General features: G+C 32.6%; 10 protein-coding genes, 1 long non-coding RNA gene and 1 pseudogene across 18 annotated transcripts; 5 read left to right on the top strand and 7 right to left on the bottom strand.

The window, feature by feature from the left end:
• The first annotated feature begins 16,491 nt into the window (after positions 1-16,491).
• Positions 16,492-20,690, top strand: LOC123202433 (auxin transporter-like protein 2). Of its 4 annotated transcripts, none has more exons than XM_044618372.1 (9): positions 16,492-16,636; positions 17,459-17,666; positions 17,758-17,943; positions 18,048-18,160; positions 18,273-18,456; positions 18,533-18,630; positions 19,074-19,281; positions 19,380-19,637; positions 20,196-20,690. In XM_044618372.1, exons 2-9 carry the CDS (start codon positions 17,493-17,495, stop codon positions 20,418-20,420), a joined length of 1,446 nt encoding a protein of 481 aa, XP_044474307.1. In that variant the 5' UTR covers positions 16,492-16,636; positions 17,459-17,492; the 3' UTR covers positions 20,421-20,690. The 4 variants fall into 4 exon arrangements, with proteins under 4 accessions (XP_044474307.1, XP_044474309.1, XP_044474308.1 ...); XM_044618374.1 differs by lacking the exon at positions 16,492-16,636 and adding an exon at positions 16,787-16,937; XM_044618373.1 differs by lacking the exon at positions 16,492-16,636 and adding an exon at positions 16,974-17,225.
• Positions 20,691-25,526: 4,836 nt separating this feature from the next.
• Positions 25,527-26,174, top strand: LOC123201572 (30S ribosomal protein S31, chloroplastic-like). The gene is made up of 3 exons (XM_044617147.1): positions 25,527-25,704; positions 25,792-25,856; positions 25,944-26,174. Exons 1-3 carry the CDS (start codon positions 25,560-25,562, stop codon positions 26,076-26,078), a joined length of 345 nt encoding a protein of 114 aa, XP_044473082.1. The 5' UTR covers positions 25,527-25,559; the 3' UTR covers positions 26,079-26,174.
• A 12,387-nt stretch (positions 26,175-38,561) lies between these two features.
• On the bottom strand, positions 38,562-39,694 carry LOC123202503 (chlorophyll a-b binding protein CP29.2, chloroplastic-like). The gene is made up of 2 exons (XM_044618465.1): positions 39,147-39,694; positions 38,562-39,054 (listed from the first exon to the last, which is right to left on the bottom strand). The coding sequence occupies exons 1-2, from the start codon at positions 39,639-39,641 to the stop codon at positions 38,695-38,697; spliced, it is 855 nt and encodes a 284-aa protein (XP_044474400.1). The 5' UTR covers positions 39,642-39,694; the 3' UTR covers positions 38,562-38,694.
• Positions 39,695-41,887: 2,193 nt separating this feature from the next.
• Positions 41,888-44,857, top strand: LOC123201517 (high mobility group B protein 1-like). Its single transcript, XM_044617054.1, has 8 exons — positions 41,888-42,040; positions 43,023-43,094; positions 43,449-43,577; positions 43,672-43,729; positions 43,844-43,888; positions 44,061-44,141; positions 44,232-44,318; positions 44,601-44,857. Exons 2-8 carry the CDS (start codon positions 43,027-43,029, stop codon positions 44,661-44,663), a joined length of 531 nt encoding a protein of 176 aa, XP_044472989.1. The 5' UTR covers positions 41,888-42,040; positions 43,023-43,026; the 3' UTR covers positions 44,664-44,857.
• A 1,858-nt stretch (positions 44,858-46,715) lies between these two features.
• Positions 46,716-49,364, bottom strand: LOC123201427 (E3 ubiquitin-protein ligase AIRP2-like). Of its 2 annotated transcripts, XR_006498819.1 has the most exons (6): positions 49,072-49,363; positions 47,778-47,928; positions 47,583-47,649; positions 47,224-47,481; positions 46,934-47,140; positions 46,716-46,849 (listed from the first exon to the last, which is right to left on the bottom strand). XR_006498819.1 is itself a non-coding variant. In XM_044616930.1 (5 exons), the coding sequence occupies exons 1-5, from the start codon at positions 49,158-49,160 to the stop codon at positions 46,930-46,932; spliced, it is 780 nt and encodes a 259-aa protein (XP_044472865.1). In that variant the 5' UTR covers positions 49,161-49,364; the 3' UTR covers positions 46,716-46,929. The 2 variants fall into 2 exon arrangements, 1 of the variants encoding a protein (XP_044472865.1); XM_044616930.1 differs by having other exon boundaries at positions 46,716-47,140; positions 47,579-47,649; positions 49,072-49,364.
• Positions 49,365-51,521: 2,157 nt separating this feature from the next.
• On the bottom strand, positions 51,522-54,150 carry LOC123202458 (annotated as a pseudogene).
• A 6,465-nt stretch (positions 54,151-60,615) lies between these two features.
• LOC123201431 (protein root UVB sensitive 5-like) lies at positions 60,616-65,399 on the bottom strand. Of its 4 annotated transcripts, none has more exons than XM_044616935.1 (15): positions 65,200-65,399; positions 65,045-65,104; positions 64,308-64,459; positions 63,925-64,019; positions 63,439-63,497; positions 63,295-63,341; positions 63,140-63,218; positions 62,979-63,051; positions 62,507-62,596; positions 62,273-62,332; positions 62,035-62,148; positions 61,809-61,869; positions 61,616-61,734; positions 61,354-61,446; positions 60,616-61,270 (listed from the first exon to the last, which is right to left on the bottom strand). In XM_044616935.1, the coding sequence occupies exons 1-15, from the start codon at positions 65,349-65,351 to the stop codon at positions 61,046-61,048; spliced, it is 1,479 nt and encodes a 492-aa protein (XP_044472870.1). In that variant the 5' UTR covers positions 65,352-65,399; the 3' UTR covers positions 60,616-61,045. The 4 variants fall into 4 exon arrangements, with proteins under 4 accessions (XP_044472870.1, XP_044472869.1, XP_044472872.1 ...); XM_044616934.1 differs by having other exon boundaries at positions 63,925-64,025; positions 65,200-65,398; XM_044616937.1 differs by lacking the exon at positions 64,308-64,459 and having other exon boundaries at positions 63,925-64,025; positions 65,200-65,339.
• A 9,833-nt stretch (positions 65,400-75,232) lies between these two features.
• On the bottom strand, positions 75,233-79,508 carry LOC123201461 (probable envelope ADP,ATP carrier protein, chloroplastic). Its single transcript, XM_044616976.1, has 10 exons — positions 78,918-79,508; positions 78,633-78,689; positions 78,411-78,473; positions 78,269-78,325; positions 78,079-78,162; positions 77,749-77,817; positions 77,551-77,663; positions 77,276-77,445; positions 76,358-76,436; positions 75,233-75,776 (listed from the first exon to the last, which is right to left on the bottom strand). The coding sequence occupies exons 1-10, from the start codon at positions 79,296-79,298 to the stop codon at positions 75,662-75,664; spliced, it is 1,188 nt and encodes a 395-aa protein (XP_044472911.1). The 5' UTR covers positions 79,299-79,508; the 3' UTR covers positions 75,233-75,661.
• Positions 79,509-96,128: 16,620 nt separating this feature from the next.
• LOC123202230 (ankyrin repeat-containing protein ITN1-like) lies at positions 96,129-97,972 on the top strand. Its single transcript, XM_044618054.1, has 4 exons — positions 96,129-96,279; positions 96,396-96,455; positions 96,553-97,070; positions 97,148-97,972. The coding sequence occupies exons 1-4, from the start codon at positions 96,129-96,131 to the stop codon at positions 97,970-97,972; spliced, it is 1,554 nt and encodes a 517-aa protein (XP_044473989.1).
• Positions 97,973-98,243: 271 nt separating this feature from the next.
• Positions 98,244-100,117, bottom strand: LOC123202233 (light-induced protein, chloroplastic-like). The gene is made up of 3 exons (XM_044618061.1): positions 100,023-100,117; positions 98,650-98,845; positions 98,244-98,563 (listed from the first exon to the last, which is right to left on the bottom strand). The coding sequence occupies exons 1-3, from the start codon at positions 100,115-100,117 to the stop codon at positions 98,249-98,251; spliced, it is 606 nt and encodes a 201-aa protein (XP_044473996.1). The 3' UTR covers positions 98,244-98,248.
• A 2,057-nt stretch (positions 100,118-102,174) lies between these two features.
• On the bottom strand, positions 102,175-105,261 carry LOC123201598 (vacuolar cation/proton exchanger 3-like). The gene is made up of 9 exons (XM_044617173.1): positions 104,918-105,261; positions 104,730-104,797; positions 104,438-104,466; positions 104,080-104,276; positions 103,790-104,002; positions 103,406-103,642; positions 103,261-103,314; positions 103,056-103,172; positions 102,175-102,573 (listed from the first exon to the last, which is right to left on the bottom strand). Exons 1-9 carry the CDS (start codon positions 105,179-105,181, stop codon positions 102,457-102,459), a joined length of 1,296 nt encoding a protein of 431 aa, XP_044473108.1. The 5' UTR covers positions 105,182-105,261; the 3' UTR covers positions 102,175-102,456.
• Positions 105,262-109,544: 4,283 nt separating this feature from the next.
• LOC123202466 lies at positions 109,545-110,361 on the top strand. Its single transcript, XR_006498966.1, has 2 exons — positions 109,545-109,770; positions 109,870-110,361. It is a non-coding gene; the product is annotated as an uncharacterized LOC123202466 (long non-coding RNA).
• Positions 110,362-111,527: the final 1,166 nt, after the last annotated feature.

Consider the following 111,527-nt stretch of genomic DNA (forward strand, 5'->3'; position numbering starts at 1 on the left):
CTTATCTTTGCATATCAAAGTGGATCCCATTGTTTATTAATATTAAGCCTCTTTAAGATGAAAGGTCCTATCAAATTGACCCCACCATCCATCAAACGGTCATGCTTCGACAATGGCCCTTCCTTATTTGACTACCCAGATGGACATTCTTGCCTGAATAATTAAATCAATCAACTTAATCTATATCTTGAATTAGTAAGCACAAAACGGTAGCAATATGGGTCTGAAAATGAAAATTGAAAGGGTGGTTTGTAGTGGCCACAAAAAAGGTTTCAATGAAGTCCTCAATAACAGTTGATGAATAGAGAGTAAAGATTGTATCAGATAGAAACATTGACAAGATTGATCACAAATGAAATCGGGTTATTTGCCTGTTAAGCCTGGAGAAATCCTTAAATTCTCACCACTGGTGTTTTTATCAATGAACAAAGATGGGCATTGAGTTTCCCCTCTAAGCAGACAGGTGTGAGACAGACCCTATCGGCACGACATTTTGAAAGGAGAAAGTGGATGTGGGGGAAATGAACCACTGTTTAAAGGAGATCAATTTTGATTACACACTTTCATGTAGGGAAGCATTTTATGAAGGTTTAGCCATTCATACTTAATTAATTTGCTTCGGGATTGATCAATTATATATATGAATGATCTAGGGGCAGATTAGAGCCAAACCGAGTCTGAATATGATCATTTTGAACTTGACTCGAATATAAAATAATAAATTTGAGATTAAGTTTAATTCGTTTGATTAGTGATGTGTTCCCCAAAGAAACCACCAAAAAAGAAGGGTTATAAAAAATAAAGAAAAAAAATAATTATTGGAGAAGATGAATCTATTGATGAATTTTTTATAACTAGATTGAATTAAGCTCTCCAGTTGGAACCCTAAGTCATAAACCTTAAGCATTAAGTTTTGAACTCTAAAAAAAAAAAATCACTAGAGAAAATGAATCTATCTATAAATTTTCGATGATTGGATTGAGTTTAGCTCTCCTATTAAAACTATTCTACTCAAACTTCGTTGGTTCAAACTAATTATCAATCTAAATTCGAACAGTTCACATCGAATCCACCCTGGCTTACATAAGTACTAGAATGAGAAGAATAGGAACATGGATTACCTCATTTTGATTCATGAAAATAAATGACAACTCATACAAGGCTGGAATTATGTACAAATCACAATGCAGAATATGCTATTACTCATCAATAAATCAATGAAGTTTGAGGTGTCAGTAAGTTAGATTATAAATTAATTATGTGGGTAATTATGAACTAATTACAATACAAACTCTGTAAATCTCTACAATGAATAAATCATGATTAGACACATAATTAATTTAAAATACCCAATGATTAAGGGCTTCATTATTTAATCTCTAATACAGTTTTCTGTTAGTCTGGCAAATTTGATTATAGTTTGGCTGTCAGCTGATGATGAATATGCATGTGAGGGCATGATCTATCAGACTCCTTTTGATCACTTGGAAAGTTTAATTTCAAATTATGCTGATTAATTAATCAATTAAGAATCATAAGCCAAAACCTGCATCGATTCATGGGAAAGGTGGTTAATGAAGTATAGAACTTTGTCTAGCTAAATTAATGGTGGGTTGCAACGTATTAAGACTATAAACACAAAAAAATTCCTTACTTTTCTCAATCTGATATATTGATCTATTTAAACTTAATTATATTCTGCATTCACAGGTGGCAGATTCATTAATCAACTGTTTAAGTAAGAACCAGGCAACTGCTTAGAGATTTGAGAGAATATATCTATTGGGTAAGGTGAATATTAAATGTAACTTAAAAAAATGTATGTATAAATGTAGTTAGGGTGGGATTAAATCCAAACGAATCAAGTCTATTCAAGATTAGCTTGAACTAAATTTATATTTGAGTCAAGTTTATTTTAACTAAAAAATGAGTTTAGCTCAAACGAACTTGAAACAGGTTTAGGTTAAGCGAATTTAAACTCAAGTTTAAGTTTAAAAGTTAAATATTTTTAAACTAAAGTTTGAGGGTTGTTCAACTTACTAAGCTTACGAGTTTAAAAAAAATTGATACGAATTGATTAAAATAATATTATTTAGACTAATACACATAAACGAGGTGTTATTTTAATCTTTTTTTTCTTGGTTACAGTACTGAACAAAGCTCAACTCAGCTCAATACTATAGTCGAACTCAAGCTCAACTTCTTTCAAGTAAATCGAGCTCAAATAACTTTAAAGTGAGTTTAAACGTGACTCCACTCAAACCGAGTCAAGCTTAAGCTTAGACTTAATTCAAATCCAACCCTAACTTGAACTCATAATATTCAATTTGAGTTGATATACAATATTCTCTGAAGATTGTTGATAGGTCATCATCATATGGGTTAGTATTATCACTGAAAAGACAAATGAATCAAACTCAGATCTAACTGCAAAGATAGAACTTTAACTTAAGTTCAATTTAGTCAAGCTGTAGTGGTGAATTTAAGCCGAGCCAGCTCTAATTGAATCCACCCTAAATGTAGTAGAAACTGCAGTAGGTTTTAAAGGAAAGCTAGCAATTATAAAGAAGAGTTCAATGTTAAGAAAGATAAAAAAAGCGCGTTTGCTAGAGACCCACATGGTATCTGACCTAACCTCTTACTATCAAGAAATCAAAAAATTTGTGCTGTGATTTTGTTCACATGAATATAACGAGAACATAATGGAAGCCTGCCGAGATGTGGCAGCCCCTTTTTCGGCGTGCAATGAGGGCTAAACTCATATCTCTCATGCAGAAAAAATGCATATTCATATGTCGAATTCGGCAATGTAATGCCGATGCCCCGGCCTTTTCAAACAACTCTCACATGGCTGTGTAACCATAAAGCTAGGCATCTGACAACTCTTGTAATCATAATATCTTCCAAAAAAGAAATCTTTTATTTCTTCTGTAATTCACTTCTTTGCCTCTCTTGTACTCAATCTCAAAAAACCTCTTGATTTCCCTTTCTTCAAACCGCCAACCTAAACATGCAGTAAGTAGAAAAAGTCAACCTTTTTCCATGCACGTTATCAGATTTGATTGCTTTAGTTTTCAATTTACAGCACATGTATCAAAATCTCCCCAAGATTCAAAGATTTTACTCCCTCTTTCTTCTCTCCCCAACTAACCCACCTTCTCTTTTAGACTTTAAGACCTGATCTTATCTTTCAATAAACACGAAGTAGTTCTGCGAATAGTATTAGCCGTATAATAATAAGGGGGCCATCAGGTCACAGATTTCAATTCAAATCAGCATTGAGTTTGGTGGGGAGATTGGATTAGTTATGAGATTTCTCAAACTTACAATACCCACCACCACCGAAAATCTTGCCATCGTTAGTCTATTAAAAAAACACCTGTAATTAATCTTGTGGAATTTATTTTTATGCTAACCTTAGCTTTGTGGACAAATTTGGATTCTTTTTAAGCCAAGCTAATAATTACAACAAAACCAATAAAAGCAATAAACAAGAACACGAGAATTTTATAGGTTCAACTCACAATAACATGTGCCTATGTCTACTACTAGTGAAGAAACGATGAGAAATTACAAGTTTACACAAAAAATAAAAAAATAGATCAACTAGCCACCCTCATCTAGGCACTCGAGCTTAGCCCACTACCGTGAGATTGCCTCCCTTCTCATTGTTATTTAGGGTCCTAAATTATTCACTTACTTCTTACTACTTTGTGCACTTTCCCTATAGTTATATAACTCTATAAGATACCCTATATATAGTGTAAAGACTTGTTTGAGTTTTAATTGTTAGAAATAACAAGCCAGACTAGTTTGTAAACCAGTCTTTAGCAAGTATGACAATTCTAGATTTGGCCCACTCTGCTCTATTTTATTTTAGCTAGTTTTTATTGTCAGTTTGTTTCATTTTATCAGAATAATATGCTTGTGATTCCCTTGTAAAAGGGTTATGTAGATCAGTAGAATTATGATAAGAATGTAATTCTTGTATGATCTTGTCTAGCTAAGAGTATCTTAGTTTGTTTCAAACATAATTTTCCTTTTAACGCCAAAGAAAAAAAATACAAGGCTTCACTTTACGATCTTGAAGCCATGGCTTCTAACCTTGTGCAACTCTATGTACCATTGCTGACTAAACACAACTATGAGAAATGATGCATTCCATTCAAGGCCCTATTTAGCTCACGGGGCATGTGGGATATTGGTAGCACTAGCTATGTGTACCCTACTCTAGAAGAAGAAGAGGTGTACACCTTAGAACAGGAAAATAGTTTTAAGGACCATTGCAAAAAAGACAAAAAGACTCTTTTCTTCCTTTATCAAGGATTGGACGATGATACCTTTGAGAAGATTTTAGAGGCCACCACAAGCAAGAAATTGTCGCATAAGTTGGCCATTATTTGTAGAAGAGTAGAACGAGTCAAGAAGGTGTGTCTACAGATGTTATGAGGAGAGTTTGAGGCAGCCCGCATGAAGGATAGAGACACCATCCAAGACTAACTGGTATTGTCAATTCATAGGAATGACAAGAGACTTAAAGAAGTATGTGTGAGTAAGAAGATATTATGTTATTTCACTTCAAATTTTGAGCATGTAGTCACTACAATTGAAGAGTTGAAAGACTTAAAGATCGTGATTATCAAATAGTTACTATGGTCACTTTGAGTTCATGAATTGTGCATCAAGAAGCATGATGATATTGCATCTTGTTATCATGTTTTAGGATTTAAAATGTTCTTTAACACTTTCTTGGACTGATACCCTTCAAGAAGAATGAACATCCAAAGAGACGTATTTTCTTACTTTATTTAAAAAACCATACAATTGAAAGTCTCAATACCACATAAATAATTAATAATATATATATTTGAATAAACTTTGCATAAAATCTTCATAACAATAAGCGTGTAAAAGTCGTGTCAATACATAAAATCATAATCAAGTCTCAAAATCCAAACATATCAAATGTACATAATAAATAAACTCAAAATACATAATAATATCAGGTTGATTTCTTCCTCATACATCATCCCTCACTCCTCCCTATAGCCCTCACATGAATAATCTCCTACCTATAAAATAATTATAATGAGCACATCAGTGTTAAACACCTCGTAGGTAGGTGAGTTATACAATAGTACAACTTTTACACAACTCATCAATAAATATATTATCATTTCTTTTTACACTATCTAACGTATTATTACATAGAGCTCAAGTCATCAAGACTCCTTTCTTTCATCCCTTTTCACGGTGACAAATGCACTACAACTCATCACTAACTCTTCATGAAAGCATGGCTACTCAATATATCACAAGCACTTCACATCACACTTAATTTTGTCGATCGCAATAGGCTACAAATGTATAAATACCCTAGCCACATGAGAAAATCAACTTTTACCGTATCCCTTTCCATGCACATAATGTACATGAATTGCTAAAATCACTCGAAAGTGGTTATTACCATAAACGTGTATATGAAGCATTTTATTGGCCGTGTGAGGAATAAACTAGTGTACTCCTTTTTTTATACACACAATATACATAGACTACTAGATAGACATCATTCTAAGAATGCCACCATACGAGTGTGTACATGAATTGCTTGGTGATTGCTTCAAGTCACACAATGACATGCTTAATAAGCATACATGACTTTGGTTGCCTCAACTTTAAAACCTTTAGGTTGTGCCATGTAGACTTTCTTGCAAGAAAATTGTTTTGACCTCTATTTGTTCAAGCTTAAAACACTCCAATTGAGGTGTGTTTTACCACAAGAGAATATATTCCATTCTTTTTAGACTATCAAGTGACGAAAAATAAACATTGAGATGAATAACATTAATCGGAATATAAATCACACCACACAAAAAGACACAATATCTATGTAGGTTTGTCACAACTTGCCTATATCTACGAATGAGAATGAATTCTACAATAGTAATGTCAACATGGATATAATGACAAATATGCAAGAATATTCACACCATAAACCCAATATTTAATTAACAAAGGATCTTTAACCTATCAATATCATTACATAACATGCCCAATGTTCTCGTCTTCTCTCATAATCTTGAATAGATTTTTACCTATATATTTACAGTTGATACATGAGATATTCCATTTCTTTTAGAAGAATGTCTCATAATTCTATTCCTATTTACAATTGTATTCCTCTTTAAATAGCTTTCAAAAGTGAACAATTTTACACGAAACCAAATAGAAAAAGAGAGTCACAATATCTTTTAACATCTACAAAAAATTTACCATAATTTTATTGGTTGAGATTACTGTGTATCATAATTTCTAAGATTACATCTATTCTCTCTTTCTATGTAACTTTTTAACAAAATTTGGAAAATTTTTAGCTGTTGACGAATTGGAAGCAAAGACTTAAAGAATTACACGTTATGCATGGTGGTGCTGGTAGATCAATAGAATTCAAAAGTCTATAATTATCTGCTTTATATGTGCCATCACTTTGCATTGCTAAGTGGAGCCCTAGACGTAAATTTGTTAAGATTATGTACAATTGCTTGTTAACAAGAAAAATTCTATGTTATCATGGAAAAGGAAATTTAAAAATCTTAAAAACTAAAAAAGTCAATCTCTGTTAATTACAAAGTTTCATAAAAATACTCAAGAAAGCATAATCTTTGTTTCCACTATCTCGGCTAGCAGCACAATTTTGACGAATTGCGTATCATAATTTTAATTATTTTCTATACTTGATAGAGACTCAAAATGCTTATAAAGCAAGCATGGATGATATTGGCAAGTAAGTAATTAAATTAATTAGTAGAAATCAAGATCGAGAATTGGATTGAAGTCAAAGTTAATTTAGTATGATTGTACTCGATATTGTAACTTTGTGGGATTTATTAACGTGATAAGCATACCAAGATTGCTTCAAATTGTCGGCAAAATCTTAGCAAGGGGGACATCAAGTGGTGGAGACGCAACCGAGGAGCTGCCGCCGGGTTTGAATCACACCATTCACGGTGGAGACAACAAATTTTTTACAACAAATTTTTTAATCATCTTAAAACCCCTTTTACCAAATCACTCAATTTCATTTTAAGGTAATCATCCTTCCTGATATCATGCTTTTCTCACGTGATCAACAAGTTTGAATGTTATTATTATGGCTAGATTTCAACCAAGTCAAGTTCGAATTCAGTATCACTCAAGTTGAGCTAAGTTCAAACTCGTCTCAATGTCATTTTAATTAATTTATATCGAAAATTTTTAGACTTATGAGCTTGGTGAGTTGAACACCCTAAAATTTGAGTTCAAACTCGAATCAACCTCGAAAATACTTAACTTATAGGCTCGTGTTTGAACTCGAATTTACTTAAATCAAACTCATATCAACCTTGTTAGAATTGAACTTATTTTCAAATATGTTTTACTCGAATCCAGTCATAGTATATATATATATATATATATATATATATATATATATATATATATATATATATATATATATATATATATATATATATATATATATTTATTTATTTATTTATTTATTTATAGGAATGCTATCAAATAAGGACAGCCACCGCCCAAATTGATAATCTTTGGGCAGTCATGATTATTCAAAGTTAAACAAAAAAAAAAATTACTATGATTTGTATAAGCCACGCAATGTTTCCACCAGGCGATCAGATTAGGTGGATATTGTTTACATAAAATTAATCATGATTAAGAACATTAATTATTGAAATTAGGTGTAGTCTTTTAGATGGAAGACTTAGGAGAAATAATGTCCTAGGGTTCTTTCTGATTTACACCCCACCAATCAAAAGAGATTCTTTGGAGGAGAAACACTTTCAACTTTACTTATCGAGTGACACCTTTTTCATTTCCCACTTAGATATCTTGTTCTTACATCAATAAATTCTCTTTAATCTTCATCATCATTATCATTTCTTTGATAATATTAATAATAATAAACGTTTGAAACTGATCAGTCATCTTTAAGCTGATCGTCATGCTAATCCATATTTAGACAGAATATGGAATTTTCATGAGTAGTTTATAGCTAGCGGCGAAGTGGAGCATTCACATGGTGGTTACGTGAATTTGGGACCCTCTTTGATGCTTTCACTTATATATTTTGAAGCTGCCCCTTTGGAATTTTAATTTCTTTTTTCACCTTCTTCTATATGTGTGAAATGATTGAATTCTCACTCACCAACCATGCATGCTTTCCATACATAAAATTTTCTTTCTTTCTTCCTTTAAAACGACATCAATTCTCATAATTTAAACATCCTAACTATATCAACATTAATTTTTGTGTTAGTTTGAATACATTTATATGTTATTTTCATGTGATTATTATCCTTTGATTACCGAGAATTTATACGTCCGCATATGAAAAGCTAATGAAAGATTTTATTTACATGAACAAATATAAAATTATTTAATCATAATTTATAGGATCTAGACAAAGATTATAAAATATTAAATTAAAATTCTTTAGGGCTATAAAAATACTTAAAACGTCATGTATTCTGAATTTACTGTAGAGTTTCAAAGTTACTTCCATTGAAGTGATAAGTCTTCCACTCTTGAAAGCTTCTTTAAATTAAAGTTTTCAATTAGTAAAACTATGTTTCATAAGTTTTGTAAATGAGCTCTAACTAATATATAGTGGATTATTAAAATTTTCTACTTTCACATGTTGTACATTCATATGTATATTTTCCACCAACATCAAGGAAGCCGCATATGACAGAAATGTCAAATATGTGTGTATATATATATATATATATAAATTGGAACCTGGTCTTCAAAAATGGTTACTGTGGATTGTGTTATATTCCATGGATATTTTGTCGTTGTTAGTGGAAGATGACTTGATATGTTAAACATGGTAATTGACAGAAACCATATACAAAACAAAAACAGCCGAACCGACCGTAGAAATATTGCTTATCAGATGCGAAATATCCTGAATATTTCAAATCAAGGTTAGGCGAAGTAAATAATTCGTCCACTAGAGAAAACAGAAAATAGGGTTTGCATAAATATCAAAATCTGCACATTAAACCATGAAAGCAAGGTGAATTGAAACCTATAAAACCCTAATCTATAACGACAGGTTCTGCTTTCACAGAGAGAGAGGGAGATTTAATGCATACAGATATCACAGTAGTAAGTAGCCATTTATGGGATGATGTTAAGAGTCTTCTCAGTGTAGGGACAAAGACGAGACAGTTTGGTACAAATAATATATATTAGGTAGGCCAAATGAGACATCAATTTTTTTTTTTTTGGGTCCATTACCATCAATGGCCATTGGCACTACTACTGTTCATAGCACTGGTTCCTCTCTTATCTGAACTCTTTTCTTTATCCGTCTGGTCATTTTTCACCAATTATTAAAGTGTATAATATTATTCTTTCTTCTTTAAGCTACAAAGCAATGCTTTGGATCCTTAACTTATTGCTTATTCTGCATAAACTTGATTCTTAATTATCTAATGCACCAGGAGTAAGTTTATATGTAAAGTGCCCTCAGTGAGAACTTGATAATGATTTAGTCCAGGGCCCCCAGCTTAATTATTTCTTTCAAATTTGTTCAATGTTGACTCTAAAAGATAACATCTAGATGTGACTCCAATTGAGGATTTGTTTTTCAAAGAATTAATTCTTTTTTGAAAGGATGCCACTCTAATCCAATGTAAATTTTATCTTCTTTAAATTGGAAAATAGACTAAAAGCAACCCCTATTCAATAAGTCATCAACAGATTCATTTTTTTTAAGAATTTTTCTTCTTTTTTGACGGTTTTTATTTTTTACTAATAAATTTTTCTCCTTTTTCGAATAATTCTTTGTTTTGAACGATCATTTTTCTTATTTTCAGACTTTTTTGATAATCTCTCTAACATTCTCATCGCTAATTTGAATTAGGTTTTTAGACACAGCAGTTAAATCGTGTATCGTAAGGTATATCAAAATTTTATTTTTTTATATCGTATATTATATTGTATCATAAGATATGCTTTTTAAAAAATAAAATAACAAAAAATTTTAATAGACACATTATCATTTTAAAAATATTACAAACACCTCTGAAATTTTAACATTTCTTATATATACCCTAACTACATTATCATTTTTTTTTAAAATGTGTGTCAATTCATATCAATAACATACATTATATTATAGAATACATAACATATAATACGTTTATTGTATCGTATTTATTTAATATATCGTAGAATATATATTATTTTTTACTTATATCATATTATATAGTATATATCATAAGATACGGATAATCATATTTTTTTTATTCAAACCAACTCTTATTTTAGCTTAGCTCGACTTAAAGCAATAATATGTTGGGGCGTGTATTATTCAAATCATTTGCTCTCTCTAAATAGAAGCAAAATTCACTACTTTCCTTTTTTTTTTTTTAATTTCCCAAAGAATTAATTAAAAAAATGTTGACATAATTGGGAATTATTGGGGGACAGAGAAGAGATCCATAAAATGTGATAATGCTTAAACATATATATGGTAAGCATGCATGCATGCATGCCCCATCTCATTTTTTCTTCATGTATGAAGAATATGAATGGCAATAAATTGTTCATGCAATTATTTGCCAACCTAAAACATCCCATATGTATTTGGAAGATCATGCATGGAGTCAAAACTCATTTGAAGACTGAAAACTTTGGAATATCTTAATAACCCACCTTATTTAATGATTCATATATCATTATACTGATTTTACTTTCTATAATATAATATATATATATATTTATTTGCAATCCATGCAAGAGTTGAAATTAAGAGTCAGTCAGAATCTGGTCCTCACACTTGATCCCATAGTAATTAATGCAGAATTAATTAAGTTAATTAGCAAGTTGTTGAGAATGATTGCAAATTAAGAAATGGAGTTGAGGTCAGGTGTTGTGCATTAATTTTGCAACAGTGACCACAATTGTGGTGGCCAACTTGCATCCACCCTAGATTTGATTCGAATTATAATTATCAGTAATATATGATATATATTTTATGATACGATATAATAACGATAAAAAATGATATATATCATAAAATATATCGAATTAATATGATATAGTGAATATATTATATAATATAATATATATCTTATCATATAATATATTTTTTAAAGAAAATGAGGATATAATAAGTTTTTATAAGAAAATTTAAAAAATTTTAGAGATTTTTATAATATTTTCTAAAATGATGATGTGTCAACTATAATTTTTTATTATTTTATTTTTTAAAAATGTATCATAGATATAATATACGATATGGAATATTATGTTTTCCAATATACGATACAATATGCGATTCAATTACTATGATTTAAATTGAGTTTAGTTTGAATTGTGCTTGAATTTATAATATCAAATTTGAGTTTCTTCGATTTAATATACAATATTATTAATACACAAAATAAATATTATTATCGAAAAAACAAACAAACTAATCTCAAATTAAAATATCTAACTAATTTCAATTCAAAATTGATTCGTTTAAACCAAGTTAACTTATTTTGGCACTTATAGCTTTCTTCCATCTCAGGTGGTCCTTTTGCAGCATTGCCCTTTCATATGACATTTTATGTCACTTTGATTTAATTATTATTTCAACTTAATTAATTAATTAATTACTTGTGCCAATATATATTTATGTGTTTGTGGTCCTGTTATAAGCCATCTTTTTAAAGTTAAAAAAAAAAAAAAAAGGGTGAAAAGATTATTTCCTACCTAACTTAAATTATAAATATCCATTTATTAAATTTTAAAAAATCAGATTCTTAGGTACGATTTACTTTCGTTAATGAATTTTATTACGTGAAAGAGTAAAAAAAGTTATTTTATATATTTTTTTTATTTCTTATTTTTTCTCTTGTTCTTTTGATTTTCCCTTTCCCCCTTATTTCTTTTATTTTTCTTATTTTTCCTTATTTTTCTATTTTCTTTTATTAAATTTTAGGGGCGAATTATAATTTTTTAGAATATTTAGAGTGTTAATAAAATTTTTAAGAATCGTTTAAAATTTTGAAAATTTTATAGTTTTTTTTAATAGATCACTCAAAAGTTTTAAAAATTATCATTATACCTACAAACTAATAAAAATATAACATTTTAAAAGTTGTTAGAATTTTGATATATTTTTAAAGTTTAAATGATAAATTTTTAAACTAATTAAAATATATAAATAATTTGATATTTATTTTAAATATTAAAAATATGTAAATAATTTTAATAAAATAACAAAATAAATGACAAATACGAATTTCACTTTATTAAACGTGGGGTGGAAAATAGTCATTTGGCCTTTAGAATATTATATGAGTTTATTAGGGTTTGGAAAGTTTGATTATAAAATATACATACACTTCTTAAATCATTAGCTTGGTCCCAATTCAAATTAGAGCCACCTGAGAATTTTTTATTCTTATAACTTCCTGTATTTACCTTTTGTGTTTCGAGAATCCATTAATTTCGTAAAAGTAATGATATATATACATATAATAAGTATTAATTTAAATATTAATAATAATATATTTTTATATAATTAAATAATTTTAAAATAACGATAAAAAATGAGGTTTCATATAGAAGAAAATATAAATTCAAGTATCATCTATTGACATATAAAATCAAACTCTTAACTTACATAACTTAGTGATTATAAGGATCATTCATTAGATCTGAAATTTGACTTATTCGGTGTTGGTTCAATGGTTGTAAACATCAATCATTAAATGTAAGATTTGACTTGTTCAGTGTTGGTTCAGTGGTTGTGGGGGGTTTGATTTGTTCGGTGTTGTTAGTTTTGTCTAAAAAGGATTATCTGATACAAGTAAGATTCATAAATATAACAGAGATTCAAACCCAAAATGTTTTTTTAAAAATCTTAACACTTTATCAGTTTTATTAATCTTTTTATTTTTACTCGATCTTAAATTTATTTATTTAGTAAATAATAAAAAATATTTTCTTTAAACTTAAATAAATAAATAAAACCGAACGTTTCACTTCAAAAAAGCCAATGCAATGATATGATGAAATAAAAGAGATTTTGAAGTCCATAGATTAAAGTGAAAAGGTTAAGTGTTAAGTGTGTGAAGTGTGCGAGTGGAGGCATCAAGTGCACTAATTTCCCTAAACTCAGAAAAGCCAATTTCCGTCTTTGGGTGGAGGCATTGGCCCCCACTCACTCCTCAATCTTTCAATGCCATCTTTATAATTATATTTTCAAGATTCCTTTGTTCTACAAAAATGCCATTCATCCAACCAAATCCGATCGAACTTTAACCTTTCAGTTAAAGTCAACCTAAGTCAAACCCAAAAATAAGTTAATTTAATATCCGTTTAAATCAAAATAATATTATATATATTTATTTTAAATATATAAATAAATCAATAAAATTATGTATATTCATTTTTATATATAATTTATATAAACAGATTATATATTATTATATAATTGGATGATTTTAAATTAAAGATAAAATAATATTCAATCATATAATAATATATCATCTGTGTATATAAATTATATATAAAAAATAAGTATACATAATATTACTATAAATATATATATATACTTATATATATTATTATATGATTGAATATTACTTATTTTTAATTTAAAATCAACCTATTATATAATTATATAATGATATATATTAAATATATATCAATTTATATATTAAATTTGGGAGGTATAATTTTATTATTAAATTTGTAGTAATCAATTTAAATTTGTTTAAATTGATTAAAAATATTATCAAAAAAATTAATAATATTATTGATAAAATAAAAAATATTATCGATAAAAAAAATAATATCGTGACTGAAGAAAGAGAAAGGATTTGAGCTAAACACAGATAAAACTGTTGAATTGAAACTTTATCTTTAATCTGGTTTGAATCAAAGTGAAGGTGGATCTAAATTTAACCGATCCAATTAGGATGTAACTTTATTTTAACCTCAGTTTAAATAGTAAATTTTTACTTTTTGGTGCATAAAATGAAACTGGGAACTTGGGGTAGGGCCGGAAAAGGAGGGGCCCATGTGAGGGGCATAAACGGAACAGGGTCCGAATTTTAATCGTCTTGGGAAAAAAGAGCAGCGTCTAAATCTGTTCACTAATCATTACATCTGCCACTAAGTTGAAAATCTCTATTTTTTATGCTTCGATAAGCGCAATCGGCTCTTCCTCATTGGCCAAAACTCACTTAAAAGGGAAAAGTCAAGGACAATTTCGGAATTTCACGTCTCAAGTGCGGAGCCGTGAAGTACCACCCAGCAGACAAATCCCGTTTGAACGGGGCAACGTGGGGGTTTTGTAAAGCACTTTTTTCATTCTCCATTTAACATGGAGTCGTGGAGGGACTCCCCTTCATGTCTCCACTAGAGAATTTAATTTTGAAAAGGGTATAATGGTAATTTAATGCGCTGTGATATGGTGGGTCTGCTGGCCAATAATGTAGGCACAGAGAGCCGTCCGATAAAAGGGCATGTTCCCTATGATGAGCCGGCGTGAAGTGGGGTAATTAAGGGGTTTATTGCGCGCGTGTTTTCTTTAAAAGCATGCTGAAACTGGTGGCGGTGGCAGGACCATAACGGCTTGGCTTGAGCCAGCTTCTGAAAAATACTGCAGAGCTGCGCCGATAAAAAAATTAATGGGCCTCAATTTTGATCGGGTTGGTCGGCCCATGATTTTAAAAATCCAATCGTATCTTTCATTGGGCAATGCTACCTTCACGCGCTTAATAGAAAGACTTCGTTTTAGTTATGTGAAGAGTGTTATACACGCGAGGCAAAAACAGTGGGGGATTTTGTGATTAGGGGGCAGACAGCGAGGGAAGAAGATTAATGCAACCCCGATTATTAAAACTCAAATTTAAAAAAAGAAAAAGGTGGAAAATCAAATTCATGAAATTATTGACTGAGATTTGGATCTAAAGCTTAAGCATCTTCTAAAACACTTAAAACAATGAATGAATGATGAAAATTGGAGAGGTGGGTAGGCCTGGATATGATTCAAACCGATTCAATCTCAAAAGTTAATTCAATTCGATTTAGCTTGACTCAAATTTGTTTGATTAAAATTCAAACCGAACTTAAACTAAAAGATTTGTCTTGGTTGTTAATTAGAGTCGAACTTGAGCTAAAAGATGTTCAACTCAGTTTAATTTGAATTCAGCTAGATTGAAGAATGTTTTAATATAGTTTCTTGTGTAAATACTCTTGCTCTAGTTGCAAAGGACTCAATTGTCACTACAGTAAGAACTTCGTCAAATTATTTTTAAATTTATTTTTCATATTTTTATATTTTTTTAAATTTTATTTTTGTCTTGCTATCATCTAAATAGGGAAATCATTTTTGAAATATTCCAACTAAAAGTAGAGATGAGACAATCTCCAATTTTCAATACAATCTAGATATAATTCAAATAGGCTTGGTCTCAAAAATTGATTTGACTCGATTTAGCTTGACTTAAATTCGTTTGATTAAAATTTGAATCAAAATTGAACCGAAAAATTTAGCTCATTTTTTAATATGAGTCGAACTAGAGTCAAAGGGTGTTAAGGTTTGACTCGGCTCGAATCGATCCCTAGAGGTGAGGATGGGATACAAAGTAAGATTTGACCAAGCCGAGGATATGAACTTACCCATGTTTGAATATCTTTTAATTCGAATTGGGTTTGAATTAAAAATAACTTGGTTTGAATTCATTGAGTCAAAATTATATATAGTTTGAGTTCAATTAAAATGAAAACTATTCAATTCAAGTTTGATTTGATTTTATGATTCAAATCTATAACTCGGATTTGTGGCTCACATTCATGATTTGAATTTATGACTAATGGATAAAATGATATCATTTTAAAAATTATTTAACACAATTCAAATTAAACCACAAGTTATATTTAAATCGAATCGAGTTATCTATCTAATCGACGAGTCATCCTGAGCAAAAATCTTTCTAGCTTGATTTCAAAACAAATTGAACCTCCTAACTTGAACTTAATTTGACTTCGAACTAAATGAATTTGAATCAAACTGAATTAACTTTCGAACTCAATTCAGATCGAATTATAATAATTGATTCAAAAATATTACTTAAAGTTTGAGAATGAATAATATTATTGAAAAAATAAATAGCAAACAAACGAGTTAATCTTAAATCAAACTATAAAACTAAAAATTCAGTTTGAAGTTAATTTATTTGAACTAAACAGTGGATCGGTCCACCCTTAGTGGGACTGGGATGAGATGGGAAACAGGTTCTAATGTAGAAATTAAGGAACCTGTGACAGTGATCATGTGACATAATAAATACGTAGAAAATTATATAAATTTACTTGGCAGGAAGGAAAATATTAAAAAAGATGATTAAGAAAAGAGTCAGTGAAATGAAATTATGATTAATTGAGTATTAGGTGGGTAATGTTAAGATTAAGCATAAAATTTGTGCTATAAAAAGAGAAGCTTCATTCATGGTTTGCCTGGGTTGAGTCCTTACTCTTTGCTGATCTCTAAAAATTCTTATTTTCTCACCCACCAAACAGAGGCCCCAAGAATCGAATCAGAAGTGGAATACAGTGAATTGGGGTTTGGTCACTATCACTCTTTCAATCAACTCTTAGCTTTTTTCTCTGTTCAAAAATAGAGTGAGAGGGAGGGGATTTCAAAGCTCAAAGAAAAAGCAAAAACAGTTTGTTATAGTATAATATAAATGGTGCTTTGTTTGTGAGTGTATATATAAATATATATACATATGTATATATATATATATACATACATGTTAATGTTTGGTTGAACAGGAGCTAAAAGGGTCTTTTCTTCAACCTCTGCAAGGAAAGCCCATATAGAAGTGGGCAGTAGGCAGTGGGCAGATTTTCCTGCTTTTAAGGTCGCTCGCCGTCTTTAACTGAGTTTTTACTGGGTCTAGCAGCAAAAGAGATCCGTAGGCTAGAGATTTGCAATAATTTCAGGCATTTAAGGCTTTCTCTGAAACAAAAAATTCTTGGAATGGAGATTTCTTAAAACTCTCTGCTTTCAACTGTACCTTACCTTGCTTGTGCTCTTTCTCTTTCTTTAATCTTCACCCTTTTACATACGACATAATATAAAAAAACAACACTCACTTGGGGTCTGTATTTGCTTCAATTCTTTACCCGAAAGAGACATCTCAAGCAAGGTTGGTCTAAAGAGCTATTTGGGCTCTTTCCCTTTTCTCTGCTTCGTTCACATCATGTTGAACACTTCTCTCTTTTTGTGTCTTGGCTGCTTATTTCTTTCTTATTTGTTTTATTTTTAGTGTGATGAATTTCTGGTATTATTTGGATCTGGGGTCTTATTGGCTTTCGTTTTCTGGGAGTGTGTTTGATTTTTATGTTTTTTGTCTCATCAATTGTCTTTTATGTGTTTCAGATCTACCATTTGGCTTCACAGAAAAACGAAGACAATGTTGCCTCAGAAGCAAGCAGAAGAAGCAATAGTCTCCAACTTCAACGAGACAGAGCATGAAGGAAAAGAAGAAGAGAAGGAGGAAGAACAACAGTCCTTGTTTAGCGTCAAAAGCTTGCTTTGGCACGGTGGCTCTGTTTGGGACGCCTGGTTCAGCTGTGCATCCAATCAAGTACATTAAAAAAACCCCTCACTTCCTTCCTTCCAATTGCTTGATGAATTTCAAAATGACCATTTTCACTTCCTTTTTACTATTCTTCCAGGTCGCTCAAGTGCTTTTAACTCTGCCATACTCATTCTCCCAACTGGGTATCCTCTCAGGCATTTTGTTGCAGATATTCTATGGCCTCATCGGAAGCTGGACTGCCTATCTTATAAGTGTACTCTATATAGAGTACCGAAGCCGGAAGGAGAAAGAGAACGTCAGCTTCAAGAACCATGTAATTCAGGTAACTGCCGCCGCCGCCGCCGCCACCACCACTTCTTACTTCTAATCTTCAAATATCTGTCTTTGATTACTGTAACCAAAAGTTAAACACTGTTTTGGATTCAGTGGTTCGAAGTGCTTGATGGGTTACTGGGTCCATATTGGAAAGCTGTTGGCCTTGCATTCAACTGTACTTTCCTCCTGTTTGGATCTGTAATACAACTGATAGCCTGTGCAAGGTAAAATCTAAATTTTTTCTTGACTCCAACTGAAGACATAAAAAAAATTAGCAATTGGGTTCTGTCTGTTTGATCTCAAAATCTATTATTTTATTCTTCCTGATGAGAACAGTAACATTTACTACATCAACGACCGATTGGATAAGCGAACATGGACTTATATTTTTGGTGCTTGCTGTGCCACCACTGTGTTCATCCCTTCCTTTCATAACTACCGAATCTGGTCTTTTCTCGGCCTCGGCATGACCACTTACACCGCCTGGTATATGGCCATTGCCGCCCTTGTACATGGCCAGGTAAATATTCATGTTTAGTGATTAATTAACAATTTACAGTGGATATTTAAACTTTGAACTTGTTTTGATTTTGCAGGTTGAAGGTGTGTCACACTCGGCTCCGACAAAGCTAGTGCTGTACTTCACTGGCGCTACCAATATTCTGTACACCTTTGGTGGCCACGCTGTTACTGTGTAAGCTTTTTTTTCCATTTTTTACCTGAGTCGATTTTTTTTTTCCTCCTTTCTCCTGCAACTGGCTCCTCTTCTTGCACTTGTTTCTACATGGGTTCTCTTTGCAGCTTTTGGCGGCCATCTTGGGGCTCGGGATCAAGACAAAATCATGCATAATTTTTTTCACTTTTGTTTGTTGGAAAACAACATTTTCCGTAACATTTTTCCAGGAAATGTTTATTTTTCTCTGTCACAGCCCAAATCTGACCTGAAATCTAGTCTACTGTTCTTCTTTGTCTTTACTCGTAGCATGATTTCTCTATCATGGACTCAATAGCTTGAGGTCATTTTCCTCATCTTCTTCCAAGCTGGAAGTGTCATTAACATGGTTAAGTTCTGATCAAACAAAATTTAATACTCAAAATCTGAATTTGGGTTGCCTTTATTTGTGAAAAATATTGCAGGGAAATTATGCACGCCATGTGGAAACCTCAAAAGTTCAAGTACATATATCTGTTTGCTACCTTGTACGTTTTCACATTAACAATTCCCTCAGCCACCGCCGTCTACTGGGCATTCGGCGATCAACTCCTCAATCATTCCAACGCCTTCTCACTTCTCCCCAGGACTGGCTGGCGTGACACTGCCGTCATCTTAATGCTCATTCACCAGGTTCAGCCCAACTAGCAGCTCTCTGCACAAACATTTTTTTTACTGAAATCTGACTGAGATTGGATTGAATCGAATTTTTTTTTTTTACATTTTTGCAGTTTATAACATTTGGATTCGCATGTACGCCATTGTACTTTGTGTGGGAGAAAGTTATTGGAATGCATGACACCAAGAGCATATGCTTAAGGGCACTTGCAAGATTACCAGTGGTGATACCAATTTGGTTTTTGGCCATTATATTCCCATTCTTTGGTCCAATTAACTCTGCAGTTGGGGCTCTCTTGGTCAGCTTCACCGTCTACATCATCCCATCTTTAGCCCATATGCTCACCTACAGAAAAGCCTCTGCTCGACAGGTAAAAAGGCTTAAACTTAACACTCCTCTTTCACTCTTTGGCTTGCCTAAGACTTCAGTCCCCACACCCACATGTCACAACAGAAAGTTGTAATTATCTTGATTTGTGAAGGGGGATTTGGGCATCATATTTTTAGTGGTCACACCGGATTTGATGGGGATTCCCACATATCTACAGTGACACAGACAGAGAGAGAGAGAGAGGAAAAGATAGAAGAAAAGAAGAAGAACAAGTGTACAAAAGCATTTAAGGCTTGGATTTGGAAATATGAGATAGGTGGCTTGTCGTTTTCACTTAGTTATAATACTACAGTTGTGTTGTTATACCTTTGTCTGGGATGATCTGGCTGTGGCTCCCTGACTCCACCCAACCGGGCTCTGAGTCTGACTGCTTTTTTGGAATCAAATCAAAATATTGAATATTTAAAAATTTAATCTTAAAATATTATAAAAAAATATTTAAATTTATATTTTAATGTACATGAAACTCCTAATATTATTGTGTAATCATCTTCGTCATCATCAATAATACTGATCAAATATATATATTTGTTTGCAGAATGCCGCAGAGAAGCCTCCATTTTTTATGCCAAGCTGGGCTGCAATGTATGCATTTAATACATTTATAGCAGTGTGGGTTCTGGTGGTTGGTTTTGGGTTCGGTGGCTGGGCCAGTATGACCAACTTTGTCCAGCAAGTCGACACATTTGGGCTTTTTGCTAAGTGTTATCAGTGCAAACCTCCACCGTCAACAGCCGCCCCGGGAGCCGCCCAACATCACTGAACTTAAACAAAGTGACATCAGAAACAAAAACAAAAGCCTTTTCTCTTCAATTTTCTCTTTGTTTCTGCTCCTTATTTTGTATCATACAAGGGGGGATAGCAATAGCTCCCTTATATGTGATGTGTGCTGGATTTTTCTTTTTTCTATTTTATTTTTTCATTCTCTCCCCCTTAAATTAGTGGGTAAAATAGTGTGTTGAATTGTGATGATTCCTTTGCTATCAAAGCATAGGCTAATTAAAATCAGATATATAATGTTTAGTTTTATATATATAAATATCTTTCTTTCTTTTATCTTTATCTTCCTTTTCACTAGGGATATTATGAAATATGGTGCTTATCGTTATTAGGAATGTATGTTATTAGGAATGTATTCGAGTTAGGCCAAGTTTAGGGTTGCTTTGAATTCATAATACCCAATTTAAATTTATGTATAGTAATGTTGAAGGGTTATGGATAAGATTAATAGTATTGTGGGAGAGGTAAACAGTGTTGCCAATAGGTAGAGTTGAATTTGAATTTAGTCGAGTTCGTTAAGCGTCTCTCAAAGTTGTTCAAACTTGTCTCCTTTAAAGTGAGTCGAGTTTGAATTTAACTCAAGTTTGAGTTGAGTCAAGCTTTGAGCTTAATTGGGTATTTTAGTCAAACAAAAAATGATGAAAACAATATCATTTTAATGTGTATTGTTCAAAATAATATTGTTTTTGTTGATTTGTATCAAATTTTTTTAAGGTTATGAGCTTGTTAAACTGAATATCTCTCTAGTTCAAACTAAAAAATATTAATTCTTAGAATCAAGTTTGAGAGCCAAGCTTGTTTTCTACTTATTCAAGGAGAGTTGAGCTTGTTTTCGAACTTGAATAAATTCAATTTAAATTTAACCTTACTAGTAAATAAATAATGTTGTTCAAAACAAATAACTTGAATTTAAATTGAGATTTGAACTCAAGATTTAGTTCGAATTTGACTCATTTAAAATGAACGATAAATTTGAATCAATTCAGGACGACTAAAATCCATTGCAATTTTATTACTACTATAGCATGTGTCCAAAGTATAACTTATAAAATCAGTATAATAAAGTTATACATATCTATTATGTAAGTTATCATATGATTGAATAATTTTAAATTAAAAATAAAATAATATTTAATTATATATAAATATTTATTTATTTATATGTTCAAAATTGGAACGTATGATATTACTCAAATCGGTACCGTTATAGGTCAAAATAATATTTTTTAAAGCAGACATGGCTTGGTCTTCAAAAGTTTCTATGTGGACATGTTCTAATGGCCCTTTTGACATTAGATTCCATTTTCGGAGTGGGCCGTGGACCCGCCCCACTTTCACATGGGTTGCACGTTACTATATCTGTTTGTCACGTGCCTCTCTTTACTCCTAAATATTCTGTTTTCCCTAATTTCACATGACAACAACCCAATACACACATGAACCCTTTTTCCTTTCTTGTTTAAATTTCATTATCCCATCATTAATTTTTCAAACTTTTCATTTGACCCCATTTTTTAATTGGGGTTTTTCAATTTTATAATTTAATTTTATTGCACATGCCACCCCATAATAAGGTGTCCTCTTGCTGTTTCTTTTCATATTATAAAGTTTAATTGTGTTGATGTCCCCATTGACTGAGAACCCTAAGCTTGATTAGATTAAAGAATATACTATCAAAAAAGGGAAAATTATTTTGACTGGTGGAAGCTGTCACTTCAAACTCTAAGCAAAAGACCGGAATGAATATAAATATGAGCATAAATATTGATATTTTAAAATATTAATGAGATTTTAAATTATAAATAAAATAACATTTAATTATATATTGAGACATCAAAATTTATAAATGTATTTAAATATATTATTAATACAAGCAGCTTTTGATCGAGTCAAGCTTGAGTTTTATATTGGTTGACGTGGTGAACTCATAAACTCATAACTTGATCCAAGTCAAATATTAATATGTTTTCAAAACTTTTAAAATTTTGTACTTATACCCTTAAAATATTAGTCATTAACTTTTGATATAAGAGATTTCTGGTAAATATATAATTATATGGTTTAAATATATATATATTTTTAAATTAAGGGATGATGAATAAATTTTCGAATCAAATTCAAACAAACTGTTTTTGTCTCGAGCTCCAACTCAAATTGAGATCTTATCGGCTCGATGAGTTTAAGCTCTATAAATATGTAATTGAATCCGATTCAATCCAAGCACCACTATAGATATATAATTAGCTCATTTGCACCTGCATTAATTTATATAATATTACTCTATTAGAATGACTATCAATATTCTACGATGCATGATACGCATCCTATAATATAATACAATATAGTGGATATATCGTATGATATGATACATATTATCATTACATATTAATATACTTTTTTAGAGAAAATGAAAATATAGTTAGGATGTATACGATAAAATTTAAATTTTTAAGGATGTTTGTAATGTTTTTTAAAATGATAATGTGTTGATTAGAGTTTTTTTTTTAATTATTTTATTATACTATTTTATAGAAGATGTATCATACGATATAATACAATATTCGATCTATAATATAGAAAATTTGGTTTTCAATACATAATATCTGCCATTTTGATCAGTTGAAACATCAACCGCTAATTAAATCAATTGAATTACGTGTAAAACCGAGTTTGACTTGATTAATTTAAACAATTTTTTTTTCGAAAATTCATTATAAAAACTTAAATCAAGATGTTATTTATTATTTTTTAATATATCTACTATCAAACTAAGTTTATTTTAATGTTAAATATCTCAAATTATATATTAAATTATAAATTATACAAAATTAATTTTAATATTATTTTTAAATAATTAACTGATCTAATCATCGATCAAATATCGATTAGACTAAATTATCTTTTTTTAGATTAATATCCAGTTTGATTCTAAAATCATTAATTAAATTTGTCTTAGTAATTAAATCTAAGACATATGACAAGAAAGTTTCACCTAAGATTCAGTGCCATTATCCACACCAAGAAGTCTTCTTTCTCCTTTCTGCGAGCAAGCTTGAAGAATAAGGATAATAAAAAGCTTAGATTATGATATAATATGTTTACATAATTAAGATTAAGCAAGGCCTTTGGTCAGAAGAACATGCATTTCCATGTGAAAAGTCCCCAATGACATGCTACAAGTAATAATACATTTAAGATCTAAATCTAATCTAAGAAGTACCCAATTGCTTGGAACTTCAGCCATCCCAATCCAATTTTGTTTGAAGATTGGCACAAGAATCTGTTTCCAAAAGTGACATAAACCTAACATAAACAACTTTTATTACTTAGGCCAAAAGACATATTCCCACCCAATGTTTAGTATAAACTCAAACTTTAATATTTATCCGTTTGTTAAATTTTGTTGTTATTGTTATAGACAAAATTAGGGCTGGATTCAAACCGAGCCGAGCTCGAGCTTGACTCGGTTCATATATAGTCGGCTCGAGTTTGGTTAAAGCTCACTCGAATTCAGTTCGACTTATTTTTCGTTATCAAAACGATATCGTTTTAATACATATTAATCAAAATGACATCGTTTTGTATCAAAAATTTTAATTAACAAATCTGACGAGTAGCTCAAGCTCGAGCTTTAGTTAACTCGGTTCAAATCTAACCCTAGACAAAATTATCATTTAACAAAAATATTTAAAAAACTAAAAATTTATTATATTTTCTCCCTTCCCTATGTTTAGCTTTCTAACAAATTCTCTCTACCCAAAGTTTGAATCGTCGTCTTCTGAAGAATTTCAAACTCGAAAAAAAAATATGATAAATTTTTAATTTTTTAAAATATTTTTATTAAATAACAATTTTACTCCTGACAGTAACAATAAAATATAACAGACGAATGCATATTTAAGTTTTTAAAAATTAGCATGTCTAAGTTTAAATATGCACAAAATCTTTGGTGGGAATAAGTCTTTTGGCCTATTACTTATCCAAAGGAATCGTCAAAGTGATCGTTTAACCACTATTGGGTTATCCTTTGAATAGGTTCTTATTCTAATAAATAATTTTGGATTCCAATTTTGAGAACAAAAAGTATATTGTTTTGGATATTAATTAAAATAATTATTTTTTAAAGGGTTTATAAAAAGTAATTGAGTAATACTATATATATACACTTTTTAGTATATAAATATCTAATTTTATACTAAAAAATATATAAATAGTTTTATTCAAAATATAATAAAATCGTGCGTATCTATTTTAAGTACACAAATAGATATATACTTGATATATGTCTCATATAATTGAATACTATTGAATTAAAAATAAAATAATATTCAGTCACATGATTACACAAATAAGTAGATATATATAATATTATTCATTGTCACATCTAGCAAATTAGCCATCTCTCGTCAATCTTATTTGATGCCATTCTTCTTTGATTTTGTTCTTTTTGCCATCCTCAACCATTGTTCAAGTTGTGAATGTGGTTGAAATTAAAAATAGTGGGAATCTATTTGAATGGAATTGAATCTATTTTTAGTCATCCTAGAAAACGTTGGTGAATTATCCATGGATTAGCACTTGTCGTATTTATATGTAAATAGTATAAAATCTCGAGTATAGAATTGATTTGGCGTAGCCTTTAAATAGGGTAAGTAAGTGTAAAAATTTCATACTAAGACAGAGTGAATACACTTGTATAAGTGTAAGAATTTTATGTGTAAAGGGGGTAGTAATTTACCTTTAACATGCCAATACACGAAATGCATAAAATCTTTAGTCGAATAGATTGTTAGATCAGCCCCTTACTGAGTCAGTGTCGATCTGGTTCTGAAAACATTAAACAAACCCATCTAAAATCAATTGGTTTGTATGTTGGGGTCTGATTGTGGGTTTGATGGATGCTTTTTGAGCCAAACCCAACAATCAAGAGCTTCTTACTAGATGCACCGTAATTATTTCTAAGTACAGTCTTCAAAATTCCTAGGTCATATCTCTTATTGGGATATTTGGGCCAAATATCGGCCTCAATATTTGGGCCGGGCCGAAAAATCCTTAGTATAAAAGCAGAAACCAACCTCACCTTATCTTCAAAAAGTTTCTGAGGCCGAATTGAAGCCGACCCATGGCGACACTCATACTTGGAGCTCTAGCTCTGACACCTCAATCTCGCATTTCCTCTTCTCAATCTCAAGCTCTCGGCACTCCTCTCAGCTCCTCAGCTCGCTCAGTTTCGCTCTCTTTCACTCCCTCTCCTTCAATCCCCATCGGTCAGTAACTATTAACCGCCAATTCTCTTTACCTCTTTTAAGTGTAATGACTGATAACTTTGCCCTAAAATTTGTCAAATGATTCAGTGTACTGTGGTCGTGGCGATAAGAAGACGGCCAAAGGAAAGCGTTTCAATCACTCCTTTGGCAATGTAAGAAGTGTTTGTGACCGTCCGATGAATTGGTGAATTTTGTTATTTTTACATGATGAATATAGTTTGTTTTGGTTTATTTATTAGGCGAGGCCGCGAAACAAGAAGAAAGGGAGAGGACCGCCGAGGGTATACGCACCTCCTGCTCCACCAAGGAAAGATAAGTATGATGATGATGAGAAAATAGATATCCAAATCGATGAATCTTTATTCTCTGGTTAATTCAGATATCCTGTGTTTCTTCTAATTGCTGTATTTGTATTGAATCTTGAGATGTTATGTCGTTATTGTCAATTTACAATTTGTTCTTGTTTTTAACTTGTAGTTAGGATAAGCCAGTGCATCTAATTCTCTTCTTTTTATCAGGAAACCAACTATATAGAAAAACAAACAGGTTTATGGCTCATCTTCCATTATTATTGCTTAGGCCTTAAAAATGGTATTCTGGCGGGGATTAATACTACATGTCTCAATAATGTCCCAAATTTATCATCTGAAGTGATGTATCATTTTATATGATATTCAATTCTGAGCTAAAGCAGGTAGGCCTGGATTTGAATTGAGCTGAGCCCGGACATGGGCTAGCTCGAGCTCAAAGCTTGAATCCATAATGACCACCTCAAATTCGAGCTGATCGAAAATATTGTCAAAGGATCGTTGCTGGGATAAATAGTTTTATCAATGTGATGAGCAGTAACACCAGAGGGGACTTCGAACTAAGCTATCAAGTTGAAACTCCAGCTTGAATTTAGTTCGAATCGAGCCGAACACCTAGTTGGGCGAGTTGGCACAGATTCAATCTAGCTTTGATTGTAGTAAGTGATATAGTATTACCATATAGGATATCCATTTGATATGACATTGAATAATGGGCTAGTATGGTAAGCGATATAGCATTACCATATAGGACATCATCACTGGGATGAAAATTTTGGGATACTATTTAAGATGTGTAGCATTTCTCATCCTATCTAATTGTCATGTTAACCACTTATACTGAAAATCTTTGAAGACCACAATTGTCTATTAGAGTCTTAAGAGATTAATGAAGAACCCTCCTATGTTGCTTAACATTAAAACTTGGAAGGAAGTATGAGGTAGATCTAAGACTGTAAAAATGTCTACACTAGTCTTCTTCTCTGGTGATGTCCACACAGCTTCATAGTGAAACTAGTCACTGGCTACTGGTGCTGGCTAGAGGCTGCCAAAATGTTACTTCAAAAGAATGTTATCTCTTCAAGCCAAGCTTCAGCTAGTGTGTACTTTATTAAATAGGGTAATCAGGTGTGATTGCTAGAACTTTAAGCCCACAATCAAGTAGTGGTTTGATGGTCATGTAGGCTTGGCTATTGTCCAGAGATCTTGATATAATTATCAAACATGCTTCAGAGTTGGTTTTTCAACGGATTTTCTGCACCCAAGAATTCACTTACGCCAAATGTCCCCTGATGGTGAAAACCAAGCCATGAAGACTCTGAATTATACACTGTTTGTTGAGGAATTCTATAAGTCGGTTATAAAATTTCTACTCAAGTCAATTGATTGGGGAATTTCAATTTGAGGCAGTTTTTGTACAGCCTTCTGATTCTTAAATCTTCTGTGAGATTCCTGGGAAGAACCAGATGAGGAGTTTCACTGTTCTTCTTTCATATAGTTTGTGCAGGAAGCAATGGCCTGCTATATTGTTCAATCTTGTGCGGTAAACAAGGCCTGCTGTTTTCTTGAATCTTTTCTAGTGTGGTATGCAACAGCCTGTATATTATTCAATTTTGCATGTGTGGTAAGTATTGAAGCGGTATTGGAGATCGACTCAACATGCCTTCAATTTTGGAAGGCTTAATATCTGCAGTGTAGACAGAAAGATTGGAGATTAGGATGTCTGCATAGATTATGAAAAATATAGCAGTTAATGAGCTGGTAGAGAAGATGTGGTATTTAATGGTAAAACCGAATACCCTGTAGTTTAGTATCTTGTGAAATTTTTTTTCTCTTCCTCATAAGAGTTGAACGGGGAGAGAGGCTGGTTGGTTGATATATTGTAGTTATTCAGACTAAATTTTATGGTCTTTTCTTACTCTGTATCTCCCTATGTTGAAATCATACGCGTGGATTGATAGGAGGCAGTTTTTGGTTGGAGATGATCAATCTTAGTGTTGTCTGATAAATTTCCGGAACTGCCGCTCGAACCAATCTTTTTTTTTTTTTCTGGTATTGCCAAATTGGTGGAGGGATCGGAGGATCCGGAGTTTCACTATCATCTTTTTTTTTTTCGCTTCATTCGTCTCTTTCTTTAAGAGGTAGCATGGTGGTATTGTAGCTCAAATTGGGTTTTGTTGTAATACTAATATTTCTACACAGTGCACACAAAGATTACAAATGAGTCTGCCAGTAGGGATAAGGCTGCTTGTGTATACGAGATAAACTATAGCCGGGAATGAGACGGCGAGGAAGAGGGGTGATTGCGCAATTTTTGTGAGAAATTAAGGGCCCTACGGAGCAAGGGATTTTCGGAAGCTTCTATTTATGCGTGATTCATCACGCTCCATCGAAAGATTTCAGACTTAAAATTGAATATTAACCCGAGCAGTTTTTGGAGTTGGTAAAATTAGTAGAGTTTAATTATTCCCAAGGAAACGGAGATGGTTGAATCGATGATATTAATATGTCATAATTAATAGGCTAAACAATTATTTTTCACTCAAGGTTTGATGTCAACCTAATTTTTCAGTCATTAATTATTAAAAATTTAAAAATTTATCTATCTATTATATTTTATTATTATTATTAACGAAAAAATTGTTATTTAATATAAATATTTAAGAAAAATTATAAATTCATTGTATTTTTTTTCAAGGTTTAAAAATAAATAATTTTCTTTTACTTAAAGTTTAAAAAATGATTATTTTTTCTTTAGGATTTGTATTTTTTTTTTGTTGTTTCTTTGGTGATTGGAGTCGATTAACCTTCTTTCACCTATTTCTTGGATGAGAATGAATTATTGGCTAATGTCATGTTGATGAATCATGGGTTGACCTTCGATTAGTTGGCTTTGGTCACTGAAGAAGCAACAAAAGAGAAAATGCAAATCTTAAGGGGAAAATAGTCATTTATTTTAATTTTAAGTGTGAAAAAATTATTAGTTTTTAAATTTCAGATAAAGATAATAAATTTATATTTTTTAAAAATATTTTTATTAAATAATAATTTTATTTATGATATCAATAAAATTTAATAAATAAATAAATAAATATTTAGACATTCGATAATTAAGGAATAAAAAGTTGGATTAATATCAAATAACAAATAGCCATTTGGCCTAATCAATAATTTAAAATTGTTTCATAAAACTTCATGATGTTAGCATTATGGCAAAATGGGTTTGTTTATCCAACGGTTGAGAAGTTAAAATGATTTTTAATCTTGATTGAAACCAGATTTGCATCAATTCTACTCTGACATCAGTCTAGCTTTTAAAATAGGGAGGACTATTTCCCACCCAACTTTTGATGCCTTTTTAAAATGTCACCCACGACAGATGGAAAACTTTTATTCTCACCTATGAGTTGTTAATATGGATGATATATGTTTGGATAGAATTAAAATGTCTATTTTACCCTTATTAGATGAAATGACAAAAATACCCCTTAATTTAATATGCAAAATTCGTTCCAAAAATTGACGTTGGGGTTTGATTGAAATTACCAATTTGCCTCGTAGAATGGAAATTACCAATTTACGTTAGAGACTCATGTTTTTATGCCTTGAAGAGTTCAATTACTTTTTGTTCAATTCATAAGCTCATTTTAATGGGATTTTAGACTGATGTTTTTCTATATTTCAAAATCCAAATTGAAAATGTAGAGACCAAATTCCAAAATTTCAGGTTGAAAATGCAAAAATCAAAATCCAGAAACAAGAAAATGAAGAAACCAAATAGTGCATTTTTCATTTCAATTACGTTAGAGACTGATGCTTTTTTGCATTTTAAATTCCAAACTGCAAATGTAGAAACCAAAATTCAGAAACAAGAAAATGAAGAAACCAAATTGTAAACAAAACCCTAAAAAAAAAATAAATCTCTTAGAAACTTAAAGAAAATGCAAAAAAATTCCAAAAACAGGAAAATGTAGAAGAAACCAAATGATAAACAGAACCCTGAAAAATAATCAACTTTCAATAAGAAAATGCAGAAGAAACTAAATAAACTTTCAGAAAATGTAGAAAACCATAAGCTAGACAACAATAATTCTTCAGAAACAAAAAGAAAATGCAGAAAACTAAATTGTAAACTGTAAGCTAGAAAACAATAAACTTTTAGAAAGCAAAAAAACCAAGCAGAAAACCAAATTGGAACCTTTAAGTGCAAAAACCATAAATGCAGAAACCATATGCTAACATTACCAATTTAACACCAATTATCAATAGAAACCAATGCAAGTGCAGTTATCAACATAATCAATTGAATTCCAGAAACCAAATTTAATATATTACTGCATAAACCACAAAAGCAAGCATCAATGTACTAAATCAATACAACATTACCAAAAAAATATCATTACTGTAATTACGATCAGATGAAATGTCAACAGTAGTATATCAAAAAATAAAAAACACTATACTCCAAAACTACTTATGAGCGCTGCATATTACAAACTACTTATGAGCGCTGCATATTATAAACTACTTAATGAGCGTTGCATATAAAAATAAATAAATTATCTTAGCATTTTTCAGAGTTCTGCAAAAAAAACCAATGCAGTGAACTCTTCATGAAGACTACAAAGAATAGACTTGATGTAGTTACTTGAATTGGACCCTTGGAAACAAAATTTACACCAATTAAACCTTCTTGGATCAACATTTATCAACTTGGCTAATAGAAAGAAAAATAAAAAAAATAAATTAACTACGAAAATGTATTCCACTACATAAATACCTGAATCATTAATAACATGTTGTGAAGGTTGGCTGGAAGAAGTTTACGCAAATTGTGTCCGTACTGAGTGAGTTGTCATACTTGATATTGTCTTTCTCTATTAACAAAACAAAAAATTGAAGAATTAGTTAAAAAAAAAAAACTATAGGGTATGATAAAATAATAAAAAATGATTTATAATAATTACCTTTTGATTTCTTCTATTTGAAGCAGCAGAATTATTTTTACATGACCTCTTGTTGTGATCAATTTTCTTGCATAGACTGCATTTGACAGTGGACATTTGTTTTCTCTTTGGTCCTTCATCAATGTCTCTCCTTCTTGCTCTTCTTGGCCTGCCACAAGTTGGATGTCTATGGGGTGGGAGCAGCTTGTTTTCAGAGATGGTAGACCAGTTCTTTTTATCTAGAACTGGATGAATTATTTCATAATATGTTGTCATATATTTGGAATCTGAGTTTCTCATCAACAAATAATTCAAATGAAGAAAAATTCATATGTAGTAAGGAGCACACTGCATGCTGACATGGGACACCAGAAATCTGTTATATGTCACAATCACAGTTTCTCTTTTGAAAATCCAACATGTATGTTCTACTTGGCAAAACAAACATGTTAATGACTTCGAACTCCATCAGACCAGCATGGAGAATCCTCACATTTCTAGCAGATTCAATTTTCTTATTCAACTTGGCTAACAATAGCGGTGATAGTGGGGTAACCCACTCTCTAACTGCCTGGAGCCTACCTTGAATTCTTGTCATTATTCTCTTCCGATAAAGTTTCAACAAACTCAAAATTGGCATCTCCCTATCTTCTCCAATACAGCTATTGAAGGATTCACTCATGTTGTTGGCGATATGATCAAATTTGATATTTGTATCAAATCCAAACCTAGACCACTACTCAGGTTCATATTTGATGATTCATTTATGTGTTGTCTAATCAATTTTATGTATTTTTGTTAATGTATCTTGAAAATCAACCTTATTGGATGTTCTACAAACAGCCCAAAAAAGGTTCCTCATGTGTATCACAGAAAAAATTTTCCTAAAGTTTGCATAAACATACCTTGAATAGAATCTGCTTTTGTTGCTCGACCATTGTGTTTCTAAAGCATTTATTAACTCTTGCTACCTATTACTCATGAAAGTGATAGACTCGACATCCCCCAAAAAATCATGTATTAAATTGATGAAATTCCCTTATGTGTCACTATTCTCAACCTCACACACAAAAATAGTCAATACGAATATCCTACTATTGGTATCCAGTGCAACTGCATACAGAAGAACTCCCCCAAAATGACCCTTGAGATGACAACCATTTATTCATACAAAATGATCGCATCCCTCGATAAATTTCCTTTTTCATGTTGAAAAGCTCACAAAAAAATCTATGGAATCTTGGAGTTAATGAGATTTCTTCCTTGATGGGTTTTAAAACAACTCTTGAACCATAATTATTAACCAAGAAAATATTACAATGCCCAAACAACCAATTGAATGAGTCATAGTGTTCCTTTTCTGTCATCCCAATTGTAATTTTTCTAGCCTTATAGAGTTTTTTACTATTAATCTTCAAAAAATGATCCATTTTCAGTTGGTTAGCCAAAGGTTTAATGGTTGACCCTCTTTGTGATCAAATAAAACACCTCATTTTCTTTGCTACCTAAGAAGCAGTAGCTGTTGAGTTGTTTTGAACCCTCAAACAAGTGTGTGTGCGCTCGTATATTCTTATTTGGAAAGACTGCTGATCGACCATCATGTGTGCATAAAGATGGTATGGACAACCTTCTGTTGCACAAATTAATTTGATTCTCCTCCTTTCATTATATATCTTTCTCAATTCGAAGCCTCTTTGAATTGTGTAATCACTTAATACCTCCCTAAAATAATCAACACTTTCAAAAATTTGTCCCACCTCAAAATTAACTTTCCCATTTACACCATATGTGAATGTTTTTCCCTTCATAAACCTAGATAGCCTTGTAGCAAGATCACATGTAGAACTTGATGAATCAGAATTTTCATCTCCACTACCTTTTTCACTATTAGATAGACCCCTAGCTGTCTCATTGTTCACACCTTCAGTTCTCTCTTCATTGGTATTGTCTACAGTTACTGCAGGTGTATCTTTATTTATATTTTTCACATCATTATTAACATCGTTAAACTATGCATCTTCATGGGAAACATCGCTCCAATGACAGTCATCGTCACTACATTAATGGATGGTGTGGTGAAAGGAAATGAGGACACGTAGAAGGAAAAAAGAAAATGGCATCGATTTTAAAACGATGAGGTGGCGTATTTCAACGCACTCGTACGTAGCGCTTGTAGAGAATTAAATGCACAATGATTTTCAAAATCAACGACTAATATTGCTTAGATAGAAATCAACAGTTATGAGAAATTTCAAAATCGATAAATCAATCAAATATGGACATATGTTAGGGCATTTTTGTCATTTAACGGGGTTTTGAATAAATATCGATGGAAAAAAATTTTTTTTATTATATTGAGAGCGAATGAAAAAGTAAAGCATGACCTGGTAATTTGAAACGCCATTTTGAATGAGGGAAAGAGAACAAAGGGTTTCATTTCGTTCTCAAATAATTGCATAGCGTAACGATGTTAATGATGATGTGAAAAATATAAATGAAGATACACCTATAATAGTTGTAGACAATATCAATGAAGAGACAACTGAAAGTATGAACAATGAGACAGTTGGGGGTCTATTTAATGGTGAAGAAGGCAATAAAGATGAAAATTCTGATTCATCAAGTTTTACATGTGATCTTGCTACAAGGCTGTCTAGGTAAATGAGAAAGTTAATTTTGAGGTGGGACAAATTTTTGAAAGTATTGATTATTTTAGGGAGATATTAAATGATTACACAGTTCAGAGGGGCTTCAAATTGAAAATGATATATAATGAAACGAGGAGAATCAAATTAGTTTGTGCAACAGAGGATTGTCCATACCATCTTTATGCACCCATGATGGTTGATCAGCAGTCTTTCCAAATAAGAATAAACGAGCTCACACACACTTGTTTGAGGGTTCATAACAACTCAACAACTACTACTTCTTAGGTAGCAAAGAAAATGGGGTGTTTTATTTCGTCACAAAGAGAGTAAACTATTAAGCTTTTGATTGATCAATTGGAAATAGATCATTTTTTAAATATTAGTAGTAAAAAACTCTATAGGGCTAGAAAAATTACAACTGAGATGATAGTAAAAGAGAACTTTGACTCATTCAATTGGTTGTTTTGGTATTGTAATATTTTGTTAGCTAGTAATCTTGTTTCAAAGGTTGTTTTGAAAGTTATTAGGGAAGAAATCTCATCAACTCCAAGATTTCATAGGTTTTTTGTGAGTTTTTCAGCACAAAAAATGAGATTTATCGAGGGATATTGTCATTTTGTAGGAGTAAATGTTTGTCATCTTAAAAATCATTTTGGGGGAGTTCTTTTTTATGCAGTTGTACTGGATGTCAATAGTGGGATATTCCCATTGGCTATTTGTGTGTGTGAGGTTGAGAATAGTGACATATAAGGGTATTTTATCAATTTACTGTATGATTTTTCGGGGGATGTCGAGCTTATCACTTTCATGAGTGATAGATAGAAAGGGTTAATAAATGCTTTAAAAACACAGTGGCCGAGCGCCAAAAGCAGATTCTGTTCAAGGCATGTTTATGCAAACTTTAGAAAAAAATTTCTTCGGATACACATGAGAAACCTTTTTTGGCTATTTGTAGAGCATCCAATAAGGTTGATTTTTAGGATGCATTAACAAAAATACGGGAGGTTGATCAGACAACACATAAATGGATCATCGAAAATGAACCTAAACAGTGGTCTAGGTTTGGATTTGATACAAATGTCAAATCTGATCATATCATCAACAACATGAATGGATCCTTCAACAGTTGGCTTGGAGAAGATAGAGAGATGCCAATTTTGAGTTTGTTGAAACTTTATCGGAGGAGAATAATGACAAGAATTCAAGGTAGACTCTACGCAACCAGAGAGTGGGTTACCCTACTACCACCGCTGTTCTTAGCCAAGTTGAATAAGAATATTGAATCTGTTAGAAATGGAAAGATTCTCCATACTGGTCTGATGGAGTTCGAAGTCATTAACATGCTTATTTTGCCAAGTAGAACATGCACGTTGACTCTTCAAAAGAGAAGTTGTGATTGTGGCATATGGGAGATTTCTGGTGTCTCACGTCAACATGCAGTGTACTCTTTACTGCATATGAATTTTTCTTTATTTGAATTACTTGATGAGAAACTCAGAATTTCAACATATATGACAACATATCATGGAATAATTCATTTAATTCCAAATAAAAGAAACTGGTCTGTCATATCTGAAAACAAGCTGCTCTCACCCCATAGACATCTAACCTGTGGCAGGCCAAGAAGAGCAAGAATGAGAGACCGTGATGAAGGATCAAAGAGAAAACAAATATCCGCTGTCAAATGCAGTATATGCAAGGAAATTGGTCATAACAAGAGGTCATATAAAAATAATCTTGCTACTGTAAATAGAAGAAATCAAAAAGTAATTATTATAAATAATTTTTCATTATTTTATCATACCCTCTGGTTTATTCTTCCTTAACTAATTCTTCAATTTTTTGTTTTGTTAACAGAGAAAGAGAATACCAAGTATGACAACTCACTCAGTATGGACACAATTTACGTAAACTTCTTCCAACGAACCTTCACAATATGATATTAATATTCTAGACATTTATGCAGTGGAATACATCTTCATAGTCAATTTATTTTTTTTTTATTTTTCTTTCTATTGGCCAAGTTGATAAATGTTGAACCAAGAAGGTTTAACTGGTGTAAATTTTGTTTCCAAGGGTCCAATTCAAGTAACTGCATCAAACCTATTCTTTGTAGACTTCATGAAGAGTTCACTGCATTGGTTTTTTTGGTAGAACTCTGAAAAATGCTAAGATAATTTTTTTTTTATATGCAGCGCTCATTAAGTAGTTTGTAATATGTCGTGCTCATAAGTAGTTTGTAATATGCAACACTCATAAGTAGTTTTGGAGTAGAATGTTTTTTATTTTTTGATATACTATTATTAACATTTCATCTGATCGTAATTGCAGTAATGATATTTTTTTGGTAATGTTGTGTTGATTTAGTGTATTGGTGCTTGCTTTTGTGATTTATGCAGTAATATGTTAAAATTTGGATTCTGGAATTCAATTGATTTTGTTGATAACTGCACTTGCATTGGTTTCTGTTGATAATTGGTGTTACATTGGAAATGTTAATATATGGTTTCTACATTTATGATTTCTGCACTTAAAGGTTCCAATTTGGTTTTCTGCTTGACTTTTTTGGTTTCTAAAAGTTTATTGTTTTTCAGCTTACAGTTTACAATTTAGTTTTCTATATTTTCTTTTTGTTTTTGAAGAATTATTGTTTTCCAACTTATGGGTTTCTTAGTTTTCTGTATTTTCTTTTAGTTTCTAAAAGTTTATTTGGTTTCTTCTGCATTTTCTTGTTGAAAGTTGATTATTTTCCAGGGTTCTGTTTATCATTTGGTTTCTTCTGCATTTTCCTGTTTTTGGAATTTTTCTGAATTTTCTTTAAGTTTCTGGGAGATTAATTTTTTTTCTAAGGTTCTGTTTACAATTTGGTTTCTTCATTTTCTTGTTTCTGGATTTTGGTTTCTGCATTTTCAGTCTGAAATTTTGGATTTTGGCTTCTGCATTTTTAGTCTGAAATTTGAAATGCAGAAAAACATCAGTCTCTAACGTAATTGAAATGCAAAATGCACAATTTGATTTCTTCATTTTCTTGTTTCTGGATTTTGGTTTCTGTATTTTCAGTCTGGAATTTGAAATATAGAAAAACATCAGTCTGAAATCCCATTAAAATGAGTTTATGAATTGAACAAAAAGTAATTGAAGCCGTCAAGGCATAAAAGCATGAGTCTTTAACGTAAATTGGTAATTTCCATTCTATGGGACAAATTGATAATTTCAATCAAACCCCAACATCAATTTTTGAGACGAATTTTATAGATTAAATTGAAGAGTATTTTTGTCATTTAATCTAATAAAGGTAAAATTGACATTTTAACTCTATCCAAACAAATATTATCCATATTAACGACTTTATCTAATAAGGATTTTTCATCTGTCGTGAGTGATATTTTAAGAAAACATCAAAAGTTGGGTGGGAAATACTCCTTCTCCCTTTGTTATGTTTTATTCAATTATTTAAAGGTGTTATGTCTTTTTTTTTTTAAGTTAACATGGAGTATATTTAAATTTTAAAATGTTTAAAAACATGATCTCACGACTATAAATTTCGAAATATTTCTTAAAATATTATGATTAAACGGCTTTGACATCTTTCTTTATATTTATATTTATAAATTTTTATTAATATTAATATAAATTATGGTAAAAAATTATTTAATAGAAAATTTTAAAATTTTAACAAACGGGTGAAAAAGTAACTTCTTTCCGATTTATAGGACGGAATAAATTTATCAAACCTTGGGTGGGAAATAGGTGTTTGGCAACTGAAAAACGAAAATCAATGAATCGACGAGCTTTTGTTGAAAAATGTAACAACTGGCATACGTATGACCATCCGATCCAGGGGGCCCACAAGTTTTTTAGTCCCACTGTCGTAAAATGGACGGTGCTGATAACACAGAATTCATCACCTACGGAAGGTGGCTTCTAAACGGCCTCTTAGACGTTAAACCATTTCCTTTCATCCGAATCTTTCTCTTGAAAGAAAGAAAATGTCTGGAAGCAGTGGCGTATCAACTCCAACAATGCAAGAACAAGATTCAACAGAAAAAGAAACGCCGTCAACACTTCCGACAGAGCCGGTTGCTTCTTCCTCGGCAAGAAACTGCTCCGTTGACAACAAACCGCCACCTTCCACACCTTCTTGCCTCTCTGCGCAACAAAGACAAGAGACTCGTTCCCTAATAACCGAGATTCTGGAACAAGCAAAGAGTGAAATCTTCAAGGCGTTTGATCTTGGCATTTCCCCCGAGGAAAAGAAGGAAAATGCACAAGAACAAGAAGAAAATCAGATTGATACTCCTCCAGATCATCAAGAACACAATCCATTTCCAAAATATAACGACGCGATGGCAAAGAGAGCTAAAAGGCGGTTGATGTTCTTTGGAGATGATGATGGTAGCCGAGGCAAAAAGAAGAAGGTTAAAAGGACTGTCCCTGGAGCACAAGTCGAACAGCCATTTCTTGATTTAACGGCGTATCCATTCTTGAGAGAGACATTGAAGCTTATAGGGTTTGTGAAAGAATCCGTTCCTAATGCGATCGAAAGCTCAAAGTTGAAGGAGTTTGAGGACAAATTGATCAACTCGTGGGAGGAACAGATGCAGCTTTCTCTCAAGATAAGTGAATTAATCTTGGAGCTGAGAAGGCTTTACAGTGCTGAAGCAATTCACTCCTCTTCTCCTAAACAAAAAGGGTAACTGGGTAGTTTAGGATTTTCTGAATGGCGTTTGCCGATTGTTTTCATGGTGGTTATTCTTTCCCGATCTTTCTTATCAGTAATGTAGAAATTAGAGCTCATCTCTGTTATTTGTTTGGCTGAGATTCACGTTGACACTTAGTAGCTCAGTTTGGCCATAGAAACCAGCAAATTTTCTGATTGTTTTTAAAGTCGTATACAAAGAGAGTGGTGCTTTTTCTAGTTTCTTTTTATGGGTGCTTTTTCTTTTGGACTTAAATGATCACAATATGCAGCAATAACATTCCCCTCTTACTGTCAAATGTTACAAATTTTTACACACCAGAAGGCTGAAATGGAAATTCATCGATCCGATTAACATATACTTCTCAGGCAAAGACTACATAAAGCTTTTAAGAAGTAAGGTTATCAATAATGGTTGTGTGAAGAGGGTCACTCAAGTGAGTAGCCCAGTTGTTGAGAGGGCCTTTTCCAGTAACAGCAGCTTGAACAGCAAAGCCAAGGAAAGCAACCATGGCAAGGCGGGCATGCTTAATCTCTGCCAATTGAAGTGTGGCTTTCTTTTCAGGATCTGCGGCCAATCCCAGAGGGTCAAAAAACTTTCCTCCAGGGTAAAGCCTCTTCTCAGGATCAAGCTCCGCGTTCCTCTGAAACTCAATGTACCCAATTACCAAAACCTCGATCCATATCAATGTTGTCATGGAGAATGGCAATGGTTGGCCAAGATAAGATGACCCTTCAACTAATTCCACCTGAAAAAATCATCAGTTTGAAAATCCCAATTACTTACCCTGGAAGTCTCTGTCAATTAGCCCATAGAAAATCTTTTAAACAAGTTACTTACCTTGCCGGCGTCTTGCCAGGTGACACCTGTGAGCCACTCGACGGCGAGGGCACCAAGAGTGGCCAGCATAGCCCATCGGCCATGAATGAGCTCGCACTCACGGAACCTCTGAAGCCCAAACACTTCACTGTACGGCTGAAACGGAGTTGAACTCACTTCAGAGGTCTCAAACCGGGTCCCAATAATATCACCAGCCATATTCTTCGCCAAGTTCTGGTCCAATGAATCCAAATCAAACTGCAAGTACTCCGCTGGCTTCCCGAGCCCGAAGGGGTCAAAACCATAGTCACCAACCAAGCTCCCGTCTAGCCATGCCGGGGCCTTGGCTCCAGGGTACCACAGTGGACGATCAGAATTGCGTTTCGGAATCTTCTTCGGGCTGGCCTTCTTGGTGCCAAACCCAAACCGGGCTAGGACCCGGCCCGAATTAGAGGACACGTCAGGGAGGCGGGTTCCAATAAAATATGTAGCTGCTGCTGCTGTGGTGGTGGCCATGGCTCGTCGCAAACGTACACCTAGAGTTCAGACAATAAGATTTGAGGCTCATAAGGGTAGGCTGACATGATTGTTTGAGTTATAAAGTTTTGATACTTTATCCTTGTTGGTGAGTTGGTGGCCGTTGGATTGAAGTGCGTATCCATCTGACGGCTTGTAAAGAATCTGCCTTATCTTTCCTTATCTGTTTGTAGTTTGGAAGAGGATTTGTCCGGCTGCAAGGTTGTGGCTGTTGTTGCCAGGGGAAGAAAATCTTTCTAACAGAAGATTTTTTCAAGTTACAAAAAAAATCTGAACTGAAGGCCCAAAAGCCAGACCGAAATGGGCCTAACAGATACTCAAGCCCAATGGGCCACCCTAAGGGTAGATAGAAGACTCGGTCGAGCTTCAACAATTCAGTGCTAAAAACGAATCGACAAATCTTCTTTTAAAACGTGGCACAAATATCTATCTCATTGTTGCATTGTGTAAAGAGTGAGTTGCCTTTTCCGTCAAGGTTTGGTAAGATACTTTTTCATTCATTTATCATGTATAAATTATATAATCACATAATGATATATCATATGAAAAATCAATTAGATACTTAAAATTTGATTCATTTAACATTCCCATGCTAAGAAATTTTATTAGTAATGACTGAGCCACAATAGCTTAAGCACTTATTCCGACCGAAGGTTTGTTGAATCCTTAAATTACTATTTGTTAAATATTAAAAACCTAAATTCTCACATGTCGAAGACGAAGACGCTAGCAGAAAAAGAGGTTGTCTTTGTCCAAAGAAGGGAGATTTCGTCATTGAAGAGAGAGAATGCCTAAGGAATTTTGTTAGAGAAATGAAAACCAAGTAGAGAGAAAATATAACGTTTCAAATTTTGATTATGAGGTGAAAGTATTAGTTTTCTAAACCAAAAGAAAAATAAGATAAAATTTTATTATTTTTAATATATTACTGGTTAAATGACAATTTTATTAAATATTAAATATTGTATTGTGATATAAGATATATTTTAAAAAATAAAATAATAAAAATTTAAATTATTATATTATTATCTTAAATAAAATTGCAAACACTATTAAATTCTAAACTTTTTCAAATACATTATTAACACTTCATCATTTCTTAAAAAAATGTATCGATCTATATCAGTAATATATATTATATTAAATAATATATTCACTATATTATATCAATTTTTGATATCTTTTAGAATATGTATCATTTTTCTTTGCACCGTATGATATAACGTGTATTATATTTTATAAAATACTAATTATAATGTTACGTATACAAATGAAAATGAAGATAGGATTGTCATCAGGCTGGTTTGCTCAAGCGTGGGCCTTAAAAAAATTTTGAACTTGGTTTTGGGCCTATGTTTTTTATTCGGGCCCAGTTGAGTAGAATTTTTACTGTTTTGAATTTGTTTTGGGTCTATTTTAAACGCATTTTATAAGTTTAAAACCAAGTAAAAACATCTTTAAAATTCTTTACGATGTTTGAAAACCGAACAAATACATTTTTGTTTATAATAAATTTTTGAGCCTATCAACCATAGGAACTAAACAACCTTTATTTAAACTCAAACTTAATAATTTAATGAACAAATTTTTTATTCAAACCTATCGGAAACTCAAATTCTATTTTATTAAATGATCGGACCTTGAACTTATTTGATTCAATTGACGGTTTTATGAAAGAAATAATGATAAATATTTAAGCATGTCTATTAAAACAAAAGAGAAAGAAGGCACTGTTAAAAAAAGTAAAGAAGATTAATAAAATTGATGAAGTATTAAAAATTTTAGTTCGAATTTTTATTTTATTTATAAAAATTTAACTTATTTTGTGAGATGATTGCGGAGGAAGAAAAAAAAAAACAAGGAAAAAGAAAAAGAGAGGACGGAAAGAGAAATGACGTGGTGAATGACAAGGAGGGATATTTTGGGTAATATAAAAATTATCGTCTTGATATTTGTGTCAAAGTTGTTTTTCCTTAAAAAGAGTTCAGTTGCAGGTAACAAAATGTGATTTAGCTTTCAAAAACTGGTTTTTTTTTTCTTGCCAAATCTACGGTGGGAAAATGCTTTCACTCAGCAGTAAAATCATCTTCACCGTTGGTTCGGTCAATCAGCAAGTCTCTGTTGGCTCATTAAATTTTTTGTTTACCCTAATTAAATGCAATTAAATTGTAATTAATTATTATTATTATTACATATTCAATGCAGCGACCTGTGGTAGCCGGTAACCGCATTGACTCCTGTGGCGGCAAACACCTTATTTTTACTGGCTGATCCGGTGATTTTTCTGGCTCTATATTTTTCCTCTGACCTTGATTTTTCACTCGCTTTGGTTCTCTGTTTCTATCCAGACGATCACAGCTCGGTTGCTTTGTTCTGAGGTCAATTGATTTTCTAGATCTACTTCTATCGTTTCTTCGTTCTGTTTTCTATTTTTTTAATTGTTATTATCATTTTTTTTTTTAATTTTGCTGCATAGAAATTGCGATGCTCTGTTTTTTTTTTTTAGTGGAATTGTAATTAAGTTTGGATTTTATCATCTGAACTATCTTTGTTTACTGTTATTTTTTAATTGGATTATAGTTCATTGTGGAATTTTGGTGTTTGTTTATTATTTGTTGTTGATTATTCTTCTGAAACACAGAGAAAACAAACAGCAAAATGCACAAACACTTAACACAAGAACAAAGTATTTACTTGAAAAACCCAATATGGGAAAAACCATGGGCAGTTGATGGAGAAAATTTTCACTTATTTTTTCCTCTTTGTCCGAGCTCTTAGTCTTAGCTCGCTCTGTTTTGCAGTACACACTCACTTTTGCTTAGACTTCAATACAACTTTTACTTACAAACCCTGACTGAAAAATACTTGATATGTGTACTCGTTGGTCATATGTCCACAGCAAGTTGTGCCTGCAGTACAAACCATGTACTCTCACTTTTACATACAATTTAATACAGTTAATTATTAGTTTTATTATAGTTCATTGTGGATTATGCTGAATTTTTGTGTTACTTTATTATTTATTAGTTGATTATAATAATCACTAGTTTTTGATCAATTTTAGATAAAGATTGCTAGAAATTTTTTATTATGCATGATTTTGGAGGTTTATGCTGTTGATTTTGGATAGTTAAAGTTGATTTTTTAAAAAATTTTTTTGAATAATAGTGTGTGAAGTGAATTTTTGTATAGTTAGACTGTCCTCACAGCCAGCCGTTTTGGTGAAAAAATATTGTTGGACTTACAGCTTTAACTGCTTTAGCTAATCTTTTCTCTTAAAGGTGTTGGGTGGATATATGGCAAAGTGAGCAATGGACTGTATTGTGTGACTCATTTTGATTTAAGCTTTTGGTTGTACAGAACAATGAAGGGGGGCAAGGGCAAGGGTAAGGGTGCGACCTCAAAGGAAGCTTTGAAGCCTGTTGATGACCGGTTAGTTGACTTTACTTTAATTTACTTTTTTCTTTTGTGTTGTACAAATATTATAGGTCTGCCCGAGGCCAAGTTTGAACTCAAATTCACAAGTCTAGTTAGAACCTAGAGGATTCTTAGGTTTTCCAAGGGAGGAGAAAGAAGTTCTTCTTATGTACTTTTTGTCCTAGTTTCTTACGGTTACATAAGATTTTTGGTCTTTTAAGATGGCCAACCAAAAACCCACATTCTGGTTGTAGTCTCGTGCTGAGTACATACATATCTGATGATTTCTGGTTTCATATGCTTGATGGTGGATATAGAAATTACATAAATGCCATTGTGATGGATCTAATATATTTCCATTGTTTTCAGAAAGGTTGGAAAGAGGAAGGCAGCTGCAAAGGTTGATAAAAGTAGTGCAAGGAAAGCTAAGAAGGCAAAGAATGCGAAGAAGGACCCAAACAAACCAAAGAGGCCCACTAGTGCTTTCTTTCTGTTCCTGTATGTTTCTCATTTTGCTGCTGCTTTGAGAGGCAGAAATAGCATGTGTGGTAATTTTAAAAATTTTTTAATTGATGCCATTCTGATGATACAGTGAGGAGTTCAGGAAAACTTTCAAGAAGGACAACCCTCATGTAACTGCTGTGTCAGCTGTAAGCATTCAGTTATATTTGATAAAAACGAAATGAGATTAAATTTTAGTTTGTGGTGAGGCAATCTTTATGGATTAAAGAGTTGATTCATGTGCTTGAATAATGTGGTTGAAGGTTGGGAAAGCTGCAGGAGAGAAGTGGAAATCAATGTCTCCTGATGTAAGTATTTATCATTGAGCATTGTCATATGACATGAATACAAGGATTGCTTGGTTGAATTTGATTCTTAAACATTGAAGAGTTTATTTCGATCTTTGAAATTAACTTGCCTCTGTGAAGAAAAGGTATTTGAACTGCATTTAACTGATGTATATATTCACCTAATTGGAAGGAAAAAGCTCCATATGAAGCCAAAGCAGCAAAAGGGAAGGTAGAGTATGGAAAGCTTATGAATGCTTACAATAAGAAGCAGGTGAATGACTTGCAGTGATCCTTTTCCACTTTGTGATGCTTTTGGGTGGTCATTATGTGATCAACTTTTCTTTGTTTTTAATGTTAACAGGAAAACATAACTGATGATAGTGATGAGGCATCTGAAAAGTCGAAGTCTGAAGTGAATGATGAAGAGGAGGATGAGGCCAATGGAGAGGTAGCACATTTTTTGAAGTTCTGGTCAATGGATTGATTTAACAATAGTTGTATTTTACTGTTGCATTGTCATAGTTTTGGGTTCAGATGTTGTTTTATGTCCTTGAGGTTGTTGAATGGGTAGTATCAATTCAAAAGATAGGCGTGGCTGCTTTCTTCTGGGAAATTGATTCAATCATTGGATTTGGCTAATATCTTTCGGCGAATTATATGTTCATGATTGTAAGATCAAAATGTAGAAGTTGTCATTCTATAAATTGCTGTCATTGTGTTTTTCATGCAGGAAGAGCAAGAAGAGGAAGAGGGGGAAGAAGAAGAGGAAGAGGAAGAGGAAGATGATGATTGAAATGGGATGATAATGACTTGGACATCATGGTTAATTTTTTGTCGTGTCAACGTTCTCTTAGGCTAGACCTGTTGGCTTTATTTAGATAGAGGAAAACGTTAGCTTTATGGTGCTGCAATATGGTTTTTGTAACTTTTATGAAAATTCAGCATAAGTTACCCGCTTTTATACATATCAGTTCTTGATTGCCTGCCCGTTTTTATATTCGATTCAACATTTGCAGAGTGTCCACCTTCGAGGTGTCGTTGCATTTTATACTATGTATCTCATGGAGAAATTGGAAAATCGATCTCAAATCATCACTTACATTTTGAGGTGTCTATGGGCTGGGTCGGCCCGGCTTTGGTTCAGTCTATGGGGCCCATGGGTCAGATCAAATCAGGATTGAGCCTTACGTTTGCACAATAATGGGTGTTTGGGGCGGGTTGGCTTATGAAAATTTTAAGGCTCAAAACTTGACTTTATATATATAGAGGCTTGAGTGTTAATCAGACATCCTATTTAAACAAAGTAAAAAATTAATTCAAAATTTTAAATAAAAATTGTTTTTTAATTATTAAAATTGAGGACAGTACTTCAAATATTTTATTTATATTCTCTTGTTTGTGATAGAGAAATACCATAATTACATGATAAAAATATTATAATATAGTACAAAAAAAATTAATTTATATACTATATAATTATAAACATAAATAAAAAATATATATTATAGCAATTATTTACATAAATAATATTTAAATAGATTAAATTCATTTGACCTTAGATCTATTTATAATATTTTGTAATGATAAAAATAATATAAAAATAAAATTATAAATACAAAGAATTATTATTTGCGAATTCAAACATTTTCTAAAAGTGAGTTGACGAAAGAAAATGAGATTAAGAATATAATAAAAAAATTGAGATTGAGAAATTTATAAATAAAATTGGAAAATTAAAAAGATTTAGATTGTTTATATAGAAAAAAATAATTTAAAAAAAGAATTGGGTCTAGCTTCAGCCATAAGCAGAAGCAACTATCATATATTTTTTTTTATTTTTTAATATATTCAATAGTAATGGGTCCGCTATAGCCCACTTTGAAAAGTCTATGAATTGAACCCAACATGCTATAATATCTGATTGGGTCTCCATTTGGCCTGACTCAGTTAACGTGTCTACTTATATAAAATTTAATAACATTTAGTTGTGGGTTCAACTGTCGTAAATAGGAGATCTAGTACCTCCACTTAGGGGTGGAGGTGTGCATTGAGTCAAACAAAGCTTGAAAAGGGAGGCTCGACCTAATTTACGTATCTACTTATATAGAGTTCAATACCATTTAGTTGTGGGATTAGATGTCCTAAATAAGAGATCTAGTAGCTCCATTTAGGGGTGGAGGTAGGGCTGGATTCGAACTGAGCTCTAGGTCGAGCCCGAAACAAGCTGGCCTTAGCCGAGCTTGAGCTACTCGTCAGATTTTCAAATTAAAATTTTTGATACAAAACGACGTCGTTTTAACCAATATATATTAAAACGATATCGTTTTGATAATGAAAAACGAGCCAAACCGAACTGAATTCGAGCTTAAAACGAGCCGACCTTAACCGAGCTCGAGCCCGAACTCGAGCTAGCTATATATGAACCAAACCGAGCTCGAACTCAACTCGGCTCAGTTCGAATCCAACCCTAGGTGGAGGGGTACATTGAGTCAAACAAAGCTTGAAAAGGGACCTACTTGAACTCAATTCGAATCTAAAAAGTTCAGTTTGAGTTGGCGATGAATTGTTGAATAATTGTTAGATAGAAAGAATACGGTTGTTGGATATGAAGAAAAATTAAAAACACCAAAAGAAGATAAAAAATTGCTAAAAAAAGATGGATCAATTGACAACTTTTTGATTGCTCGATCTATTCGAGATGGTTTGATTCAAATTTAAGTTAGGGTTATCTTAACTCGAATTTGGGTTTGTTTGAATCAAACTTCGACCCAGAGCTGGCTCAGTCCACCCATATGTCCATTACATGGCACCAGAAAAGAATTGAAGCATACCAAAAGAGAAGATCTAGGTGAGACAAGAAATGCTCCCACGTTAAAATTTGACTATTATATAAAAAATCCAATGAATAAGCATGATCCAGAGGCATCAAATTGAAGCAAGCCAACAGCAATCAACAAATGTTGGCACTTTCTAAATCACCTGATAAAAGGAAATGGAATCATGAATTGCGTACAACCAACCAGATGTTATATACAATTTTTCCTTTGAAGAATAAGCCCTTACCGGTAGCAAGGATCATAAGAAACAAGAATTGGATCCGGAGTAATGAGCGGCAACTTATCGATGTACATAAAAAGTCGCTTCAAATTCTCCCTAGAGATGGAGGCCAAATCAACAATCTCATTCTTGCTGGTGTAGATCCACAGGTCACCTGAATCCACTCTCCTGAGACTGTCGCGGCAGAAAGGGCATGAATGAGACCGAGCCCGCCTAGACAACCAGTGAAAAATATAGTGAATTTCAGTATCGTGCAAGGGAAAGCGGCAAGCAAGCATAGATATCAAACGACTTACCAATTGCGGTAACACTTCATACACATTGAATGATTGCAAGCGGGCAAAACGATTTTAGTTTGTATCTCCATGCAAATACCACATTCTTCTTCTCTCTCTATATCAATTTCAGAGAACTTTCCCTTATACATCTCATCTTTCTTTCTGTACTTGGCTGCACAAATCTCTTTCTGTTTCCGGTCTTCGACATCAGTAATTCCTCTTTGAAGTTGTAATAAAGAGGGAAATATCACCCGTCCATAAAATTCAAACAGATTGCTAAACAATAAGAAATTTCGCCCCAGAATGAGAGTCCGGATAAAATCATAAGCAAGAATTTGGCTGAAATAGTTATTTGACATCCCCCGAAGTTTACTCACCATAGAATTCTCTAATACTAGCTTTCCTTTCATGAATAGAAATGGTAGTCTTCCCATCCACATATGCCTGCATAAGACCATTATTCATCACTCCCTTGAGAAAAAAGATTAATGTTAACTTCAACAATTACAAATCCTAGAGGTCTGACAGGGAACTTTAGAATGTTACATTCATATTGAAGATACTGATATCACCTTATATATAAGTATTCTAAGCAAACCAAGTGCCCCAGCCAGGCGACAATCAGTCCACTGGACAAGAAAAAGAAAAGCATGAGCTGCCGGACTGTAGGATAATCTCATTTGAAGGCAGGCTCCATCATATTCTCTTGGGTAGTCAGAAGCCCTGTATCACGACAAATTTTGTACTAGTTAATCAGGTCCGTCAGAGATTTAGTTACTCTCAGCTTTTCATCACCCAAATTAATCTCTATTTTATCTATGATGAATCTTGTCAATGCAACTCTCACCCTTATCGTTCGGGATATGAACAAATAATTGGAACAAAGTGAAAATTAATGCACTGAAAGGGTATCTGGCGTTCAAAAATATTGAACGGGTGCAAGGGGAAAGCAATTCCTGATATTATTGCCTGGGATCAGGGAAGTTGGGTAGCTTACAACATACCAAATGTGCCAAATATGAATGCCAACTGATTGGCACTCAGAACAGGGCTCATAAAATCAAACTGCAGCTGGAGCTACATGAGCATAAGTAGACAAGCATTCTTCTGTCTATCTAGCCTTAAATCAATTTTGACTTCCAAAATAGGAACTAAGAGACATAACCACAAGACAAACTGCAGTAATCTTGTTGTTGGAAGGTTTCTCTACATCCTTTTTAGCAATTACCATCAACCTGATTGAAAAATATTGCAAAAAAAATATGCATTTTCTCAAACAGATGCTTCTAGGAATAGTCAACAAAATCATAAAATTCGGGCTTCAAAAAGTACTTGTATAGCTACAGGGTCAAAAAAACAATATGGAAATCACAAAGTAACATTTAAGCCAAATAGAATATGTTGATCTGATCAATTCCCTGAAACAAAAACAAGCTTCTACCACTCCACACTAACAGAGCCAGTTCTGTAGATGTGAATGCGCATGAAAAGAAAAAGCAGACAGTCTAAAAAAGAGGAAAAAAAACAAATCAATCAAAAGCAGCTAAAAATATGATTGAACTGGCCAGTGAATATAATTCTACAGCACAGGTGAATACCCGGATGCTTAAAAAGCAAAATAATGAAGAAACTTAAAAAAAGGAAAAATTAAAAAAAAAAAAGAAAAGAAAAGAAAAACCCCACATATCCGATCAAACCCCACCCGGGAAAAACTCTAATCTAGAAACAAAATCAGTATTTCTCTCACAAATTCCAAAACTCAGTAGAATTCTGGTAATTTCAGATGAAAAAAAACACAGAATTGTGTAATACCAGCATAATCTGCCGAAAATAAATCACTCCAAAAATAAAGAGAGAGATCTTTACAGGGTATTGGCAAATTGAATATCAGCTTCAAGAGCCTTGAGTGAGTCCTTAAACGACTTCCTCATCTCTTTCCCCTGACAAATTCCCATCAAACCAAAAACCAATCTCAACAACAAAAATCCATTACAATCCCACCTCAAACAAACAAAAAAAAAAAACCTAACTCTTCAATTCATATTCTCTCAAAGCCAGAATCTTATGCTTATGAAATACTTTCTGTTCCCACTTCGGAAAAAATAAAAATAAAATAAAAAAGTGGTTACAGGAAGAAGAGCTTCTTGGGTTTTCACTTAGAGCACACGTTATAGTAGTATAGTACTAGTCTAGTAGTATCTTTCTCTGTTCAGTAAATACCTTGTCCCACCCAAGGTTTGGCCTTAAAACTTTGTACACCCCTAATTGACATAATCACACTTTTCCACCCAAAATCAAGCGTAAATAATTTGTTCGCCCAAAGTTTGGCCTTAAAACATTTTTACACTCCTAGTTGGCATAATAACACTTTCCAACCCAAAATTAAGCATAAATAACATTTTTCCACTTAAAATTAAATTTTGTTAATAAAATAACAATATTAGGAATTAAAATTATCATTTTATTCATACTATTTTATTTTCAAAATTATCATATAACTATATATTAACAAAAATTAAAAATAACATTTTAAATATCTAAATTATATATGAAATACACCTTATTTTTATTTCTCTTCACCTTCAACTCTTCTTTCTTTCCTTTTATAGATAAGAGTGCTTTTGTTATTTAATTGTATATCAAGTATAAATTATAATTTTTAAAAATATTAACATCTTGTTAAAATTTTAGAGGTTATTCAAAATTCAAAGAAAGTTTGAGGTCTTTTAGAAATTTTTGAAATATGCCTACTCGTAGCAGTTTAAAAAATGGCAATTACACTCCTAAAAGAATTGAACATAATATGATAAATTATAGGTGCAAATGAATGTTACAAACCTATAATATTTTCAAAATAATAGGGTTTTGAAAAGCTTTCAGAAATTAATTTGTGAGTTTTTAAAATTTTTAAATGTTAAATTATTATATTTAAAATGTTTAGGTATGACGGACGGAAGTTGCTATTTTTTTTAAAATAATGGATGACGAAAATACTATTTTGCCCTTACGAGTTATGTCGTCAATTTAAAAAAAAAAAAGGTTATTATGTCAACTAAGGGTGGACAGCTCTTAGGCCAAACCTTGGGTGGGAAAACATAATCCACTCTTCTCTGGATAAAGAAAACGTCCACTTGAACCCTACAAGTACAACAGTGGCAACTAACTCTTCTTGCATTCAATTACTTGAAAGCCCTTCTTTCATGCTCATTGGCCCACCGGTTCGTTGTACGGAGATTCGGTGCCCCAGCCAGTGAGATTAAATTATAGATATTATTATTTAAAATTTTGTTGATCATGAGGACACGTGGCAAACATGCCTGGTTTTGATCTCACGTCGGCCATCCGATTCTTGTAGATTGTTTATGAAGCTTCGAGCGCGACGTGTGTTAATTGGTAGGAATATTGGACCCCACAGGTGGGAGCCAGATGGGATTATATAAATTCAGACAGCACAACCTTGTAATTAAGTATCTAATTATAATTAGAAAAACCAAATTTCAATTAAAAAAAAAAGACTTGTTCCCACGTAAAGTATAGTAAAATCTCAAAGTTTTATTTTTTAAATTTGAAAAATCTAAATACTTATTCATAAAGACAATTTTTGTTAAAAATATTAGTTAAGATTAAAGATAAAATTATCATTTAACAAAAAATTTAAAAATTAAACTTTTATCACATTTTTCCTCTCAATTTAAAAATCTCACAATTTTTTCTCTAAAATTTTCTTCAAAGTTTAAAAAGTGATAATTTTTCTCTAAGGTTTTTTTTTCCTTTTTCTCCTACGACGATCAACCGTCTTCGGCCTTTCCCATCCTCCCTCTTGTCTTATCTCTTTCTCTTAGTCTCTCTCCCTTTCCTCTCCAACCATGGATTAATGAAAATTGTTTGAAAATCTAGACAAAAAACATCATTTGCAAATCCAAACGAAAAAACCATCACATGAGTTCTAGTTAACGTTATCAAGAGATAGATGATAGTTCATTACTTTAAATAGAAAATCATAAAAATTAATTATTCATTAAAAAATTTGAAAATTATATCTCTTCAATTAAAAAAGACAATAGTATAATAATGAAACTATGTACATCTAGTTTTCATAACTTAATTGGATTTCAAATGATGTATTATTATATGATTATATGATTTTAAATTAAAAATAAATTAACATCTAATCATATGATAACACATAATCAAAATACTTAATTAAATATTTAAAACTTGAGTACACATAGTATTGCTCATAGTTTAATACCTTCGGCGAAGAAATTCCAACAGTGTGACAAATATTTAGACAAATAATTAATTGGAAAGTCAGGTTGAGAAGGTAAAACTCATACTAATTGAAAATGATTAGACAATGACATATGAACCTCTAATTAAGGATTCCAGAAAATGAAGTATCCTCCTAACCAACTACAATACTAGTAGTGTGAGAAGCAACCATTTGCTTACAGGATTTCATTTCTACTTATAAAAGCTAAAACCACACACAACACAACACTGCAATTTAATACCTGATTGTGCCCATTGCCACTAGAGATTCAGCCTTCTTCAACTTCTTTCTTGCACAATTGAATTTGATGCCAACAGTAGAAACAGATTTGTGAATTGGTTCCATGTACAAGTATAGTAAGAGACCTTGAAAATCATGACAAGAAAATTTTTCCCAAGTACATAACAGAGCTGCATCTCCAATAACTCCTTGTTTTCCCAGAAATTCATCATTGCTTTTACCTGGATTTTTTATACTCTGTTGTAAATGGTCTTGGTGCTGATAAAGTCTTGTAGATAAATTCTTTAGGTAATGTCTAAAACTGCTACCCACAGCTCAGATGTGTCTTCCTTGAAGACAACTGCAACATTAACCTTCAGAAATCTAAATGCTAATTAAACCCTTCCAGATATCAAATTCACTTCAACAATAAGCTCCTAGCAAGTTTTCCTTCGAAGTTGCTTCCTGAAGTTGGTAGGTTCTTTGACTTCTTTTCAATCAAATGATAGAAGACTTTGACAGATATATATTGTCAAAGTTTCATTCACCATTGCGTCTCTGCCTTCATTGGAAATATTGCAGTGCCTCTAAAGAGTCAGCTTCTCCAAAATCAGGCTACAGTGATTCTGCAAAGATTAATTCAATATAGGCTAAATGCCATAACATGAAATTACAAATTCCAGGCTCACCACTGATCCATACAAGTAGATCAGGATGGGGAAATTCAGTACAGTCTAGTTCCAGTTCCTGTTCAATTAATGACTCATTTAACATCATTAGGTTCAATGATAACGTCATTGTTCAATTAATGTTCAAACCGCCCACTATAGCTAACTACAACAATAAGTTGGAATTGGGTATTGTTCTTAGTACTCTTATCCACATTGATTATTAATTTCTTCCAAGGACTTTTGGAGCTTAGAGATATCTCCAATCAAAGATATTTGAATGTTCTCCTTCACAGAAGCCAACAAAAACATTTAGAATCATGTATTCTCCTTATAACCCTTATCTTAAAGGTAGCCAAAAACTCAATAATGGAAGATACCTTCGCTAGCACCTTTTTTAGGACAAAATAATTGAAAGGTGGTGCTGCTGCCAAAAATTATAAAATAATCATAAGGAACAATCATGAATTTTGAAACATTCATGCAGAAGCCTCCCATCTCCAGTAAAGTGACAGCCCCAGAGCACAGTACCAAGTGATCTCCCATTAAAGAGAAAGCTTAAGCCTGAGAAACACACCAGGAGATTTCTTTTCCCTCTTGATAAAAAATAAGCTCACAGCTATTCCATATTTCAACTCAAGACCAACACAAAATAGCAATAAAATTTAAGGATTTACATAGTTTGCACTAAGAATTCCAAGTATACCATACATTGACAGATGAACTAGTAACATGGTTAAAATAATGATATGAATCAAAGCTGATGGCCCATATTATAATCTAAACCAACTTTATTGCAACACCATAACAAACACCATTTACTCACTTTTAAATCTTAAAACATTAATCACGTGGCCGAATGAATATGTCCCACCCAAACTTTGCTGAAATGATATGTCCCACCCTTTAAGTTTGAAAAGTCCATTTCTCCGCTTGTTTGTCAATTCTGATAGTGTAAACCATTACATGGAAGGGCAGGAAAGTCATATTCCCGAAAACCCTAAAAAAAACAAAAACACCACATCACCAACCTTTCCCAAATTGTCTGCAACATCCAGTTGACTCTTTGCCAAATCTGCAGCATATTTTCAAATAAAAATCAATCATACCATACTTCTGACAGATGATTCAGTAACATAGTTAATATAGTGATATGAATCAAAGAAGATGGCCAAATTATAATCTAAAATCTACCGGCAGAATCTTCATTTGCATAAATTTAAGCTTCTTGTGAAAGGAGCAAATTAATTACAAATTCTAGCCTAATGCCACCCAAATTCCCAATATTTCTAGCAGACAGATCTCGGCATTTAATTTCATATCGAAGGATTTGAATATAAATAATAATGACATTAATTTCATAAAGTTTTACCTCAAAAATCTCTCCATTTCGTCCTTCACTCCCCCTCAAGCTCAACAAAACTTCAACTTCCACCTGTAAAAGATGCAGAGAATATAAAATTAAATGAATTTTATTTCAAAAGAGATATTAATTTAAAACTGAAAAAAGAAACAAAGATTAACAAATGGGTCAAAAGTTTAAAAAAAAAAAAAGACTGCCATTGGGACGAAACCAATTATCAGTTGAGAAAGCAAAAACATTAAGATCACGAATTCCCCATTCGCAACATAGTTCAATAAGCGTTTTAAGGGACCCTACAGGTGGGTTCCCCATGCGGGTCGGTTCCATCCATGATCACTGCCACGTGTCTCGGCCTACATTCTCTCCGTAGGTCCGGAGGCAACAAAATCATTCTTTAACGGAGGTTCATATTCATTAATAGATTTCACTTCTTCTTCTGTAAAAAATAGGAACTGAAATATAAAAAATATAGACTGAATTCACACAGATTCTATTGCAAAAGACAGAATTTATACAAGTACAGAGCCCACTAATTTAGCAGAAAATTATGACAATCAACTAACTAATCTTAGCCTAAAATACAGAAGCGTAACTACAGCCTAAATTCTAGAAATTTATAACAAAAGTACATCATATAAAGTAACAATACAAATAATATCTTACAGATCAATACAAACAATATCTTCAAGATCTCCCCTCAAGTTGGAGCATGAAGATCCCGAATGCCCAACTTGCGGAGAAGAAAATGAAAACGATCACGTCCCAATGCTTTAGTTAAGATATCTGCCAGTTGAAATTGAGTTGAAACATATTGTGTAGCAATGGTGCCAGATTGCAGGTGTTCACGAATAAAATGACAATCAATCTCAATATGTTTAGTGCGCTCATGGAAGACAAGATTGGCAGCAATGTGTAAAGTCGATTGATTGTCACAGTACAAAAGCATGGGTTGAGAATATGACAAAGTAAGATCAGCAAGTAGACCTCGTAACCATATCAGCTCACTAGTGGTAGAAGCCATAGATCGATATTCTGATTCGGCAGAAGAACGAGAGACTGTGGATTGTTTCTTGGATTTCTAAGAGATAGGTGCAGCACCAAGAAAAATGTAGTAACTGGTAATAGATCGTCGTGTCATGGGACAACTGGCCCAGTCAGCATCATAATAAGCTTTGATCTGAAAATCACTGTGGGAAGGAAAAAACAAACCTTGACCAGGAGAACTCTTCAAATAACGAAGAACATGATAAGCAGCATCAAGATGTGGATGACAAGGTTTTTGCATGAATTGACTAAGAAGTTGTACTGCATAAGTGATATCGGGCCGAGCAATTGTGAGATAAATGAGACGCCCAATTAAGCGTCGGTATTGTTGTGGGTCCTTTAATAGTTCACCACAATCTGAAGACAAATGATGATGTTGTGGGATGGGAAAAGCAGTTGGTTTACTACCAGACATCCCAGTTTCTTTCAAGATGTCAAGTGTGTATTTGCGTTGGCAAAGAGATATCCCTTAAGGAGAACGAGCAAGTTCTAAGCCAAGAAAATACTTAAGAGTACCAAGATCCTTTATAGAGAAACATGTATTAAGATAACTCTTGAGCTTTTGGATCTACAAAATATCATTCCCAGCAAGGACTATGTCATCCACATAAACAAGGAGAGCAAGGAAAGAAGTACCTTGAGTCAAAGTAAAAAGTGAATGATCATGGTGAGATTGTACACAGCCAAATTTTCACAATGATAAAAAGAACTTTTCAAACCATTGTCGAGGAGCCTGCTTTAGACCATACAAAGATTTATGAAGTCGACAAACATGAGTATCACCTGGTGAGAGATAACCTGGGGGAGGAGACATATAGACCTCTTCATGTAAATCACCATGTAAAAAAGCATTATTCACATCTAATTGATGTAATTCCCAATTTTTGGCAGCGGCAACAACTAACAAACACCTAACAGTAGTTAATTTTACAATAGGTGCAAAGGTTTCGGTATAATCCAAACCTTCAATTTGTGTATATCCTTGGGCTACCAAACGCGCTTTGTAACGCTCAATAGAACCATTTGCCTGAAATTTTATTTTGTATACCCAACGAGAACCAGTTGGTTTCTTTCCTGAAGGTAATGGCACCAAGCTCCAAGTATGATTTTTCTCTAGCGCAGAAATTTCTTGTTTCATAGCCTCACACCATTTCGGGTCCTTGACAGCCTGGGAGAAAGATTTAGGCTCACTAATAATGGAAATATTAGCAAGAAAAGCTTGATGAGATGAAATAAAGCGAGAATAAGACAAATGACATGACATAGGATAAGGAGTACCTGAAGAAACTGCATTGGATGTAAGCTGTGATGGCTTATCTACTCCAGGAAGTTGATATACATAGTCATCAAAATAAGAGGGAAGACGATGAGCCCTTTGAGGTCGTGATGGATTAAGAAGAGAGTTTTGCATGGGACTTGGCTGTTCAGTAAAGGTCTGTGTGGGTGAGTCTTGAGATGGAGCCATAGCCTTATGGTTAGAATCAATATTATCTTGAATTGAAGAGTTGTGACAAGGAGGCACATTATCTGACGTCTCCAAAGAATCAAGAATTGGTAAAAGTACAACAACATTTGGTTCTTTTGGAAGGTTGTGAGAATGAAAAGGGAATTGATTTTCATAAAAAATAACATCTCATGATGTAAAAATTTTGTGTGACTCCATGTCAAAAACTCTATATCCCTTTTGACCCATAGGATAACCAATAAAAATACAAGACTTAGAACGAGGTGCAAATTTATCCTTTGATCGATTTTTATTATGCACATAACATAAACAACCAAAGACACGTAAATAAGAATATGATGGAGGCTTTGAAAATAACATCTCATAAGGACTCTTGCCATTCAATTTAGGTGTAGGAGTATAATTTATCAAATAAGCTGCAGTCAAAACACATTCACCCCAAAATTTGATTGGTAGATTTGATTGGAATCGAAGAGCACGAGCAACCTCTAATAAGTGACGGTGCTTGCGTTCTACTATTCTATTTTGTTGTGGTGTATCAACACAAGATGTTTGATGAGAAATACCATGAAGAGAGAAGAAATTTGACATAGAACTATAGGTAAATTCTAGACCATTATCACTCCTAACTTGTTTAATACCACAACTAAATTGAGTACTGACCATAACATGAAATTGAATAAAGCGTTTTTGTGCCTTTGACTTATTTTTGAGAAGATAAACCCAAGTGCATCTTGTGCAATCATCCACGATAGTAAGAAAATAATGAGCACTAGAAAGAGATGGGGTTTTATAAGGTCCCCAAATATCACAATGAACCATATCAAATGGAAAATCAGATTTATTATTGCTTAAAGAAAAACCATTTCGAGTTTGTTTAGCTCGATGACACACATCGCAACATTTGTTTAAATTTTTGAAAGATAAACTAGATAATTCAGGAATTAATAATAATCGATCAAAAGAAAGATGACCTAAGCGTTCATGCCATAAGGTAGATGAGATAGAATGAGAAGCAGCTACAACAAATGGTAATTGAAGCCCACAAAAATAGTATAAGCCATCACGTAACTCACCCATTCCAATCAGTTTCTTCGATCTGAGGTCCTGCAAAACACAAAATGATGGAAAAAATGTAACTGAACATTGAAGAGTTTTTGTCAATCTACTGATTGAAAGAAGATTACATTTGAAAGAAGGGACATGGAGGACATGATTTAGAGTCATATTTAACAATCTAATTTGACTAATAGAGTGCACAGGAAGAGTTGTCCCATTTGGTAATCTAACAGGTAAAGAGTTAGAAGCAATTTTCTCATTAAACAGAGAGGGTGCATTACAAGTAAAATGTTCAGAAGCACCACTATCTAGGATCCATTCTGAAATATCATGAGATTGGGTGACCTTACCAACAAAATTTGCTACATTCTGACTAGTAGAAGGCAATAAGGACATGAGTTGATCATATTGTTCCTGAGTGAGAGTAAACCCTTTACCCATAGACTGACTTGGACCTGAAATGGCATTATTGGATGAAACAGATTCTATCTTCCCTTTTGAAAACTTCCTTTTGCTTTGCCAACCTGGAGGAAATCCAACTAGCTTAAAACACTTTTCTTTAGTATGCCCAGGTTTATTACAGTATGCACATTTTAATTTATTGGCCCATCCTTGGTGATTCCCTTTTGGCTGCTCTCCAGTAAACTCCGTCAAATTACTAGATTGTTTAACAATAAAGGCTGCTGGCTCTATTGACTGATCACGACCAATTAAAGCAATGGCTTGTTGCTTCTCTTCTTTGGTTACAAAGGCATAAACCTTGTTAATTGAAGGAAAAGGTTCCATGTTTAATATTTGAGATCGAATGATTCCATATTGATCATTTAGTCCCATGAGAAATTGATGAACTTTTTCTTTTTCCCGTTCTGCCAAAATTTCTTTTCCAACACCACAAGTACATGAAGGGATAGTAGAATAGACTGCTAACTCATCCCAAAAACCTTTTAATTTGGTGTAGTATGCTGCCACAGTAAAATCCTTTTGTTGTGCAAGACAAATCTCCCTCTTTAACTCATGAATACGTGGAACATTTCCTTGTGAGAAGCGTTCCTGCAAATCTCTCCACATCTCGCAAGCTATATCTACATATGCAACACTATCATGTAATTCTGGAATCAAGGCATTGAAGATCCACGAAATTACCATTGAGTTACATTTTTCCCAAGCCTGAGCCTCTTGGACAATCTCATCTGGTTTGGGTAAAGAGCCATCGACAAAACACAACTTGCTTTTGGTTCGAAGAGCGTTTATCATAGCACGCCTCCATGTTGGATAATTCTCACCTTTGAGAAGACAAGAAACAAGAATTGTGCCTGGATTATCAGATGAATTCAGAAAATAAGGGGAAGTTGGATCATGTTCAGACATCGATTTAGATCCTGAAAGTCTGGATGTATTTGAAGGAGTTTCTTCACTCATGATGATTGAAGATTTTAGGATTCAAAGGATCAATGCTCTGATACCATGTAAAAAATAGGAACTGAAATATAACAAATATAGACTGAATTCACACAGATTCTATTGCAAAAGACAGAATTTATACAAGTATAGAGGCCACTAATTTAGCAGAAAATTATGACAATCAACTAACTAATCTTAGCCTAAAATACAGAAGCGTAACTACAGTCTAAATTCTAGAAATTTACAACAAAAGTACATCATATAAAGTAACAATACAAATAATATCTTCCAGATCAATACAAACAATATCTTCAAGATCTTCCTCGGGGACGAGTAAGTATTGATGTTGTTGTTGTGAAGTCGATCTCATCTCTAGGTTTTGCAGGTGCCGGAGTGGAGGAAGAGAGAAAGACGAGAAATGCAGAGAGGAGAAAACATAGAACCATGGTTAGAGTTCTACTTACCGCATTTTCACATGTTGCTTGATTCTTGCCTAGTTGAAATTATGTATCGCATTATATATTAAAAAATTAATTATTTATATTATATATTAAATATTATATTATAGATATAATTTTTAAAAATTAAAATAATAAAAAAATTTAGTTAACATATTATTAATTTGAATAATATCATATACACTCTTAAAGATGTTTGATTTTGATAATTTTATTATCAAAAATTAAAATATTATTTTAACAATAGATTATTTATAAGAATTATTAGGTAAAATTTTATTATTTTAATAAAATTTATATACATAAATAATTATTTTATTTGATAATAAGTGATAATATTATATATTATTTTATTTATTATACGAAAAATTGATGGGTATAAAAAAATATTTTTATATTTTTTATTATTTTAATTAAAAATTAAGGGTAATTTTGTTATAATAATTTAATATGTGGGGATAAAAAAGTAATAATAATTAAAATCCTATGATAATCTTTTAATATCTTAGATAAAGGTGGTAATCAAATTACCTCATATATTATCTGTTGCATCATTATTGATAATGAAAAATTATTATAATTTTTTATTATTTTACAAACTAAATAATATAATTGAAGTAATAAAAAATAGATTAACAAGATAATTTTTAAATCTTCCAATCAAATAAACCCTAAAAATTTAAAATTTTTTCGTACATACCTCTATCAAATTATCATTTTATCTAAAAAATATATCTATTTATATCGATAATATGTATTATATCATAAGATATGTATCGTATTGTACTGTAGAATACATATAATATTATACTGTTAATTCATATAAATACTATTAAATGTCATGAGATGACATTAACTTAGAAAATTATATTATATAGTAGTCATATCAAATACCTTTGTTGAATGTTATAAAATGATATTAGTATAGATAACGATGATTATCATATCATTACAATATTGATATGGATTAACATTATCAATTTGAAAAATATCATAAACACCTTTAAAATTTTAAAATTTTTCACATACACTTCATCACATCATCATTTTATCTAAAAAATATATCGATTTATATCGATAACATGTATTGTATCATCAAATATATTCATTATATCATATTAATTAGATACATCTCATAATACATATCGTTTTATACTTATATTATATCATATCATAAAATACATATTATATATCATAAAACACTGCTCACTAGCCAAGAAAGAACGCTCGTTTCATGAGTCGTTCAATATTAAACGGCCTTGTTCCATAAATTGTTCATAATTTTGGTAAGTTGGACACAAAACTCAATAATGAAAGTTGAAACGCCAATTCAACTATTGTATCATCAAATATATTCATTATATCATATTAATTAGATACATCTCATAATACATATCGTTTTATACTTATATTATATTATATCATAAAATATATATTATATATCATAAAACACTGCTCACTAGCCAAGAAAGAACGCTCGTTTCATGAGTTGTTCAATATTAAACGGCCTTGTTCCATAAATCGTTCATAATTTTGGTAAGTTGGACACAAAACTCAGTAATGAAAAATGAAGCGCCAGTTCAACTTACATTTCAGGTGGCTTTTTAAGCATATGATTTCTATACTATGAAAAAGAACAAATTTAACAACCCGAAATTTTGATGCATACATGTTCACTGAATCTCATCATCTGAAGCTCGATTAGAGGTGTTATTCGATCCAAAACAATGAGATGGAATTTCGATCGAAGTGTCGTTTCATTCGTCAGAATACTTAGCTTCATTGTATAGGGGCGAAACTAGGAAGTATAGTTTGGTTGGCAGCAGGAAACCTGCAGGCAGGCATGCACTCAGGATAAATACAAATCCGATTCTCTGATTATTTTGATCATTAACTCGACTCATCAATGGAGATTTCTGTGGGGACTTTCAGATTTATTTGACGAGTATCCCATCCGGCTTTCTCCAACTGATGTATAAAATTGTCAAACCTTTCTTCCATCTCCGATAAGCTGTGTGAAAGCTGGTCGAAGAGATTATCTGAGCTTTCAAACTTTTCATATAGCCAATACGTCTGCCACACACTTCGCAAAACTGACATGCTAGTAGCCTCCACCTGCAGGGAAAATTCTAAATTTACTTAAGAATAAATAACCGTGTTAAGTGCAGCAAGAAGTTCCAGTTCGAGCATGTTTGTACCTTGAATGATATGAAGACCTCAAAATCTCTTGCCAGTAGGTTCACAATTAAAATATATTTCTCCTTTGAATATATTCTCAAAAGTGTCTTCAACTGTTACATAGAAAAGAAACAAACGATTGTGACTACTTCAAGTTAACAAGAGATTAAGATTTGATTTTGTGAATGTTACAGGTATTGAGTACAAAAATTAAGAGCAATACTGTATATATAAACAAACTGATATATTATCACATGATTAAGTGAAGTTTTGAGAAAATACCTCAAAAACAAATTTCTCACCACCAACCATCTCCTCCAAGGGCACACCAAAAATAATTCGTGGCTTCATGAACTTTTCCCATAATAATATATTTTCTTCCTTGTTACAATCATCAAAACCTGAAATGAAATATTCAACATCTGTCACACTCTGTCACAACAAATTTCAAAATGAACAAGAATATCAATTTCACCTGAAACAGTCGAGTATGAAACATGCGATTTTACCAGTATACGAGCGCGCTTAAGATTTATCTGTCAGATTGTAAAACAATAAAAAATAAAACAATTTGTAGAACAATATTTTGAGGTAGGAAACGAGAAAAAAAAAATCTGTCAGCTGTCTTGACAGAGTGGTTCTCCAACTTAAGCATCAATTCGTATTTATGGAAAAGGGAACTTAACGTATAACATTCTTACAGAGTTAAATTGTAGAACTGAAAGTGACTGATAACGTAACCAAAGGTGCAGAAGTCGCATGCTCAACCATGTCAATGCCAAAACTGGATATGATCTTACAAGCTCAGGTGTATCCTGCATTGATGATTTTACATTTAAAATTTCATATGTAAACCAAGAGTATAGTCTCTATTAAATGAAATCGAGCATGAGAAATACAGGAAAACCATCTCTGTGACTGGGAGGCTATATGACATACCAGGATCAGTATGCCCAAAGCAAGGCCAAGCAGCTGAGCAGATACTTCCCAAACTTCCTCCTGAAACATGTCCAATATGCATCCAGATTTTATTAAAATTGAAAAGAAATTTTGCTACATATTTATGCCAAAATATATGAGAATGAGAAATGGTTCAATAAATAAAAATTTAAATTAGATTAATTAGTAAGAAACACAAGAAGCGTGAACTAGATACATATAACAAAGTAATACCTTTGCTGCTACCTCCCCCAGATTTCCTGCAATTGCAAAATGGTTTTGAATCACACGGAATGAAGGATCTTTCAGTCCTCTCGCTACAGCCTGTTTAAATTTTCAATCATGAGCAAAGTAATAGAATATGCAAGCATCTCAGAAATTGGTAATTGAAACCTTGATTTGGTCTTGGACAAAACCAAAGATGAGAACTGGAGACAGCTAGAAAAAGGAAGATTCTAAAATGTTGGCACATACACTATTCCATGTCCCTGATAAGAATGTTGAGGATATAAGAATGGTATATTTCTGCCCAACACATATTGCAGTAGTGGAACCATATGTTCTTGAGGGAAAGATCCTCATAATTTATTAGTGCATGATGGAGTAAAGCGTATGTAGTATGTAGATAACAGGGCACATAACAATAGTTGTAAATTTTAACACATCAATATAAACAGTACAAATAAAGCCCTTCTTGGCAGAATACCTTGGCAAGATTCCCAAGAGATGCCAAAGGCAGGAAATATGCAGGATAAACTTGAGTAGTTAGATCAAATATGCTGCATGATGGATAAAAATTTCATTTCAGATTGTTTCAAATTAAAGCAACTTCTCTTGGTTGGAATAAGGAAAGCTTGTCACACAGACCTTCCTGCACTGCCAATGAAATCTGCATACATACGCCATTGTTTTGGGTCATCATCAAAAAGATTTCCAAAGCGCCCACCTGAAAAATGGCAACAATTAGTAATAAGATTCAACACAAATTCTCATTCTTTTAGCTCATTTCACAATGACCGTACCAATGAATAAGCGGCCAACAGCTCCAATGCCATCCTTGGAGACCCATCTACAGAGTCAATCATAAAACTAAAAACTTACAGGTTAATCCAATATAAAACTAGATATCCAACATGATTTTATACGTTAAAGAAATTGGAAGCTACTTGATAGTGGCAGCAGAAATCGCAGCAGTAGTTCCAGAGAAAGAATCAATGCCTACAGCCTGAAGCATAGTAGTAATTATCATCACTACAATTCTTTTCAGAACCATTAAGTGGAATGCACTTAAAAATTTAGAAGGACCCGCAGAACAACTCATAAAAGGGAAAATTGCAATGCGATGGGTGTTACACTAGCTCAGATAGATAAATCAACTATGTCAACAAGATAAAGCAGGCAAAACATGAGCTACATAAAACAGTAACAGTAATACCTCCTCCCCACAATTACGTACACCTAATCAATAACCAGTACTAAATAATATCCTGATCCTGAGCTGTATGAAAATAATTTCATCAAAACAAAAGAGCAAGAAGATCTTCCACAGTTCTCACTTCTCAACGAATTGACCAAATTAACAGTATAAAGTATCTAGATTTCTAATGCGCATACCGAAACAATGTCAATGGCATGAGGTTAAATCAACATGCCTTTAGGAGACTTGATGTGACTAATGCTTGACAGATCCAAGCAGTAACATTGGTAGGAAACTGTAGCAGCATGTACTGAAGGTAATCATCTGAAACTGTTCCTGCATTGGAAGGGAAGAAGGTCAGAAAGTAGAGCTGCATAGAGCTAAACTAACCATATCAACTATCAAGACTGTTATTTTGTGCTCTCATATAATAATCAAATTATTTGGCACCTTGATTACTACAAACCGAACCCTAGACCTGATTCCAGCCTATAAAAAGTATACACAATTTTGCAGTTATAGACAATATCATTATCTGAAAAACGAAAAAAGTGGTTCAAAATATTAATGTGCAAAGCCAAGAACAGAAGAGAAAAATTGAAAATCGATGTTAGTCACCTGGGAAGCCTGCAGGTAAAATGAAATCCTTAACAACATTCGGAAGGAAGGACAAAGTTGTGTCTGAGAAATGTGAGCCTTGCAATCGATTATCAACAGAATCATGTTTCACATGTAAGGTTTGCACTTTACATTCATCGTCTAAGATGAACCTGTTCATAAATGATCAAGAAAACGTCTCAAATCCTATCCCTGGTTCATTCAATAAGTTTACAAACTATAAATCACAAATTCCCTGAGTAATTGTTAGGAATCCCACATCAGTTAGGAATTTAGTTGGGTGAGGGTATAAATTAAAAAAAAAAAAAACTCCTTTCCGGTTAATGTAGTTCTCTAACTTTGCCCACCCTTAGAGGTCCAGTAAAGGGGAGGTTCCTAAACTGAGGTTTAAACTTACCTTGATTATTACAGGAGATGAATTAAAATCTGGCCAATTAACATACCCTATTGACGATTCTTTATATCCAGCAGTCCGCAATTATTTTAAAAAAGCCAACTCCAACTCCCGCTGAAGGAATCCACTAAACTAAAATTTTTTAAACTCCCATCAACTCCCTCTATAAAATTTAGAAAATTCTTCTAGCCCGAATCCCGGCGAAAATTAAAAAATAAAATAAAATCATACACTTATAACACTACATTTAAAAGCAATGTAGAAAGTTACATATCAAAGAGTATTTCAATTTTTGATGAAGATGGGGAAGTACAAATAAGTAAGGTTTGAATAAAGTAGCCACCTTTTGGCAGTCCCATTGCCATATCTCTCCACCAAAATCACGTGCGATTGGTCTTGAATTCTGTAATTAATCAACGCTTTAAGGAAAAATGAAATCACTATCAACAATTCAATCATCAGAAACTGAAAACGGGATGATTAAAAAGGAAGTGATACCTCCCCAAGTCAGCCTCTTCTTTTTCTGGAATATTGGGCTGAGAGAAAGAAGAAAGAATTTGAAGATGGCATGGTCTTGCTCTCTTTCTATTACTATTTTTCGAAGACTCCAAAGCTCTCGCAGGGATTGAGAGTTGGAGGGCGTAAGACATCTTATGCGAGACAAAAACCAAAGAGAGCAAAGCAAGGTGGGTTCCTCTTCCAGACTGCCAGTATATCTTCTTCGCCAACCAAATGAAGGCCTCTAAAATCTTGGCTTAAACCGGTACAGTAACTGATGCCGGCTTGCTTCGGGTTCAGATAATTTTAAAAAATTTGAGTTTTAAACCTAACTAGTAAATACGGGAATAGGAAAAATAAAATAAAAAAATTATACAAATATAATATGATAAATAATAAAAAATACGTTTATAAAAAAATCATAAAATTTAAATACAGAAAAAATACGAAATGTATATATACAAATTTAACACGACACATCGTCAATAATGTATTTTTGAAAAAACAATAATATCAATAATAATTTTAACATTTTTTATAGATTTTTAGATAACAATTTAAATATAAAATTTAATTAACTATTAGATCTAATAGAATATAATATATAATCAAGATTCAATAATTAAAAAAAATTATCAAAAAAGGTTAATATTTGGATGATAAAAAATTGAATTTTTTTTTTTATATATTTATGATATTATGATAATTAATTAAAAATATAAATGATATTTGTATACTTTAAAAAAATTTATAAAAAAACAAAAATATAAAAAAACAAAAATAATCATTTAATATATAAAATATATATTTAATATATTTTGAATTCGAAATTTTGACACAATATTTTTCCAATGTAAATAATTTACGTTTCTAATAACTATGGGCTTTTAATGATTACACAAGGAGAGGAGTTTGGTTCTGTAAAATCAAATGTAGGCTCAGGAGTTTTGTTCATTGCGATTACGTACACTGCCTTGATTGATGTGTTGTTTTGTATAGCTTCCATTAGACACGTCAATTGGGTCGGATCGAATGGAGGCCCGGTCCGAAGCACGAAAAAAAGCCCGGGCACGACAAAGCCCGGCCCGGTACTGTAGCATGCCGGGCCGGGCCCATGGGCTTATCGGGCCGGGCCTTGGGCCTTAATATTAAAACCATGGGCTGGCCCGGCACTGTTCACATATATATATAATTTTTTCTTCTGCCAAATGGCAGAAGCTAATTCTGCCTGGTGGCAGAAGCTGCTTCTGCCAAATGGCAGAAGCTAATTCTGCCTGGCAGAAGCAAGCTTCTCCCAGGCAGAAGCCCAGGCAGAACGCTTCTGCCTGGCAGAACGGCTTCTGCCTTGGCAGAAGCCGTTGGCTAGCTTCTGCCACAAGGCAGAGGCAGAAGCCGTTGGCAACGGCTACTGGCGCTAGTAGCCGTTGCCAAACTTTGTTTTAATTTTTTTTTAATTAATTGATTTTTTCCTATAAAAACCTATTCAATTTTTCATTTTCATTTTCAATTACAATTACAAATTTCTCAAACTCTCAAACTCCCAATCTCTCAAACTCTCAATCTCAACTATTTATTATATTTTTAATTTCATTTTATTTTAATTTTATCATTACAAAATATTACAAATGGATCCAATGTCAAATGAATTCAATCCATTTGAATATTATCATGCTGGCGTTGATGATATTATTGATGATGCACAAGGTGGGATAGGTAGAGCACCAACAGGTGAAAGTGGTACGGGTACAGGTTCGCATTGTTCGACAGAGAGAAAAAGAAAACAAACGTCAATGGTATGGGAACACTTTGATAGAATAGAGGAAACAATAAAGGGGAAATTAATTCGTCGAGCAGTATGCAAACATTGCGGTTCTTGTTTAACATGTGCAAGTACAAGTGGGACGGGACATCTTCGCCGACATGTTACTGATTACTGTAAAAAAATTTCACATGAACTTAGAGGACAAAAACAAATTGCATTCACCAGATCGCGATCTGTTGGTCCAGGTGCCACTTCAGCAGGAGGTCCGAGCAGTTCTGGACATATGGGAGAAATGTCAACTTTTACGTACGATCAAATGAAGGTTCGAGATTACATGGCCAGGTATGTCGTTGCTTCTGATCAACCTTTTAGTTATGCAGAAGATGAAATTTTAGAATTGATGATGCAAAATAGTATTCAACCAGCATTTAGAAGAATTCCTAGGTCAACTCTTAGGTCAGATATATTGAGAAATTATGAACTAATGAAAATAAAAATTATTGGAGAATTAAGTAATTTTAATGGTGTTATTTCAATAACTTCTGATTTATGGACTGCTACAAATCAACGTATAGGGTATCTTTGTGCAACTGCTCATTATATTAATTCTGATTGGCAATTATGCAAAAAAGTTATTGCATTTAGAAATTTAGAATATCCACATAATGGTCTTGCAATTTATCGTTCATTAGCAAATATTTTTGATGAATATAAAATTAATAATTCTATTTTTTCAATTACTTTAGATAATGCTAAAAATAATAATAAAGTTATTGAATATATGCATAATCATTTATCTCCTCCATTTAATGGAAAATTATTTCATGTTAGGTGTGCATGTCATATTATTAATTTAATCGCTCAAGATGGCTTGAGTTTGGCAAAAAAACATTTAGAAGTAATTAGACATGCCATTGCATATATTTCATCATCCCCATCACGGGTACAAGCATATCATCAATTATGTAAATCAATGGGGTTAAGAAGGAAAAAATTAAAAATAGATATTAGCACTAGGTGGAATTCAACATATCTCATGTTGAAAGCATGCGAAGGGTATGAAGTTCCTATAACACGATACTTCAATACCCAACCAATGGATTCGCAAGATCTTATTTTTTTGACAGATCAAAATTGGGAAATAGCTATGGCTTTAATGAACTTGTTAGAGCCATTGAAAACAGCCACAGATCATTGCTCAGGTGTGTATTATCCGACAACTTGTTCTATAATATATAATATGGTAGAAATAAGTGATATATTTAAAGAACATAGGTATCGTCACTCTCATAATGCTTTTCAAAATATATGTATGCAAATGGAACAAAAATTTAAAAAATATTGGAGTGAAATTCCTTTACTTTATTCTGCAACTACTATTTTAGATCCTAGGGCAAAAACTAATGGATTACAAAATTTATTTGATGTTATTAATGAAAATTTGTCAATTAATAGCAATGTAAATTCTGTTGAATATGTTCAAGAATTTTTATTTGATATGTATAGTATTTATGAACAAAAATATGAAAAAACTGGACAAAGTTCTGCACCAGAGGTAAGCTCTGGTAGTTCAGGTAAAAAAAAGTCACGCATATGGTCTTTATTGCGCAAAGGTAAACAAACTGTTAGTCAAAGTACAAATTATAGTCAATTTTACAATTATATAAATATTGACCATTATCCTGAAATTATTCAAAGATATAATGCTGAAAAACTAGATGTTTTGGCATGGTGGAAAGACAAGGCAGAAACCTTTCCTGTGCTTGCAGCCATGGCTCGAGATCTACTAACACCTTCGGTGTCAACTGTAGCATCGGAATCCGCTTTTAGTGCAGGGGGATGTGTGCTGGATGATAGACGATCCAATTTACATCCAAATATGGTCGAAGCGATAATGTGCATGAAAGATTGGATCAAAGCTGATTTTAAATTACAGAATCGTGTGACAGAAGATGTCTTTGAAGAATTCAAAGATTTGGATGTAGAAGATGAATAGATAAATATTATATAGTAGATAAATTTTATTTATGTTTTGTAATTTATACAATATGTAAATTAATTTATTTGTATTTTATTAACAATTTATAATATTTTTTATCATGTAAGCACGGTATTCCTCCGCCATAAGTGAGAGATTATAAATAAAATATTCGGGGTACTGTCCTCGATTTTAATAATTGAAAAATAATTTGTGTTTAAAAATTTTAATTAAAACTTTTTTTAAAAATATTTAATAAGGCCCGGCCCGGCCCGTTTACTGAGGCCCGGCCCGGCCCATTTACTGAGGCCCGGCCCGGCCCGTTTAAAGCCCGTTAGTATATGGGCCGGGCTTTGGGCCTTTATATTTCAAAGGATCGGCCCGGCCCGAAGGCCCATTACTGTTTGGGCCTCGGGCCCGGCCCGACCCATTAGCCCAACGGGCCGTGCTGAAGTCGGCCCGGCCCGGCCCGGCACGGCCCATTGACGTCTCTAGCTTCCATGGATGGTTTGCACCTTTAGGTGTAAAGGCAGGGTGTTCAGTTTGTATATTTTCCCTTTGAATTCTATTATAACCAAAACTTTGATAAATGTTCAAGAGAAGAAGATAATAGTTTTGTATAGGTCTCCAAGCTTAGTTAGGTTTTAGTGTTTGTGTTATCTTTCTCATTGGGATTGGTGTAATTGGGTGATAATTGGGTAATACTGAAGACTAGATCAAATATTTTCACATATCAATTTCAAGAATCTCATCAAAAGTAAGTAGAATCTCTTCTTCTTAGGTTGAATTGATCATTAGGGTTTTTAAGTTGTATAATTGTATAATGTTTTGGGTTTGTGTAAAACATGAATCATCGGTTTTATGAGTAATTTGAAATCTTTGGTGTAATACCCTCAGGTATATTTTAAGGGTATTTATGTCTTTTGATCTTATTTAGAGATATTTCTCATTTTAAGTACATATATTTGTTTTATATGTATATGTGTGTTTATATATATATATATATACCTAAAGACAAAAAAAGAAAAGAAAAGAAAAGGAAAAAGACAAAGAGAAAAAGAGAAAGAGATAAGGTTTTATATATAAAGAGAAAGAGAAGACTTTTCCATCATTTCCGTCCATATTCCAACAGCCACCATTCTTCATGCTTTTTCTTTGTTTTCTTGAAGAAAAAGGAAAGATTTGAAGGAGTTTAGAAGACAAGAAAGAAAAGAAAAGTAAGCACTTCGAAGCTTTGGTAACCAAAGATCTCCTTCCTTTCCCTTTTATCTATGTTTATATGCATGTTATGTGAATATGTTAATGTGTTTTGATATTGATTTAAAGTGGTCTTGGTGATAAAGGAAGCAAAACAAAGAGAAGGAAGCCAACTTGCAAAGATTTGGCTTGAAACAAAGTAAGGAGTATCATCCTTGATATGTGACATATTTTAGGCTTTTGGTTTCTTGGATCTATGTTATAAATGATGATTTTGATGTTGAAGAATGTTGTTTTGCCATTTAGGATGTCTATATATGTGATTTTATTCATGACAGAAAGTTGCATAATATTTACAGTTTTTTGCCATTGAGTTCGTCCCATGTTTTGGCTGTCTTATTTGATGAATTATGAGTGCTATTATATCTTGTTGGAAAGCTCTTTGCATCCTCTTTCCAACGACATATAGCTTGTATGAATTAGAAATCATTTGGACTGTTAAATATTGTATGAACCAAAAGGACTACTTTACCAAATAAACAGAGGAGATTGTTTTGCCACTACTTTCATCTCACGTTTTGACTGTCTTATATAAGGATTTATGAGTGCTATTATATCTTGTTGGAAAGCTCTTTGAATTATCTTTTCAGTGATATATAGCTTGTATGAATTGGGGATCATTTGTATTGTTCAATATTGCATGAACCACAAGGACTGTTTTACCAAATAAACAGAGGAGGCAGTTTTTGCCACTTACTTCTAGGGAAGGATGTTACATTTGGTTTGACTATGACTAGAATTTGAGTTGATAATTATGATACCTTTAAGCAAATTTCACATCAGTAGAGTATGAGGAAGATGCTAAGTTTGTTTATACTCTGTTTATATATCTCATATTAGTTAGGAATGAAAGGATTTAATTAGTTAAATAGTCTGCGAGTTCCTTAAACAGTTAAGATACGTTTTGAGTTGCAAAACCCATAAACAAAATCATGATGAATTGTGTTCAAAAGTACACAATATCTTGACAGTAGATCAAACTATTGGATCAGAGATATTACAAATAGTATCAGAGTGATTTTATGTGTCCTTTTGAACGATAATAGGGCAAACATCAGCGAGGATGTTAAGTCCCCTTTTGTTGAGTCTTGTAAAGGGGGTAATCTATCTATGTATCCTATATTGGATAGGGATGAGAGAATTGGATTAATTAAATAGCTTATGAATTCTTTAAAGTATCAAGATGCAAAGCGCAAAGCCCAAAAACAAAATTATGATAAATTGTGTCCAAAGTAGATAATATTTTAATAGTAGATTATACTATTATACTAAAAATGTTACAATAATATGAATTGATGACGGGTGTTGTGGCTGAGATAATGACTTGGTTTTGTTTAGATGGTGATGTAGTGTATTTTATGTGTATGAATTTAATATGATAAGAATTGGTGATAATATTTGGAAAATGGATCAGTAATGTAAGTTTTGGATGTTATGAGAGGTTATTTTCTATCCTAGAATGTGTAGGTATGATCCTAGTTAGTACATATGGAAATAGAAAAAAAAAATAGTATGTGAATTATACAGGTATAATATGATGAATAATGAAAAATACGTTTATAAAAAAAGGTTCTTAAAATTTGCATATGAGAAAAAATATGAAATGTGTATATAAAGGTTTAATACGGTACCTCATTAATAATACATTTCTAAAAATACAACAATATCATAATAATTTTAGTATTTTTCACGAATCTCTAATTAAAAATTAATATAATAATTCAAATTTAAAGTATTTAATTAATTATTAAATATAATATAACATAATACATAATCAAAATTGTTTATATCATATGTAACGTACCAATCAATTAGAAAAAATAAACAAATTAATTAGTTTAAATTTCAAACTTTAGATCAGAGCGAATATTTGTATAGACTACAAGGAAGGTAAACGTAAAATTAGGGTTGTGAGTTAAGAAAGAAATGTTATTGAGTTTTTTAAAATAGAAGTGGCATTTTTGTAAATAATTGAAAATAAAAAAGATAATTTTGTACTTTAAATTTAGCCAAAAATTAAAAAATATAGTAAAAACACGATAAATGTATAATACGATATATAATTCGTGTTTAAAATAAGAAAAACATAAAATACATATTAAATACGTTTTGGATTAAAAAATTATTTTAAACATATTTAATACATAAATAATACGTATATTTACTAACTAGAGGTATGATAAGAGATTGAAATTTATTTTTGTGAGTTATTATTCCAGGTTTTTGGATTGATGTCATAACAGGAAGATTTTACCACTACGAAACAAGTTACCCAACATTGGGAAGAATGTCAATAACCTAACACAAAAATCTATATGTTGTGGCACAAGTTATTAAGGTTGGATTCGAATCGAATTAAGTTCAAGTTTGGCTTGGTTTATATATAACTAAGTTTGAGCTCGTGAAAGTCAAGTTTAAACTCGATTCAAATTCGATTCGATTCGGTTTATATATAATTGAACTTGAGTTCGAGCTCGTGAAAACCAAGTTTAAACTCGATTCGAATTTAGCTTGGCTCATTTTTCATTATTAAAACGACGTCGTTTTAATACATATTGATCAAAACGATGTTGTTTTGTATCAAAATTTTTAATTAAAAAATTTGACGAATAGCTCAAACTCGAGCTCGTATAGGACTAACTCATTTCAGACTTATTCGAACTGAGCTTAAACTTGAGCTTAAATAGATTCGGTTCGAATCCAGCCCTACAAGTTACCCAACATTTTGTTGAATAACTACTAGACATAGTCGACAACTATATCTACATATTTGACACTCTGTTTTCCTATAGGCATGCAAGGCACGTATTAGATTGATTCCCCATATCGGAAATGACCATGAACAAGTTATTATGTTTAGCTCTTGAGGCCCTAGGCAGTAAATATGGAACAAGAAAAAAAAGATAGGGAAATTATATATATATAATATGGTAAATGGTAAAAAATACATTTATAAAAAAATAATGATAAAATTTGGATATAAAAAAATACGAAACGTGTATATATGAGTTTAATATGACATATCGTTAATAATATATTTTTTAAAATACAATAATATCAAACATAATTTTAATATTTTTGATAGATTTTTTGGTTAACAATTTAAATGTAAAATATATAATTGATTATTAAACTAATATAACATAATATATAATCAAGATTCAATCATCATAAAAATTTTCGGAGGAGATTAAAGATTTGAATGACAAAAAATTGGTTTTTTTTATTTTATATAGTTATGGTAATTAATTAAAAATGCAAGGGACTTTTTTGTACTTTTAAATATTCATAAAAAACAGAAAACATACAAAAGACAAAAATATATGTTTAATACGGAAACATATAAAATACCCATTTAATACGTTTTAGGTTCAAAAATTCAGAATGACATGTTTAAAATTTTAAACATATAACATTGTTATAGATGGATGACCAACTATATAGCACAGAAACGAAAATATAGAAAAGTCAAAATACGAAAATGAAGACATTGAAATGTATTTTTTTTTTTTAAATGTAGGAAATGGAAAACATAGAGAAACATACAAATATTAAAAATATTGAGGTTATTTTATAAATACCAGTGTTTTTTAAGAAAAAAATAATATATTTTTTGAAAAATACAAGAAAGACATACTTTTTCCACTTCTAAGAATTATTTACAAACCCAAATTAATTTAAATAAAATTCAAATCAATTAACATTACAAAATATATTCAACTTTTAAATTAAAAAATAAAAATAAATTGCTTCAAATTAAATAAATAAAATTATAAACCTAAATAGAGTTCCCTGTCTGGTGAATATAACGGCCAACACCAAATCATAGATACCGATCCCAAAGAATATAAACAAAATATACGATAATAAAAAAGAGAAACAAATAGAATCAACAGTTTATGCTCATGAAGCAAACAGTAAGGTAATGCACATCAAACTTAAGAATGCACAGTAAGGAAGAATTGATGAAGCCGTCCAAGATGAACAAGACAGGATTTGAGAACTAATGAAGCCGAAGACGCGTTTGCCAAGACTTCAAGACACTGGGGACAATCAGAATTTGAGATGCTGGCGGCGGAGAGATTCGTGACAGCAATGGAAAGGAGATGGTTAAGTTGAGAGTTATGTACTATCTAATTTCTGCATAAAAGGGGAACGAAATTTCGTTCCCTTATTATAGTAAGAAAAGTGTTTCTGCAACAAAAACGTTTTTCTTATTTTTTATAAATTACTGAAATGGCCACGAAATGTTTTGTTCTGATTTCAAACCGTTTCGGAAATGTTTTGCCATTTCGGAAACGAAGACATTTTCGAAACATGGAAATGCACCATGCTGTGAGTTTCCGTGCTTCCTAGATGGCCAGTATTATCCTTGGTGGATGGATTTTTTTTGCTAGAAATTGCCCCCAACATGATTTCCACATTTTCCTTTGTGGAACTTACAAAGGATATAGATTGTTTCATTACTGTCAACACATTGTAATAACAGAGAGTTGTAGCCTTACTTTTACAATCTATAGTTGGTTAGTGTGTAACGGCAAAACTTAGTACAAGGAGTTCTACTTTTTGTATCAGGAAGTGTTCCATCTTCGAGTTATAAGGCTATATGATCCATCCAAAAGGACTAATAAATAACCAGTAAGGCATCTGGGGTGGAAGCCGCAATGTTGGGTGCCTCTAGGTATTTTACAGGAACATCATTAAGGATCTTTGCATCTTTGGCGGATGCTAACCTTGCTTGGGTATCAATGGACCCAAGCCCGACCCTATATATATTAGGTCGGGTGATGGGCTTTATGAATTTTGTGGGTTAACCCAACCCGACAACTTATTATTATACAGGTCTTAGACCCGGCCCAGCGCATCAGCTCAGTGGGCTGGGCCAGTCTACCCTAGTGTGAACCCTTCAAAAATACGTGCGCATGTGTTACGCTCATTGCATTTCCATGCTTAAAAAACACTGTAAAGCCAAATTATATGCAGGCTCCCAGCTAAGCAATAAGTTCTATGGTATTTAAGGCGCTGCAAACTGAGAATGACAACTAAAATTGTAGAAATGGCATACAACACTGGCACCCAAAAATTAATAGTTTTACAGAATCACAAACCTCCAGTAAGGTACTACCCTATGGGCAGCTCAAAATTAGGCTTATCTTTCCCAATTCTAATTACCCTAGACCCTACTTATAAATGGTGTAAGGCACACTGACTAGCAAAAAATGTTTAAAAAAAAGAACAACACAGCGCATCTGGCTGTTAAGTTGAAATGGAATATATAAAATCAACAAATCACGGATGGTTCTCGTGGAACATGAACCCAAGATTCTCGTGCATCACGAAGTTGTAATGGAATATATAAAACCTGCAAATTACTGATGGTTCTGGTGAAACATTAACCCACAGGAAAATTGTGTGGGAAAATAATAGCTCATAAAACAATAGTAATGTGACGATAACAGGAACTTCTATATCTTGGCATTCTGGCTTTGTTTCTGGCGATTTTCCTCCACAAGTTTTTGAAACTCTTTCTCACTTGTGGCAATTAAACGTTTAACAATGTCGAAGGTAGTGAGCCTAATGCTGAAGTAAGAAAGGGAATAAACAGTGTATTAGGGTAATGGGAGTAAAAGTAACAACAATGAAACTGGAAATAGAAAAGGAGAAATCAGATCATTTATGCCATAAGTATGCTTGGCTCTTTCTCTGCAATGAACACTAAATTTTCATAACTTCAATAGACATCCTATGACATGCACTTACATGATTCACATAACCTGGAATGCACATACCCTCAAAGATGGAGCTATGATAAAAAATGATTACAAACACAACTTAACTTATAAGCTAATTATATGACATGATATAACCAATGTGAACAGAGAATCACAGAGCAAAGCACAAAATGATTGAACATGCATGTCTATGGAATATCTGAGTTTGGCATCAATAATAATTACTTCCCCATCTTATGATTAAAATAGACCTAAATCAACATGTTTTAGAGGAAGTCATGCAAGGCATTCTTAACTGCAACCAAGAGACCAATAAATAAATAAATAAAAATTGGCTTGGAGATTACCTAATTTTAAATAGAAGGGTTATTACAAAGAAGGATTTGATGGGTATCAAAATTAAAATAATGCAACGGAATGAATGTGAACCTGCTGTTTGGTAGGGTTTTTAATGCATTTGGCACAAAACCCCTGTACAGGCCAATAACTCCATCTCGTGCAATAATACCTTCATAAATAAGAAAAAGTTAGATACGAATGAATAATCTAGGCATAAAACTATTAATCTCCCACAAAGAAATGTGAAATGGAGGACAAGGCACCAAAAAGTTCAACAAATTATTGATGATTATAACATATATTCTTGAATGAAATCCAAGCAATAACCCCTCTATCATGCCTGAGTTTTGGCATACATCTTACAAAAGCTAGGATTACATGTAAAATTGGGAGGGGAATTTTCAGGATAAAACAACATGGAGCACCCCATTTGGTTGCTCAAGGACTGAACAAGAAACCAACAACATAAATAAAACAAATATTCAGTGACAAGACAGCACAAAAATTATAATTTGAAAAGCTTGATCTCAAATCCATAAGATCAAACTGACTAAAAAAGTGGTATCCATTCAGCACCTTATGAGGAATAAAGAACAGTAAGACTCATTGACTCATCTTCATTTTAACCTAATCTTTGCTAACTATTAATATAAGTTTACAGAGTCATGCCTAACCATTTGCCTTTACCATACAATTGCATTCTAAGTGGCAAATCCAATTTCACATTTACCATTTGACTCTGCTAATTTCTAGCCAAAAATGTATCCCACTGAAAAGAGTTAGATTCCAGTGTCCCTAATAAAAGAATTAGCTTCAATTCCAAAGCTAAACCATTATATGTCATTAGAAAGAAATAAAAAACTACAATCTGTGGGTCCTGTCCATTGCTCTCAAAACAATATTTTAGAACTTTTGATAGTAAACACGCTTATTGATCTCTAACAGCTATATGATGTTGCTGATTTCATATTTGAGACAATGACAATAATGAAAACGCCATTAACTTACCTGTAAAAGCATCCAAAACGGACTTGTAAGGTGTACCCTTCATTTGCATCTGTCTTCTAATTGTGTCCAAAGGATAGCATGTGAGTGTGGCAACACCAGCTGAAACAACAGCAGTTAGTAGGGATGATTGAGCCTTTTGTTGGTATTTCTCAGGCAAAGCCTTCTTCACCCTGTCATTTACAAAAAGATAGAATACACATTATTATAGCTGTAGATTGTCTTGTTTGTACCACCTTCAGTAATATGCTTTAGGAAACAGTTATTATTGAACTCACAAGTCAAAAATGCAGAAGTTCACAGCAATGTATGGGGCTATTCCAATAAGAGCAGGTCCAAGCCCATAATAGAATGATGCAAATCCTTCCTCTCGCAACATGTTCAAGGCTACCTGGAAGTAATAAATTCTTATCCATTTTCTTATTAATGAGGTAATGAGGATCAAAATATAAACAATGCAAGCAGGTCCAGTATACCTCAGACATAGTTCGATACCCTGGCTCTACTGCTAAACGCAACCTCAAGACATCTAAGGGATATGTTACCTAGGCAGAGACAAACAGACATCAATGTCAAGGTTACAAGAGCAAATGACTAAGCATGAGAAAAGAGTGCTATGAAAGACAAATCCCGAGAAAAGGGAAATAAGTACTCTCAGAAGATTTTAGAAGCAGAATGCCCCTTATGTTTGAAAAGAAGATCTTTTTTTTTTTTGAAAAAATTATTAGGAGAAACAAGTAAATTCCAATAAGAAGCAATTTTATGGACTACAATCAAGCAAGACCTTATACAACATTATTACTCACAAAAGTGGATGTCATGCCTGCACAAGCACCTGCCGCAAGCCTCCCAATCACAGAGAGCTGACCATCCTTATCCTTAAAAAGTTTCTGAAAATGAAGTGTGAAACATCAAAGTAAAATCATATTGCATAAAGAGAATTAAATAAAACATGTAAAACTGTAAAAAATTTCTTTAAGCCATTGTCACTATTACCTTGTAAGTTTCATAAGCAAAGAGCTGAACTGCACTATAAGGTATAATTCGTATAATCTGAACCATCATAGTAAAATTCTACCTTAAAACTCAAGAAAATCGTCAATACATAATTAAACAAAAAATGACATAGGTGAAGGACCTGAGGGAGGTTTCCTTTCCAGTATCCTTTAATTCCTTCTTCCTTTGCTATCAAAACTATGGCCTGCAGCCATTTTAAAACCATCATTATAATAAATAACCAGAAGACATCAAATCGTTTACATCTCATGCAATACCTCCGACCAATATGCATTGAATCTCTCATACTTATGAAACACTCTCAATGCAGCCAAGAATATTCCATCTCCATGGCCATACATACCTCAATGAAACCAATCGCCTTCTTAGCACCTTCTTGCCCAGCTCTCACCCCATGAGTCTGTAAAAAACTAATTACATATAAGCAGTTATCAAAATTTCCATTGAACTAGTAAACACATTATGAGACCTGACAATTCTGGCATGTAATTATCTCACTTTGCAGGAATAAAAGACCTAACAGAAGTCACATAATAAGACCAGACGGCGCCGTTTCGAGCGAAATTCTAATTGCAAGAAATGTAAGGAACACGTGAAAAAGCTCAAAAGTAATAAACATAAATAAGACCTGCATAAGTAGCTTGATACGGTCAAGCGGAGCCGTGACGGTTTTGGCGGCAGCTCCAGCGACGGCACCAGCTGCAAAAATCGCGACGTCTCTCGGCACGTAAGCGAGTAAAGCTAGAGGATGCTTGGCGAGCTGAGCTGGAGTAGGCTCGCACTCCTTTCGACTTTGCTTCTCCGCCAGTGCAAGACAAGCAAAATTATCAACCCTAACTTTACCTCCACCACCACAGCCAGCTCTACCAGCATGATTAACTGTCCAAATAAGCCGGGCGTCGGTTCTCCACAACGGTTTATACTCCGGCGTCGTATCGATCCAGCTAAACTGACAGACTTTGAGGTTCGGGATGCTACGGAATGTTACAACGGCTGGCTCTTCTCTCATGGCTTAAGCGGAATTTTGAAATTTAGGAAGGGGCACGGACGAGATAAGGTGTTCAGGTCGTTACAGGTAGACAAAGAGAGCGAAACGGAAAGAGAAAGGGGATCTTTCAATTTTCTTATATTTAAGCCCTGAATCTTTTCTGATCTTGTGTGTATCGGTCCATGGAAAAGAAACTGAGTGTCGCTTATGCTGCGTGGATTTTTTAGATTTCCCCGCAGAGTTTCTTTATTTGTGGATGTTAGAGATGATAATTTCAGTCCAATTTTAATGATATTGGTCTTTTTTAACTTTAATAAGAAAGAAATTTTCCGATAAAAAAGAGAAAAAGGGTCATGAAGAAGATAAAAAAATCTTTATAATCGAAGACGAGGATACATATATTCATTCTCCATCCTATCCCCTCTCTGTCCTGCCCCATCCCCTCTCATTTATATTAATACATTTACTGAAAATACTAACATATTTATATAATTTTAGAAGATTTATATTTTAAAAATTTATTTAGGTTTTTGTTGTATATATTAAAGTGGTTAATATATTATATTTGTGATATTTGAAATAGTGGGTTAGTTTTAATTTTACATAATTTTATTATTTAATATATTTATATTGTGTTTTGAAGGTATAACAAGAGGATTTTTTCTTACAAGTATATAAAGGGGATTTTTTCTATAAGGACGGGGAAGAAATTTTTCTTTGCAAGAGAAGACGAAAAATTATTTTTATCCCTGTAACGAAAAAAGGGATGGGAATTGAGATCCCCAATCCATTGCCTGCCTGTTTCTGTTGTCATCCTTAATAGATGTTGACTTATTAGATCAGGGTTATATTGAAAAGTAGCACTATATATATATATATATATATTATATATATATATATATATATATATATATATATATATATATATATATATATATATATATTGTTATGAATTTAATACAAAAAGATAAATAATTAAAGAAGAATTGAGAAGGAGAGAAAGCAACTGAGAGATTTTATTTCATATCCGGATGAAGATAAGAAGAAGAAGAATTGCATCTGAAGTGAGGAGATGGGGGGCTATTTATAGACATTTGGCTGCCCCATTAGTCAAAGAAAATGGCTAAATTTACAACCAAAATTCCAAGCCAATTTTCCAAGCAAATTAATGCAATCCCAGGCTTTTGTCAACATTTACCGCATGTGGTGGAAAATCCACCAGATATGCAACACTCCCCCTTGGATTTTCACCACTTACAGATAATTATATTAACCTTGCTAAGGAAAAACCCAGTGGGATAAAAACCAAAGCAAAGGAACATAATTATTAAATGTCCTGTAAGTTAGTGTTGGACGTGCTTAAACTGCCTCATTAAAAACCTTACTAGGAAAACCCAGTGGGACAAAACCTAGTGAAGGGAAAAAGAGTACAGTGCACCTTTTGTCCAATATTTGATAAACTTCAAAATTTTGCCTGATGAATGCTCCCCCTGATGAACGCTCCCCCTCTTTGTAGTAGGATTAACTTGGTCGCGTGTTGAGCCGCCGCATACCGATGTTATACACTAACTTCTCAAATGTTGATGTCGGTAGTGTCTTAGTGAACAAATCTGCAAGATTCTCACTGGATCTGATTTGCTTGACATCAATCTTTTTGCTCTGCTGGAGCTCATGCGTGTAAAGGAACTTCGGTGAGATATGTTTGGTTCTGTCTCCTTTGATGTACCCACCTCTAATTTGGGCTATACATGCTGCATTGTCTTCATATAATATGGAAGGAATGTTTGTTGTAGAAGGAAGACTGCATGCATTCTGAATATGATGGATGACAGACCGTAACCATATACATTCTCGGCTGGCTTCATGGAGAGCTAAAATTTCTGAATGATTTGAAGAAGTTGCAACCAAGGTCTGCTTGGTGGAGCGCCATGATATAGCTGTGTCATTATAAGTAAAAACATATCCCGTTTGTGAACGGGCCTTATGGGGGTCAGAAAGATAACCAACATCTGCATATCCAACCAAACTAGAATTTTTAGGGGATTTGACAGAATAGAATAATCCCAAATCTCTAGTTCCACATAAGTAACGGAGTATATGCTTGATTCCGTTCCAGTGACGACGGGTTGGTGCAGAGCTAAATCGGGTCAATAAATTAACTGCGAAGGATATATCCGGTCTCGTGCATTGGGCCAAATATAATAAGGCTCCAATGGCATTAAGATATGGTACTTCAGGACCAAGTATCTTTTCATCTTCTTCTTTGGGACGAAATGGGTCCTTTTTTGGATCAAGAGACCGAACAACCATTGGGGTGCTCAAAGGATAAGCTTTATCCATATTAAAACGTTTTAATAATTTTTCAATATACGCTGCTTGATGGATAAGTAGTCCATTTGAATTGTGCTCGATCTGCAGGCTGAGACAATATTTTGTTTTCCCCAAATCCTTCATTTCAAATTCTTTTTTCAGATATTCAGCAGTTTTTAAGAGCTCTTCAGGAGTCCCAATTAAATTCATGTCATCAACATAAACTGCTACAATAGCAAATCCCGATTCTGACCTTCTGATAAAGACACATGGGCATATAGGGTCATTCACATAACCCTCTTTTTTCAAATATTCACTGAGGCGATTGTACCACATACGTCCGGATTGCTTTAATCCATACAATGATCGTTGTAATTTAATTGAGTACAAGCCTCTTGAATTGACACTTTTTGCTTCAGGCAATTTGTATCCTTCAGGGAGTTTCATATAAATTTCAGTGTCTAAATTTCCATACAAATAAGCAGTAACTACGTCCATTAGACGCATATCCAGTCCTTCAGAGACTGTTAAACTGATTAAATATCTGAATGTGATTATATCCATTACAGGTGCATATGTTTCATCAAAGTCTATACCGGGCCTTTGGGAAAAGCCTTGGGCTACAAGCCTGGCTTTATATCTAGCAATTTCATTTTTCTCATTTCTTTTTCTCACAAATACCCATTTATATCCAACGGGTTGTACGTCTTGAGGTGTTGGAACTACAGGCCCAAACACTTGACGTTTTGCTAGAGAAGCTAATTCTGTTTGAATTGCTTCTTCCCATTTAGGCCAATCATGTCTTTGTTTGCACTCAGCCACAGTACGTGGTTCAAAATCATCATCATTCAGAATTTCAGTAGCTACTGCAAATGAGAATATATCATCAACTATAATTGTTTCACGATTCCACATTTCTTGTGTATGAACATAATTTAAAGATATTTCAATATTCTCATTTTCCTGTTCTTCAGGATTTTGTACCACTTCAGGGGTTTGTACCACTTCAGGGGCTTGTGCCACTTCAGGGGCGTGTGCCACTTCAGGGGCTTGAGTCTCTTTAGAGACTATAACCTCTTCTGGAGGAATATTTGTTTGATTATTTGCCTTTCTTTTTCGAGGAACAGTGTCCTTCGATCCAACAGGTCTACCACGCTTCTGGCGTGAGGTAGATGGATCAGTCACGGCTCGAATGGACTGTTCAGCAGTCACATTGATTCTTGCTGGTGCATTAGCAGCTGGAACATGTGATCTTGTCACTTTTGCTGTATCAACAAATGCATCAGGCATTTGATTGGCAATAATTTGTAATCGCAGTATCCTTTGCACTTCAGTTTCACTTTGGGATGTGCGAGGATCTAAATGAGACATGGTAGGTACATACCAAGTAAGTTCATGCCTAACTTCAGGAGGCATTTTCTTTTCCCCTAAAGATGGGAAAGTTGTCTCATCAAAGTGACAATCTGTAAATCGTGCAGTAAAAAGATCACCTGTTAATGGTTCCAGGTACCTGATAATGGATGGTGAATTATATCCAACATATATTCCCAAACGACGTTGGGGTCCCATTTTTGTGCGTTGAGGGGACGCAATAGGGACATATACAACACAACCAAATATTCTCAAATGAGATACATCAGGTTGGTGACCAAGAACCAATTGTAGGGGAGAATATTGATGATAAGAAGAAGGTCGCAAGCGAATTAACGCTGCAGCATGTAATATAGCATGTCCCCACATAGAAGTAGGTAATTGACTTTTTAATAATAAAGTGCGTGCAATTACCTGGAGTCGTTTGATAAGAGACTCAGCTAATCCATTCTGTGTGTGGACATGCGGGACTGGATGTTCAACCTCAATCCCCATAGACATGCAATAATCATCAAACGTTTTAGATGTAAATTCACCAGCATTATCTAGCCGTATTGACTTGATCGAATAATCTGCGAAATGTGCCTTTAATTTGATAATTTGTGCTAACAGTTTAGCAAATGCAACATTTCGACTAGGCAATAAACAAACATGAGACCATCGTGCAGATGCATCAATTAAGACCATAAAATAACGAAATGGCCCACTTGGTGGGTGAATGGGTCCACATATATCCCCTTGAATCCTTTGTAGAAACGATGGGGATTCACCTCCAATTTTGGAGGGGGATGGTCTTATTACTAATTTGCCTTGAGAACAGGCGGTGCAGAATTGTTCACTAGACAATAAAATTTTATGATTTTGTAATGTATGTCCATGTGAATTTTCAACAATCCTACGCATCATTGTAGATCCTGGGTGGCCTAAACGATCATGCCAAAGCATAAATGCTTTTGGATCAACGAACTTCTGGTTCGATACTGCGTAGGTCTCAATTGCCTTTATGGTTGTATAATACAATCCAGATGATAAAGCAGGCAATTTTTCTAGTATAAGCCTTCTTTCGGAGGCATTACTAGTTATACAGATGAATTCTGCACCATTTTCACTCATGGTTTCAAGATGATAACCATTTTTTCTTATATCTTTAAAACTCAGTAGATTTCTTCTGGATCTACTTGAATATAATGCATCATTGATGCTTAATTTAGTCTCATTGTTTAACATAATTGTGGCTCTTCCGGAGCCTTCTATCAGATCAATTGATCCTGATATGGTGGTTACTTTAGCTTCAATTAATGCTAAAGATAAGAAAAATTTCTTTTCATTGAGAATTGTGTGCGTTGTTGCACTGTCCACCAAACATATGTCTCCCACATCAGCTTTTGAAGTCAACGCTTCAATTTTGGAGTCCATTTCCTTTCATTTAAAAATTACGTTAGTTATAACGTACACAAAATATTGAAAGAAAGAGAACATGACCATAAAATATAAAATAATATGCATGACTCCAAAATAAATATATATGATGGATTTAATTATAAAAATTTTGGGCATTTCATACTCATAATAACTATTTCTGGTAGTTGTGTTCACTTCAGGGAACGATGTATAACAAGAAAATATTAATTCAGAATTTCTTTTCTGATATTGCTACTACAAGAGCAAAAATAAAATGTGGGGAATATTTTATTTTCCACATTCAAGAAAAGATTCTGAATAGTACTAAATTGCTCCACAAATTTAATGGATTTATTATTATATCCATATTTCAGCTTGCAATCCTTCAGGGATATGATGTCGAAAAATAATAGCCTTGTATTTATCCTTCTGGGATATTTTATTTAGTTAGTTTTTCAAGGCTCACAAATTTTAGGTGGAGACTTATGTAAAAAGCCCATTTAATATTATCCATCTAAATTTAGGAACTTCAGGTTCAATTATTGTCATATTTACAAAACTTCTGGTTTTGTATATAATATATATGAGTTAATCTTTGAAACTTCAGGTTCAAATATTATCTCATATGTACAAAATAACTGATTTTGTAGGAGAAATATTGAGATTAATTTTAGAAGCTTCAGGTCCATATATTATCCCATATCTACAAAACTTCTGGTTTTGTAATTAATATTTACAATATTATAATATATATTCTGATTATGTTTTGGACTTCAAGTCCATATTTTTCACACTTTATGCAAACTTCAGGTTGCAAAGGTGATATCATTATTAAAATAAAGACTTTGATGAAACTGGGGACTTCCGGCCCATATTGATGAAACTGGGGACTTCCGGCCCATATTTATGAAACTGGGGACTTCCGGCCCATAAACATGTATTCTCATGATTTTACAAACTTCAAGTTGTAAATCGTAAAACTCGAGACTTCGGGCCCATATATATGATTTTCTCACGATTTTACAAACTTCAAGTTGTAAATCGGATATAAATAAAAATAAAGATTCAAATAAATGAATATGCGAATAAATAAATATTCAAATAAATGGAATACAATAAAAATAAACATTTAAATAATATCAGGACTTCCGGTCCAGATTCTTGGTTTTGTAAGCTTCAGGTTACAAATAATATTTATGACTTCAAGTCACAAATTTATAATTTCGTAAACTTCAGGATACGAATGATATTCAGGATTTCAAATCCAGATTCATGATATTCAGGACTGCAGGTCCAGATTCATAATTTTGTAAACTTCAAGTTACAAATAGGATTCAGAACTTCAGGTTCAGATTTATGATATTCCAGACTTCAGGTCTAGATTCAAGAATTTCAGGACTTCAGGTCCAGATTTACAATTTTACAAACTTCGGGTTGCAAATATTGTATGATTATAAATAAAAATTAAGCAGAAATATAACAGAAATTAAAAATCAACTGGGACATCACAACTGGGATATCCATATTTATAATATTTAAGCAGCATAACGGTATAATATAAAGATATAATATACCTGAACTGATCGTGCTGATAACGTGTTATGAATTTAATACAAAAAGATAAATAATTAAAGAAGAATTGAGAATGAGAGAAAGCAACTGAGAGATTTTATTTCATATCCGGATGAAGATAAGAAGAAGAAGAATTGCATCTGAAGTGAGGAGATGGGGGGCTATTTATAGACATTTGGCTGCCCCATTAGTCAAAGAAAATGGCTAAATTTACAACCAAAATTCCAAGCCAATTTTCCAAGCAAATTAATGCAATCCCAGGCTTTTGTTAACATTTACCGCATGTGGTGGAAAATCCACCAGATATGCAACATATATATATATATATATATATATATATATATATATATATATATATATATATATATATATATATATATATATATATATATATATATATATATATATATATATATAATAGATAAATTTTATTTACAAACAATAATACATTATTATTATTATTATTTTATCTTTTAAAATAAAATCAATTAATTATATAGAAAAATATCATCATTTTTATATATAAATTTGTATATATAATTTTATTAATATTATAAAGACTAAAATTATATATACTTAGAAAAAATTATTAATTTATGTATTAAAAATAATAATCCATAGATTAATAATAATGTGTGGGTGAATGCAATGGTATATTTAATTTAAAATTATTTATATAAAAATTTATCTTTGGAATTTAGTATATAAATTAATGATAATTATTACACAAAGTAATGTTTACACAAAACTTTGTTAGTTACAACTTAATTATAACATCCCTTTATGGAAATATTATCCTTTAAAGGAGAGATATTAGAAATTAATATCTGAAACGATTATTTTAAAGTAAATTTTTAAAATGAACTTATCACTAGAAGTGTTCAAAAATTATTCTAAGAAAACTAATCAAATTTAATCAAAATGGAATATGTTTAACACTCCGCCACAATTATAGTAGGAGCTTTTAAAGTTATAATTAGAGATAGAAGTTGATAAGTTAATTGCATCAGGAGAGAGTGTGTCAAAGAGAAACGCTAGGTTATTGTCTCTGGCCACTGGAGACTAAGTGAATGTTAGTTTAACCTTTATCTTTGGGGTGTTCTCTCTCCTGATGCAATGAACTTCTTAGCTTTTGTCTCCGATTATAGCTTCAAGAGCTCCCATTGTAATTACAGAGGAGTGTTAAATATATTTTTATTTGATTTTATTCAGATGATATTTGATTTTAATTTAATCTGATTTTGATTTGTTATTTTTTATTTTTTATAACATCTCTCTTCGGAAACATATTCCTAACGGAGAGTATCCCAAAAGGATGTGTCACGTATAGACAAAGGTTTAAATTAAAACACTTATTTAATGTAGATGAATGAGTAATACCATATATTTATTAAAATTAAATTAGCGTGCCTAAATGTATCTAAAAAATGAGTTTAACAATTACAAATAAAATTATTTTTCCCAGTGTGCATAAATATTAATTAAGAAAATAAAATAACAATAGCCAAATTTGTAACTCAATGTGTCGATCCATCTACCTCCTCGTTTGCCCCACTATCTCTTCTACCTACAAAATATAGAGCAAAGAATACTGTGAGTATGAATACTCGACATGTTCTCATAGTTTCGATGATATTTTCTGTCAATTTTTTCTTTTAACAGAATCTCACTGTCAAAATATGCCGTGTTACTTATCTCCCCATATTATGACGAATCATTTCATTTCATTTTTTAAAATTAAGACATCTCACAACCAATCTGTGTATTTTTAATATCATGACATTTTACCATCTAGCATTTGACACGATTTACCCATAATTATACGAAACTATACCCACGTTTTCAGACCCAATCTGTTGCCATCCCTTTCAAACTAGAGATGGGAATTTGGACCCGATTTTAGGGGCCCCGACCCTCCCCGACCCTAACGGGGAGGGGATTCCTTGATAAAAACGGGGAAAGGGGCGGGGATGGGGATGAAAAAAATCCCCGTAGTCGGGGACGGGTCGGGGACGGGGATACATATTTCCCCGCCCCACCCCTCCCCTCCCCGCCCTGCCTCGCCCCTCCCCTCCCCTCCCCGCCCCGGCCCGGCCCGGCCCATCCCCTCCCCACCCCACCCCACCCCTTAAATCTAATATATTAATATAATAACTTCTAAACTATTAAGTTCTAGAAATTTTTACATTATGATTTATTAAAATTATAACTTTAATTTTACTAATTTTTGAATTATCAATTATCAACTTTTACTAATTTCTGAACTATTAATCTAATATATTAAAAAGACCCCAGAATCTCATTATCATAAAATGCAAATGCACCAAATTAATTTTATTTCAACTTCAAAACTTAGTTAGTCAATCCACCAGGTTTTACACAAAAAAAAAAAAACAAATTATAAACTTGATAAAATCAATTGAAGTGAATGAAAAGTGTTAAATTTAATGTTATTATAAAATTACCCTAAATCACATACATGAAGAGCTACTAATGAAGAGATTGATTATTGCATATTGTTAGATTTTATGAAAACTTTGTATTTGAACTAAAATAATAATAAATATTTTGTAGCTCTTGTAGTAAGTGATATTTTGGGAGAATATGATTTATTTTATTTATTGAAATACATAAAGGAATTAAAATTTATATTTACAAGTATTGGGAGGGGATTTTTCCCCGCGGGGACGGGGCGGGGATGGAGAGGGGATTTTTCCCTGCGGGGATGGGGAGGGGATTTTCCTTCGCGGGGAGGGGACGGGGATTATTTTTTATCCCCGTAACGGGGACGGGGCAGGGACGGGGCAGGGACGGGGATTGATATCCCCTACGGGGACGGGGACGGGGATTAACATCCCCTCCCCGCCCCTCCCCATTGCCATCCCTATTTCAAACTGTACACTTGTTCCCATTAACAAAACATATTTCATGTGGTGACCGTACACTTGTTCCCAAATAAAAAAAAAAAAAACCATTTTTCACGTGGTGCAGGTGCACCTTAACTAAGGTGGGTGCGCTTGCACCTTTTTAATAGAAAATGCTTTGTGGTGCAGGTGCACCGTAGCTTACATGGGTGAACCTGCACCCTACATATTCGTGGGTGCAAGTGGTGTGCACATGGCACGCCACTTTTCAAAACAGATGCGTGGCATGCCCGACAGCTTCCTAGTTGGCGGTCAAGCACGGTGCGCTCGGTGGTGGGGCGGGCACCGGCGAGGGCGCAAGACGTCTGGCGTGCACGCAACACACTTAGAGTGCCCACTGCACATTTCGACGTACATGTTGTGCGTCGTCCGACGTGGGCGGCACGTCTCGAGGCTCTTCACAGCGCTGAAGGGTGTTTCACTCAGGCCACCGCCACAACTCTCCAACGCAAGATAGCTCAGCATGAAAGAGCCGCGAAACACCGCCATAAATTTTCACAGTATATATATACATATCAACCACGTTACACTATGCAAACATCTCCCCTCTTTATTCAATCAACAGCTTACGTCACATTACAGCAATACACAGGCAATTTATGCAATCCAAACCGCACACACACATATATATATTTAAACCAGATTAAAATAGTGCAAAGAATTGGGGGTTTATTTGCCTACCTCTCTTCCGACGATGTCGACGATCTTCGCGTGACAGCGATTTCTCTGACGACTTCCTTCCCTGGCCGGTGTACTGAAGGCTCCGCCCTCTTTCCTTCTGCGTGAATGGGTGCCAAGGTATTACAAGTCTGGAAAAAAAATAAGTATTTTAAAGTTCCACGAATGGTTTGCCAATTTTGGGTCCCTGGAAGTTGTGTGAAAGGTAAATGGTTTTGTGGAAATGGGGTCTCAATGTTGGCCAAAACGTGATGGGCACCAGCAGCTCCCCTAATATGTCTCTCTGGTTTCTTTTAAAATGTCCTTTGGCTTTGGAAGGAAGGAGATAATTTTACAGATGTATCAGCTCCTTGCATGGCTAATGGATATATCCTAGTCAATTATTATTATTTTTCCTTCTTTTCCTACGCAGTTTCCTCACTTGGCCGCAGTTTTATACACACACACAGATATATATATATATATCTCCAAACGCACGACATACACAATTTCTCTTAATACGGGCACATGCACATATTTAAACTAAGATTTGAGCAAATACACGTAGCATTGAATAATAGGAAATTGATAATAACAGGAAATCGATCAGGATATCCCTTAAATTCACGTAGGGATATTACATTTTTCCTATTTCATATAATTAGAATTCTAGTTTAGATTACTTTGTAATACTATATATTATACAATATTTCGTCAATAATATTAATTCGGCTTATAATTCAATTCATAATTCTACAAGAAGAAAGCAAAGAGACAGTGAAGGAATCACAAAAGTTATTGTCATGGTAGAAAGATTTCAGAGCTTCCATGGTTGAGATGATATTGGTAAACCGGATTGAAAAAGCCAACGATCTTCGAAGCCTGTTAAATAATTATACGTTTATGAATTCCCAGGATTATCATGGGATTATACTTGAGGCTTTTTATGAGGTTTGTAGTAGTTTGTTTTCATGTTGTAAATGCCACTGAGAATATTTTTGAAATTAGTACAGAAATTATAGCCTTATTATTCAATAAGCATGCATGATTGTGAGAATATTATGTATACTTTCAATCCAGTTTGTACTAATTTGCTTTTTACAATAAGAATAGGTGACTACTTTGTTTATAAAGCACGACACATAAAGATCCCAAACCTGTGAGCAAGTAAGATAAAAATTTTAATATATGAACATATTACTCATTTACCACCCTTGCTTTGCTTAGGGTTTGTGTTCACGGTGGTCTCATAGAAGTTACAACACATTTCCCAAAGAATATGTGTAGTTTAGTGTTATCTTTATTAAGGGATTAAGCATATTTACAACCTCACTCTTAAGACTTTTTCCATTTTAGGTATATAATCTATTACAATTTTGTTTTTAGTTTGTATAACCTAAAAAACGTTTTAACAATTTAAAAAGTTCACAAATTATTGAAACAGTCTTATATTAACATCTCAAATTGATGTGAGATGCCCATACTACATACTCAACATATCTTTCGTATTTTTTCATTGTAAGATTTTTTAGGAGATGTTACAACATAAACTAGTTTTGCAAAAATTTGAAAAACTATTTATTTCTAATTCGTGTTATTATAAGTTATCAATCATTTTTTATCTTTATTATACTTTTATCATCATTTATCTTATATATACTTTCATATATATTTATATTATTTTTTACAATTAGAATTGGTGACTATTTTGTCTATGAATTACGATTTACAAGGATCCTTAATATATAAACATATTATTCATTTACCACATTTGCTTTATTTATGACTTTGTGCTCACTGTCTCAAATACTTGGAGAAAAAGTTATAATATTTTTCCCAATGACTATATAAATGTGTTAGTTTTATCTTTATCAGGGATTAAGCATATCAACTGATTCACTATTAAGATATTGTAATTGTACCTTTTAATTAGACATATAATCTATCTTAGTTTAGCTTTTAAGCTTTAAGATCCAAAATATATTTTGACAACTGAAAAACTTATAAACTAATAAATCAATTTTATTTTAGTTACTCAAACCATATGTGATGCTTATACATACCCAATATATCTCTCATGTTTTGTCAATGAGACATTTGTTTTGGGATGTTATAAGGTAACCCAATTTTTGGTAAATCCAAATAACTATTTATTTTTAATTCATTTGATTTTAAACTATTAATCTTCCATTATCATTATTATACTTTTATCATAGTAAAATAAGAATTAACGTTATTTTTATTATATTTTTCCTATTAGTACAATGTGTTTTATCAATTATTTAAGCAAAGTAGCGATACATTTTCATTTTCATTTACAAGAATAGAACTAGTTCCTAAAATATAAAAATACATTTAATACTTTAATTTTATTTTACTTAAAGAGCAGAATTTTTATTTATTTATTTATTGAAAAAATTAAACTTTTAGATTTTTCTATATAATAGACTAAACTTTCAATCTTTTTTTATTAAATATACCAAATAAATAGAATTAATATTATTTGTTTTGTTTTAAAATTAAGATGATTAGTTCAGAAATTTCAATAGAAAAACGTTTTACACACACACACACACAAATATAAATAAATAAATAAATAAATAAATAAATATATATATATATATATATACACACACGTATATAATCGTTTAGAGGCACCTAATAATGATATATTAAATCGTTTTTTTATTGAAAATATTAAACTTTTAAATTATTTTATTAAAATGGTCAAACTGTCCGATTTTATTATTAAAATAGTTAAACATTTACTATTTTATATTAAATATATTAAATTAATTACTTTGTTTTTAAAACAAAACAAAAGAAAGAATACTAATTATGTTTCTTCGGTACCTTTAATAAGATATACTAAAAGTTTGATCATTTTAATAGAAAAATCTAAATGTTGGGCTTCATCAACAGGAAAATCTAATATTTCAATCTTTTTGAATTAAAAAAGGGATACATGAATACTTATAAATATTACAATTAAACTATGTGTATTTGATTTTAAAACTCTAATTATCTAAAATAATGTGTCATAATATGATTGAGTGATTTTAGTATTACCTATTCGCATGATTATAAGTTATCAATAATCTTTTATTTTTATTATACTTTCATCATCATTTATCTTATATATACTTTCAATCATATATATTTATAGTGCTTTTTATAATTAGAATTTGTGACTACTTGGTTTACAAAACACGGTGTATGAGGATCCTTAATATATAAACACATTATTCATTTACTACTTTTGCTTTATTTATGAGTTTGTGCTCACTGTCTGAAATACTTGGATAAAAAGTTATAGTGTCTTTATCTTTATCAGCAATTAAACATATCAACCGATTCACTATTAAAATATTATAATTTTACCCCTTTAATTAGACATATAATCTATCATAGTTTAATTTTTAAGTTTTATAATTCAAAACACGTTTTAATAATTAAATAACTCATAAATTAATAAATCAGTCTTATTTTAGTTTCTCAAGTAATATGTAATGTCTATATATTTCCAATATATCTCTCATGTTTTGTTGATGAGAGATTTGTTTTGAGATAATATAACATAACCCAATTTTGGATAGATTCAAATAACTATTTATTTCTAATTCATTTGATTATAAGTTATCAATATTCTTTTATCATTATTGTACTTTTAACATGGTAAAATAAAAATAAATTTTATCCTTATTATATTCTTACTATTAGTACAATAAGTTTTATCAATTATTTAAGTAAAGTAATGATACTTCTTTATCTTTAGTTACAAGGATAGAACTAGTTCTTTTATATATAAGAACACATCTAACACTTCATATATATATATATATATATATTGCAAATCCTGTCATTTATGATAGGGATATCCCGCATTTACCTCACCCATTAATCTTCTTTTATTTTCATTACATTGTATAAATCCTACAGCCTACAGTCCAAGCATTCATCATTTTCTATTCCATTGTCACTCATTCACTCCATAATTCCGCTCAACAAAAAGGTTTTCCTCGTTCGAGTCAGCACTAAAATCGACAGACAATAAATCGATTTTACCAACACATTGTTTCGGTAAGCTGCAACATAATCAGGTTGGTTTTAGTATATGATATTATTATTATTATAAGTATTGAAAATTTGAATTCAATTAATTTGCTATGCACATTTGGTTTACATATATTGTTGTGAAAGTTTGTTTGCACTTAACCCTTCTTTTCTTGGAGCTGTTATCTCTCATTATTTTACAAATTCATATAGTTATCGTAATTTAGAAGCCTGTTGAATAATTATACGTTTATGAATTCCAAGGATTATCATGAGTTTATACTTGAGGCTTTTTATGAGGTGTAGTAGTTTGTTTTCATGTTGTAAATACCACTGAGAATATTTTTGAAATTAGTTTAGAAATTATAGCCTTATTATTCAATAAGCATGCATGATTGTGAGAACATTATTACCAATCTTATAATTATAGCTCAAAGAATGATCTTATGTATACTTTCAATCCAGTTTGTATTAATTTACTTTGTTTATAAAGCATGACACATAAAGATCCTAAACCTGTGAGCAAGTAAGATAAGAATTTTTATATATGAACATATTACTCATTTATCACCCTTGCTTTGCTTAGGGTTTGTGTTCACGGTGGTCTCATAGAAGTTATAACACATTTCCCAAAGAATATGTGTAGTTTAGTGTTATCTTTATTAAGGGATTAAACATATTTACAATCTCACTCTTAAGACTTTTTCTATTTTAGATATATAATCTATCACAATTTTATTTTTAGTTTGTATAACTTAAAAAACGTCTTAACAATTTAGAAAGTTCCATCATTTTAATAAAAAAATCTAATTGTTGGGCTTCTTCAATAGGAAAATCTAATATTTCAATCTTTTTGAATTAAAAAAGTGATACATAAATACTTATAAATATTACAATTAAACTATGTGCATTTGATTTTAAAACTCTAATTATCTAAAATAATATGTCATAATATGATTGAGTGATTTTAATATTACCTATTCGCACGATTATAAGTTATCAATAATCTTTTATTTTTATTATACTTTCATCATCATTTATCTTATATATACTTTCAAATCAAATATATTTATATTGTTTTTTATAATTTGAATTGGTGACTACTTTGTCTATAATGAGAATCTTTAATATATAAACACATTATTTATTTACAACCTTTGCTTTATTTATGAGTTTATGCTCACTGTCTCAAATACTTGGGTAAAAAGTTATAATGTCTTTTCCAATGAATATATGTACCTTAGGTTTATCTTTATCAGCGATTAAACATATCAACCGATTCACTATTAAGATATTGTAATTGTACCCTTTAATTGGACATATAATCTATCATAGTTTGGTTTTTAAGTTTTATAATTTAAAATATGCTCTAACAATTAAATAACTCATAAACTAATAAATTAGTCTTATTTTAGTTTCTCGAGTAATGTGTGATGTTTATACATACCCAATACATTTTTTATACTTTGTCGATGAGAGATTTATTTTAGGATAATATAACATAGCCTAATTTTAGTTAAATCTAAATAACTATTTATTTCTAATTTATTTGATTATAACTTATCAATATTCTTTTATCATTATTATAACTTTATCATAGTAAAATAAGAATTAACTTTACTTTTATTATATTCTTTCTATTAGTATAATGAGTTTTATCAATTATATAAGTAAAATAATGATACCTCTTTTTCTTCATTTAATACTGTACACACACACAAATATATGTAGAGCAAATCCTATAATTTATATTAGAGATATCCCACATGTACTTGACCCATTAATCTTCTTTTTCTTTCATTACATTGTGCAAATCCTACAGCCTACAGTCCAAGCATTCATCATTTTCTATTCCATTATCACTCATTCACTCCATAATTCCATTCAACAAAAAGGTTTTCCTCGTTCGAATCAGCACCAAAATCGACGGACAATAAATCTATTTTACCAACACATTGTTTCGGTAAGCTGCATCATAATCAGGTCGGTTTTAGTATATGATATTATTATTATTATTATTGAAAATTTGAATTCAATTAATTTGCTATGCACATTTGGTTTATATATATTGTTGTGAAAGTTTGTTTGCACTTAACCTTTCTTTTCTTGGATATGTTATCTCTCATTGTTATACAAATTCATATAGTCTTCTTTTTCTTTATTCTTTTTTTATTATTTATTTTTATATTATAGAAGTTTATGTATTTTTGTCATAAAAAATTTAGTATTTATAAAAAAACCCTTATATTTTTCATATTCATAACTTTTCCCACGTTTTTCCATTTCTGTTTCCGTGCTACATAGGACCAGAGTTGTAGAAAAAACAGTAGAACGGAAAGGGGTAACAAAGCTTGAAAGCGTCCACTACCAAAATCAACGCATTGTGCCTGCCACCGGCGGAGAAATATCCGTGAAAAAGCCTGATGCCTCCATTCTGCACGTTGCCATCACAGGACACCACTTTGGTCTCTGTCTCTGCCCACCTAGCTTCTTTACTTTTGCTTTGACATGATATACTCAACAGATAGTTGATGTGCTAAGGTCTTTTTAAATTTTCTCAGATATGGCTCTATTTTTACTGAAACTGGATAAATCGTTAGCAACACTCAAGGACGTTTATGGCAGGACCTCTCTTCACCTACTAGCAACCATGCCCTCAGCTTTCAAAAGTGAATATCGATGGGACACATGGATCCACAGTGTCTTGTATTTCTGTAAGCATATTTTCCACCTTTCTATAATTCTATTATAGACAATGTATGCATAAGGATATGTTAAAATGACCTTTTAATTTGTATATGTCTTATTGATTAATTCCTAAAATTTACAGGCCTTCCATTCAGTGATGATGCAGATTATGATGAAAATGCTACTACGATAATTTTTAAAAGTAATTTTCTTTTGATCGATTTAGGGATATTCTTCATGATTTTTCTCTTCATCACCATTGCTCATTGTGCACCTTCTTGTGTGCTAAACATGAATAGGTTGGCTTATATTACTGAGAAAAACCTGTGCACTAGCAATGAGAAACAAGTTGGAAGAAAAGAGAAAGCGTAAACTTGCTTTGAAACTAGTGGAGAAACTAATAGAAAAAGATTCTTCTTGGGACGAAACCATTGCTAAGGAAGCGATGATTTTTAAAGACCAGCCTACAGAAGTTTTTTCCCAAGCCGAAGGAGATTATACGAAAATCCCGTTATTGCTGGCGACTGAAAGGGGAATAGTAGAGATTGTGAACAGGATACTAGACGTATATCCCCAGATAGTTGAGCATGAAAATGGTCTGAATCAGAACATATTGCATGTGGCAATTAAGCACCGTCAATGTGAGATCTTTAATCATGTGAAAAATATGAAAATACCAATGACAAGGTTAGTCCGAAAGGTTGACATAAATGGCAACACCATTTTACACCATGCTGCAGACATGGGGGAAGAGACTACAAAGATTCACCCTGCAGGACCTGCATACCTACTCCAAGAAGAGATGAAGTGGTACAAAGTAAGCCCCCTCTTTCTCTTACAAGATTTTTACCTAATACATGTGCTTGTATGTGTGTTATATTTCCATATATGCAGCGTGTAAAGGAGATAATGCCCTCCCACTACGCCGAGTTTCGCAGTAAGGCTGGAAACACTTGCGAAGAACTATTCGAAATAAAGCACAATAGACTTCTCGAGAGAGCACAGGGCTGGATAAAAGATACTTCTCAGTCTTGCTCTGCAGTGGCTGTTCTCGTTGCTACAATGGTCTTCGCAGCTGCCTACACTCTGCCTGGAGGTTCCAATGAAAAGGGGCATCCAATTTTCCTCAACAGCACTCTCTTCTTGGTTTTCACAATCATGGACGTTATTGCTTTAGCCTGCTCCTTGACCTCCGTTGTAATGTTCTTGTCCATCCTCACATCGCCTTATACGTATGATGAATTCCTCCACAATCTCCCAAGAAAACTCACAATAGGTTTCTCCTTCCTCTTCATTTCGTTGGCTACAACAATGATTGCATTTGTGGCAACATTATTGCTCATAATTCGTTCAGAAAAGCGACATTGGACCACCACTCTCATTTATGCTGCTGCATTTTTACCGGTCAGCGTATTTGCACTCATGAATTTTCCTATGTATGCTGTGTTTGAGAAAAATTTTGTCAGCATGTATGCACTCATGAATTTTCTTATGCATGCTGCATTTAAGAAAACTTTGCTCAAGTTGTGTCGTAGATTGTCTAAAAGTTGGTGTGTCACAAAGCCTTCACAGCCTAAGAAGCAAGCTGCCGGACAGCGACAGGGTTCCACTGCAGACCAAGCAGCTCCTAAAAACCAATCGCATACAGAGCAGCTTCAGAACGACAATCAATTGTCTAAGAAGAATATTAATGATAATAAGCCTGAGCTCCCAGTCTGAGATTTACCTAAGTTGATGCTGACAAGTCTCTGAGATATTAAGTCTAAGTCTGTTTTCATTATATTGGTTTTCACTTGAGTTAAAAGTAAGTGTCAAATAAGAGAGTATTTTACTCTGTTCTACATGCAAGCAGTGAGTGTTTTTTAAGAGTTATACTGAGTTCATAAATTCAAAACATTTGATGTATTTTTATCATATTTCAATAAGATTCTTATTTTCTAAATACCGTCTCCATATATTTTAAGAGTTATAAGGTAAGTGAACTTATTGGGCAGTTCATGGCGTCAAGAGAGAGCTTCCTTTCTTGATGAGCACAAACACACTACCAGCGTCTCCCCTGGAAATACGAAGCTCTTCTTCCAGGTATGTTTTTAGTAACCAAGACTGCGCATTGCTATTTGAGATTGGGAATTTTAATGGTGGTTGGCTAGAAATGGTCCTTGCAACAGATGAAGTTGCGTCTTGGACTGAAGTGAACAAGCCTTTCAATGGGGAAAGGTCGTTTGTTTGTCCCAGAAATTCGACATTCTCCGGTAAAACTATGGAGTCTGTTATCTGAGGAGTTCCAATGATGCCTTCTTCAAACTTGATCTAAACAGAGAGCAAATGAAATGGCTAATTAGAGATAACTCAAACTTAAAAATCTCGAATGCATTCAATGATGGAAAAGGCTAAACCTGCGTGCGCTTGGGACTTCGGGCTTCATATTTGGCATTGGTACTAATGAAGGTTGCAGCCAATGGCCCAGGAAAACGGATAGAGTTCTGGATAGTGAAGCTCTCTGAGTCAATTGTCTGTGATATCTCTTCCACTCTCGCCAATGGCAATGAACCCCTCGACAATAAGGGGAGCAAACCAGAAAATGATGTGTACCTGCATGGCCACACATAACATAATCCAAAGTCAGTTTCTGAGAAGGGCTAAATTCAATCAGAGTCAAGTTTGGACACATCTTGACTCAAATTCAATTTGAATGAAATATAATACAGTTTGAGTTTATAGAACCAAAGTTAATGATAATTTGAATTTTGCTCAGTCCCTAAATTTGAGACTAGGAACTCAGCTCAAATTCATGGGTCTAGTTCACGTCTCATTGATAAAACAAAATTATTTTGTTCAATAACAAGCAAAATGATATCAGTTTAACAATTATTTGACATAATTCAAATTCAACTTGATTTTTGAAACAAAGTGAAACTTTCAACTTAAAATAAAATTTAACTAAATGAATTTAAATTAAATAAAACAAAACTGACTTTTGAGACAAAACCAATTTGGTTGACACTCCTATCAACTCAAGATTGGAGTCTAATTAAGGTGGACAAATAGAGACTAATATGCATTGAAAAATAATTTAACTTTGATTCAATCCAAACTGACTCAAACTCGAACTTAAGTTAAACTACTAAGTTCGGAAAAGCCACCAAATTGAAGCATCAACTACTTCAACTGAAGCACGTACCTAGAATTGAACTGTATCCTCTACAAGGCATGCATGCGAAGCCAGCCGACCAGAATTTTCTAATCTGTCACTCTTTAGCATGAAATTTTAATCATAAGGCTAATTCGTGGACTCCATATTTACTTTCCAAATAAACCCGTCTTTGAAAAGAATGCCACCTAATGATTATTATTATAGCTCAATTAACAATACAAATGTTCCCTAATTGGCTTCAAATCTTCTTCCTCCAACGTGCCTAATCTCTTGAGGATGTGCACTTGTGCTTTTAAACTCAAGACGTAATCATATTTGAACTGACCCACTTGCCAAATTTTATCACCGATTATTTTGCCACAAATTTTTCTTCAAAGCGCCAGGTTTATACCTGGGGAATGAAACCCTCCAGAGAATACTACAAGAAGCAGAAACTTAAGGGATGCAAAACCTTGTGTTGCAGTTGCAGGCTTAGAATTTAGTCCTCGGAGGGAAAGCTCAAGTTCCGATCAGTTCCCATTGATCTCGAGCCTCGCACACGCTATGGTTCTGTAGAATTTCGGGTTATAATGATTAAATCTACAACAATCACAACATCTTTGACCTAACTTTTACCGAATCATCATTGGCTCGTCCAACTGTTTGCAAGTCCCGCTTGAGCACACCAAGCTCTTCTGCATGGCCCGCATGACATCCAGCTCCGCATTCATCGCGTCAATTACATGAATTTTCGCATCTAACCTCAACGACTTCTCCTAAACCTCACGCGGTTTGGCGTCTCTCAAGCTTTTACAATTGCAGCAGATGATAAGTGGCGAAGCTTTTGTTATGCGAAGGAGAGCTCTTGTTTGAGGGCCATGTGTGTGGCAGCCAGCCGTTGATTTTCTTGGTGGAGGGATTGGATTGGATCTCCTTCTGCTGAATGGCGATGCGGTCTTCAAGGTGATGAAGAGAAGAGAGATGTTGACGACTGGCTAACGGCAGTTCCCAGAGTTTCATTGCTTTTGGTGGTAGGATGACGTTTCTTCTGGCCATCGGACGGTGTGGCTCAGGTCTCTTACTGTTACTCTAAAAGTCTTCACTATCTTCAGTTTAATCTTTCTCTCTAATTCTCTGAATGTAATTGCTTATGTGCTGGTGGGAGGTATTCGAATTGGAGTCAAACTCGCTATTGCTCCTTCGCAAGCACGAGTACGAAGGGTATAATAAATACAATTGAGTTTGACTTTAGTTGCAGATTATAGTCAAACTTTAGCCCTACTCAAGTTAGGGTTGGATTTGGGCCGAACTGAGCTGAGCCTCTCAAGCTCGGCTCGGTTCATATATGAGTGGCTCGAGTTTGAACTCGGCTCGGGCCTGCTCATTTCAGACTTGAATTTGGTTCGATTCAATTTTCGTTATCAAAACGACATCGTTTTTAATATATGTTGATCAAAACGACGTCATTTTGTATAAAAAATTTTAATTAAAAATCTACTGAGCTAACTCGACCTTGGCTAAACCCGGCTCATTTAGGGCTCGACCGAGCCGAGCTCGAGCTCGAGCTGGCTCGGCTCGAGTCCAACCGTAACTCAAGTTTAATTCTCATTAAATCTAATTAAACCCGAGTTTGATCAGAAAGGTATTCATTGAACTTAAACTTAAATTCGACTTTAACTCTTTCAAATCAAATTGAATTTAAATTAATCTAAACTCAAATTTGTCTAACTCAAACTCAAACTTTAATTTAATTTACAGGATATTTAGACTAGAGTCAAACTTATTATTGCTCTTTCACGAGCTCAAGTATGAAGGGTATAACACTATTGAATTTAAGTTTGATTTAAGATTATAGCCAAATTTTGATCGTACTCAAATTTAACTCTATTCAAATTTAATCAAATTTGAATTTAATTCAAAGGGTATTCGTTGAATCCTAAATTCAAGTTTAACCCTTTCAAATAAAATCTCAAATTCAGTTTGACTCATCATCTGAAAAGATATAGAAAAGGATTACGGATCAATGCATTCAGCAAAATTCAAAAGCTCCACGAGTCAGAAGGCAAGACACATCAGTTTTGATAATAAATGAAGCAATTTGAAGCATTGTCAAAGAAGAAACGCGAGCCGGGGAAGGGGCGTTAGGGGGCTGTGCCGTTCTAACTGTAGTATGGCCTCGTTTTATTAATGTGTAAATAAGTTAGGCGGTGTCGTCTTAATTAGTTAGACGTCGCCGTTTTGGTTTAAAGGAAATAAGTGGAATGTTGTCGTTTTTTGGTAAGACAAAGGATTTAAAGGGATATTTGATTTAAAAAATATTTTATTATTAAAATTAGAAGATTATCTTAAAGATATATTATTTTAAAAATTACTGATTATAAATTATTATTATGTTTGATAAAATTAGATAAAACTAGATAGATATAAATAATTATTGTGTTTGATTAGAAGTATATAAAAATACTAATATATTACTTTATTTAAATACTCTTGAGTATAATTATTCTAAAATATTTTATATATTATTTATTATATTAATTGAAAATGAGATTATTTTTACCCTAAAAAAATTAATAAATAAGAATATAATTATAATAATATGAAGATTACCTTGATAATCTTTTAATACTTAAGATTAAGGTGGTAATAAGTTTACTTCTAATATTACTTGTTACATCATCATTGATTACCGAGATTTTTTATTACTTACAAACCAAACAAAATTCTTTTTCAAAAATTTTCCTTCTAATCAATTATGTGGAATACTTTTTTTTTGAAGAGAACAAACTCAAACAACAACAAATTCAATTTTATTGATAACTGGAATACATTTTTGCCACTACTAAATGGGCAAATACAGCAAACTCTCACTCAGTTACACTAAAAAAAACAACCTGAGAGATTAATTATATATAAACTGACAAATATTACTATAACCTGCCTGCCTTCATCAGGCTTCATCAGGCAGGTCCATTCACTCTGAAGAAAATTCATCCATCTCAACTTTCAAATGAAAGAATAACAAATGCATCTTCTTCTTCTTATCTTCAACTTTCCATCTTCAATCCCTTTAAAGAGATTCATGTAAATACATACCTAGAGGTCTTTGAGATACAAAAAAAGATGCGCCAATGACAATGTAGCAAAGCAGAAGAACCAATCCCTTCAAGTAATGATAATTCCCATCCTGAGAAATTAAGAAGATTTTTTCATTATGATTAGCTATGAACAAATGTATAAATGTTTGTAGAATTAAAATGAGAAGTTGAATTATACCTGCTAGAAAATGTTTTTAATGTAAGCTAATATTATCTATAATTTTAGTTAAATTGGGTAATTAAATGGTTTAATAACAATTAACAAATTAGCTCAAGTGACCATTAAAGATAAATAAAATATATTTAAAGCTTACAATTTGAGTAGATAGTAGAGGTTTAATAATCTATTATAAATTGGTTAGATTTTTTCTTTGAAACTTATATAATATAGTTTTTTTTCATTAAAATTGTCGTTCAAGAAGATATAAAGAGTAGAAGATCAATATATCAATACAGGTTATTTTGGGGCCATTACAGTTTCAAATTGTATAGCGTTCCCAAGTATTCCTATAGCTTATGAATTAAGATGGTATGATTTTATTTAATTTATACAAAATAAATTTTTCAATACCTGCAAACTGAAGGCTGTGGCGATAATTGAAAGAGCAAGAGCACCAGTCTCAAGGGGATTAAAGTTGAGATCCATCTTAATCCCCATCATCCAAGCAGCAATCACATTCAGTGGAACCTAATCCAGTCAAAATGGGAAAATGTTTAGAGTCTTAGCAATTTTTGCTAAGAACAATGGTTATATATATATATATATATAAACTTACCACAAATAAAGCAATCTGAGTTGCAGAACCCAAGGCAATACCCAAGGTAATATCCTGCATTTGTGCACAGAATTGTTATATTTAGCCTGCCAAATCATGTTTTGATGAAGGAGGAGATGAAAATGAAGGCTGTTATGTTCCTCACCAGCTTGTTTTTAAAGGCAAATATCACAGCTCCAGCATGCTCAGCTGCATTTCCAACTATGGGTAGCAAGATGATGCTAATGAAGCTGACAGAGATTCCCCAAGATTCAGAAGCATCCTCAATGGTGCCCACAACATATTCGGATAATACAGCAATGACAACAGTCATCCCAATCAGCCAGGCAAATCCACTCCAAAATCCTATCACAGGCTTTTCTTCATCATCATCATCCAAGCCCTGATCAATTTTGACAAACAATAGCTTTAATAATTACCACCACAGTAACATTCCCAGTAAAATTATAAACAAAACTATGTATATCAGTTTTGAGTAACATTCCTCTAAAATTATATACTATAAAATTCTTTTTGCCTATAGTTTTACCTCCTCAGCTTCAAAAAATTGCCTGTGTGTCCATAGTTGGAAGATAATGTACACAACATAAGCAATCAACATTAAAATGCTGGCGGCTCTCGACAACTTCAGTGTTGGGTCCGCTGTGAGAGCGGCTGAGGCACCAGCATATCTAAACAGCAGCGGCAGCAAGTAGCACAACAATGCCAGCAACAGCAGCAGTGAGTTCACATCAGCTTGTCTCTGTTAGTTCAATAAGAAATTTAATTAAAAGAATTTTCTTGGGCAGATTTTAAGAAAGTTGATAAGATGATGCTTACTTTATCATAATTTTTTTCCGATCTGAGGTTGACCAAGCCTCCACAGAAGAGAGAGGAGCCAAGAACTAGAAGGAGGTTCGAAAGAATGGAACCTAGAAGAGAATACTTGACCACATCTATTTTATGCTCAGCTAGAGCAAAGATTGCTATTATGAGCTCCGTAGCATTGCCACAAGTTGCGTTCAAGAGTCCCCCCACTGTAAAACCAAAGAGATTATCGCATTACAGAACCTATTTGGCATCTGAAAACCAATTAACAATGGCAAACTGCAAAGGATTTTTTACTATTAAAGGAAGGATTAGGGCAAAAAGCTGAACTCTTCTTAGTCCATTTTGCAAACAGAATGAAACAATTTACCTGTTGGGCCAGTGTAGTAAGCAATTTGCCTACACAACAAAAGAAATTGAATAAAAAATGAATCAGTCCCAGTTCTGAATACATGTAAAATGACCAGAAATCAACAATAAATCATTAAAACTATGTGCAATGTTATGTGTCCTCGTTTTAAGTATACGTGTTATCATGTGATTGAATATTATTTTATTTTAATTCGAAATTATTTAATCATTTGATGACATACATAAAAAATATACTTATTTGTATTTTCAAAATAGATAAACATACTCTTAGTATAAAAGTATATACTTACTCGGTCAGAAAGCTAACACGTTCGGCTAAAGGAGTAAGTCCCAATAAGCTGAGAACGAAAACCCATGGCTGTTTGCAGAAAATCGCGAGAAAACTTTTATTCAGACTGAGTATAAATGACTTAAATATCATCATTATTTTAGGTCTATAGCATTTGAAAAATGAATTATATAAGAGGCATGCACTCACTTTTCCAAAGCCATAACAGTGAGCGATTATGGCTAATGGTATTGCAGGAAAGAGAATAGAAAGTTTGGTTCCCAAAATGACCTCTTGGAGATTAGCAAGCAATTGTCTAAGGCAATTACAAGGAACTTTTGATACAAGCGTGAGATCAGACTTCCTCCTCAAGGATGAAGACGACATGTTGTGGGCAGTTCTCCCATGTCGATTCTCCTTGCTCAGCCCTTTGAGGTTGCCATTTTCCAAAAGCCATGGTTCATGTGAAGCCATGTTGTTTGCAACAAAAGTTTGAATTTTTTTGACCGTTAAGAGAATCGATGATGTTTAAGAAGTTGGTAATGTTAATTTCTGCGCGGAAATTAGAGTCCGATAGATACTGTATAAATAGGAGTTTGATTATGAATCTTCCTGGAACTTTCCTCTGCCCAAAAGAATTATTCCCACCCAAGATATACTGAAATCTCAAACTCTCAACCTCTAACTTTCAAAAATCAAAATACCCACCCATTAACTAAAATCTATTAAATTTTTTAGTTAGAGTTAAAGATAAAATCGTTATTTAATATTAATATTTAAAGTTTATATCATTTTACCCCTTAATTTGAAAAACTAATAATTTCCCCTAAAATTATGTTTTGAAAAGTGATATTTTCCCCCTACCTAGGGTTTCCAATTTCGTCGGTGAATTTCCTGCCAATGATGGCCTATCTCTCTCCCTCCCGATGTCGTCTCTCCCTCTGATGCTCAATATCGGACTGATGACGTTTGGATTCAACGAAATCCAGATGAAGAGTGGAAACTCTTCATTTGGATCTTCATCGTCTAGACAAAGTCGGCTTCATCTAGACAATGACAATGACTGTCTAGATGAAGAGATCGGCCTCGTCTAGATTGTCGTGCGATGACTGTCCAGATGAGGAGATCGGCCTCGTTTGGATGGTCGTCGTCGTCTAAACGAAACCAACTTCTTTTGGACAATAACGATCTAGACAAAAAGTTTCAACTCTCTGTCTAGATTTTATCGAATTCAGACATCATCGATCTGATATTGAACACTGAAGGGAGAGACGACACTAGGAGAAACGACACTGGGAGAGAGAGACATTGGACATCGTTGGTTGAAAATTCATCGACGAAATTGGAAACCTTAGATAGGAGGGAAAATATTACTTTTCAAAACTTAATTTTAGGGAAAATTGTTAGTTTTTCAAATTAAGGTTGTAAAATGATATAAACTTTAAATATTATTGTTAAATGATATTTTTTATATATAATTTAGATATTTTAAATATTTTTAATTGAATTTGTGAAACTAAAAATAAATAATAAAATAATATGGATATTTTTTTTATATATAATTTAGATATTTTAAATTAAAAATAAATAATAATATTCAAATTATTCCGCAGAAAAAAAGTATTAAGTAAGTTTATTTTATTTTTTAATTTTTAGTCAAGTGTTGTTGTTGACTTGTTGTGTGGAAGATATTTGACTGCTCCCCGTCCTACATTGAACGGAAGGAAATATTTTTTTGTGATTCTGTACAATTCCCCGTACGGGTAGTGCTTTGAAGACAATGATAAGCGATGAGTAAAAATTAATTCGTAATACGACCAAATGGAATTTGGTCAATGAAGACTAAAACAACAAACAAGGCTTAATCTGGTCATTGAATGAAGCGTGGGAGAGACAAATCCCAGTTTCTCAAGGCATTAATGAACGTCGAGTCAAAAACTGCAATTACAAACCGAACTCTCTGTCAACATTTACATGATTGAAAGCCCGAAGGAGCCAAAGAACAAAAGTACTGCCTTTTTGGAGGAGTTTACGAGTGGCAACAAAAAGGTTTTCATTAATAAAAAATATATATTTATATTTAAAAATTTAATTTATTTAATATAATAATTATGTTTGAAATTTAATATATTTGATATGATTAATTTAATCGTTAAAAAAATAATCTAATTTGAATAAAACTTTTTATGATAAAAAATAACGATACTTGAAATTATCTATTGATAATGTATATATATAACATAATTTTTATTATTAATTGATATATTTAATTTATAATTTTTTTTTATAGATATGGTATTATAAGGATGTCAAGGATATAACAATGAACCCTTTTAATCCACTACGGTGGTGTAAAATAAATGTGTAAAAAAAATTGAATGTATAATTTTTTTTTTTGGTTACTCCAGGTAATCTTTGCGATAAACCTTGGAAGCTCGAAGCCAGTTAAACCCGTTATTATAGACAAAACAAATTAAGAGTAAGCTTTATTATCATACATCACACTGAGATCATTCAAACTCTAAACGTTTACAAATGATCCTCGACCCTTCACTATTTAGGCCAAATCCTGTGCTCTTATATAGTGGTTTTTTAATGTTACTCGGTTTGTCTTTGAGAATTTACATCAGCTGGTATAATATTAATGACTTTAAATGAATGCTCCAACATAATGAATATGTCGTCTAACTGGATGAAGTGATTCTAATTCAGCATAGATGGGATGAGATGTTTGATTTTTATATGTTCTTGTATCTTCCCATTTTTCCCTTAGCGATCCTTGATATTTATAAGATTTAGAAAAGAGCTTATAATTAAGCTTATCAATTATAATTAATTCAAAATTCAAATTCAAACATTGCCTTTCTACATAATTATTGTAAGTAACATGACAGATATCAACTAGCAAATTACATTCTCTCATATCATCTATCCATTAGTTGAGACCCAAATTGTTGGGTTCATAGATGATTACTTTTCAAATGGAGGATCATGGATAGGGAGAGGGTATATATATAAAAATCTCGAAAAAACTATATTTCAAAAGTTAATTATTAAGATTGAGAGTCTAAAGTTATATAAACTTCATATTAAAAGTTTATACTTTCCAAAATAAAATTTAAAATTTATATCTTACACTTGAGATCTTAACATACCTCCATGTTTTACTGTATTGCTCCGGGTAAATATTGTAATATTAATGTCACCGCTTACACCATACAATTACAGATAAGAGATATAATAATAATTTTGATATAAAATGATAAGAATTTTAGAAGAATCATGTCTCAAAAGCCAAGGTTCATAGCCCTGTGTGGATTATTGCTTCCACAAATAATTACTTTTTCGAGTGGAGGCTCACAGATAGGGACAGGGAATCGCCATAATATATATCTGTTTGTGTGCGTATGTGTTGGCGTAAGGTGTTGTTTTATTTTTATTTTTTAATCATTAGATTATCTGCTAATTATACATTATTAATTCGAAACCAATCACTAAGATTGCCTGTTCTAAATGCCAACGATGACTGACCTACTTGAGGTGAAATGAAGAAAGCAAAACCCTAGAAATTTAGGCGCACATGAAAACAACGTTTGTGAAATATGATATGCTGATTAGAACCAGATATTTATTTTCACAGACTTGCCGTTCCGTGACCTGCTTCTTCTCTTCAGTGTTTTGTCACCGTCAAAATCCCTCGACAAGAGACGTACATTTGCCTGTACCTGCACAGGAACCTTCCATGAAGCTTCTCTCTTAATTAAAGGATCAAGAACAAGCAATAAAGACTTAGTTTTGTTTTCAATATTTGTTCATGCCAAATGTTTTATGTTAATTACGCTATATCAGTTCTTTTTTCTACGTTAAGGAGACTTACTCCTTCACTTGTATATTATAAATTAGAGTTAAAAGCCACTTTGATCCAGACTGAGATAAATCCGGGTCGATTCAAACTTTAATTGAAATTATAATACCCATCTTAAACTCATTTAAATTAGTATATGGTGTCATTTAAGACCATCAACGGAGAGGCGGATAATATTATCTGTGAATATGTGAAATAAATATTACTATCGAATTAACAAGCAAGTTAGTTTCAAACTAAACTGGAACTTTAATTTCAAATTAACTTATTTAAGTTGAATTATAGATACAATTCGAACCCATTTGAATGAGATCCACCCCTCGTATCGACAAAAAGAGAGAAACCGGCAAAAATAATAATAATAATAAAAAAGGGGATTACTTTATAGAATAAGCTCAGTAGTTTTTTCGAAGATAAGTATATTGTATATAGATGTAAATGTGTAAATAAGATTAGATTTAAACTGAGTCATATTTGAGTTCGCCTAAATTCGAATTCAGCTTTATTTGCATGAAATCAAGTTGGAACTTGGTTCATTTCAATAGAGTCAAACTCTAGTTTGAACTCAAATTAAACTTTGAGTTCGGCTCATTATTTATACGATATTATTTTAATGTATATAAGTAAAAAAGACATTGTTTTGTATCAAATTTTTTAAGTTCATGAGCTTGACAAATCAACCATTTTTAAACCTTGAACTCAATTTGAATTCAACTCTATATGTAAGACTTCCAGGTATACACTTATGCAAGAGTTAAAATTTTGTTTTGGACGTAGATAGGGTTTGCATGCATATGTTTAAACGAGAAAGAACAGTAGTGTTTGGCCTTAGTTTCGCTTAGTGTCAAATGGCGAAAGTGAAGAGAAATTTCGTAGTTACTGTTTTTAACCTTTTAGAGCTAGAAAAGGCCAATGTACTGCCAATATATATACAAGTTTTTCTAAGCCAAAAGCTGCAGTCAAAATTTATAGATGAATTTCGGCTACGAAGAGTTTTATCTGTTTCGCTTTCATGGGAATTTGCTGTCTACCCCGCTAAGCTGCCACAACAGTCTTTTGCAGTTAGGTCTGGATTCAAGCCAAACTTCTGATCGAAAATGAGTTCTACTCATATGAGTCTGAAACAAGTCCGATTCGAACAAATTCAAGCTTGAATTTTATTATGAGGGTGAAATGTTTTCAAGCTCGAAACTTAGAGGTTGTTTGGCGTTTGTCAAACTGATAAACTTAAGAAATTTCAATATTAATCCACTAAAACGATGTTGTTTCATTTTAATCATTTTTTGTTCGATTGCAGTAGTGAATTGAGTTTGAACAATTTTGAGGGGAGTTCAAAAATAACCAAACTCGAAATGCTCTTTAGCGATGTTGGAAGGGCACTTATACTTGAGGCAAATTAAGAGAGAAACGGTATGAAGTGCTGTCTTCATCATTATTTGCCAATCTTCAACCGTCCAATAATGGCCTCTTCGAATAGCGCGAATGCAATGTTCGGTTCTGAAAGAGCAACGCCATCCACATCCATGTGTATTCAAAGGCCTCAACACCTTCCACGAAATTTCCCCCTTCAGATCTTCTCAATTTACGACCAGGCAATTTCATTTCAAGATTTTTTTATGTATTTTGGCTTGCTTCCAAATCCTCACGTCCATCCATAAGGACGCAGACAAGTCGAGCCGTTTGTCAGTTGCTTGTGGTTGAATTCAATTATTGTTGAATCAAATAATTGCAATCAAATTATTTTAGACCATTATAACTTATAATGGTTTAAAATAATTTTTGAGTTAAACTTGAATTAATTGTTTCTATCTCGAGTTCAAGCCAAAAACCTCCAACTTCAATAAGCTTGAGTTTTACCACACAATACTTAGATTGCAACCCTACGTCCATCACAAATTCTTAAAAATGAGTAGTTTACGCATTAGAGCTATATATATATTTTTTAAAATCAGAGATTCCGTTCATATTGGTTAGATGAATAAACCTAGAATATAATAGTTAGACTTATAATCATTATACTAAATAAGTTAAAATTTTACAAATATGAAAGTGACTCAAACCTAAATCTTCTCCTTGGCGTGCTAGAGTAGAGCTATATTTGTTTGTATAGAAATTAAAAGAGAGGCTGGAGGAATTTCTCCTTTCATTTTCCAATTTTTGGACAGACGAATACGTAAGACTTTGCATGAGTAGTGATTTTTTGTGGTGGAAAAGGAATGCTGTGAAAATGGTCAGGGGCATGTGAAATTTCGCAGAACTTTCCTGGTCGGGTTGAGAAGATAAGCAGAGCCATACTTGCCCGTTGTTTAGATTTTGAGAATCAGTTTGCATGTCATTATTGGTTGATATTATAGAGGCAATTTCACTGAGTGTGGTCCTTAAATTAGCACCACATATTCCATAAGTTAATTGGCTAAACTTCCGTATTTGTACTCACCATCTCTGACAAGGTCGGTGAGCCCGATAAGGGCTTGCGCAGACAGTGTACGAGCATGGATGTTGGTTTCCTATGTGCACTGTTTGTAAAGAAAGATTCACCCACATGGCATGTACAATGGAGTCAAGAGGCAATGTTGAACAGGGATTAAGGGGCTATGTATAAATTGATTTGGGGCTAGAGTTATTCTCATAATAAGTTTAAACTAAAATAAAACTAATAACCTTAAATCATAATTGAATCTATATAAAACTGATTTTTGAAAAGGCAACACTAGGGAGGTCATGCGAACAATTAATAAAAGTTAGCCCGTGAAATTATACGGTTTTAAAATTTGTAAAACGTATTATCGTTTAAGTATTATATAATCAATATACATATATTTACATTGGACCTTGTCCCTTTTCTATGATAATTCTTGTAAAATACATGAGTTTAAAGTTGACTAAGGTTGGATTTGAGTCTAAATATAAACTAATCTAAAATAGTTAATTCGAATTGGTCGAGAGATATTATTA

This window comes from Mangifera indica, chromosome 18 (genome assembly GCF_011075055.1).
Source record: "Mangifera indica cultivar Alphonso chromosome 18, CATAS_Mindica_2.1, whole genome shotgun sequence".
Taxonomy (NCBI): Eukaryota; Viridiplantae; Streptophyta; class Magnoliopsida; order Sapindales; family Anacardiaceae; genus Mangifera; species Mangifera indica.

Coding starts and splice junctions, on each gene's coding strand:
- LOC123201598 (XM_044617173.1), bottom strand. CDS start 105,181: ATGGCTTCACATGAACCATGGCTTTTGGAAAATGGCAACCTCAAAGGG. Junction 104,798..104,917: donor ACTGTTATGGCTTTGGAAAA/GTGAGTGCATGC, acceptor TTCTGCAAACAG/CCATGGGTTTTCGTTCTCAG. Junction 104,277..104,437: donor TTACTACACTGGCCCAACAG/GTAAATTGTTTC, acceptor TTGGTTTTACAG/TGGGGGGACTCTTGAACGCA.
- LOC123201461 (XM_044616976.1), bottom strand. CDS start 79,298: ATGAGAGAAGAGCCAGCCGTTGTAACATTCCGTAGCATCCCGAACCTC. Junction 77,818..78,078: donor CAGGCATGACATCCACTTTT/GTGAGTAATAAT, acceptor GTCTCTGCCTAG/GTAACATATCCCTTAGATGT. Junction 77,446..77,550: donor AACTTCTGCATTTTTGACTT/GTGAGTTCAATA, acceptor TGTAAATGACAG/GGTGAAGAAGGCTTTGCCTG.
- LOC123202433 (XM_044618372.1), top strand. CDS start 17,493: ATGTTGCCTCAGAAGCAAGCAGAAGAAGCAATAGTCTCCAACTTCAAC. Junction 17,667..17,757: donor TCAGCTGTGCATCCAATCAA/GTACATTAAAAA, acceptor CTATTCTTCCAG/GTCGCTCAAGTGCTTTTAAC. Junction 18,457..18,532: donor CCGCCCTTGTACATGGCCAG/GTAAATATTCAT, acceptor TTGATTTTGCAG/GTTGAAGGTGTGTCACACTC.
- LOC123202233 (XM_044618061.1), bottom strand. CDS start 100,117: ATGAATGCGGAGCTGGATGTCATGCGGGCCATGCAGAAGAGCTTGGTG. Junction 98,846..100,022: donor GACGAGCCAATGATGATTCG/GTAAAAGTTAGG, acceptor GTGGCCATGCAG/GTACACATCATTTTCTGGTT. Junction 98,564..98,649: donor GAAGTCCCAAGCGCACGCAG/GTTTAGCCTTTT, acceptor CTCTCTGTTTAG/ATCAAGTTTGAAGAAGGCAT.
- LOC123201431 (XM_044616934.1), bottom strand. CDS start 65,351: ATGTCTTACGCCCTCCAACTCTCAATCCCTGCGAGAGCTTTGGAGTCT. Junction 63,342..63,438: donor ATTTCTGCTGCCACTATCAA/GTAGCTTCCAAT, acceptor TTGACTCTGTAG/ATGGGTCTCCAAGGATGGCA. Junction 61,271..61,353: donor AGGTCTTCATATCATTCAAG/GTACAAACATGC, acceptor TTTTCCCTGCAG/GTGGAGGCTACTAGCATGTC.
- LOC123201517 (XM_044617054.1), top strand. CDS start 43,027: ATGAAGGGGGGCAAGGGCAAGGGTAAGGGTGCGACCTCAAAGGAAGCT. Junction 43,095..43,448: donor TTGAAGCCTGTTGATGACCG/GTTAGTTGACTT, acceptor CATTGTTTTCAG/AAAGGTTGGAAAGAGGAAGG. Junction 43,730..43,843: donor ATGTAACTGCTGTGTCAGCT/GTAAGCATTCAG, acceptor ATGTGGTTGAAG/GTTGGGAAAGCTGCAGGAGA.
- LOC123201427 (XM_044616930.1), bottom strand. CDS start 49,160: ATGGGAATTTGTCAGGGGAAAGAGATGAGGAAGTCGTTTAAGGACTCA. Junction 47,650..47,777: donor TTAGAATACTTATATATAAG/GTGATATCAGTA, acceptor GGTCTTATGCAG/GCATATGTGGATGGGAAGAC. Junction 47,482..47,578: donor ATTAGAGAATTCTATGGTGA/GTAAACTTCGGG, acceptor CTTATTGTTTAG/CAATCTGTTTGAATTTTATG.
- LOC123202503 (XM_044618465.1), bottom strand. CDS start 39,641: ATGGCCACCACCACAGCAGCAGCAGCTACATATTTTATTGGAACCCGC. Junction 39,055..39,146: donor CCTGGCAAGACGCCGGCAAG/GTAAGTAACTTG, acceptor TGATTTTTTCAG/GTGGAATTAGTTGAAGGGTC.
- LOC123201572 (XM_044617147.1), top strand. CDS start 25,560: ATGGCGACACTCATACTTGGAGCTCTAGCTCTGACACCTCAATCTCGC. Junction 25,705..25,791: donor CTCTCCTTCAATCCCCATCG/GTCAGTAACTAT, acceptor CAAATGATTCAG/TGTACTGTGGTCGTGGCGAT. Junction 25,857..25,943: donor TCAATCACTCCTTTGGCAAT/GTAAGAAGTGTT, acceptor TTTATTTATTAG/GCGAGGCCGCGAAACAAGAA.
- LOC123202230 (XM_044618054.1), top strand. CDS start 96,129: ATGGCTCTATTTTTACTGAAACTGGATAAATCGTTAGCAACACTCAAG. Junction 96,280..96,395: donor CCACAGTGTCTTGTATTTCT/GTAAGCATATTT, acceptor TAAAATTTACAG/GCCTTCCATTCAGTGATGAT. Junction 97,071..97,147: donor AAGAGATGAAGTGGTACAAA/GTAAGCCCCCTC, acceptor CCATATATGCAG/CGTGTAAAGGAGATAATGCC.